The sequence below is a fragment of the Protopterus annectens genome, chromosome 17.part0 (genome assembly GCF_019279795.1).
Source record: "Protopterus annectens isolate FY-2018-M chromosome 17.part0, PAN1.0, whole genome shotgun sequence".
Taxonomy (NCBI): domain Eukaryota; kingdom Metazoa; phylum Chordata; order Ceratodontiformes; family Protopteridae; genus Protopterus; species Protopterus annectens.
In genome coordinates this window covers 753487898-753632076 of record NC_056751.1, presented here as the reverse complement: position 1 = coordinate 753632076, position 144179 = coordinate 753487898, and positions in this window count along the sequence as shown.

Here is a 144179-nt window from a genome sequence, read left to right as displayed (position 1 = left end):
AAAGGGTTATAAGTAGGAGAATATCTTGTCCTCGGCAGGTAATCAAATTTTGTAGCCGATGGAGCTGAAGAAACTGTCTGCACAGTGGCCAGGGATGGTGCCAAGGCATGTACAGTTATTGGAGCCCATGGAGCCGAAGAAGCTGTCAGCACCATGAACGGGGATTGTGCCGAGGCATGTACAGTCACTGGAACCCATGGAGCTGAGGAAACTGTTGGCACCATGGATGGGGATGGTGCCGAGGTATGTACAGTCATCGGAGCCCATGGAGCCGAGGAAACTGTCAGCACCGTGGACAGGGATGGAGCCAAGGCATGAACAGTCATTGGAGCCGATATAGGAGCCAAAGATGGCACCTAAGTCAGTGGTGTGTTTGGAACTGAGATAGGAGTGAATACCATGGTTGACACCGAGGGAGAAGACACAGATCCTGGTGCTGAAGAGGTCTGTACCGAGGACGCCGGTGAAGCATGGAGCCGACTCGGATCTGTAACTGACGGAGATGCAGGAACTGAGTGACTCTGTTTTATCTTATATTTTTTGGTCTTAGGAGGGGGTGAGACCTCCGACCCAGATAGAGCCTCCGAGAAAGGTGTCTTGAGTAAACCATTTAAAATGAGTTTATTCTTACATTCTGCTAGTGTCCGATTAGTAGAACTAGCACAAATGTCACAATCAGCTTTAAAATGATCCACGCCCAAACAGTAGACACAACGGACATGTGTATCTGAGTTAGGCATCTTACGTCCACACTTATCACAGTGTTTAAAACCCAACTTAGCTTTGTCTGACATGGTAAGGAAAAACAATGCTATCCTGTAGAAAAATTAAGGAAGAAATACCAGTGGAGTTATGTTAAGGAGTACCACTAGTAAAAGGGGGCCTGTCAAAGACAGGAGAGAGGGCAGTCAAAAAGGATAGAAAATTAAATTACCAAGAAAAAGGGTAGGATATAGGCCTAGGTTATAGGCGACAGTGATAAAAAACAGTGATAAAAAACGAACTTGACTAAAAATGTTGTAATTCAGAAGAAAAACTGTCATAAAAAACAACAAAATACTACTTAGCTTTGAGAGAGATGGCTAACACGTCTGACTAGGAATGTGACAAACGTGATCTGGAGTATCTAGGAGTGGGGCATTGTGGGTAGGTTCTTAGCTGAGAGTTTTTGACTTGTGTGAGCTGGGAAATGGCCGTATCAGTTCCGAGGACGGAACCGATGTCCTAACAGTAAAGAATGAATAAAGATTCACAACATCAGATTGTTTCTATATAAGAGTCCCATTTTTTGATGAGTTTTTGTTATATTTTGCTGTATATGGGGGTCAAATGAAAGTCTGTCAATGATAACACCTAGAAGTTTGGTTTCCTGCACTATTTATATGGCAGTGTTGTCAGATGCAAGGATGTTGAAGTGATCAGTGACAAGGGAGGTGTTCTGGGGATGAAACAGTACTAGTTTTGTCTTCTTTGGATTAAGAAAGAGTCGGGCATTTCTTAGCCAGGATTCAACTGCAGTAAAGGACTGTTGAGTTTTTGACAGTAGTTCTGGTAGTGACTGAGCAGTGCAGATCACGGTGGAATCAACAGCATATTGAATCAATATTGAAAATAAATAGTCTGAGGTTAATAACTTCGTTACCTCTGTAGCAGTGTTGTTAAACTGGCTTCTGACACAAAATAATTCAATGCACTTCACATGAGCAGTGAATGCAAAACCAGTTTCTTTGATAACTCAGGTGTTATGCTGGTGTGTCACCTTTGACACGTGTGTCATAGGTTCACTATCACTGCTCTAGTGCCTTCAGTAGGAGACCAGTGCAAAAGTTCAGTTTGAGTTGCACAGCAGGGGAAGGAGCAGGAAACAGTGGCAGCTCTGACGCAGTCAGTGTTGTGGGGTGATAGGCCAGTGAGTTCCCATATGAAAAAGCAACAGATGACACAGGATACAGCTGAAGAAAATATGGCACAGGAAGATGTTTTGGAACTTTCTGTAGAATGCCCACAGGAAATGGAAAATAAAGAATGTGCTGTCAGTTTAGAAGAAAATAATCTAAGGGAAGAGCTGCTTAATTTAACAGAGATGGATAAATATATTAAGATCAATTAAAGAAATATATTACAGAAAGTCAGTAAGACCCAAAATGTTAGAAGTTTGATAAAACAAATGAAGACGGTAATCAAGTCCATAGAAATTCATGCCATATAACAGAAGTAAGTGGGATATATTGATGTGCTACTAAATTAATAACAGATAAAGTCTCACCATACAAGGCAATAAGGGAAAGGAAGGGAAGAAATCAAATCCATCACGGAAATATAGAGCAGAGAAAACTATAACGCAATTAAGTCATGAAGTATCACTGCTAGAAGAGTATAGTAGAGGGAACAGATCAACAAAAATGCTCAGAAAGGTAGACGTGATAGAAGCAACATGCAGTATTAGAACAGAACAGGATCTATGATACACTGATGCAAATAATAAACTAACGACATTAGCACAGGCAGAGATTTAGAAGATATGCAGATAAATATAAAGGAAAAGTACAAAATAAGCAATTTATTGATGATCCAAAAAATGTTTTATAGGGAATTAGGAAACAAAACAAAAGCAATAGAAATACTACTAAAACAGAAGACTTTGCACACAGCTTACCTTGACCTGGCCACAGCTTTTGATTTAATACCCCACTCAGACATTAGTGGTGGTGCTGCGGTAGCGTTGTTGCCTCACAGTAAGACACTGTCCGGTTCGATTCTCAGCTAGAGCATCTTCTGTGTAGGAGACATGCGTGAATGGGCGTACCTTCATTGAAGGTTGTCCATCAGGGCCGGCAACTCGGTATGTAAAAATCTGCTGCCAATCATTAGCGGACTGGAGTTCCGCTGTGTTGACCCCTAACCGGGAAAAGGCCAAAAAACACAACAACAACTCAGACATTATAGACAAGTTCGCTAATTTAGGTATAAACCCTTTTATCACCTGCTGGATAGCCAACTGGCTCACTGATAGGACCTAGGAGGTCAAAATAGATGAGGTCACCTCCACCAAACGACCAGTCATTAGAGGAGTCCCCCAGGGCTTGGTACTGGGATCTCTTCTTTTTGTCATCTATTATTCTGAAGTGGAAGCAAATGATGAAGGTTTATGGCTGACTAAGTCTGCAGATGACCGCAAACTGGGGGTTATCATCAATTCCCTTGCAGACACTAGCATTCTTCAAGAAGACATTTCTCTGACTAGCAAATGGTGCCAAAGCCATGGTCTTAAATGCTAAGAAATGCATAATTGTACCCTTTGGGATGTCAACTATCCCGGCTAATTACCATGTAGATAATACACCCTTAAGAGTTGACTCAGTGGTCATGGATCTGGATACCATGTAGACAGTAGCTTTACCTCCGACCACTATATGGCCACAGTGGTGAGAAATTCTTTTATGTTGTGCAACTTATAAGTAACGGCATGGCATCTAGGTCCAAACAGATTATTATCCCCCTGTACTCCAGCCCTATCAGACAAATCAAAGAGTAGAATTCTCTCTCGGTATGTACGTGACCAGACGTATGTAGCAACTATAGTGATCTCAGAGGTTCCTTACAAAAGGAATACAAGGTGTAACTAACCTGCCTTATGCAGAGCACCTTAAAGTCCTTTCCCTCTACTCAGTCTCCTATAGATTGCTGAGGGGTGATCTATGCCTGACTTACTAGGCATTCACAAACCCCACACTTATGAATTCCCTGAATATTTGTAAGTCAAACAGTTCCATAAATACAAGGTCTAGGGACCTGAATTTTGTCTGTGACTTAAACAGAACATGTTGGAGAGACAGATATCTGTCTCTGAGACTGCCCCTCCTATGGAACAGGCTTCTCATCCACATGAAGCTGTGTTTGTCTTTACCTAGTTTAAGCACAACCTAGACCAGTGGATAGATAACAGGAAATTTACACCAGGCCTGGCACCCATATCCCTTTTGGACACAGGCACCTTATAAATGCCTGGCCCTCAGTGTCCCGTTTGGATGCAGGGCATCATTATTCTTTTGGGGAAGCTTGGCGGGGCTTAGAATGCCCCCCTGGGTAATTAGACTAGTAACAGTATATAAATTTATGAATCTAAGAAATAGGCACATTTTAGAGAAATATCTATGAAGACCCTGTGGAACATAAATAGGTGCTGAATGGAGAGAAGAAATAAAAGAAACAGTAAGAAGTGCAAATGTACAGCCTTGAAATGGGATGAAGTAACGGCCAGAGAAACTGAAACAAGATTAAGAAAAGCTAATGACTTGAAAAACCCCAGGGCCAGATTCAGTGCCTAACCTTTGGCTAAAGTATTAACATCTTTACATGAAGATTTAGCCCTGAGTAAGAACTACTTATATGCACATCCTGAACTGACACCAACCTGGTTAACAACAGGAAAAACAATACTCTTCCTTAGGAGTGGACCTGCAAGCTATCCTAAAAACTGAATATACCAATAACTTGCCTTCCAACATTGTATAAACTATATACTGGAACTGATGCAGACAGAGTTTATAGACATTTAGAAGAAAACTCAGTCATGGCAATAGAACAAAAGGGTAACAAAAGAAAGTCATATGGAGTAAAGGATCATCTGTTGTTAAATAAAGTCATAATAGATAATTGTAAAAAGAGGAAGAATCTAAGTATGGCATGGATAGATTATAAAAAAGCATTTGACAACATCCCATATTCATGGATAAAGGAGTGTTTACAGATGTATAAGATACACCCTACAACGATCAATTACATTACAGTGACCATGAAACAGTGGCCAACCACTTTGCAGTTAAGCCACAATAAAGGACAAATTATTATCCCAGGGTTAAAAAGTCAAAGGGAGATATTTCAGGGTGAATCTTTGTCACCGCCGCTCTTTTGTTTTGCCCTTAACCCATTAAGCTGTCTACTTAACAGATTGGGTCATTGCTACAATTTGGCACCCAGGAAACAACAAAGTGTAAAGACTTCTCATCTTCATTGTGGATGATTTAAAACTGTATAGTTCATCAGATGAAGAGCTAAAATGACAACTGAAAGTAGTCAAAACTTTCTCAGATGCTATAAAACTGTCATTTGGTTTTGATAAATGTGGTAAAACAACCTTTAAAGCAGGAAAGCTGCAGTACCAAGAAAATATCAGTCTGGGAGAGGAATGTGACATAAAGGAACGTGATCAGGAGGGAGTATATAACTATTTGGGAACTGATGAAGGATCGACAATAAAACATGAACAAATGTGAATAGAACTTAGTAAGGAATATTTTAGAAGGCTAGAATTAATACTGAAAACAGCTTTGACATCTAAGAACAAAGTCCATCTATAAGCAAATTTACTCTTCCTGTTCTAACTTACAGTTTTGGGATGAATGACTGGCCCCAAAAGGTAATGAATTATTTATTTATTTTACATTTGTTTACCGGGATAGTATGACTGGATACATGTCCATTTTCAGCAGAGGCCCAGGGAAAAAAGCTCCAAAAAGACATTCAATAAACTGTTACATTTTTACAGTTTAAAACACAAAATAAAACACAAATAAAAGGATTTTTTCACAGATGTAAATAAACACAAAAACAGATACACAAACAAATTATTACATTTTTACTCAGATGGAAAATTCTAGACAGTGTTTTTAAGAATGATAGGGTATTGAATGCCTAGTAGGCTATACCTGGTAGTAGATCCAAGGAGATCATAGGATTTATAAGTTAAGAAACAATAAAGTGTAGGCAGAAGTCCTCCATGTGCACATGAGTGATGGTTAGAGTTAGTCTGGATTAGGACAAGGACATAGCCATTGTTTTTTTAAAGTACTGAATCAGACTTCTTGAATTGAGGTAGAGAGAGTTTAGATGTAAGATTAGCAGGAAGAGAATTCCAAGTTTTGCCAACAGAGTTAGCAAATATAGATTTACTGGCTGTGTTGTTGGATTTGAGAGTTTGAACTAGTAGTCTTCCAGATGAACAAAGTAACCTAAGGTTACTGTAGGGGTGATGAGGTTAGCGGCCTTAAGTCAACTGGTGCCCTAGGCAAAAGGGCACCACAACGCCCCCCACCACACCACCCAGTGCCCCCATCCTGGTCTACCTACACCACATAAATACTGGAAAAGTGCCCCTACTAAAGCGGCACCCTAGGCAGCCGCCTAGTTGGCCTATGCCTAAGGCCGGCTATGAGTACAGGTGTATTATCTGATTGGTACAGGATCTTGTGTGCAACTATTAGTTGGTTAACCTGAGGTAGGTTAGGCAGTTCAAGCCATCCTAGCAGATTTAGGTTATGACAGTGATGAGTTCTGTAGGCTGCATTGATAGCAAATCTAGCAATGTGATTGTAGCTGCTAGACAGATTATTAAGATCAGTTTTGCTGAGGTTTGTAAATAAACGGGAAGCATAGGGGAGGGTTTTGAGTAGACGTGTATGAGCAATTACAGTTCTGTTTAATGGCTTTAGGAAGGGCTTGATCCTATATAGTGAGCCAAGTTTTTTATTAACTGTTTTAATAGTTTTATTGATATGCAGGTAAAACTTAAGGTTATTATCTATTTTAACTCCTAACAGTTTGGTTGAGGGATCTGGGGAAATAATGGTGCTGTTGTTGGATTTTAATGTAAAGGTTATAGGGGCAGGCTTGTGATTGGAGGAGAAAAGCAGCAGTTTGGTTTTATTAGTATTTAACATGAGACGACAGTTAAAGGAGCCAATTTTCAACAGCGTTAAAAGTATTTTGGGATAGAATCTGCAACTTTGTAGGTGAAGTGTTGGAGCATACTAAAGTGGAGTCATCCGCATATTGAATGTATGTTGCATTTGGGATGACCTTATACAAATCATTGATGAAAATGGAAAATAATAGTGGACCTAGTATGGAGCCTTGGGGTACTCTGAGGGTGATGGGTAAAAGGCTGGATAGTTTGCTCTGCCATAGGACAGCCTGTTGTCTACCACTGAGAAATGCTTGAAACCATTGGATGGCCTGGTCCTCTAGGGAGATGGATTTCAAAGTGTTAATGAGTATTTAGTGGTTTACCATATCAAAGGCTTTTGAAAGATTGACAAAGATGGCAGAGGAAAGTGTATTATTGTTTTGGTGTTGGTTAATGACGTTAGAGAAGGACAGGAGGGCTGAGGTTGTGCTATGCAATGGTCTAAAGCCATGTTGGGTGTTGGCTAGAAGATTATTATGGATATGATAGTTCAGGAGTTGATTGTGGATGCATTTTTCCATAATTTTAGCCAAGGGTGACAGAATAACTATGGGTCTATAGTCAGAAAGTTCAGTAGAGCTGCCCCCTTTATGGAGTGGGATGACATGGGATATCCTCCAGACGGAGGGAATGGACACTTCAGTTGTAGTTCTATTGATCAGGATAGTAATGGCGTATGCTATGGCATCTGCAGCTTTTTGTAGATACTCTGCAGGAAGGAGATCAGCTGACAGGGTGGTAGGCTTTCGTTTTTTAAGTATTTTTTGGACCAAAGATGTGCAAACTGGCTTGAAGTTAGAGGGGAATTTGGAGCAGGGTATAGTGGCCGGAGAATATGGGCATCCAGGGGATAATTGGTTAGTTAGGTTCTGGATGGTTGTTGTAAAGAAGCTGTTAAAGGTATTGGCAAATTCTGCTGGTGGGGTTTGGTTAGAATCCAAGGCAGTAGGAGTGGAGGACTGTCCTGGACTAAGGAGTTTGTTTATACCTACCCAAAACTTTTGTGGCTTGTTTTGGTGTTTTTCTTGTAGATGACAGTAATAGTTTTTCTTGTCTAATGTGGTGGATTTTTTTGTTTCATTTCTTAGCTGTCTGTATCTAAGTTGATCTATGGGGTTTTTTGTGGTCCTCAAAGTGGCCCAAGCCCTATTTCTAAGTAACATTTTATGTCTGGTTTCTTTTGAGAGCCAAGGAGCAACTTTTGTTTTGGTTCTAATAGTCCGTGCTGGTGCATGGGTGTCAAAGATGGATAGGAATTTGGTATTAAAGTAATTTACTGCTTCTTCAAGTGGTAATTGTTTCAGAACTGACCAATTTCAAGATTGGTTATTGGAATTAGTTGGGCAGCAAACAAGAAAAATGCTTCATGCTTATCAAATAACATAATAACCAGCATATACCAAGATTATTCTGAAGGAGGTATGAGCCTCCTCAAAATTGATTACATGTATAGATCTATAACTGTAGGGCTGCAAAACAGTTTTAAAATGTCAGTAGAATAAGTCTAAGGTGACTTTTCTGCTTAGTTTAACAGAAGCATGTCAGTGTCAACTGGGAATAGAAATCAAGCCAAACGTAGACAAAAATCCGGCAGCAAATGAATGTACCAAAAAGCAAAAGAAAGAATATAAGGAAAGGGATCAGATGAGAAGGCAAGAAACGTGGAAAAGGCATAAATATACCTGCAAGTACAGAAAACTCCTGAAGCAACCTCATGTCAGTCAGGATCTGACATAGGAATTGGTAAGGAGCTTTGAATTTAAACCAAAAATGAAAGATTAATATTAGCGGCCGGGGATAGTGGACTGCATACACGTTGGTTTACAAAGTCCATTGAACATGCAGGAGAACCAAATGCAGGCTCTGTAAACAGAATTGGAAACAGTCTCACATATTGTTGCTGGGTGTGATATAATAACGGCAGAGAGGGCTTGTATACTGAAAGTCACAATAATGTGGCGAGACTGTTGTACTGGGGATTGTACAAACATTACTATATTGAAAGAGCTGAAAAGCATTGAAATCATGCGCCATAAAGCATTATAGAGAATGATGACGTTTATATTACATGGGATCATCCATTACCAGCAGGTCAAAAAATAGATGTGAGAAAACCAGATATAGTAGTTCATGAAAAGAAAAAGTAGCATTGATCATTGAAATTGCTACACCCAGTGGCTACAGTGTCTTATGTACAGAGAGAGACATAAAGTCATAAAATACCAGGATTTGCAGCAGAAATGGGGACAATGTAGAAAAAGGATACCCAGACTGGTCCAATAGCAGAAGGAGCAATGTGTCTCATAAAATGGAATTTACAGACATATTCAGATAAGCTGCTAATACATGAAACTCCATATAAATTGCAGAACGAGTCAATTCTGGGCACATTGTGGGTGCTACGAAGACCACTTTGGCTAACAGCAAAGACTGAAACAATACTAATTTCACAAACTTTAATCATACTTTGACTTAGGAATGAGGTACATTCCTGTCATGGAATTAAAAACCCAAAAGACTTGAAGAAATTAAACTGATAAAGTTTTGTGATGCACTGGGGCACCGTTATGGAACAATTAATACTGTTTCCATTTCTCCTATAACATATGAAACATGGAGTCATATTAGTCAAAACAGGACCCAGTGAACTTTGAACAAAATTGCCCAAATGATGATTTGCCTTAAATACATTTGACTCATTGTGCATATTGTAAATTGTGACACTCCTGTTATTTATGCAGAGGAGGATGCTACCATATCACCCCACTTTGCATGCTAATTCTGCAGTTGCTATTGCCAGTTAAAAAGGGCATAATTGCATTGTGGCATCCTCTTCGTACTATTCTGACCCTCTAAACCATTAATTTGATGGACTGTACTGAAAATATTGCAGTTTAACAAAAGTACCTTTGGTTGCTGAATCCTAAAACTATTGTGGTTTTTATCCTTGAATCCTGGCCATGTTTATCTTTATGTTCTTATTTTTTTTCTTAAACCGAAATAAGTAGTTGTTTATTTGATGATTTATGGTGTTGTATTTGAAAAAAACACCACCTGAGTGGAATACTGTAGCTGGTTTAGTTTATCTGTACTTTAGTTTAATAACTATAGGCTAAACCTGTCTTCTTTTCATGTTGCAAACCTTTACAGAAGAACAGATAATGCACCATCCAGTCAGCAAGGAATGTAAATTTAACAACATACACAATCAGGATGAGACAAGGCCATATTTTGGTAAAAATTACTGATGCTACAGTTTGCTAAAATGTTATTAACAAAAATAATAATAGTCTGACTTGGTAAATGCCTTGCTACCACAGTGGTTCTGAACAATAACGACAACTGTGAAATAAATCTTCTGTAACAATAGACAGCAAATGGAAATATTGTTAGATTTATTTTATTTATTTATTTTATTTTATTTTACATTTGTTAACCAGGGGTGTCTGACTGAGCCGAAAAGGCCCTTTTTCAGCAGAGGCCCGGTGAGAAAAGCTCCACATAGAAAAATTACAGATACATTTAGTTATTTAGACATGATCAGTATACACACAAATTACAAAAGACAGGTTTTTACAGTGGTATGCAGCACATCAACAGTTACAGTGGAGAGAACAAACAAAAAAAAAAATTTTAAAAATAAAGGTAATTAATAGATTTGTGGTGTACAGCTGAAATTTGGAACATAGGTAGAATACATATATAGTACACAGTTACAGTACATAGATTGCAGATTAGCCAGTATTTGTGAGTAAGATTGAAAACCATTATCAAATAATCTAGGTTTAGTATGTGTACCTTATCTGCTTTCACTAACCTGGGGAGCAATCATGGCACTGCCATCTTTGCTTGAGATTTTGCCTGATGAGGTCTTTAAAGGCGGCTTTGGATGATGTGTTTTGTATGCTAGTGGGGAGAGACTTCAATTTTTTAGCCACTGAACTACTATATAGTGCATCTCCAAAACTATTGTAGTTGTTGGTGACTTCTAGTAGTAGTTTGCTTAATGATCTAAGAGACCTTTTGGCTGAGTGATGTTGTACTAGGTTTTTGAGGGCAGGACACTTATTGGGGAGGTAATAGATAGAATGACAGAGGAAGAGCTGATTGTAGGTTAGGAGGGTGGGCAGTTCAAGCCAGGGAAGCTGTCTCAAAGCAGTACAGTGATGAGTTCTATATGAGCAATTTGCAGCAAAGCAGGCAATTCTGTTATAGCTTAGTTCAGTTTTGTTGAGATTAGTCAGAATGGGAGATGCATAGAGTAGGGTGGATAGAAGTTGGGAGCGACCAATGGCTGATCTTGTGTTATTGGTAAGAAATGGTTTGATATGGTAGAGTGATCCCAGTTTGGTATGTACTTTTTTAATAGTTAAGTTGAGATGACTATCAAATTTTAGGTGGGAGTCTATGGTTAGTCCCAATATGCTTAGCCTGTGCCACTGGAGCGATTGGAGTAGCATTTGTGGAGTAGATAGTGAATTGACTGTTATCAGTGTTTTTGTTAGAACTGGTTATAATCATAAGCTGAGTTTTCTTTGGATTGAGGATAAGTTGGGCTTTGGTAAGGTAGTTTTCAATGTCAGAGAATGCTAGTTGAGTTGTTTGCAGGAGGGTGGGAATGTTTTGTGCAGTACTGATTAAGGTAGTGTCATCTGCATACTGAATGATAGATGCATGCTGTGTGGAGGTATGGAGGTAATTTGTGAAGATTGTGAATAGTAGTGATCCTAAGATAGAACTCTGTGAGACTCCTATAGTTATGGGCAGCTAAGGAGAGAGAGAATTTTCCCACTTCACAGCTTGGTACCTGTCAGTTAAGTAGCTTTGGAACCAGGTAAGAGTGGAATTTGATAGCTGATATTGGTTTAGTTTGTTTAGCAGGATTTGGTGTGAGACTGTGTCAAATGATTTGGACATATCCAGAAAAAGAGTTGACACTTGCAGGCCTTCATTTTTGAGATGGTTTACTGTGTCTGTGAATCAGAGGAGGGCTGTAGTGGTACTATGGGCAGGTCTGAAACCATGCTGAGTAGGTGACAGGATGTTGCTGTCTAGGAGATATTTTAGCATCTGGGTATGGATGCATTTTCTAGGATTTTGGCCAGGGGGGGAGAGTAAAGCAATGGGTCTGTAATTATTCAGTTCAGTGGAGGTCCCGCCTTTATGTATGGGTGTAACATAGAATATTTTCCAGAGTTTGGGCACATAGTTTTCAACAATTGACCATTGATCTGTTTATGAGAGTGGAGACTGGGATAGCAATAGCATCTGCTGTGAGTTTCAAGAAATAGCTGGGGAGTAGGTTGGCTGCTGTTGATGGGGTTTTTAGTTTGGAGAGCATGCTTTTGATTGAAGTGGTGGAAACTGTTTTGAGGGTAAAGCTTGTATTAGTGTTATTTGTGTTGGGGGGATAGTGAGGAAGGAACTGTCCTGTGATACTAAGGATAGAATTGAGTTCACAAAGTGGGAGTTGAATTGTGTTTCGATGGGAACATTAGTGTCAGGGGTGGTTGGTTTGGGGGTAGCCTTTTGGGTGGATTTTAGTAGCTGGTTTACATTTTCCAAAATGTTTGGGGGTTGTGTTGGTATTTAGTTTTAATGTCATGTAGTAGGATTTTTGTCCAGCCTAATGCATTTTTTTGCACGGTTGCGCAGTTCTTGGTACTTAGATAGGCTTTGTGTTTCTTTGTTTTTTTTAATAGTAAAGCCAGGCAGTGTCTCTGGACTTGAGGATTTGTTTGGTTTCTTTACTGAGCCAGGGGTTTGTAGAGGTTCTAACCTTGATTTTGTGCAATGGAGCAACAGTGTCTAGGTCTTGTAGAAATGTTTAGTTGAGATATACTACAGCCTGGTCAAGTGGGAGGGTTTTTAGGGGGGGTCCAATCACAGTTACAGAGTAAAGTGTTGAGGACCTCAGGAGTGAATTTTTTTGTGTTTCTAGTGGATATACAGTTAGTGGTTTTGCATATGCTTGTTCTACTGCGTATAAAGTATATTATGTTGTGGTCACTTAAGGTGTCTGGGAGGCTGCCTGCGTGGGGGTACAATGTGGGGTTGTTAGTTCGGATCCAGTCAAGGATAGATTCCCTTTTAGATTTTTTATCACATCTAGTTGGAATTTGGATTAGCTGCTGTTAGCCATCGAGATTTATTAGATTACTTGGTGGTTCTGATATGCAGGTGAACCAATCTATGTTGAAATCCCCCAGAATAAGGGTTTCTTGTGAGTATGTGGAAGAACACCAGGATAAGAAGTCTTCAAGGCTAGCAGGTGTATTACCAGGTGGAATATAGATCACAATTGTGGTGATGACCTTTTTAGGGTGAAGTTGAAGTTGTGAGATAAGTATGTCCCAATTATTGGAGGAGGGGTAGGAGTTTGGTAATTGATGTACAGTTAAGTTGGAATTATACAGTAAGGCAGTTCCTCCCATTTACGAAGTGGTCTGTCTTGTCTAATGATATTGTAGCCGGTAGAGAGAACTTCTGAGTTAGCTATGTTTTTATTTAGCCAGGTTTCTGTTAAAGCAACTATTTCTGGGGAGTAGTGTGGTATTGTGGCCTGGAGTTCGGGTATTTTATTTTTGATACTTCTAATATTAATATTTAGCATTATATTTAGCATTAAAATATGGTTGGTTTTACTGCTGTTGTTGATTTACCCAGGGATGAAGATAGTGGGGGTGTTATGTTCTGACATTTGTGTTGGAGCAGTTTGTGTTGGACAGGATGGATTTGGGCTTGGGTTGGGGTGGATATCCCCACTTATTGTGAGCCTGGTGTTAAAATTGTGATACAGATGTTGGAGTTTGGTGAGGAGTGTCAGAAAGTATTGTGTTTTTTTGGAGTAGGAATGAGAGCATATGTGTTTAGTTCTGAAATGGTCCGTTATGTAGTTCTTGAACAATTGCGGGCATATATTATTATAATGTGCGGTGTCTGTATATGAGAGTGCATAATGTAGTGTCATGCTACTAAGTTTAGGGATATTGCTAGAGTGATAACTTCTGGTGTTATAAAGAATTATGAGAAAACAGACTAGACTTAATTGTGTGATAATCATGGTTATAAAGTTTAAGTTGGTTCTAGGTGGGGGTCTGAATAGGAATTATAGGGTTGCTCTATATGTGGATGGGTAAGTAGTATGGGTGATGTAAAAATGCCTAGTGGAAATGAGAGTGATTGGGAGTATTTTGTGTGGAGCAAGTTGGTGTGGTATAATGTGATCTGACTTGAGGAGCTGTGATTGGTGGAGGTGATGTGAGGGTGAGCTATGGGTGTGGCTATGATTACTATAAATGTAGAAGTAGTGGGGGCGGGAGGTAATAGGGGCAGGGTAGGGGAGCGGAGACAGCCTGAGCGTTAGCGAGGGTGAACAGAGTGGGGCAGAGCCCACCAAGAGTAAAAAGTTAAGTATTACTTTACAAATCTGAACACTTTAAACGAATTCCTGAGGTCTAATGGCTTACCAGCACGCAGAATGCAATTGCTGAAGAGCACTTGTGTCCTGGTGGGAGACTAGAAATTTAAAGATGGCTCCATGCTCAGCAGGATTCTAATATAGACTTAGTATTGGGGGAGGGAGATAGCACAAGCGGTGTAAACCAGGTGGAATGCAAAGAAACCAGAGAGGCAATCAGTGGAAATCAGTGAAGGCCTCAGAGGGGCTAAGTAATAATTCAAACTACCTGTAAAGTGAAGGAGAGAAGAGACAGCAAAGTTTATTAAGGTTGGGAGTGTGTCTTCACATTGACTTGCTGATTAGTAACCTGTTTGTGCACAGATTAGAGTAGGGAGATATATTAGCACTGAAGGGGAATGTATAGAGATGCAAATAAACAGGTGGGCCTCTAAGTGATACAAACTAAGGCAGAAATCTCTGAGAGGGCTGCTTGATGGTTAATTTAGTCACAGGGATCTGAATTAAATGTATACTGTCTATTGGACAGTTAGGATTACTGCACTAGCTGGGGGGAGGGGAGGACACAAGGCTACAACAGTCAGTTTTATTAGCACGCTGAGAAGTACTAAGAAATACTGCTAATGTAATAGCTTCACTCTCATAAAACATACAAGTAGAATGCGTGGGTGGACTGACCCTGCTCTTGAGGCTCAGAATGTGTATCCTTGTTTAGTTTGCAGTACTGATTCCTTCTTATGCTGTATGGGTGGAGTGGTAGCCGCAGACTGCAGATTTGCTTGAGTGTGCTCTGAAGAGAGAGAGAGAAAAAAAGAGAGGATGAATCTAGTAGAATGAGACAAAGACAGGTTAAAGGAAGTAATGAGGAGACAGGAGGGTGTAAAAGATACAAATCTGAGGATAGTGTGGATAAAGCAGGAGAAGACATGCCAATGCTACAGTTTGAGAGTGCTCTAGTATTTGTAACAGAATGTCACTTCTGTGTCACTGTTAGACAGAGGCACAGTATACTAACCTCGAAAAAGGACATAGCAAAATTAATTTAAAATGGGTGGCGAAAGCCAAACACACTCTGGCTAGGCTTATAAATGCCCTAGGGCAGATAGCCTAGTATGCACCTATGAATCTATGAGAAAGAAAATGGCGTACCATGAATACTTTTTTGTGATAACCTTTCGTTTAACAGAGCAGGAGTATTAGGACATTAATTACATAGCAGCTTAGTTTATTGATTTGCTGATTAACCGATATTTAACATCATTGGATCCTTGTGGGCTATGTTTCAGGGCAGTAAGCCATAACAGTACTAAATATAGAAATTAAGAAAATAATTTGTATTACACAGATACAAAAAAGAAAAGCAATTTAAAGCTAAAGCAACATTACCACTTCTCCCTATTTTTACACTGCAGTTGTGGCCTAAAATAAAAAATATCCATATAGTTTGGTGTAACAAATTTATTTCTCGCTTTGCTTTACATGTTGCTAAAAAAGGTATAGTACTGTAACTGAGCACCCTAATATCTCATGAAACCATAAACAATGACAATTCTGTAACTGTGAATCTTAGTTTTTCTAATACACGGAAAACAATTTATATTGATTAAGGGTAGAGACTGCACTACAAAATCTCATGTCTCAATGTATTTGAAGGATAGCAGATTTAGGCTGAGTTTATTGATGTTTTAAGCAGTCAAATTAGATTTATACAGGAGCAAATGGGCTGAAAATTTAGTGGAAAGAAGCAATGTTCAAGCCCTAAACCTTTTATTTGGCTTGCAGTTGATGTTCTACTATGAGAAATAATGTCATTCATAAAATATAACATGGCTTGCATGCAGTTTTGGAAAAGGTATCTGCATATGTGTCAGTTTGGTGGGGGCATCCCAAATTAGATTCTGTTATGCAGTTTTCTTTCTTCTGCCTATTTACTATTTACCTAACAGAGGCAGTACTTTACACAGACTGTTTAAAGTAATATAATGAATAAGGAAACAATAATTTATATTAAGGGATATGAGATACAAATGGAAAAGAAAAAGGGCATAGTTCAAATTATTATAGTTGTTTATCATCAGGAACTAGGTACAAACGCATAGTGTAAGCACAAGAAGTGCAGCAAAATTAACTGATATGACACTATGCTGCTAATTTTAACTTTCTGTCAATACACTGATTAGATCATGAAACCTCCCCAAGGCTTAAATGTCTACAAAACCATAAAAAGGGTCTCAATTTAGATTTCATTAAGTAACTGTACATCACCTGTCACCTTTTAAGTAAAGTTTATGCAAGCAATAATGTCCTCCAGGGTGTGTGTTACTGTGGAAATAATGCCTGCCTAAAGGTGATTGTTGTGTTTTACTAACTTATTATTTTTTTTATTACTATATATTTTTGATGTAAAATATTTCCTCCACCAAATGTTTCAAACTTGCTGTAGTGTATGTTAATAGTGATGGACAAAGCATTTTACATCCAAAGTATAACACAATAAAAAATATACAGGTATTTAATTTTGGTCCCTTACTCCTAAAATATTTGGTTTGTTGGCAGCCATTGGAGATTTAAGTTACTAAATAATGACATACATTTGAGTTTCAGACTTTTATTTTCTTCAGAAAATCCATGCTAACAAAAATCCTTTATGCATGTTTGTAATTTTATAAGAGCAGTAATTAAAATCCCTTTCTATTTTTGAGCGTTTGTTCCCCCTTTATTTTAGGCTTGTCCAGTTATCTTGTGCTAATACCTCTCACGTGTCCAGATTTTTTGCAGACTATCCAGGTTTTAGCTTATATAGTTGGTCCGTTCCTCCCAAAAATTGTATTGTTCTGTGAAATGCGGTGAGCTGCCTGTCGGGTGCTAGGATCCGCCACATAACACAAGCACTCAGGTCACTCCAAGGCAAGTACAAATATGACTCAGTCATTGTCCATGCTGGTGTGAATGATCTGAGACGTACCTCCCTGGACTACATGAAAAGAGACATAGAGGAGCTCTCTGAGCATGTAGCCCAGGCCGGTATGACCCTGACCTTGAGTAGCATCTTACCCTCACCAAGAATGATGCCACAATATGAAGACAAGATGATCACTTTCAACAATTGGCTTAAGTGTTGGTGTCATTCAAAGGGGATCCAATGCCTGTCAGCCTGGGATGACATGCTCGACAAGCCACGATGCTTCGCTAGGGATGGCTTGCACCTGTCACCCTGGGCTTTCGGATATTGGCAAAGGCTCTTGCTACCCCCATAGTGCCTTTTTTAGGCAAGGCTCAAAAGACAAACCCACCTCCATAGGTATCACAAGGGATAAGAAACTAAGAGTAATGCTACTCAACGCCAGAAGTCTAAACCTCAAGATGCACACACTCGAAACTCTCCTTAGCATGGAGAACATCGATATCTGTGCAGTAACAGAAACCTGGATCAAGGCTCCCGAGAGCACCGCAGCACTACCAGGTTATACCTCATGCCATGCTTTTCAGCCCCAAAACTTGGACCGAACCACAAAAGGAGGGGGAGTATCAATATTCGTCAAAGATACCCACACCTCCAGGTTGGTGGCACAGCACAAAGCATCAGAGACTATCCATGTGCAACTAACTGTGGGTAAAACTGCCTTCCAGTTTATAGCCTGCTACAGACCACCCTCCCAAACACAGGAACCCCACGTGGCCTTCCTGAGAATACTGGAAAATATGAAGGTCTCTCCAAACACCATTATATTGGGCGACTTCAACTACCCAAACATAGACTGGGAGCATTACTTTAGCTCCAACACCCTAGCCCAAAGGTTCTTAGAATTTATAAACTCAAATGCTATGGAACAACTTGTTACCACTCCCACAAGAGGGGAAAACATACTGGACCTGATCATCACCAACATGGGGACACTATGCTCCAGACCAGAAGTGTATCCCTCACTGGTAAGATCAGACCATAAACTAATCTCACTGGATATTCACATCCCGACCCCACCCCCTGCCCAGAAAACCACAGTGAAAAACTTCTCTAAAGCAAATTTCACACGCCTCAAACCCGAGACGAAATCCTTCAAAGCCCCCGGGCCTGTGGAAAATACGGCCCAGACCGCAGAATCCTTTATAAACACATTCTATGAACACCTTCAGGAATGCATGGATCATGCAATCCCAAATAAAACCAAGACCCAATCCTCCAAAGGCAGACGTCCTGTCTGGTGGACCCCAGCCATAAACAAACTATACAATAGAAGGAGGAAGCTACTACATGATAGAGCAAAATCCCAAAAAGGGAAGGCATCTCTGATCAGTATTAGCAAAAAACTACAGGCACTCATAAAATCGTCTAAGGCCAGCTTCGAGAGAAAAATTGCACAGGACACTAAGGATAATCACAAGGCTTTCTTTAGTTATGTTAGGAACCTGGGTGGGAATTGCCAGATATGCTCAGAATTAGTCCAAAATGACAAAAAATACACCGAGCCCACAGACATTGCCAACATCCTAGCTGACAGGTTCAGTGCAAACTTCTCCCCACCAAAAGGGCAAATATCTATCCCAACAGAGTGCTGCCCCCCTGACATCTCAGATGCTCAGGTAAGAGCCGCCCTCTCCAAAGCAAAAAACACAGCATCAATGGGACCAGATGGTGTCCCGGGCTGCGTCCTACATGAACTCCAAGAAGAGCTAAACCCAAACATGAAACTACTGTTCAATCTTAGCCTTACTACAGGATATGTACCCAAAGAGTGGCGACAGCAACAGTGGTCCCTCTCCACAAAGGTGGTGCCTCAACGGATCCTGGAAACTATCGCCCCATAAGCCTGACTAGCTTGGTCTGCAAAGCTATGGAAAGGATCATCATGGACCTCATAAATAAAGATATTGGGCACCTACAGACACTGGATCCTACCCAGTTTGGCTTTGTTAAGGGCAGATCCTGCCTCTTAAACCTGGTCGATTTCTTTGAAACAGTCACCAAGGCCATTGACGAGGGGAAGGTGGTCCACACAGCCTACCTGGACCTCGCAAAACCTTCGATACAATACCCCACTCGGGCATTATAGATAAGCTCACCAGCTTAAATATAAACCCCTATGTCACTAGATGGGTTGCAAACTGGCTCAAGGACAGAACCCACATGGTTAGAATTGCTGGAGCCATGTCAGACTCCAAACCAGTTACAAGTGGCGTCCCACAAGGTTCAGTCCTGGGACCTCTCTTGTTCGGTATATATTTCTCGGTACAGGCCAACACGGAAGGACTGTGGCTGACCAAGTTCGCAGATGACTGCAAACTGGGCGCCATAATCAACTCTCCAGCCGACACAAGCATCCTCCAAAAGGGCCTCATAGAAACAGACAACTGGTGCCAGAGCCATGGCCTCAAGCTAAACGCCAAAAAGTGTATAGTCATCCCCTTTGGCAAAAACAAAGTGCCCACAAATTGCCACATAGGTGGTAATCCATTAAGTACAGAGGAAGTCATTAGGGACCTGGGGACCCAAGTTGATAGCAATCTCTCATTTGACAACCACGTGGCCAAAGTAGTTAGAAAAACATTTTATATAGCCGACCTAATCATGAAGGGATTCACATCTAGATCAGGGGAGGTCATCGTACCTCTTTACTCATCCCTCATCAGGCCCATAATTGAGTACAATGCCCCTTTTGGGATGTACCTTACCAGACACCTGCAGCAACTGGAAAGACCCCAAAAGTACCTCACCAAGAGGATCAAAGGGCTCAAACAGATGCCATATGCTGCCCGGTTAAAGAAACTCCAGCTCTACTCAGTGGCATACCGCCTGCTCAGAGGCGATCTGTGCCTGACGTATAAAGCCATGTCCAACCCAGAATTAATGGACATGCTGTACCTCAGAAAATCCAAATCCCATCGAGCTACGCGCTCGAGAGACTTGAACCTCAGCAGTGAAATCAATAGAACATGCTGGAGGGACAGATTCATAACCCAGAGGCTCCCTTCACTCTGGAATAAAATCCCAGTCCAGGTTAGGCAGAGTCCCACATTGACTCTCTTCAAGAGGAATCTTGATGAGTGGATGGGAGATCGTAGGTTTACCCCGGCTATCACTTCTGTGTCACTGTTAGACAGAGGCACAGTATACTAACCTCAAAAAAAGGCATAGCAAAATTAATTTAAAATGGGTGGCGAAAGCCAAACACACTCTGGCTAGGCTTATAAATGCCCTAGGGCAGATAGCCTAGTATGAACCTATAAATCACTGGGGATTGAATTAATTAAATGATTGCAGGCATATGAGTCTTCATCTCCTTCAGAAAATATATGCTAATTGAAACCCTGTTATTCTAGCAAATTTTCTAAGTTTATAAGAACAATATTTAAAAATCCGCCCGTATATTTGGTACTTTATTCCCCCTTTATTTGTGGCTGTCAGATTTGTTGTGCTAAGAGGTCGAGATGAAACCTCTTAGTTGATGCTGCCATGGGCTCGCTCGATTGCTTTCACACACACACACACACACACACACACACACACACACACACAGACATCTAATACCTCTCAACTGTACAGATTTTCGAAGAATGTCCATATTTTTGCCTTATATTTATGTCCGTTTTTCAAAAAATTGTGGCTTTCTGGCAAATCATTAAAGATTGAAGTTATAAAATAATAACAGACATTTGAGTTTTAAACTTCATACTAGTGCAAAACCTGTTATTCTATCAGTTTTCTAAGTTTGTAAGAGCAATATTTGAAATTTGTCCCTATTTGTACCACAGACCTCTTAGGGTAATAAATCTGGACAAAGCCATGAAAAAACTGGTACTTTTTTCACGGCTTTGTCCACCGAAAAAGGGCATAAACCACGAAAAAGGGCATAGCAAAATTAATTTAAAATGTGTGGCGAAAGCCAACCACACTCTGGCTAGGCTTATAAATGCCCTAGGGCAGATAGCCTAGTATGAACCTAAGAGGTTCGACATAAACACACATACATTTTTCCTGTTTTATTGATTTACACTCGCTGAACAGCAAAACCGCTGCCTAGCAAGTGTAAAATAATAACTCGTTCTCTCTCTTACTCATACACTGTCACACACAGACATAAACACACACGTGCGGGCTTTTTTATTTTAATTTTTTTCTTCTTTTTATTTTACACTGGCTAAACAACAAAAGCACTGTTTAGCCAGCATAAATTAACAGCGGACTTTAGTTTTCTTCAGTCCGAGCTCTACGGCGATTTGTTTTTGAGAGGGCATTACCAATAGATAGATTAACATCCTGGGGGAAAATGTTCCTCGTCCAATCAGGGTGCGATATACAGGCCGCCAAAACTCTAAACGTGGGCAACATAATGAAGTTTTTGGCAGGTGTTTCCGCAGAGACCAGAGTCCAATCACAGTTATTCAAAAAATGGCTTCAGTCTTATGAAGACAGACCAGAAGAATAGCTAAACCAAAGGCGCCTTGAATATATTGACTGATGATAATACTTTGTAGCAGGCTGCCCCTATCTGTATATGTGTAGTCATGTCTGTACTGTACACGTGTAATTCTTACTGTTCTACTTATCTGGATGTTTACGTAATCTGTACTATATAACCTTTATTTTGTAAGTACAACATTCCGTAAACGATAAAAGAGTTAGGATTTATTTAGCACTGTAATTGCATGGATGCTAATTACGTTAGACGTTTTTTATGAAACCGCACCAGTTCAATCACTGTGGAACAAGAACCTCAGTACCTATCGATGAGCAAGTATTTTATCTTGGTACCTTTCTGGTACTAGCTCTGAGTAATATGAGTATTCATACTGTGATATCCATCGGAGTTTCTTCAAATTATGGGATTTAAAATTGCTAGTGTTCTGTCAAGGGTTTAACCTGAAATTTTGATTTGTGCTGGGATTACAAGGTTGATTTTACTCATCTGTGGGAGAAATTGATACCAACAAAATAGGTAAGAGGTTTATCTAAGTGTTTCCTAATACTTCTCTGTGTCAAAATTCTGATATTTCTTTTAACATTGAGAGTAATGATACTGAAAATAGCATTGTAATAAAAAGTAATATTAATTTAATCTGTGAGTGGTATGTTTAGCTGTCACTATGTTGCTTGGTTTACTATAAGACCCAGTGTCCACTTTGTATCTGTTTCTTTCTTAAAATGTGGTGAATAGCAGCTGTTCTTATCATTTGTTAACTGGGTACGAGGACTGGTTCATAACCAGTTTAAACAGTGACCCAGGCCACAAGGCAAGTACAACAGTAATGCAAGTAAAAGTTTAGGGATACGCAAAAAACAACAGACAGTGTAACAAGATATGTAAATGTTATTGTACAGAAAGCTATAAAATACACAGATAAACAATTAAGTTACAGCAGTGTACCTTATAGACACATAAGTAAAAATGACACAGCAGCTAAACATAGATAGGTGAAATATAGATAGATATATGTTATAGCAATTTAATGTTGTTTTTCTTTCGGCTTTTCCCGGTTAGGGGTCGCCACAGCGGAACTCCGGTCCGCCAATGATTGGCAGTCGATTTTTATGGTGCCGAGGTGCCAGCCCGATGCCCAACCTTCAACGAAGGCACGCCCATTCACGCATGTCTTTCGAACGCCACTCGACCGAGGGGAGGACATGCAGACTCCACACAATTATGTTAATGAAATTAGAGGCAACATCCTGAATATCTAAAACATTCATAATTACTTTTTTTTACAAATTGAGTTTGTTTCAAATAATGGGGGATTCTGAGTTGAAGTAATTTTTGTTGGGTGGGTACCACAATAGGCTAGGGCTAACTAATTGAAGACTTTTGTTTTTCAAAAGATGCTAAGAATTGTAGCATGTAGTTTACCATTTTCGGTGTATTTTCAAACAGCACGTACTGTACTGCTGGACAAACCTATGTGTAAGCTGTTACCTGTTTGGCAGTGCAATGTCATACTGCACCTGCTGCCATCTAGCATGGTCATCCCCTGCTGCTGGCTCCTCATCTAGCTCAGCCTCCATTGTATGATGTGCTGCGTATTGCCCTTTCTGCAGCTGCCCCCACCCTGCTGTAACTGTCTCCTAAGTATGATATTGTGTAACACTGCATATACTGACACACATGCTAGGATCATATTGAGGGCACCACTTGATGAATCCAGACAGCAAAAGTATGCATTCAGCAAGCAAACCACATGATTCACAATGACACTTGTTTGAGTTGGGTGTAGCTGTACCCCTGATCTGCTTCATTCCATGAGTTTCTGATCAGTGTCATCACCCATGGCAACAGGGCATGTCTGTCCTCACCAATAAGATGTCCCCTGGGAGAAATCAGCTCTCGCAATTAATTGATAGGTGTCACGGGTGTGCCATATGTAGAAGCTTTGACTTCTTGGGTGGCTTGCAGATACATTGTAGATGATGTCCTGTGCATTACAGACCACCTGGCACTTATTGAACTGATACCCTTTGTGGCGTATGTACTTCCTTTCTGATCCCCCAGAAGAGGTCTTTATTTCAATGTGGGTGCCGTCTATGGCACCCACTACCTCTGGGTAATGGGCTATATTGTAGAATTCATTCAAGGTGTTTGCTCTCTCCTCCATGATGTATGAAAACCACATATACTCACCTTATGTTTGAGACAAATGCCTGAGATACTGCCTCAAAATCCCTAGAAGGTTGCTAAAATGTTTCTGTAACTAGTACACATAAAGCCACACATTCCTTGGCATCCACTGCGAAAGCTACTCCATGAATCCCATGGGGCTGCAGATGAAGCTAAGCCATGTCCACAGTATTTTGCATTATGTCCCTGTCCTCAGTGTCAATGTCATGGAGTGTGTGAAATTATTGGTGTGATGACATGGTACCATTGAGGTTGCTGTGGCACTCGTTGTGGCTAATAGTACCAATAATAACTTCATGCAGGAACACATTAACTAATGTGATGGTAACCCCTAGCATTTGTTTCAGTTATTTTACATGAACATGAAAATTTGTCTGTGTTCAGTAACATGATTGTTGCAGGTCCATTTCTTGGCATTTATGATTTGCCTCATTAGCATACACAGCACTGCTCATTTTAATATTGTTGCTCATTACCATCTTAAACTTGGGAACCATTCCAGGCTCCATCCAGGCCACTGAACGGGACTGAATCCTCCCTGTCTCAACAACCCACCAAAGATCGGGAACGAGTTAATGCTCCCCCTACTCACCAGTCTGAATAAACTGACCATTATTTTTTAATCACCACCTCTGAAACTTGGGAACTATTCCATGCTCCAACCAGGGTGTGAAGCCCGCCATACCAGCTAACTGGAATTTTGTAAATAATTGTATGTTACTGGTGAATAGTAATATGGTTTGTATTCTTGTCTTACAAATATAAGAAAACTGTATGTTATGTACTGAGCTTCAAGAATGTAACCACAGTGTACCCTACTGGAAAGAACAGAAATGTATATGAACTATATGCCTGTGCAAATGCATATTTTGATAGTAAGAAGCTGGAACATACAGAATTAACTTGCAAAACTCTAAGAAAATAAATTGAATTTGTTAACAACTGTGGTATCTCTCAGTTTCAGCTTGGAGACAGAATGTCTGCAGCTAGAAATTCTTTCTATTGTCTAGAAACAGAAATAATTACAGGTTTCCAAGGTAAAAGTGTTTAACAGTTTTATGACTTCCAGTTTTAGGCAAAACGTCTGATCAGATAAGTATTTTTAACACAGAGGTGTTATATTTAAGTTCCTTTTAGCTTGGGAACTAAAGGCAGAGGTGACAAGAATGATGTAATCTGCGATAACCCAGCAGAAATGTTTGATAGTAATTTAAGAACTCTCTGTCGAGAGAAAGTCTGTGCATTTTTGTATTTGTCTTTGGCCCTAGAAACAGTCATTCAGCACTTGCATTTGCCTGCCTCTGTAAGTAAGATTTAGGTATAGTATTTCTCTTAGAGATAGATAGGAATATAGCAAGATTAGTTTAGATGTTTTCTGTATTTATGTGAGACTGTCCTGCAATGTTGTTTTAAAGTATTTCCTGTGATTTTGAACATTGTTGTCACTGTGTTAAGTTATTGAGTATTGTCTTGCCCTTTTATTATTTATTATTAAATATATTTAAACCTTTTAATTGTGGTTGGTTTGTTTAGAGATATTTAAGCTGTTAGCTTATTTGCATATGTATTTGGTAACACTGTACAGGCCACTCTTAAATAGCCTTGCTGTTGGTCACACTTACCATTTGGATAACAGTAACATTACACAGCAGAATTTATTACCCTTTGGGAAGGGCATTAGTAAGGGTGGTTGGTGGTAGCTGGTACTACCTTTCAGTCTGACAGAAGGGGGCATAGCTATTGAACCTGTGCCAGCCTTCCCCAGGAGTGTCTGTGTGTTTGTATATAAATTAAATCTCAAAGTGAGTGCGTGTCAGCTACTTGGGCAGGGACATGAAGCACTGGTTGGACAGAGAGGGTGCTGGAGGTTTTGGCTTGACCATTCGGCTGAGATCTTAACCCTATAGCTGTGCCAGTGGGTAGTCTTAGTGGGGATCTGGAGAGAGAGCATGAAAAACCAGCCACAGGCTGACTATGATCTCTGTGTGCTCTTAAAGGAAATTGTACTTTAATGTGTGTGTATTTGTCATCCTCCCAATGTGCACGTCCCCTCACTGGTGTTAGTGGTGAGGATTGAGGCTCCTTGATTATTGGGCCAGTGCAGGGGCATCACACAGGTGATTAAATTGGACTGAATCCTCCCTATCTCAGCAACCCACCAAAGATCTTGAACGAGTTGACACTCCCCCTACCCACCGGTCTGAATAAACTGACCATTCTTTTTTAATCACCATCTCTGAAATTTGGGAACCATTCCAGACTCCATCCAGGCCATTAAACAGGACTGAATCCTTCCTATCTCACCAACCCACCAAAGATCAGGAACGAGTTGACGCTCCCTCCTACTCACCAGCCTGAATAAACTGACCATTCTTTTTTAATCACCACCTCTGAAACTTGGGAACCATTCCAGGCTCTATCCAGGCCATTAAATGGGACTGAAATCTCCCTATCTCAGCAATGTATGTGCTATTGAGGTTACTGTAGCCTTTATTCCAGTTAGACTTTGCTGTGTGCATTTCAATTTTTATTTTTGCACAGAAATAAGGTCACTGCTGCATTTAGATAAACAGTCCGTACATTGGACTCATCTGGGCCTGCACACACCCAGTAGGGCTCCTGAGGGCATTCATATCCCCCTTTTCTCTCCCTCCCCATATCTAGACTCCTCCTTTACTTGCATTCCCTCACTTCGCCCAATAGATGGCAGTGTAAATGCACAAGATACCTCTCACTTGTAGCCCACTTCCACACCTTTCTCGTGACTCCTTTACCCTGCCTGCTCTGACCACTGCTCTTTAGGGCCTAGGTGGCTCAACTCCCCTTGCTCTAATCTCCTTATTCTCACTCTCCCTCAAATCTCCACCCCCATACCAGCTTATTGTCTTGCAAAACCAAAAGAAAATAAAACTGTTTCATTTACTGATTGTTTTTTTTACTGCCTCCCACTTACCTTGTTCTGCTGGGCCAGTCCCTACAGTTACACAGCTCCCCTCCCACACCTTTCCTGATCCTGTCTCTTACCCCTCCCCTTCCATCCCCCCTTAGAAGGTTACTAATAGACCCTAGTCAACCTAAGGTACCATTTTTAAATTTGAGTAGCTTTCTCCCTTATCGGATGGTCTCCTGCCCTTGGTATGCGTGCTCCCTGGTAAGAATTTACCTTTACCCAGCTTACCAATCTACTGCAATGAGTAAACTCTATCTACTATCTAGAGTTGTAAATATTTCAAACTAGACAAACTACTGCTGTTATTCGCAGATATCTAGAACTGTGTAAAGAGCTGTGCACTAGAATGTCAATCTTACTTCTGCTATTTACATATTCTGTGTATATATTCCAAGTGCTGCTAACTACGACATGTAGGAGTTTACGAGTGGGTTTTGCATGTTTCTGAACTGTGGTTGAAAACTGTGTTAAATTGCATTTGTGATCTTCTGTTTATCAGTAACTTGTAATGGCTTTTTGATCAGTGCTGTTAGGGCTCACATCCTAGAACTGGCTGTTATGTAAAGTATTTCTCTTCCTACTCCTACTGCTGCAAACTGCTCTTTTTCCACTATTCCCTTCTCTTCCACCCTCTTAACCCTCCCGCTGTACCTTTCTCATATATATCACTCTCCCATCCCGACATTGCTGAACCAACGAATGCAACTTTATATTGCATCCGCTGTACTGTCAGCTGCTGCACTGTTCAGGCCTTTATAATCCTGCGTTTCTCATGTTCTACTACCCTCTTTATCCTTTAATCTAAATCCACTTTATCTCATTTACCATTCTCTCCTGATTCTCCTCTGGCAACCATAGTTTGTGCTCTTATAATCAAGTACACTAACAACCTTCCCCTGTCATATCTTAACTTCTCTCCCTGTTCTCCTCTGTTACCAACTGCTGAACTACATACTTACTGTACTTAATTTCTGTGTAGCATAACAGCCACTTATTACTGCATCTCAACATCTCAAACTAAAAAGTACTGCTTACTCACAGAGCCCTCAGGCTTACCTGCAATTGTCTTTTTTCTTTTTTTCAGCCACCAAAGATCAGGAACAAGTTGATGCTCCTCTACCCACTGGCCTGAATAAACTGACCATTCTTTTTTACTTTTTTTCAGCCACCAAAGATCAGGAACAAGTTGATACTCCTCTACCCACTGGCCTGAATAAACTGACCATTCTTTTTTAATCACCACCTCTGAAACTATCTCCAGGCCATTAAACGGGACTGAATTGTCCCTATTTCAGCAACGTATATACTATTGAAGTTACTGTAGCCTTTAATCCAGTTAGACTTTGCTGTGTGTGTTTTAATTTTTATTTTTGCACAGAAATAAGGTCATTGCTGCATTTAGATAAATAGTCCATATATCAGACTCAGCTGGGCCTGCACATGTGCAGTAGGGCTCCCGAGGGCGTACATCTCCCCCCTTTTCTCTCCCTCCCTGTATCTGGACTACTTATTTACTGGTTATACTTGCATTCCCTTACTTTGCCCACTAGATGGCAGTGTAAATGCACAAGATACCTGTTCTCACTTGTAGCCCTCTTCCACACCTTTCCCGTGACTCCTTTACCCTGCCTTCTCTGACCACTGTCCTTTAAAGCCTAGGCGCCTCAACTCCACTCACTCCAGTCTCCCTATTCTCACTCTCCCTCAAATCCCTGCCCTCCAGACCAGCATACTATCCTGCAAAACAAAAATAAAATAAAATGGTTTCACTTACTGATTGTTTTTTTCTTGCCTCCCACTTAACTTGTTCTGCTGTGCCAACCCGCTCCGTTCGCCCTTGCTATGCTCGGGTTCACTCCCCTACCCCCATTCCCACCCACCCCTGACATAATTTCCTTTATTCTCTAGCCTTTTACACCATACCCCGTAAAGTCCCATCCCTCATTTCCACTTCTTCCTATCTCCTTTCTCCCTCTTCTCCACCATCCTCCACCTTTACTACCACCTGTAACTGTACTCATTAAGCCACATTCTCACTTGCACACATTCTAACACTGTCTACTTCTACTTTTAATCTATAACCATTCAGCTTCCTTCCTACTTTCATCTCCTTCACACACACAATCAGAACCTCACTCACATACAGTTCACCATGTCACACCACTCCCTCCTACTAGCACTGCTAGCTACTTCCACCCTATCCTTTACAACCTCTCCTCTTATAACTTTCCCCTAAAACCCAACTTCCACTCACCCACCTTGACCTATCCACCAGTCTTCCCTCAAGTCCCTCATTCTTCTTAACCCCACCACTCAACACTGTATCCAAAACCTTATCTCCTAACACAAAACTTAGCACATTTAAACTGACCCAGCCTAAAGGAAAACCCAAATATCTTCTACTGTATACCTATACCCCTAAGCCTCAACCAATCCCTATGGTCCTCTCCCTTTTACTCGCAGGTGACATACACCCCAACCCTGGCCCAAGTCTACCCTCACCCTCTGGTGGTATCTCCATACAAACCATCACTCCCCTCTCCCATATCCCACCAAAACACATCTCCCTTTACTCCATTAGCCTGAGAAACTTAGTAAACAAAACTGCTGAATTCCAAACTTGGAGCTCTCAACACTCCCCTTAACAAAACTTGGCTAAAACCCCACATTCTAGATAAAGACATCCTTCCCCTGGCTATAACAGCTTAAGGCTAGATTGAATAAAAAAAAGATGAGATGTAACTATCATGTACACTGAAAAACTCACACTAACCCCTCTAATGTCTCCCTCCCCTCCACACTCTCCTGCAGAACTTCTTCTGGCTAACTGTAAAATTAATCCCCACATCTCACTCAACATTGCTGCAGTCTACATTCTACTTGGTGACAACATCACAGTACTGGAAATTATTCTTTCCTCTCTATCCTCTGACCTCCACAATGAGACCATAATTATGGGAGATGTCAACATCAACCATGGTATCCCCCTCTACCTCCATTAACTTACATGGTTTCACCAAACTAGTATCTATACCTACTTATACCACTAAATCCACTATACTTGACTGGATCCTAGTATCACATCCCCAAAAATATCACTTCCCCGAAACCCTACCTGACACCCCAGTGATCACTGTCCAACCAAAGTCCTCCATTTTAGCCCACACATACTAAAATCCCATAAAGTCAAAGCATGCCATAAACTAAAAAACTTTGACCCCAGTAAACCAGTCAACTCTCAGCTATCAACTGGTCCTTTCTCAGACAGCTATGCCTCGACGAAGCTGTCACGGAATTTAATAATATATTCCTTAACATACTCAACTCCCTTGCCCCCATACGCATTGTCAGAATAAAATCTGCCATATCCCCTTGGCTAACTCCCTCCACTCACTCCGTAATGGCTCAAAGGGACAAAAATTAGAAGCTCTGGACCAAAACTAAACTGCCTATTCACCTCCAACAATATAGACAACTTTGTAACCTTACTAAGAAAGCAATTATCAACAAGGGAAACTACTACTCAAACCCCCGAAATGCACCTACATAACCCAAAGAAATTCTGGCTTACAGTTAATCAAATCCTTCATCCAGGAAACCCATCCACTCCCCAGCCAAGCCCCTCTATCACTCCCCTCCAAACTGTTAACTTTAACTCCTACTTCATAGACTCCATCAGTAAACTTATCAACCATCCAAACTCTAACTCCACCCCACCCTCCTTCCCTCCTGTTCCCTTTAACACCTCCTCTGCTTTCTGCTTAAAAACTGTATCCACCAGATACATAAAATCACTGCTCATTAAGCTTAAACCTGGTTCTCCCTCAATAGATGGTCTCCCTCCACTCTTTCTCCAACTAGCTACCAACTCCCTAGCCCTACCCGTCTCTATTCTCATCAACCAATCTATTACTGAAGCTAAAGTCCCAGCCATATCAAAAAAGTTCTACACTCTTCCCACCCATAAAGTAGGCAACTCCACCGAACTATCCAGTAATTCTATCATCCCTTTCTAAGATCTTGGAGAAATGTGTACACAAACAAATCCTACAATACCTTACATAAGAGAACCTAATCACCCCCACCCAACATGGCTTTCGCCCTGGCCATAGTACCTCTACTGCTCTCATCTCCTTCACAAATACCACCTCACAAGCCAGAGACCAGAATAAACTAGTCTCCTGTCTCTTTCTTGACCTCTCAAAGGCATTTCTTGACCTCTCAGAGGCATTTGACACCATCTGCTCTCATCTCCTTCACAAATATCACCTCACAAGCCAGAGACCAGAATAAACTAGTCCCCTGTCTCTTTCTTGACCTCTCAAAGGCATTTCTTGACCTCTCAAAGGCATTTCTTGACCTCTCAAAGGCATTTGACACTGTCTCCCACCCCCTACTGTTAGAAAAACTCTTTCAATTAAACCTATCTGCCACCACTATCTCCTGGTTCTCTAGTTACCTCAGCAACCATTTTCAATCTGTTAAATGGAGCTCTGCTATCTCCCCCGAACTCTCTATACAGATGGGAGTATCCCAAGGGTCAAGTCTCGGATCACTGCTTTTTAAAATTTTTGCTAATTAGTTATCTACCTGTACCCCACACTCATCACTAGTCCAATATTCAGATGACTCCACAGTCATCACCATTGCTGATACCCTTCTCGAACCCCATACTACAAGATAGGACTCCTTCTTGTCTAGTGAAAACTGGTTCAACCAAAACTATCTAATATTAAATCCAAAGAAGACCAAATTCTTACTCTTCATACCAAAAACAATGTCCCACCTGAAACCATCCTTCACCATCACTTCCCACAATAACACACCCATCACAGTAGAAAGCCACATCAAACTACTAGGAGTCATTATTAATAACCAGCTAAAATTTGGCCTGCATTTTCTAAGTAACATTAAGCAAACCCATCAAAAACTTCGTCTCCTTTATAGAAACAAAAACTTTCTCTCAAGTAAAGCTAAAACAGCTCTATCGCTTGCCTGCCTGTTACCAACCCTTCTGTACCGCTGTCAAATTCTCACCAGTTTATAGGCCACACATTTCTAAACTAGAATTCACTTACAACAAGGTAGCTAAATTTTCTGTCGAACTACCATACTCCTCTCATCACTGCTTAGCACTCAGAAAACTGAACTGGTTAGAATTTCCCCAGCTTCAGATAATTCATTCTGTTCTATACCAGCCCACTGTCTGCCCCAGCATCACATCTATCATCTCCTCCTACACCGCAGCAAGAACACTCCGGAGCTCTGATAAACATCTCATGTCCATTCACAAACCCAAGATCAACATACGAGAAAACCTTTATAGCTGTTAGCCTGCTGATTACTGCAATAAACTACCACTAAACATCTGACACATTAGACCCAAACCCAAATTCAGAAAGGCAATAAAAAATCACTTAAGCAAAAATAAACTATGTCTATGGTATCTCCCCCCTGACTGATGCTATCTTCTCCCTGACTGACCCATCTCTTAGTCTAAGCTATTCTATCTCTTACCTTTCTACCACATCAGTGAAACCCTACCTTTCTCCTAATCACTATTCATTTCAACACTGTAAGCCAACTTTCCTACCTCTCTGCCTCTAACCTACACTGTTATAAGCTTCTTTTTGTTCTTGACCACCTCTTCTCCCATTCACAGCCAGTTTAATCTGTTCTGGTATACAACTTTGCAACAGTTAAATGACTAAGCTTAAAAACTCTTACTCACATACCTTTAACTACAGTGTAACCACTATTCTTTGTCTTGTAAATTTTATCTATATTATTTCTTGTACTCTGTACTATACCTACTTGTGCTGAAATGTAGATTCTAATTGCCATGTATGTTAAACCTTCTATTGTATATGACTATGTGAGATTTTGTATTATTGCCTTTGTACTAAGTCAACTTAATTGTATGTATTTACTGTGGAGCTTTTCTTCCCGGTTCTCCACTGAAAAAGGTCTCTGTCCCAGCTGGACCAACCCAAATGTCAACTAACTAACTAAATAAATAAATCATATGTCCATTAACATATAGCATGCCCAGCACAGCTGGATGGCATTCTGTGCTAGTACTATGTCTGTCTTGGAATTGCACACATCCTGTGTGTGGCCAGTCCTTACTGCAGTGAAACTAGGATACTAGCTTGTGTGTTGGTTGTCAATCATTCTTGGTTGCAGAATAGTGTCACATGACTTAGCTATGTCAAGATAAGGAGCATGTAAGCAGTGGGTTGGTGTAGAGGGTGAAGCCCAAACTATGGCCCATGTGACCCAAATTCAGTTAGCACCTTGAGTGTGTGAGGTGCTGCCAGGAAAGTATGTGCATGCCCATCCAGAGGGGAGGGTGTTCATTGAAGATGAGGGTAACAAGGGCAGGTCACAATATAACCCCCCCCCCAACAGCACAAGCAGTTGCTGGCACCATCTCAGAAGATGCCCATAAGATCCATGTTGGCCCCAGGTCACTTGGAGAATTCCAGGGAAGGAAGGAGGATAAGGTAGACCCATAGATGGATGAGGACACTAGGAGAGCTGGAACGGATGAGGTGGGGGGGGGGTATATGGAGCATCTATTGTTGGTCCTTAACCAAATTATCCTTTTACCTCTTGAAAGAATGCAGCAAGATTCAAAAGGGAAGACTTGTTTTAGCAAACCCGTACTGTTCCATATCTAACAGGTGTAGGGGTCCCTTTTGTCATTTTGGGTAAGTTCCATTACTCTCTAGCTTGGACAACGATTTTACATTCAATACTGGTCTGGCTGATGGGTCTAAAATTGCTTGGTTCTGATATGATCCTGTCTCTTTGTGAACAGGTAGCACTACAGCCTGTTACCATAGAGCAAGGATATGACTCATTCTGGCATTTGGTTTAACTTGATTGATATTGATTAAGGCTTTTAAGATCAGTTAGGAATGATAGTGTTGAATGCTTTATCAAGGTAAAGATCAGGAGTATGCATTTCCAGTCCTTCATAAAGTGCTGCTGTGAAAGGACATTGCAAGCTTCCAGAGGCAAACTTTCTTTTTACAAGCCCATATTGTTCTACATCTAACAGAAATTGGGTCACTAGATCATTTTGGAAGAGTTCAATTTTATCTGTACCCACTTTGTTTTTTTTTACACAGAACACTGATCAAGCTCATGGATCTAAATGAATGGGCCTGATGTGATCACACTTTATGAACATATGCACTTGTGTACCTTATGTACCATTGCAGCTTATTACCACAGAGCAGAGATAAGTCCATATGCTAACATTCTGTTAAACATGACTTTAGCTAGGTTTTTCTTGATTCTGTATATGAAACCACCAGGTGCATTGTATGGTCCCATGGAATTGAGTATTCGGTTGTACTTGTGACATCAGGTATAATTGCCGTAGCTATAATAATGTTGGCATATGCCTCAGTTTATTGTAAAGTCTGCATATTTTTCCCTACAAGTACATTTACTATGCCTAGCAGATAAGCAATCACGTCACTGTTTATTAATATCTTAAATTCAGAATCTCCTCTTTCAGGTTTCAGTATTATTAAAGAATACCATGTTATGCGTTTCGTTTTGAGATTAAGCTGTGTTCACAGCTGCATATGGGAATTGTGATGATAAAGTAGTTTTCTTTTCTTAATTTAATCTTGACCTTTTTCTGATGAGAGCACTTTTTGAAAACTAAATAGTAGTGGATGATGGACCTATGAGTGAATAATAGATAACTGAATGCAGTCTCCCTGGTCAGAACTCCTTAAACATACAGATGAAATTTGTTTATATTAATTAGCTCTATTGGGAGATCACAGTTATAAGAGTGATTTTTCCAGCCTTGGATGGTGTTCTGTTTTCCTAAGAGACGTGTAGCCATGAAGAAAATATTTATGAATAAGAAGGTGTGACAGACAAACTCCTCAGCATGGGGGGAGGCAGGGGGGCTTGCCCCCTTACAAAAATGCTTTGTCAATGATGTTTCCTGTAGGTTTTTCGAGTATGTTCCTCATTGTGTTTGCTCACCCAGTTTGGTGTTGGCGAGTTAGTTATCAAATTCTTGTAGTAGATGGTGGTGCTGGGGGTCTCTGACAAAGAATGACACTCAGTCACAGTTGCCTGGTAGTTAGAATGCATGATAGATGCTAGATCCAGGAATATTTATTTATTTTATTTAACATTTGTTAATTGGGAAAGTCCGACTTGGAACAAAGCCAATTTTCAGCAGAGGCCCGGGGAGGAACACTCCAGACGCATGTCTTTCTAATGTGGGAGGAAACCAGAGCAGCCAGAGGAAACTCAAACGAACGTAGGGAGAACATGCAGACTCTGCACAGAAGGCACTACAGCCGAGAATTGAACCGGTGAACCTCTTGCTGTGAGGCAACAATGCTACTGTTGCACCACTGCGTCGTCTGTGGAATAGATGGGGTGTTTTCAGTGTACGTTATAGTGTAAGTCTGTCTTACTATATGCATATGTGTTTGAATTGTTAGATGACCTCAGGCTCAGGCAGCTTTTTGTTAAGACATCTGGCACTGAGTGGAGCCACCCGAATATGTCCTGGGTTAGAATATACCAGGTGGGAATGTCAAGTAGGAAGACCATGCCTAATAAAAGGCACTATGGGGCAGCAAATGCTTTAGCAAGTATACATGTGCCCTGGTAGAAGAGGTGGAGAACACCCTTTGCAAAGTAGGAGGGTCTGTCAGCCATCTCTTCCTAAGCAGGAGCATACTAAATCCCCTAGTATGACACTAGTTACTAAGCCAAATACTGATGTCAGTTATCAAGTCTTTTAATTTTGCCATCATTCTAAGTGATGGTAAGATACCATTCAAAACCAGTGTCTTTCTTGCCTCAGATATGTACTTAGTAAGGTCAATTAAATCCTTTTGAATCTCCCCTTGGGTGTAGTGCCTAAGGTCATTCACCACTATGTAGGCCACCGCCAGGGAAAAGAGAACACCATTCAAGGCTGAAAAAATTACTCTTATAACTGTGATCTCCCAATAGACCTGATTGATATAAAGAAATTTCACCTATATGTTTAAGGAGTTTTGACCAGGGAGACTGCATTCAGTTATCTGATGTTCACTGATAGGTCAATCATCCAGTACTACTTAGTTGTGTTTGTCAGAACAGAAGGATCTAAGAACCTTTGGATCCTGGTTGAGGAAAGACAGCTGTCTCCTTTTTCTTGTTTAGTTACATGAGAGTAATGTCAGTGTACCTCATAATAGTCACCAGTTACAAAAACATTACCCAGAATAGATGAATCCATTGCAGGCCTTGTGGCATGTGCCCTTGTCACCCACTGAAGTATGTGTAAAGGCAGGTGATGTGTGTGTGTGTGTGTGTGTGTGTGTGTGTGTGTGTGTGTGTGTGTGTGTGTGTGTGTGTGTGATGATGATCAAGAATCTACTACTTAGGAGGAGGACAGGCTAGAAATGGTGTGGGAACTGTGATGAGGGAGAGGCTTCAGGCAACAGTGAGGGATGTCATCGGAGTTGGTGACAAACTCATGACAATGAGACGCCAGTGTAAGCATAGGGCAGCAATCATGATCTCAGCCTATGTCCCTCAGCAGGATTGTGATAGTGAGGAAAAGAGTGCATTCAGTCAGCAGTTGCAGGACTGACCAGATAAAGCAGGACAACATGAATTGGTGTTGATAATGGGCAATCTGAATGCACATATCAAGACAGACAGTGCAGGATCTGAGGACTGTCTGGGTCCACATAGGTGGGGTAACAGGAATAAAGAAGGACAGACCATTATAGACTTATGTCTAGCAAATGGCTTGATTGTGGTCAACACATGGTAAAGCAATACAGACAGTCACAAAATCACATGCAAGAGTGCCCAACATGCAACTCAGTTAGACTTTCTTCTAGTGAGGAAAACGCACTGGAGTAAAATCATTGATTGCAAAATTATCCCCAATGAAACAGTTGGACAGCAGCACAAACCACCGCTTGCCACAATCATCTGCAAGCAGTGGTCAGAGTAGGCTCTTAAGGTCAACAGAGACTAGGCTGAAGACCTGGAAGTTGACTAAAGAGAAAACATAAGAGTTCAAGAAATTACCCAAGGGTCTAGCACTTCAGGAAAAAAGGAAATAGGCAGAGTTGAAAACGAACGTCGGCACCTCCTAATAACATTTGTGAGGACTATACAACAGAACGTCGGCACCTCCTAATAACATTTGTGAGGACTATACAACAGATATACATTCAAACCAGGTATGGTGATTTTAAGCTACCCAACCCTAATGTAAATTGAATTTAATAAACTCCTCCCCTTTCTACACTGCTGTTGACATGATCAATCATTTGTCTTTCCTTGTGCATATATTGAAAAAAGCTCATTTTGCCTCTCATTGTCTGTTCTACCGATTTACTTGCTCTGACTTCATCATCTAGCTAGCTGTTGGATAAAGTGATATATTTCTATAGTCTAGCAAGCACTTATTTTACATCAATCCAGGGGTGTCCAACCTTTTGGCTTGCTGGGGCCGCATTGAGTGAACAGAAATGGTCTTGGGGCCGCATATAAAATATATCATATAGTTAACTCTTTCGCTGCCACGCGAGAACAAAGTCGACCTCCTGGCTGTACTGTAGGTGCATTTGAACAATGAATAAATATAATAAATGCCTAATATTTGCCTTAAAATTATAATTCTCATTCTAATTCTTTAATCTTACAGTTAACTCTAGCATCTTAGTTAATCTATATTTTTTATAAATAAATAGATATTCACTACAGCACTAGCAGTTCTCACTTGGAAAACCACTCCACCAGTCCAACTACGTAAAATGTCAACATTAGCAGTCCTACAATACTATAATCCACAAAAATAAGCCAACAAATTTGCAATAAAGTAAAGAATGCACATTACTGACTTAATAAAACAATTCTGAATAAGCTACAAGACGGTCTCACCCAAACAAGTAACTGGTGCCAGAAACATGGCCTTAAGCTAAATGCCAAAAAATGCATCATCATCCACTTTGAGGAGTGTGATGTCCCCACAAATTATCACATTAATAACAATGTTGTAAGCACACAATCAGTTGTGAGGTGCTTGGGCACCCAGGTTGATAGAAACCTGACTTTTGACTACCATGTTGTCTCCGTTGTACAGAAAGCTTTTTACATGACCCACTTCATTAGTAAGGATACCTCATCCAGGGACAAGGTGGTCATAACATCCTTGTATTCTTCCTTTACAAGAGCCATTATTGAGTGCAATGCCTCTTTTTGCATATGCCTCAGCAAAACACCCTTCCAAAAGAAAGACTACAACCATGTTTGACAAAAAAGATCAAAGGACTAAGTTCACTTAGTTATCCAAACAGACTAAAAAACGTATTGCTTTCCTCTGTCTCTCACTGGCCCCTATAAATGTTATCACTGGCTTGTTTTCCAGGCAAAGAAAGATCCTGCCTTAAGAGACTTCCTATTTACCCAGAAGTAATGGTTATAATTAAAATGCTCACTACAAAGACCACAGCCTTCACTACAACATAAACAAGCCACTTTGTATGGACAGGTTCTTGACACAAAAAACTTCAACTTCTTTAAAAAGCTCCTCTCATTATCAGACAATGTAGTTCAACAACACGACAACTGGATGGCTGGATGGATAGCCATAAAGGTACTCCTTGAGTAAGTAGCATAGCCTTCATCAAACCAGATGGAAAATCTACATACTAACCTTTCCTAGCTGGATGGGTAAGATCTAATATTGGTTACTCAAGTCTGCTTGCCCAAGAAGAAGGGCCTATTTAACTAAGAATTTCATTTGCAAAAAATATATTCAGTATACATATTAAATCTCTCTCTCTCTCACACACACACACACACACACACACACACACACACACACACACACACACACACACACACACAAAAAGCCCCTACTTGTAAAATAGGCAACCTCAGTAATCACATGACACACATTCACTGAATCTAATTGTCTGGAAGTCAAAATATCTGAAAAAAAATTATAATAGAGATGGATTCATCCATGCAATTTCCCACCATCAATAAATCAACAAACAACTGCTCAGCAAAAAGTAAATCGATAAGAAAACCGTAAACTCTCTAAGATCATACTACATACTGGAGTAAACACGTAACTTCCCTCCAATCTAAAGCCATTTGACATTCAGACATTTTAATTTGTGCAAAAGTTATTCACAGACTGACAGTTTACTAAGCTGTAATGCTGACCTTCGCTTTTGAAAAAACAAATTCCCAGACTTTGTCAATAGCTCAAAGTGCAGAGAGGATTATTTTTTTATTTATTATGTATTTATTTATTTTTGGAAAACATCTTTAAAACTGTTAAATTGATTATACACCCAGAAACACAGAAACGTTATTGTGATAAGTAAACCACAGGTCTCTGTGTTCTGGGGGGAGGCAAACAGATCTATATCTGGGTTCCCCCATTCGCTTGTCAACATGCTGAAAATCCTTGGTTCCAGTTTCCACTCATGTGGGTCCATGAGGTTTCTGCTTAGTTCAAATCAAAGTCACACTAGGACTCTATGCTTACGTCTGAACTAGTGAAGCATAACTGTCAATTCCAAAAGAATTAAAGTAGCTTAATAAGAAAGTTATTTGCAAGGTTACATTGCAGTTTATATTGGAAATAAGCAGAGATATTAAAAAGGCTCTGTTTCTCATAATTATGCTGAAAAGTCTTCCAAGGTAAATACAACCTTCTGATTTAGTATGGAACCAGACCTCTCAACCTTAGAGCAAGAAATCTGGACAAAGCGAAAAATAAAAGTGGGACACAGGCCCAAAAATAGTTATGCATCACAGACACCATTGAAACAACTGTAGCTGCAAACATTATACATTACTTATAATCTTTCTATCCCATCATTGTCAGTTAAGCATTATATGGCTCATTCAGTCCTGCCTTCTTTTGCAGCAAAGAAAACCATGCTTTGAAATGACAAATGTATTAAAAATAATAAATAAAATACATTGCATCAACATCCTGCAACTTCCTACCTGCAAACAACCACAGAGCTTTCACTGAAACTAGGGCCTGCTCATTTCCCCAGAGTGACAGCCATCTCTAATTAAGTCTAATGATATACAATCTACCAGGATCTGGACTACCTGAAATAAATTAAATTATGGCCTGTAAATTGCAAGTGCACTTTGTTTAATTAAACTATATTTCTAAGCCCACTTACTGTATTTCTTCAGTAACATCCCAATATCCATTTCCAGGTCACTTTACAAGACATTGGCAGTGGTAGACTTGGCATCCTTCAGAACCCCACAGGCCCACACTAATACTGCTAGCATTGTCCATTAAATGTAAATATCCATCCACTTAAATGGCAAGAAGCTAAGTCTTACAAAATCTACTTTTGGCATGCCTAGTACCCAAGTATCAGGTTTTGAAACAAAGAAACATTCTCCACAGTCCGTAAGTCTCTTGTCTTTAATAATCATCTACTGTTGCAGCACTCCCAACACATAAGCACACACATACACACTAAAACCCCCAACATTTAAAAAATGACATTGTGCCCACCTGATTTGCCAGTATTGATGATCCACCAAAGCTGTGCTTACTGTTGTCCAATCTGCCACTGCTTAGAACCTACCAATGACAAAACAGTACTGGGTGCTGTTTTGTTTGTCAGAAAAAAACAATGCAACTTTATATGCTACAGTCTCACACAGTCAATCCACTGCTGACCCACTAACCCTAGGCTGCTTTCTCATTCTTACTCCCTGGAACTGCATTACCTTGGATGACTACTTTTATTTCCTAAGCAAAAGACACAACTTGGAAGATGAGGCAAAAATCCAGACATTCTTCGAAAATCCATACAGTTGAGAGGTATGATTTCATATTCAATACAACACTCTCCCTGTCAGGAAAGCCGCAGTTTAGTGAAAGTGTACTTTTAATGTATGATATATTTGTGAGCTAACTTGTTTCTGTTCAGTAGGTAGACTGATCATCGTTAGCCTCTTTGTGCATGTGTCTCTCTCTCTCTCTCTGTCATGCATACATACACACACACACTCTTCTTCTACTTTCACGCACACAAACATTCTGCTTTCATGCATGCACTCACTCACTCACTCACTCACTCACTCCGTACTTTCCTACTAACTCAGGTAAGTGCTGTCCCTTTCAAAGGCAATGGCAGCAAATCCATACGCGAGTCCCTCTTCAGCGAGAACACACACTGAATCTTTGGTGCAAAATAATGGCGTAAACACACTGACCCTTTTTTGGCGCAAAAACAAAACTGGAAGGGTGCTTTGGCACATCCGCACACCGACGTTAGAGTTACAGGTCACGGGAGTGAAAAACACAAAACAAAAAATGTGTTTTAGGGCATGCATACATCGATGTTGCAGTTAGAGGTCGAGGGCCTCATGGAAGAGCTCTGAGGGCCGCAGGTTGGACATGTCTAATCTAGTGCACTGGGAGGTAGCCTGGTCTGTTTAGGTTGGGGAAACACTTGAGATTTCTGCATGTAATTTTATTGGCTGGGGGACTTATTAATCAGTTTATCTTGTTTTTAGTGCCTTTATAAATTCTGTACAATTGAGTGACTCCTGGCTCATTTATACAAAGGAAAGACTTTTATTGAATAATCACACTTTTATAAGCTGTTTAAAGTACATGGCTATATCCATATTTTTTAAGTTTGTTTGTGGTAGCATTTCACTTCAGACACTCCTTTATTGTGTTTTTACATTAGGAGGACTGGGATTATTCATCTAGTAGCAGTAGGTGTTTACCTTATCTCTCTCAGCTGGGAAGCACACAAAAGGCTATAAGTATCTTTTCGCACTTCACAAATATATTGTCACTGTTCTTTTGCAGTTTCAAAAAAATATATTGTCTGTTGCTGCTTTAACTAGTCACTTGCACTATATTAAATTGTTTCTGTTAGTTATAGGTAGTTTCTGTGGTCTTGTTACACTTGGGCTCCAAACCAGCTATCCTACATAAAGAAGGTGATGTTATGTGATCCTATCTCGCCTACATTCTGACTGATGGGTTCGGAGCCGATCCCTCGGCTCCGACTCGGCACGCTTATGCTATAGAGCAAGGCCTCTAATTGGCTGAGCTTTCTTTATCCCAGGATGCACCACCACTAATCCCCCAGATCTCGTTTGCCGCTTACAGAGCTTGGACGTGGTCTCAACATTGGCTGGGCTAAGTACTATATATTAGGCTTTTTTCCTGTCAGTATTTACTTCTTTTAAACCCAAAAGCTGTTTTAACGGCTATTCTTTGTGTACGAGTGTTTTTCATTAGGTTTGGTAAAAATTTCGTGTTTTTTTCCTGTCAGAGAAGGTTCCGTTTAAGTTAGAGGGGCCTTCCCCTGTGGTTACTATTTCTTTAGTGGTTGTGTGTGGGTCAAGTACCCGTTTAAGTTAGAGGGTCTTGACCCTCCTTTTTTCCCTTTCTCTTTCTGGCAATCTTGTGTAAGAAAAAAAAAAAAAAAAAAAAGTTCTTTAGTTTTAAATATTTACACTAAGTCAGTGGTGTACATAATTGTGATGTTCTTCATCTCACATTGCTGCAGTCCTTACACTTGGGTAGTCCGCTGTCCTCGGTCGGCCCGAATATCAAAGTATTAGGCTGACGTCGGTCAAGGCGCTTAAGACTGACATCAGGACGTCAGGGTACAAATGCGCATGACCGACGTCATATCCTCAGTCTTTTTTGCCGCATGGTCCGATGCAGAAGCAGCGTTGCAAGTGCCGTTCGGCGTTCTGAAATTTTTCTAATTCTTGTTTCAGACCGACTCAAAGTTGGCTAAGTACCCGTTGGGGAATATTTTAGTTTTTCTTGCCTCAGTGGTTTACCGGATGTCAGAAAAAGTGAATAACTGTATTTCTTGTGGGAAGCAGATACCGCATAGAGATTATCATACTTTGTGTATTCCTTGTTTGGGGCCTGAGCACGACGTTGTTGGGTGTCGCTTTTGTGCTAGGTTTAACAAGCGCACTATTAAGCGAAGGTTAGATTGTGCCAGGTTGGTCTTTGGGAAGCGGTGCAATTACAATATGCCGTCGGATGCTCCGACGCCCGCTTCGAAGAAGCGCAAAGACAAAGCAGCTAAACCCAGGCAAGAAGAGTCGTCCGTACGGACGCCGGTTCTTTAGAGGTCAGTGGAACCGGTGGTTCCACCGAGGCTTCTCTGGAGTCCCAGGGGGAGACTTTGATATTGCAGGATGTGGCCTCTCAGGAGGCAGGTCAGGCTGAAGGGGCTTCTCAGGTTACTGTACTTCCTTCCCTTCCTAGGGTGGTTAGGCCCTCTCCTTCTGTTTCCAAGGCTTCTCCCAGAGGCAGGCCAGGTTTAGCTTCTGTTGGTGTCACTCCTAGTTCTTCAGGATCTATGCCCAAGAAGCACATGCTCAAAATGGCAGAAGATTTAATTACTTTGATTAGAGGTTCTTTGCCCCCTCCTGATAAGAGGCCTAGGGTGGAACCAGAGTTGGGGGGTTTTGAGCAGGTTTCGGATGTTTCAGAGTCTTCGGCTGAAGACTTGCAGGAGTATTCTCCTTATTCTGATTCTGATGTGGATGATTCTACTCCTTCTGCTTCTCCTCCAGAGGATTTTTCTTTCAGAGATTCTTCATTCTATGAGGGAACATTTTAAGTGGGAAGGTCAGGACTTCTCAGATTCCAGGAAAAGGCTTAGGGAATTTTTGCTTTTACCCCAGCATAGGCCTTTGGCTATTCCACCTGTTCTGGATGTTGTGGAAGATGTGTTTGCAGAGGCTTCACTTAATCCTGATTCTTTGCCTCCTGCTCCTGTTAAACCGGACAGGTATTACAGGGTGCCTGAAGCTCATAAATATCTGTATAAGAGTCCTAGGGCGGACCCAGAAACAGTTAGTCAGGGACCTAAGGGTGTCAAGGCCTCTGTGGTAAAGAATCCGGTTCCTCCAGATAAAGAGGCCAGAGCTTTGGATAGATGGGGAAAGAAAGTCTATACTTCTTCCACCTTAGCTATGAGGGCTTTGAATTGCCAGTTTCACATGTTGAAATATCAAAACTATCTTCTTTCTCAATTGAAGTCTAAGGTAGATGCTCTGGCGGAAGGCATTGAGTGTAAAGAATTACAAGATTTGGTACATGTTTCTGAACATGTGGGTAAGCATTCTTTACAATGTGGATTTGATGCTGTACAGGCCTCGTCTAGGGTGGCTGCCACTGGGTCAGTTCTTTGCAGGCACGCCTGGCTGAGGGATCAGAACTTATCTGACCATGTTAAGACAAGGATTTTAGATGCTCCTTTACAGTCTGATGTATTGTTTGGTTCACCTGTGGAGGCAGTTTTAAAGAAAATGGAAGACAAGGCTAAGTCTGTGCAGACTGTTAAAGATTTTTTGCAAGTTCAACCTCCGAAGTTTAGTAGGAATTGGCCTGCTAAGGGGTGGACGTACCCTTCTTATGATTCACAGTCTAGGGGAAGATCTAGACGTGGTAGGGGTAGAGCTCAGGGCTCATTCAGACCTAGAACAGGGAGTTCACCTGCACAGTCTTGGTGAGGGCAGGGGCCAGTCCTTTCGTAAACAGGCCCAATGACCTACCTTTTCAGCTGCCAGAGCCTTCTTGTCTGGCAGCACCTTTGGGAGGAAGGTTGGCACTCTTCAAAGAAAATTGGAGTTTAATTACCCAGGACAGATGGGTATTGGATATTATACACCAAGGTTACAGGTTTTATTTCCATACCTTGCCTCCTTTCAAAGGCATGCCAGACGTTCCTCCTCAGCAAAGAATAGAGGCTCACAAACAAATTTCTCTGCTGCTGCAAATAGGGGCCATACAGCCGGTCCCTCTGCCAGAAGTAGGCCTAGGATTTTATTCTCGCCTGTTCCTAGTACCAAAGAAGGGGAACACGTGGAGACCAATTTTGGATTTATCTATCCTCAACACTTATCTGGACATTCCCAAGTTCAAAATGTTGACGTTACAACAGCTTTTACCTCTGCTGGGCAAAGATCACTGGATGGTGACTCTGGATCTCAAGGAAGCTTACCTTCATGTTCCTATCAGGCTAAGTTGCAGGAAGTATCTGCGTTTTCGAGCTGGGACTTCTCATTATCAGTTCTCTGCATTGCCCTTTGGCTTATCTACTGCCCAGAGTGTTCACAAAGGTTCTGGCTCCAGTGATAGCTTTCTTCAGGCTAAAAGGAATACAGATCTATCCTTATTTGGACGATTGCCTGATTCTGGCCAAAGGAAGGGACGTGCTTCTTCATCATTTGCAATATGTGATAGCAGTGCTAAGATGCCTGGGGTATTCTATGAACGAAATAAAGTCCAGTCTAGTACCCTCTCAAGACATGTGCTTTCTGGGTGTGAGACTGAATACAGCATCCCAGATGGCCTTTTTGACCCCGGACAAACAAAAGAATCTTTCCCTTTACTTCCATCAATTGTCTCATCAGTCCAGGCTGACTGCAAGGACAGTCCTTCAAGCCTTGGGGTTCATGGCATCTTGTATTCTGGTGCTTCCCAATGCCAAACTGCATATGAGGAAGCTACAATGGTATCTCAAAAATGTATGGACACAGCACTGCCAGGATATGGACACTGTCATTCAGATAGTACCTTGCATTCAAAAGGAATTTTTGTGGTGGGCTCAGGAATGTCACCTAAACAAGGGACTCTCTGTGACCCGGCCAGAGGCGAGTCAGATTCTAACGACAGATGCCTCAGACAAAGCTTGGGGAGCGCATCTAAATGGAAAGTGGATACAAGACACGTGGCCTGCCAGACTACAACATCTACATATCAACTTGAAGGAGATGTTAGCAGTCCAATTTGCATTAATAGCTTTCAAGGATTTACTTCTTCCAGGGCAGGTGTTGATTCTAACAGACAACACAACTGTCATGTGGTACATCAACAAGCAAGGGGAACACATTCTTATCCTCTATGCAGACAAGCAATGATTTTGTGGGAGACTGCTCTCAGTTTACAGCTCAATCTTCAGGCAAGGTTTCTGCGGGAGCACAGAACTCCTTAGCAGATGTGTTGAGCAGGCAATTATGGATCCCCACGAGTGGAAATTGGATCCTCATGTATTTCAGAAATTGACAGTGTCATGGGGAACTCCAGACATAGATCTGTTCGCTTCTCCACTAAACTACCAGCTGCCAAAGTTTTGCACAAAAGGTTTCATCCCACAGCTTGGAAAGTGGATGCTCTTTCTTTCAATTGGAGCAATCTTCATGTGTATGCCTTTCCACCTCTGCCTCTCCTCCCAAAGGTACTCCTAAAGGTCAGACAGGACAAGCCAAAGATGATTCTAATAGCTCCAGATTGGCCTCGACAGCACTGGTACCCATTACTGAGAAGTCTGGTTGGAGCCTCCATGGCCTTTGCCTTGATTCCACACCTGCTGTCTCAAGAGAACAGCCATTTACTCAATGTCAAACTTCACTCTCTTCACCTAACAGCCTGGCATATTCTGTTTTAAACCCTGGAGGGTCTCAGCTTCCAGCAAGTTTTGAATGTTATTTTGGAGGCCAGAAGGCCTAGTACAAGGAAAGTATGCAGATAAATGGAAGAGATTTTTATTTTGGAGTGCAGCAAAGGAATTTGATGTTGCTAAGCCTAATTTAAGTGTGGTTCTTCAATATCTTGCTGAGTTACTGGACAAAGGTTTGTCCTTCTCTTCTATTAAGATTCATGCTGCAGCAATTTCTGCTCACTATGACTGTGATCCACCATTGTTTTCTCATCCTTTGTTTAAGCAATTCCTTAGAGGGGCAAAGAATATAAGACCCCCCGCGTAGAGCTCCTACTCCTGCTTGGGATCTCAATTTTGTGTTGGAGAAACTCACTCTACAACCTTTTGAGCCTGCAGCTACTGCCGAGTTGAAATATTTATCATGGAAAACTGCTTTTTTGTTGGCCATTACCTCTGCGAGAAGGGTTTCTGAATTACAGGCCCTTATGGCAGTTGAGCCTTTCTTAATTTTCCATAAGGATAGGGTATCTTTACGTACTAATCCTTCCTTTATGCCTAAGGTGGTTTCTAGTGTGGCTTTAAACCAAACTATTCATTTGCCTACTTTTATGCAAACCCCCAAAATAAAGGGGAAAAGATTTTGCACACCTTGGATATACACAGGCAGTTGCGATATTATTTGAGCAGAACTAAAGGGTTCAGGCAGTCTCAGCAGTTGTTTGTTTCTTTTGCTTTGGGTTCTCAGGGCAAGCCTGTGTCAAAACAAACTATTTCTAAGTGGATTGGGTTTTGTATTGCTTTCTGTTATTCCCATCATGGTAAGGAGATTCCAGCTGGGATTAGGCCTCATTCCACTAGAGCTACTGCCACTTCTACAGCTTTTTAAGGGGGGTGGCAACTAAAGATATTTTGGAGGCAGCTACTTGGAGTTCAGTGCATACTTTCTCTAAGCATTACCACCTTCCACTTTACTCTAAATCTAGGGCTGGGTTTGCCACTGCAATTTTACAGGGCATTTTGGCAGCTCCTACTGCTTTATAGTTTTGCCATCCTCCCTTACCTCTGCTTTGGGATTCTACCCAAGTGTAAGGACTGCAGCAATGTGAGATGAAGAACATAGTACAGTTTTGTACCTACCATAAATGTAGATGTTCGAAGATCCACATTGCTGCAGTCCAACCCTCCCTCCTTCCCCTCTGTTGTTAGAGGCGGTTGTGTGGTTTGGGTTGTAAATATTGTGGATATTGTATATATTGTACATATGATTAGTGCAAGGGTGGTTGGTTGTTTTTTGCTGTCTTTTGGTTTTGACCTTTCTGTTTAGGGTCTTCTGGCATCTGGGGCAAGAAAAGACTGAGGATATGACGTCGGTCATGCGCATTTGTACCCTGACGTCCTGATGTCAGTCTTAAGCGCCTTGACCGACGTCAGCCTAATACTTTGATATTCGGGCCGACCGAGGACAGCGGACTACCCAAGTGTAAGGACTGCAGCAATGTGGATCTTCGAACATCTACATTTATGGTAGGTACAAAACTGTACTTTCCTGTGTGTCAAACCCTTTAGTGTTTACTGTGCTTATCTGTTTTTTGTAGCCTTAGTATGTCTAAAGAGCATAAACCCTCCGGGTTTAAAAAGTGCATGAGGTGTGGCTTCAAAATGTCCATAACGGACGACCACTCCTCGTGCGTCTATTGTCTTGGTGCTAAACATCTGCAAGAATCGTGCAGTGTATGCCATGCGTTTTCCTCCAGAGTCCTCCAGGAGAGGAAAAACAAATTAATCCTCAAAGGATTAATCAAGTCTTCCTTCGAGGAGGCTTTATCTTCCTCTCTGTCTCCTTCTAAAGAGAGGAAAGCGTCGGCTCCGACCAGTCAGTCGGAACCGACTGCTAAGAAAACTAAGCAGACTTCTCCATCGGCTCCACGGACTTGGGCCGAGGTCGGAACGGTCTGCCTCGATGCCTCCAGCCTCGACCCTCTGGTTTGAGCCGAGGTCTGGAGCATCGAGGCGGGTCACCCTCATCGGCTCCACTGATATTGGAGCCGATAAGGTCATCGGCTCAGACTCTTCCCCTCGGGCCGAAGTCCTTATCGGCACCGAGGGAAATTTACTTGAAGGTTTCCTCGGAGCCGATAATTGTTGAGTCATTTCGAGCGGTCCCGAGCCCTTCAGAGCCGATGGAGAAATCGGTTCGGCCCGATCGGTATCCTCGAGATCATCCAAGATGTCTGATTCGGACATCGACAGGGTGCTCCCGACCCTTCCAGTCTCCGGTGTTCCAAAGATGGTTTCGGCTCCAGCCCATTTGGCTGGAGCCGATGGTCCACTCCCCTACTGTACTTCCTCCTCCAACAGCTTCGGCACCGTTGGAGCAGGTGCTGGTGGAACCAGTGGAGGTGTTAGGGCAGGCCCGACCCTTGCTCCGACTCCGGCTCTTGGGTCAGAGTTCAGTGCACGGACTTCTTCCTTCGGCCCTGGGGGGGAGGCTTCGGGATTGATGCTTTTGGTCCCAAGTCTCCCTCTTGGTGCGTCGGCGGCGGGAGTACCGTCCACTGTCGTGGCCACGGAGGGGGGACCCTCCCAGGATTCTGGTGGTCCCGCCTTCAGGGCTATGAGGAGTGCTTTAGCCAAATCTTCCTTGGCTACCTCCACAGTCTCCCCAGCTCCTTCCCTACATTTGGAGACTGGGTCGTTGGCAGTCCCCCTGTCCGTAGACAGCTGAGCCCCTGGGCCTCAGGTTACCCCCGCTGGGGTTTCTCCCCCTCCTGGAGGTCCTTCTGAAGCCTCTTTGGAAGAACCTCCCAGGAAGAGAACGTGCAAGAGGAAGCACGTTGACTCCCCTGACGAGTCTTTGACATCTGACACTGATCTCGATGATGCAGAGGGGTCCCCCAAGTCGTCCTCGGATGATGTCTCCTTTGCAGACATCCTGGAAGCCCTTAAACAACGAGGCGGCTGGCAGTCCAAACCTCCCTCTGCTGATGAGTCGGTGTTCCTGAAGGCCTTCGGGGCTCAGCCCTCCGCCTCCTGGGTGTCTCCGCCTTGACGAGCTCTTGGATTTGATCTGTCGAAGGCGTGGGAACACCCAGACTCTGTGGAACCGGTGCCCGCTCGTCCGAACAAATTTCTCTCGGCGCCCCCAGATAGAGAGTTCCTTACGAAAGGTATGGCTGTGGATGCTATGGTGGTGGCATCTGCTACCCAGCAAGATGTAGCAGAGGCTTCTACGTCCGTCCATCCTCCTAATAAGGAGTCTAGGAGCATGGATCGTGCAGGCGCACCCTTAGTTCAGCGGCCTTTACTCTGAGGTCTTTGAACTACCTGACGCACTTTACGAGATTTCAGAGGGATCTGATCAAGGAGCTATCCGATACCCTCTTAGGTAACCTGCCTGAGGAGCTGGCCCAGACGGTTGGATCTCAGCTGGCTACAATGTCATCCATTTCGAACTCGTCCATGAGGCTCATTTCATATGCGGTCGAAGGAGCGAGTAGAGCGGCGGGTACAGGCATTGCTCTACGGAGACAAGCCTGGCTCCGCCTGTGTCATTTCGGAGGCCTTTAAATCTTCATTTGCCGACGCCCTTTGATGGGTCCTCCTGTTTGGACCCAAGGTAAAGACACACTTACCGCTGTGAACAGGAGGGTAAGACTCTGACTGCCGTAGGGGCACGATTTTCCACTCCCTTTCGGCCTTATCCCAAGGCTAAAAGAGGAGGGAAAATGTGGTTCCGAAGATCTCAGAAGTCTTACCCCTCTCAGCAGGAAGGTTCCCCCTCCAGAGGCAGAGGAGGCGGAAATTCATCCGGAAGACGCCGTCCCAGAGGCGGCAGAGGCCCTCGCAACACTGGAGACCGCGAGTCCTTTCGTGGCTCTTCAGCTTTTCATAGTCCCTGAGGGATTGCCCGACTGTGCTGCTCCGGAGCCAGTCGGGGGTCGTTTTTCGAAGCACCTAAAGGCCTGGGAAGGGATCACTCAGGACCGATGGGTGCTTCGAATTATCGCCGGAGGTTACTCCATCCCATTCTCTCGTCCCCCCCCCCAGTCCAAAAAAATCTCGGACCCGCCACCCAGTCAACGGGATATCGCAGCCTCAGAAATTTCAAAGCTGCTGCAAAAAGGAGTCATCCAACCGGTCCCTGCAGACCAGATCGGATTAGGGACTTACTCAAGATTCTTTTTGGTGCCAAAAAAGACCGGGGACTTGAGGCCCATTTTGGACCTAAGCAACCTAAACCGTTCAGTCAAGAAGTCCAAGTTCCGAATGGTCACTCTACAAACCATTCTCCCATTGTTGGAGAAGGGTGTTTGGATGTGCTCCATAGATCTCAAGGACGCGTATTATCATATCAGAATACATCAAACGTCCAGGAGACATTTGCGCTTCAGCCTAGGAGGCAGTCATTTTCAGTTCCATGCGCTGCCCTTTGGTCTCACCACAGCCCCCAGGGTGTTCACCAAATGCTTGGCAGTAGTGACTGCTCACCTGAGAAGTCTAGGATTCCAGGTGTTTCCATTACCTAGACGACTGGTTCCTAACTGCCACCTCCAAGCATCTACTTCTCACGGAGCCTGCAAGCCACAATATCACTGGGCAATTCCCTTGGAATCACCTTCAATTGGCCAAAGTCTGTGTTGCGGCCATCTCAAAGAATAAGATTCATAGGGTAGAGATAGATTCAAACCAGATGCGGGTCTATCTACCTGCAGACAGAATTCAAACCATTCAAAATCAAGTTCGAGCCTTACTCCCCAGGTCCAAAGCCCCAGCCAGAATGGTCCTACAACTATTGGGATCCATGTCTGCCACAGTTCTGCTAGTTCCCTTGGCAAGGTTACACATGAGAATCCTCCAGTGGCTTCTTTCAACTCAGTGGTCCTTTCAGGAACTCCCTCTCAATCATCTCTTTTGGATCACAGAATCTTGCAAACGGGACCTTCGCTGGTGGCTAGTGTCCTCCAATTTGGATCAGGGACGACCCTTTGTTCTTCCTCCGGCGGCCACTTTGACCACGGACGCCTCCCAGGTGGGGTGGGGGGGGCATTCCCTGGGCAGGTCAGTCCAAGGCAAATGGCACCTGGAAGAGACCCCTCTTCACATCAACATCCTAGAAATGAGGGCAGTACTCCTGTCCCTTCAAGCCCTTCACGATTATCTCCCTCAGGGCGTAATTGCTGTTCACTCAGACAACATGTCAGTTGTCTGGTACCTGAACAAACAGGGAGGGACCAGATCCTATCCTCTTTGCAGAGAAGCGATGAGAGTTTGGGAATGGGCAGTCTCGACCAAATGCTTCCTAGTGGCTACTCACATACCGGGCAAGTCCAATGTCATAGCCGACAGGTTGAGCAGAACCATCCTCTCTCCTCACGAATGGTCTCTGAATATGACAGTTACAAGGCAGATTTTCAGCGAATGGGGAGTTCCGTGTTGCGACCTCTTCGCGACTCCTCTGAATGCGAAGTGCAAAGAATTTTTCTCCCTAACCCCGGCTCCGAGGAAGAGCCCCATGGACGCATTAGTCCATCCTTGGCCCACCGGCCTGCTTTATGCCTTCCCTCCAGTTCCTCTCCTACCCAGGGTGATTCAAAAGGCATCTCTCTTAGGGTGCAAGATGATCTTAATTGCTCCTTACTGGCCTCGTCAAGTGTGGTTTCCCTATCTTCGGAAACATGCTCTGGAAGGTCCATGGTTCCTGGACCAGGTCCCAGACCTACTGATTCATCAGTCGGGACTACTACACCAGTCCCTACACACCTTAAAATTGACGGCCTGGCTCCTCCTCTTCCGACAATAGTCAGGAGACATGCACTGGATCCAGATGTTGTGCATATATTATCTTCAGCCCACAAGTCTGCTACAAAGAAACTGTATTCTAGCAAATGGAAAAGGTTTGCTATTTGGGCTCAACTCCGGGGCCTGGACCCCATTTCTACTCCCGTGGCACAAGTACTCAAATTCCTGACCTCTCTTTTCAATCAAGGCTCTTCAGTTTCTACCATCAAAGTACAATTGGCAGCAATTTCTAATTTTCATGAATCCATAGACCCACCTTTAATGAGCAACAGATTGTGTAAGACCTTCTTGAAAGGTGCTGCTCTATTAAGACCTCCGATTTCTCATCCCGCACCTCCATGGGATCTCGATATAGTGATGCGTGCCCTGACTTCTTTCCCCTTTGAACCGGCAGCTACCTGTGATCTAAAGTTTCTATCATGGAAGACAGCCTTTCTGGTGGCGATTACTTCAGCCAGAAGGGTTTCAGAACTTCAAGCTTTGTCAGTGAAACCCCCGTACTTGGTTTTTCATACAGACAGGGTGTCCCTCAGACCAAATCCTTCTTTTGTTCCAAAAGTTTGTTCTACTTTATGCTTGCAACAATCGTTAGAGCTTCCAGTTTTTTTCCCAAAATACTCCAATAAAGCGGAGTTTATTTTCCACACACTAGATGTCCACAGACAGTTACGTTTTATTTAGATAGGACCAAACAATCAAGGAAAACAGATCAGTTGTTTGTATCCTTTGCAGAAAACAAATTGGGCAACGCTGTCACAAAGGTCACTATTGCCAAATGGATCAGGGATTGTATTACTCAAGCTTATATTTATTCTAACAAAGAGCTTACCACCTCTGTCAAGGCTCATTCTACAAGGGCTATGGCTACTTCGGTAGCATTTCATTCTAAGCTTGCTATTGGTGACATTTGTGCTGCGGCTACATGGTCTTCCCCGCACACCTTCATTTCTCACTACAAATTAGATGTGGCATCTAGAGGACGAGCTTCATTTGGTTCCACAGTGCTCAGGAGTGTTTTCCAATGAGCCACCCGGGATTTAGGTGCTGGGGACGCTGTCCCATCAGTCAGAATGTAGGCGAGATAGGATCACATAACATCTTTTAGTTATGTACTCACCATAACTTCATATGTTTGGGATCCATCTCGCCTACATTCCTAATAACCCACCCTCCTTCCCCCTTCCTTGGAGATCAGAGGATATCAGAAGGTCCGAATCCTGTTGTTTCATCTTGAAACATCTAACAATGTTATATAAACAAGCTGTGCATGTGTGCATGAATGCGGACAAACAAGATCTGGAGGATTAGTGGTGGTGCATCCTGGGATAAAGAAAGCTCAGCCAATTAGAGGCCTTGCTCTATAGCATAAGCGTGCCGAGTCGGAGCCGAGGGATCGGCTCCGAACCCATCAGTCAGAATGTAGGCGAGATGGATCCCAAACATCTGAAGTTATGGTGAGTACATAACTAAAAGTTTTTCTACACCCTTGTGGTAGAAGTGTGCTGATCTAACCTGTCTGAGTTGATGATTGCTGGTGGAAGGCTTATTGTGTGTTTTCCTGATTGGTAGCATAGCTGGCCTTAGGCACAGGCCAACCAGACGGCCTCCTAGGGTGCCGGTCTAGCAGGGGTGCTTTGGCAGTAATCTGGATGGTATAGGTAGACCAGGATGGGGGCACAGGGTGGTGTTGGGGCCTACCATGGAGTTCTTTTGTCTAGGGCACCAGTTGACCAAAGGCCGGTCCTGAATGGTAGTTATCTTAAAACTTGTTTCTCTTTGCTTGTATTTAAGCCTAGCATTTGTGTTTTGCTGCACTTTGCAAAGCAGCAGTCAGCAGTAGCTTTGTATAGACACAAAAGCCTGGAAGCTCAGTTTTTCCGTAAACAACTGACAATGAAACCCTTCCAAGCTTTTCTACTGCTCTAGGAGCAACCCAGTTGCCCACTGAGCAGCATTGCCTTATTGAATAACCTTAGCCTACACAAAGTATAGGTCCCTCTTGTAGACTTGGTGCTACCAGCATAGTCCTGTCAAATTAACCCATTCTCTTCCCTAATAAAATATATAGTAGGAGCCTGCTATTATGGATGAGCAGTTTTCCATCATCTCTCTGGCCAGCCTGATAGACATGGCATCCTGAGGCAATGTAGCAAATGCCTCATGTATACTGGCAGCCACTTACTCCAAAAACAAACAAATACTTCATGTAGAGGTGTAGTTACACTATAAAATTGTAGGCAAGACTCTCCCATAATGACAAATTGAATGCTAAACAGGTTGTCAGTACACACACACTTCCCACACTAAATAAGGAAATGACACATAAACCCACATATTTGGAGGTACTCACTAATAACTTACCAAAGATCAGAGGCCTCACAAACATAACAATGTAAAAAACAACCACAACACATAATAACACACACGCCAGTGTCTCAACAAACAAGTCCATAAGGCGTAACACCACAAAACCTAATGTATTGGTCATAGATGACTTCATTGTGAGAGATATTCCCCTTACCAGTCTGGATAAAGAGTGGGTTACGGTTAGCTGCCTGTCAGGTGCCAGGATCCCTCAAGTCACTCAAACGCAAGTACTGGTATAACTCCGTCATAGCTCATGTGAGGGGGTGAATAACCTGAGATGTACCTCACTGCACTATATGAAGAGAGACATGACTGAGTCACTTCAACGAAAAAATGGCCAGCACCAAATGGAGAGATAACATCTTTAATATCCGACAGACCCGTTTTGGCCCCAAAGAGCTTTTTTCAATGTGTTTGACATTGAAAAAGGCTCTTTGGGGCCGAAACCGGTCTGTCGGATATTAAAGATGTTATCTCTCAATTTGGTGCTGGACGTTTTCTCTTTGAAGTGAGTTTGCTTTTTTGGGCCTTTGCACCTGCCGTCCAAGTGAAGGTTTTGTGTTGCAGACATGACTGAACTCTCAGATTATGTGTCACAGGCAGGCATAAGCCTAGCCTTAAGAAGCATTCTATCTTCTCCAAGGATGATGCCACAATACAAACAAAAAATGATTTACTTTAACAATTGTCTAATCTAAGAATGTTATAATTCCGTTATACTTAGCCCTCATCAGACCAGTAATTAAGTACAATGCTCCCTTTTGTATGTACCTCACCAGACACCTGCAACAATTGGAGAGACCACAGAGGTTTCTCACCAAGAAATTACAGGGTACTCAAAACGAGTCTTAAGTGGAAAGACTGAAAGCCCTGTCACTGTATTCTCTCTTCTACAGGTTGCTAAGGAGTGACCTGTGCCTGGCTTGCATGGCAGTCTCTGACCTGGCCCTGATGAAAATGCTACACAATCATAAATCAAACTGCAAGAGGGTCACTCACTCCAGGGATTTTAACCTAGCCTCTGACATGAATAGGTCATGCTGGAGAGATAAATACATCTCCAAGAGACTGACACTTGTCTGGAACAAACTTCCAATTCACGTGAAAAAGCTCCCCTCCATGACGTCTTCAAACGCAACCTAAATCAATGGTTGGGTGACCGCATATTCACTCCTAGGGTGGTGCCCATATCCCTCCTGGATAGAGGAAGTTGCTATTAACTACTGTCACTTCTTCATCTCTAATACATATAATAAGAAGACTGGGGTTTTTGTTTAGATGCTTTAATACATAGAAACACATTGGGATGGATAGCAGCATCATAAAATATGAACAAACTAGTTAACAGAAAGACCTTACATACATACATGTTTATATCTCAATTGCTTACTACAAAATGGCAGTCAGGGTCGCACATGCTCAGTATTTATATACCTGTGCAAGCCCTTGAATAGCTTCTTAAAGGTATATACACATATTGATCTACATCCTCCTTCTTAAAAAGATTGCCATTTATACAAAGTGATATCAGAGGTAGACATGCATTAGTATATACTTTGGAAACAAAACACAGTTTTCATGTCCAAGTTGCTTTGTATCTGCTACAGGGTTTAGAGATTCGACCATATCTTGTAACATAGTCTTGACCAGACTTAGCAACAGAGTCAGCCTGCGGTGCACAACTCATGTCAGGAGCTTCTAGGTTTGTCATAGGAACGGGAATGTCCTCTGGAACTTCCTGTGGAGCTGGACAACTCACTCTGAGATAGAGTCCTTTCTCACAGGCTATATGCTGTGGTGTAGGCTCGGACACTGGTCTCAAATACTTCCGAATCTACCGAAAGGTTGCTCCTTATGATTCCACAATATACAATCTCAGCTCTGGACCAATGTTCTTCATGACACCAATGCAATCATAACCTCTGGACAACTGCATCCTTATCACTTCTTCTCGTAATGGATTGAGTGGTTTGCTGGTCTTATCATAGTAGGACTTCTGGGGTAAACGCTTCTTCAACAGATTGGCTTTCACTGACATGTTGTTGTTAACACATGGGACCAACAGTTGACTACTGATTGGTAATGTGGTTCTGGTTTGTCTCGACAGAATTCTCTAAGCAGGTGAACCAAGATGTCTATCACCAGGAATATTTCTGAGATTCAAGAGATTCAGAAAAACATCTTACACTTTGCACTGCATGTTCTGCCAAACCATTTGACTGCGGGTACTCTGGACTCTTGTGACATGAGTAAAGTTCCATTCTTCAGCAAATCTTTTGAACTGTTGGCTTGTAAACTGCATGCCATTGTCAGAAATAACTTTGTGTGGATTACCATGGACTGCAAAATATCATTTCATCTTAGTAATGACAGTACTGGATAGGTTGGGATTAGGTCAATCTTGAACCAATTGGAGTTAGAGTCTACTAATACCAAATAATGTTGACCATAACACTCAAAGATGTCAGTGGCTACTGTCGACCAAGGTAGTTCTGGAATTTGGTTAAGCTGAAGTGGTTCCTTCTATTGATGTGACTTTGTACTGTTATACACTGAACAAGATAAAAGTGTTCTGTCAATATCTTGTGACATAGAAGGCCAAAATACTAGTTCTATTGCCCTTCTTTTAGTAGATTCAGTTCCTGGGTGACCAAGGTGCAAAATAGTGATGTACTCTAGTTGCAAGGACTTTGAAACAATTACTTTTGGGCCTTTCATTATGATACCTTTGTCAGACAAAATCTCATCTCTGTATGAAAAATATGGCTGCACATCTTGAGGTAAACTAGATTGCTTTGACGGCCATCCATGATTGATAAAGTGGTTGAGCCTTTGTTAAACTGGATCTGTGGCTGTGTGATCTCTCAACTCATCAAGACGTGTGGAAGAAAAAATTCTCACTTCCATGATTTCAAAATAAAGGTTCTCATTCTCATGCTGTTCTGTAGTGTTTCTGGGCAATCTGTTTAATGTATCAGCAAGATAAAGAAGTTTACCTTTCTTGTAGACAAGATTGAAATTGTACTTTTGCAATCTCAGCATCATGCGTTGCAGTTTGGTTGGAGCTGAATGCATAGGCTTTCTCAAAATAGTGGCTAATGGTTGGTGGTCTATTTTGATTTGGATAGGTCTACCATAAACATAATCATGGAACTTCGAACATGCAAACACAATTGCCAAAAGCCCTTTCTTGATCTGGGCATACTGCATCTCAGTTTGGGTAAGAGTTCTCAATGCATAGGCAATAGGTTGTTTCTCTTGTAGAATGACTGCACCTAAACCAAATTTCAAAGCATCACAGAAAGTGTAACTGGTTTGTGAAAATCATAGTATCTGAGTGTTGGTGGACTACCATTTCTCTGTTTCAGGACTTCAAATAGTCTTTGGTGTTGTTCTCACCAATACCAGGATACATCTTTACATGTCAGCTCTCTGAGTGGTGCTGATAGTTGGCTGAAGTCTGGAATAAACTTGCATAGGTAGTTGACCATGCCAAGAAAACTTTGCAGGGCTTGAACATTGTCTTGTGCTGGCATCTCAAGAATGGCTGCTTGTTTTGAAGGGTCTGGTTGTAGGCCTGTACTTGTAAATAAATGGCCAACATAAGTAACTTATATTAGCCTGAATTTGCATTTCTGTGCATTGAGCTTAAGATTCACTTGACTTGCCCTTTCAAGAACTTTTCTGAGGTTTCTGTCATGTTTGGTTTCATTATGTAGTCTAGTATAATAGCACAAGGATGCCCAGAAAAAATTTGCTCCATTGCAAGTTGAAAGACTTCACTTGTAGAATTGATCTCAAATGGCATTCTCAGAAATCTGTACCTGCCAAAGGGAGAACTGAATGTAGTAAGCAACGATGATTTCTTGTTAAGCTGAATTTGCCAAAATGAACTCTTTGCATCTAAGACAGAAAAAAGTAGTGGTAATTGGCATCAAGGCTGCAACTTCTTCAACTGTGCACATTGGATGATATGAGGTCTTTTCAATGCTTTGTTCAAATCTCATGGGACAATACATATTCTGATATCATCTGAGCTTTTCTTATGAACTACCTCAATGGAAGATACCCACTCAGTTGGAGTTTCAACTGAACAAATTACACCCTGTCACACCATTTTGTCTAACTTGGCTTTGACTCTGTCATGCATGGCTATTGAAACTTTTCGTGCTGGCATGATAACTGGACTGACCTCTGGGTCTAACTTCATGGAGTACACAACTGGAAGTTTGCTTAGTTTGTCTTAAAAAGATAACATAGGTAGAAAAAATGTACTGGGCAAAATAAGAGTAAGTGGTCTTTTAAGCTAACATGATGGACTTCCTTTTTAAATTAAAGCAGTCCCATTTTCAAACTGTCTCTGAGCCCTAATAATGACTGGACTTACCTTTTGACCACAAAATATAACAAGTCGTAGTTTCTTCCAGCAGATTAACATGAAAACACTACTGAGCCTTCGGTTTGAATTTCTTCACCTCCATAAGCAACAAGCTTTGCACACCTTGCCAAATCAAGCCTTTCATATTTACGTACTCTGGTAAATGTTTCTTCTGTCATAACATTGCACTTAGAACCTGTATCAACTTTGAGCTCTATGGGTTTTCCATTTATCCGGACAGTACAAAATACTTCATTCTTTGTCCTTAAATTTACTGCATTGACCATTTCATGAAGCACTGACACCATCAACATAAAGAGTAGGCTTGCCACAGTCTAACTGATTAACTCATTTCATAAAATGTTCCCTTTTAATAAATGAATGTGGGCCTTTTCATTTACAAAATCTTTTGAAATTATTGCATTTATGGCATTGTTGACCAAAAGCTAAACATTTCTCTCTTTTAGATTCATGATTTTCACCGCAATTATGACAGCTGGCAATGAAACTAGGTCGGGGCCCATGCTTTGAGTTTGCTGACTCACTCTTATGCTTCACTGAGATGGTGCAAAGTCTGCAATTTGCTGGAAAGGTCTGGGGTTTACCAATAAGTGCTGCGGGAGTTACTGTTGCCATGTGCTTGGGACTGTTTCTTTTACTAATGTGCTGCATACTATTAACATGAGCTTTATCACTGTGCCTTCTAGAGCTGCTCTCATTTGTAAGCATACTTGCATTCTTTTCTGTGAGCTTGTATATCTGACAAATCTCAATGGTCGTATTCAAAGTTAAATAACTGTGATGAAGCAAAGTCTTCCTCACAGCATCATCTTAAATCACCAAATCTGTACATTTAACTTTGTTTCTCAGGTCAGTTATATATGCCGCAAAAGTTTCACCAGGCTTTTGATCACTTGTATAAAATAAGTGCCTGTCCATTGTAACATTTGTCTGGGGGTTACACATTTCTCTAAATGTATGTTTTAATCACTCAAGGTCCTCCCTAGATTCAGCCTGTACAACAATATGATGGTTTTCCCCCTCTCCGGTATAGATAGCACGTGCATACACAAATGAACATTCCCTTTCTATGGCCTCTGACCCAGCTAAATTAAGTAGAATAAATGCCTTTGTACGGTCATTTTTATCAGAAAATGCAGCTTGTATGAAAATGTTGTAGTCTTACTCAAACACTGTCCAGTTCTCAGCAATATTACTGTCAAACACAAGTGCACTGGACTTTCAAAATCCACCTGCAGTACCCACAGAATGTACACAAACACATGCTGAAAATATGGCCCTTGTAATAATGTATGAACAAACAGTTTTGTGAGCATGTAACAGCATTCAAATGCACAATAAACTTTGAAATACTGTAGTTAGCAAAATATTCTCTGTAATGATTGTACTCTGTGAAATATGCCCTGTAATGGCTGTGCTTTTGCAAAATATGCCTTGCAATGGCTATACTTTGCAAAATATGCCTTGTAATGGCTATACTTTGTGAAATAGCTTCACTGTAACACTGCACAAACATGCAAACACTTTATACACTTCTGATAACTCAGTTATCTTTGCTTAATACGAAATACATGTGCTTTGTGAAAATGCGGTCGTTTCCCCTTATTTTATTCAATTCTGACTTTATTTCAAACATTTTCTATAGTAATTCAAATATTTTTATCAGTATTGTACATATCTGTTTATCCAAATATCATTTAGAATGTTCTGTATGCCTCATTTCATATTATATGAAAAAGAAATAGTGCTGAGCAAGTTTTAATACCTGAAATTCATTTCTGACCTGTTTTGTGAAGTTTACACTGTGGTAGCGTTGTCGCCTCACAGTAAGATGTTGTCCTGTTTGATTCTCAGCTAGAGCGTCTTCTATGTGGAGACATGCGTGAATGGGCGTACCTTCATTGAAGGTTGTGTGTCAGGGCTGGCAACTCGGCACATAAAAATCTACTGCCAATCATTAGCGGACTGGAGTTCCGCTGTGGTGACCCCTAACCGGGAAAAGGTGAAAGACACAACAACAACACTTTTAGGAATGATCTACTCCTGTATATTCCACCAGCTCCTATCAAGTACCTTAAGTTGTTTTACCCAAGCCACCTTTGACTTCATGCCCCTTGGATATGTCAGTCCTGATTCTCTGTTCTTTAGACATGACATTTCTTATACCATGTTGTTTAGACATGCCACTTCTGACACCATGTCATTCATTCATCTCTAACACTTATAACATGAAGGCTGGGGTTTTCGTTTAGATGCTTTAATGCATAGAAACACATCGGGATGGATAGCAGCATCATAAAATATGAACACACTAGTTAACAGACAGACCTTACATACATGCTTACATCCCAGTTGGTTACTACAGAATGGCATTCAGGCTCTCACATGCTCAGTATTCATGCACTTGTGCAAGCCCTTGAATAGCTTCTTAAAGGTATATACACACATATTGATCTACAACTACCATAGACCCTTACCTCTGTGAACTTCACTCATCTAACCACTGACAGTTGGGGCAACTTGGGATAAATATGGTTAGGCTTGTAAGGGCTCTAGGGCTATTAGCCTAGTAACCTCCTATGAACGTATGAACTTATAAGGAAACTTGTGGCGGAATGCAGAAGTCCAGCAAATCATCAAAAGAAAAAAAGAGTGCAGGAAAACATGGGGGAGAGAAAAGATGGATCAGGCTAGGAAGAAATACTAGCTGGCTAGCAAAGCGGCTAAGATAGGAGTTGCAAGAAGCAAAGAACAAGGCATCAGGTGGACTCTACTAGTTTCTGGAGGGTGATTCAGAAGATGACACAAAGAAACTCTATCAAGTTACAAGGAACAGAAAGATAAACAAAATAGTCAGACACCCTTCATAAGGAATCCCAGCAACAACCTGCTCACCGGCCCATAGGACATCAAAGACAGATGGAAGAAATATTTCCAGCAGTTTCTGAATGAAGAAAACCCCACAGATGCTATACTGCTCCAGACACAGCAAACAAAAGAAGAGGAACCCACCCTAGAAAAAGTAAGAACATCACTAAGGAAAATGAAGTCAGGGAAAGCAGCAGGCTAAGGTGAGGTCACAGCAGGTATGATATGATAAAGATGTTGGGTGAGATAGAGGAGGAATCACTTCTGAGCATCCGGAAAGTACTATGTATTGAAAGGTTAAGGTGTTGCTCTCACAGTCTCAATTTACAGGGCTTGATCCTCACCTTTGAAAGGAAAATTGCATTGGGTTAAAATATCCCATAATGGCTTCTAGCCTACTGCTTACCTACGAACCTGGAAAATAAGCATACTAGTGCCAGTAAACAAGGGCAAAGGGAACATTCTTGACAGTGGGCAGTACAGAGGTATCAAATTCCTGTCACACTGCATAAAAGTTCTGGAGAGGGTAATTGATAAACCAATATGCAGAGTAGTAGAATGTAAGATGGGGGGTGAGTAGCTCAGATTCAGATCAGGATGAAGCACAACTGACCTGCTGTTTGCAGTGAGACAGATAGTTGAGAGGATGTTAGAGATGAAGTAAAAGTACAACTGGGCATTCCTGGTCTTGAAGAAAGCATATAGCAAGGTCCCAAGAAAGCTGATTTGGGCAGTCCTACATTGGTTCAAGGTCCCCAGAACAATGGTAAAATTAGTGCAGACTATATACAAGGATACAATGATTTAAGTATGAACAGTGTTCGGCCTCACAGATGGGTTTCCATTGGGAGTGGGTGTACATCAGGGTTCAGCTCTGAGCCCACTGCTGCTCATACTGGTGATGCATTAGCAAAGAGGTCGGAGAGGACAGAACAACAAAGCTGCTGTATGCAGACGATGTGGCATTAAGGTAGACTCTGAGCAACAATGTCAGCAAAGGATAATGGAATGCAAAACTGGAGGTACATGGCTTGAAACTGAGTACGGATATGGTGGTTGTAATGACAGCAAATGGGGGAAATCAGAAGAGACTGAAAATTGAGACAAAAGGAAAAATAGTGGAACAGGTTAAGAGTGTCAAGTATGTGGGAGGGGTGGTTGAGGAGAAGGGAAGTCTGAACAAGAAGGTCAAAGCTAGCATCAGAGGGACTGCTGCCAACTAGCATAGAGTGTCAGGGGAAGTGTATGACAGAAGAGTGCCAAAGAAACAGAAAAGTAAGGTGTATAAAAGAGAGGTGTGACCAGTACTACTGTATGGTACAGAAACCAGGGCAGTAAAGGCAGAGCAGTTGAGAAAGCTAGAGGTGTTGGAAATGAAGTGTCTGAGAAGGGTGATAGGATGCACTCTGTGGGACAGATGAAGAAATGAGGGCATCAGAGCAGAAGTAGAAAAAGTTCTCAAAGAGAACAGATTAAGGTGGTTTGGGCACATGTGCAGAAAGGCAGAAGACAATCTGGTGAAGAAGATTTGGGACAGAAAGGAAGAAGGTAAGAAGAAATGAGGGCATGCAGCAGAGAGATGGATGGATTGTATGAGAGAAGACCTGTGACCTGTTCAAGAAGGTAGGACAGTGGAGGTCAATCAAGAGAGATTGACACAGATGACATGACACCCCAATCCATGTAGAAAATGGGAAAAAGGGAGTGATGATGATGATGACGGCGTACATGTTAATGATGTGGAGGTGTGGTCTGATGGTGACGGCGTACGTGTTAATGATGTGGAGGTGTGGTCTGGTGGCTAAGGTTTCTTAGTTCTGATTACAGAAGGCTTGGGAATCAGCTTTTTAATCACTTCTGTGTAAGTAAATCTAGTAATGCTGTTTTTGTTGCATTGTTGGAATGCCATGAAAGGTAGGCACCAGATTCATTAAGTGCTTACAATTCTCACAAATGGAGTCTTGTGAGAACAATAATATATTTTTGGTAAGCATGAGGCAACTTGGACATTGTCTCAAAACACCAAGTGCTATCAGACAAGTTACAGGAAAGGACTGTAAGGGATGGTGTCTCCATATTAGCCAAATTGGAGTATGCTTAGTGAGAGACTTGTGAATGTAATATGGTTTTAACCCGCTGAAAAAGGACTGAAGTTGCCTGGTGCTAGTAATCTTCATTTGTCTTCGAGGAGCACAGCAGTGTCCACCTTAGACAACATTTGCACTGAGTTGTACAATAGCACTCTCTAATGAGCAGTGAAGCTAAACCTGTTTGGTAATGATTTAACTTGCTGTGGTGTAGCTCTCAGCATGGATGGTCAGAAGAATTACAGAATGATATCTACAGTAAATATTACTGTAAATAGTGCATTACTGCAGTAGATAATATGAGTGTAGTATGATGTATATGTATATACAGTATACAAACATTATATCTGATGTTGTTAATCATTCATTCATGACAGATGGGTCACGGTTCCATCCTGTGAACCAACTCGGCTGATATAACAAGCTCGCACCAGCCATAAACTCTCGAGCTAAGGTTACCTATAGTTTCCCTGTCCTCAGATCTCATTTACCGTGTAGAGTTTCAAGACATGTCAGGCCAGCTGTCAAGCTAAGTATTTAATTTTTCTCTTAAATTTTGCAAATTTACTCCTGTAAACTTTTATAATCCTCCTGTATCTTAATCATTTATAGTTAATGATAGTTCCCTTCCTGTGTGAATAAATTTTTCCTTCCTTTTTACCTTGTTGGCATTTCTTCGTACCATCGTTGGTACAGGCTCCTCCCTCCCCTTTGGTAATTTAAATGCCATCGTTGGTATTCTCTTTCCCTTCCCTTTACCCTTTCAATATATATTTCTACTTACCTTTTTGGTAAATTAAAAAAAAAATCCTTCCCTTTCTATGTGCATGTGTGTGTATACATAGTCGTGAAAGGATATTGCTTCTTGTTTATTGTTTGATTACTGTATTTTTCGTAATGGCTGATAAGAAGGGCACTAGGGCACTGCTGGTTTTAAAGAGTGTGATAAATGTGGCAGGAAGATGCTAAACTCTGATGGGCATCTCTCCTGTGTCTATTGCCTAGGAGTACCACATTTGAAGGTTTAACCTCCGTGCAAGCTCTGTAAGGAATTTATTGCCCGCACCTTAGCTGAGCACAAGAACAAATTAATCTTAAAGGGTCTTTTGAAAACCCCTTTCTCGGAGGCCTTATCTGAGGTGGAGGTGTCAGCCCCTCCTAAAAAAAGAGATGAAGAAGAGGAGCCATTCAGTGCCACCGTCTCCTCAGTTCCAGGAGTCAAAAACTACTAAGGCCCATGTTTATACTGAACCAAAAACAAAACATGCCAAAATGACTTTGACACCTACCTCGGCACTGGAGTCTAAAGCTCCATCCATGGTGCTGTCCTTGATTATGGAACCGACAACCACTGCTGTTACCATTGTACCAACCTCTTCCACGGTACCACAGTCCCTCTCAGCACCAGCAATAGTCTCTCCCTTAAAACTGGTCACTTCCCCCCATCATCACAACCTTCTGGTCTTCTGACCATGGTTCTGAAGGTCAAGACACTGGCCAGGACCTAATATTCTCCATCATTTGACCCCTTTGTTGGACAACAACTAAGTCCATTCCTTGACCGGCCTGAATCTCCATCGGGGATGTCAACCCATTCCACCAGGAGCTTTTCAGATCTCGATGTAGTGAGACTTGTGGATTAGCTCCTAGTGGCAAGAGGCATTCCAACTCCAAATAGGATCTCCCTCCCACCCAGAGCTGAGGGTTTTTCTCCACAGACTCCAACCTATATTCCTCCTTCAACCTCCCCGCAAGTCTTGGAGCCCTCAATGCCAGTGCCTATCCCAGTGCCAGCTACTTCAGTCCCACTGGTAGATTTTACCATGGTTCAGGAGCCTACCCTGTGGACCATGGCTCAGTCAGAGCCGAGCCACCCTTGAAACTGTGACTGGTCTGTCAGCACCGTGACCCCTAGTATGGCACAGATTTTTTTCTACGGTGCCATCTACAGTTCCAGTTGCTTTGGCAGCTCAAGTCCTCTTGCAGCTCCTTTCCTGAGAACAGGCTCATTGGAGTGGGGTGTGACCCCAGTTCCCAGGTTGTCTTTCTCAGTTCCAGGCTCCCATTCCTCTTCGGGTGGGCCTGCCTTCCAGGTTATGGAGAGGGTACTCACCTCAGCAGGCTCACAGTTGGCCCCTTTGGCACCGGAATGTCACATATGCATGTCCTCTGGTCCACAGCTGACACAGTCCACTACACTGGGACATCGGGCAAAGGAGCAGCAAGATACCCTACAGCAGGGCACCCTCTCTTCGGAGTCCATTTCAAACATTCCCCCTGAAGAGACAACCCATAAGAGAAGAACCACATTGATTCCCCTGAGGAATCTCTCACCGAAGATACAGATTACGATGAGGAGGAAGGGTCCCCACAGTCGCCCTGTGAGGACATCTCCTTTGGTGACATACTGGAGATCCTGAAAGAGAGGGGTAACTGGAAGCCCACCAACACTTACTCTGAGGAATCTGTATTCTTGCAGGATTTCCGTGCTCGACCCTCTACTTCCTGGGTTATTCCACCTGGGGATGAGTTGGTCAAGCTCATCGTGCAGTGTGCCTAGAAGGCCCTTGACACTGTTGTGCCAATCCCCTGGAGATCGGACAAAATGCTCTCCCCTCCAGAGGATCAGCTCCCCATTGGTCCAGAGGCTTGTCAATTGATGCTATAGTGGTGGCGGCAGCCACAAGGAAAGAACTCGCAGAGGAGAGTCCTGCTGTCCATCCTCCAAACAGGGAGTCTTGGATGATGGACAGACCAGGGACATGGGTTTATGCTTCAACAACCTTTGCCATATGGTCATTGAAGTATTTGGCACATTTTACCTGCCTCCAGAGAGACCTGATCACAGAACTCTCAGGGACCTTAGCAGGAGCAGTGTCTGATGAGGTTGCTTCACAGCTTGCCACCCTGGAATCCATATCTAACTCATCCATGTGGTTGATTGCAAATACAACCAAAGGGGCGGCCATAGCAGCATGTGTTGTCATGAGACGTCATGCCTGGATGCTTTTGTGCAACTTTGCGGACCCTTTCAAGTCTTCCTTCATCAGCGCTGCCATTGATGCTTCCTCTCTCTTTGGTCTAAAAGTTAAAGACATACTAGCCAGGTGTGAGAAGGATGGCAAGACCCTATCTGCTATGGGTGTACATTTTTCCACTCCCCAATGATCCTGCTGTAGGAATCAGAGGAGTGGAAAGGTGTGGTTCAAGAAATCCCAAGGGCCTTTCCGGGACACACGTGGCAAATTTTCCCACCGAGGCAGAGGGAGGAACTCATCAGGAAGACACCCTCCCAAGGCAGAGGCGGTCCGCGTAACCAGGGGTCCAGGGGTCCAGAGATTCCCTTTATGGGCAGCCCTACCAGCACTGCTGAAGAGCAGCTTGATTACTTCCCTCTGGAAGCAGTCGGGGGACGATTCTTTCTGCACCACTTAGCCTTCATTCCATAAGAACAGATTCTTGGGTTTGGATGATAATTACTCGAGGTTATCACATTCCCTTTGATCTTTACCCAAGGCTACAAAGGTGAATCCCCAACATTCCACCCAGTTAGAGGGACACAACAGCACAAGAAATTTGAAAGCTGCTCCAAAAAAAGAGTCATCCAGACAGTCCCATCAGACCAGATAGAATCTGGATTTTTCTCAAGTGCCAGAAAAGACAGGGGACTAGAGGGCCAATTTTGGACCTTAGCATCCTAAACAAGTTCAGCAGACAGACCAAATTCTGGATGGTCACAGTTCAGTCTATCCTCACATTTCTGGAAAACGATAAGTGGATGTGCTCGATAGATCTTCAGGATGCATATTACCATATAAAAATGAACAAATGCTCCAGAAGATATCTCCGCTTCCATGTGGGAGCCAATCACTACCAATTTCGAGTGCTGCCATTTGGTCTCTCCACAGTCCCCAGAGTGTTCACCAAATGTATGGCAGTAGTAACAGCTCACTTGAGACTGCAAAGATTCCGGGTGTTTCCATATCTAGATGATTGGCTCCTTACCACCCCCACCAAGCATCTACTGCTTCTTGCCTTGCACTACACTCTACAGCTAGCAAAACTCTTAGGGATCTCAATAAACAAAGAAAAGTCAAAACTACTACCTACTCAAAGCCTAGAATTTATAGGAGCAACATTCGACACAAGGTCTTGCCTGGTCGCCCTTCTTCGTCACAGGCTTCAGAGACTAAGATCTCAACTCCGAGTGATAGTCTGTTAGGACAAAGTCTCAGCTCATTCAGTCCTTCAGCTGCTGTGTTCTATGGCAGCAACGATTACTATAGTTCCCGTAGCAAGGCTCCATATGAGATTACTACGACGATTACTATAGTTCCCCTAGCAAGGCTCCATATGAGATTACTACAAAGGCTCTTAGCATCACAGTGGTCCCTATTGGCACATCCCATGCCCTACCCAATCTGCATAATGAACCGCTGAAAGCAGGATCTAAACTGGCAGATGAAGCCAGAAATGGAATTATGGAGTCACCTCTTCTCACCCTCTTAGCCCAAGGCTGTAGTGAACACAGATGCATCTCTGATGGGGTGGGGGACATTTTCAGGGAATGACAGTCCAAGCACTTGGTCCACCTTAGAGGCCAATTTGCATATTAATGTCCTAGAACTGAGGGTAGTGCTTCTCGCATTGCAAGCATTGTAATCTTCCCTGCCCGTTGAGGAAAATTGCTATCCAGTCAGACAACATGTTGGTTGTCTGGTACATCAACAAACAGGAGGTAACAGATCCTACCTGTTGTGTCGGGAAACCACGAGAGTTTGGCAATGGGCAATCGCCTCCAACTGCTTTCTGGTTGCAATGCACATTCCTGGGAATTCCAGTATGATTGTGGACAAGCTGAGCAGATGCATTCTCCTGCCTCATGAGTGGTCCCTCAATCCTGAAGTAGCGATAGAGATTTTCCGTCACTTGTGTCAGCCTTGCTGCGATCTATTCGCATCTCCCAATAACCACAAATGGAGCAGCTACTTTGTCCTAATCCCCCCTCAGGGGGAGTCCCTGAGGGATCCTTTAGTACACGACTGGCCCCTGAGACTGCTGTATGCCTTCCCTCCCTTTCCTCTGATTCCACAATTTCTAAAGAAAGCACTTCAGTTAAGAAGCAAAGTGATCCTCATTGCATCCTGCTGGCCCCGACAAGTCTGGTTCCCTTTCTTTTGGCCTCACCTGGTTCACTGACTGTGAACTCTGGATCCAACTCCAGGATTACTGTTGCACCCCCAGGGGTTGATCCACCCAAACCTATCGAGCCTCAAGCTGACAGCATGGTACCTCCACTTCTGGTAATTGCCAGGCAGAATAACCTATCTTCCCCTGTACGAAAAATACTTCTGGCTTCCCACAAACCGTCCACCACAAACTTTTATTTTAGTAAATGGAACAGATTTGTTGACTGCACCCCTTTTCAGCTCTGATTAATTCGGTGTTGGAGTTTTTATCAACCTTACTCCATTCAGGAGCATCAGCGTCTATGATCCAGGTCCATTTAGCAGCTATCTCAAACTTCCATAATGGTTTCTAAGATTCCTCTTTAATATCTCATCGTCTCTGTAAAACTTTCTTGAAAGGAGTCATACATATAAAACCGCCCTTCAAAGAGTCCCTTGAACCTTGGAATTTGATGCTGGTCCTGCAAACCTTGACTCGTCATTCCTTTGAGCTTGCTGCCACCTGCGATATAAAATTCTTGTCTTGGAAAACTTTATTCTTGGTAGCCATTACCTCAGCGAGAAGAATTTCAGAATTACAGGTTTTGTGCATAAAACGTCCTTACATAGTTTTCCACAAAGAGAGAGTTTCTCTTCAGACTAACCCCTCCTTTCTACTAAGCTCATCTGAGTTAAATATTAATCAGTCAACTGACTTGCCAGTTTTCTTCCCAAATTTTTCTAATAAAGGAGACAATTGTTTGCATTTATTGGGTGTACATAGACAATTACGTTTCTACTTAGGACTTAATCTTTCCGAAAATCTGACTAATTATTCCTGTCTTTTTCAGGATCCAAGTTTGGAAAATTTGTTTCCAAAGTCACATTGGCTAAATGGCAGAGAGACTGCATCTCTTTTGTCTAACAACTAAAATCAAGGCACATTCAACCAGATCAGTTGCTACTTCGGTGGCCTTTCATTTCAGAGCTTGTATGGGTGACAGTTGCACAGCAGCCACTTGGGCTATCCGTCATACCTTTATCACTCATTACATATTGGACATGGTCTCCAAGGGGAGAACATCCTTTGGCTCAATGGTGCTCATTAATATCCTTCCATAGGGCCTCCCTGGACATAAAGTAGCTAGAGACTCTGTCCCATCCGTCATGAATGAATGAAGATTAACAACATCAGATAAAGAAGTTACATTCTTTCCATAACATTCCATCTGTGCTGTTGATCTTCATTCATGACATTCCACCCTCCTACCCCCTCCGAAAGACTCCTGGAAGTTTGGATTTGGTTCTGGCAACATGATAAGGCATTTGCCCTTACGGGCAAACTCGATTTGAGGAGATGGGCACTATGGTAACCTTAGCTCGAGAGGTTTTGGATGGAGCAAGCTTGTTATATCGGCCGAGTCGATTCCGAGGATGGAACCGGGACCCATCCATCATGAATGAATGAAGATCAACAACACAGATGGAACGTTATGGTAAGATCATAACTTTTTTGTACTACATATTTTTGTGTGTATTTCCGTGTGTGTATGTTGATCTACTATTACTAGTCGATCCACACAAGTGTTGACACACAACAGCACATGCTCTGAGACTAATCTTCAGAACATACAAAAACAGAAGATAGTATTTTTTGCAGGGCCAAGCCCCCCTCCACACATCCTACTAATTATATATACTAACTCTGAGATCACACAATCCCATGGTCTGGGTCATGTTTCCCTAACCCAGAGACTGTCGATCTTACACATTTGTTGATACTATATTGTCAACCAGAGTATATTGACAAAGGTCAATTTAATGAAAAACTGATGTATGCTAAGGACCTATATATATCTATATATATATATATATATATATATATATATATATATATATATATATATATATGTATACACATATGGGTTCCATTTAAATTGCCGAAAGTACACTCCACCAAATTACAAATGAACGACACCACTTGTCCAAAAGATCACTATCCCAAAGTTTGTTTCACTGAAAGAGTTAAAAGAGTTAACAGAGTGAAAGAGTTTCCAGTGTTTAGTGTTTGTGCACCTTGTGATACACCGTACTGTTTTTACATTTGTACAGCGTCCATAGTTTTAAATGGAGATTGCAGTATAGTGATGATCAGGAAATATACCCTTTGTATCATTATAGTGTGATCTCAGAGTTAGTATATATAAGTAGCAAGGGGGGGGGCACAGCCCCTCAGACGGGGGTGCAGGCAGGCTTGCCCCCCTGCAAAAATGTCTGAGACTATATTGTTTTGTTGATGTTTGCCTTTATCTGTAGTTTTGGCGTTGTGTGTTTCGGGGTAGTGATCTTTCGGATAACTGGTCTTTCGGACATGTGGTCTCGTTCATTTGTAATTCGGTGGAGTGTACTTTTGGCGGTCTAAATGGGACCCATACACACACACACACACACACATATATATATATATATATATATATATATATATATATATATATGTGTGTGTGTGTGTATATGGATATAGAGACACGCAGAGAGAGTTGCACAGTATTATATTATATTAAGGCTGAGCAGTGGAAGCTGTATTGAATGGTGTGAGCAATAGGGGCACATATGCCACAAATCCTTAAACTCTGCAGTAAGAGAAAAATCAGTGATTGTTTCAAAACGCACCCTAAATACTACAGGTGATCAGAAAAGAAACACACATTGTGTACTTTTGCGATTGCATACAAATCAAGGCAATCAACCTATCAAACGCACTAGCATATATTTTTTTTTTGGCGGAGTGGTGCTTTGCCCCATAATACCTCACTTAAATATACTAACTCCTCAGTTGCATAACTGTGACTAAGGGGAAACACACACTATTATGTTATAGTCAGCTCTCTGTGACTCGACGATAGCACAACATGATGAAAACAGCATTTAATTAATTTGTACAGAATCTGCGGTAAACCAAAGCAGCTATTGACTACATGAAATGTAACTACTTACATGTATATAGCCCATTTAGAATGTTCGTGTTAGTGCTTTTTGTTATTTGGGCCCTTCAGTCTGGAACTACTGATTTGTGTTTTATATTATAGGTACGGAGCATGTCATGTTGCCTCAGCTTGTTTTGACAAGTGCAAAAGGATTAAAGTACATTTGACAAAATAACTTTCATTGGCAGTAGAGTTTAACTCTTTCCCCGCTGTTGAGTGAGCTGGTAGTTGTTGTATATATAAGTTCAGGGGATGTGGAAAGTGCTCCCCATATGGGGTAAACAACTTAGAATTTTTTTTACGTTTACCGAAACTACATTTGATGAGTTGACATAAATCCTCACTATCTCTCTCTTTCTATATGTATATATATATATATATATATATATATATATATATATATATATATATATATATATATATGTATATGTATATATATATATATATATATGTGTATAATATATCTATATCTATATAAAATATGGTTTCACTTCATATTGCCGAAATGCTGAAGCTGAAACCATCACAACGAAGATACTTCACAATCACGAAACCACAACATCGAACACACAGCATACAGCACATAACACACAAACCATAACACCCACACCATAAAACAATTACATACAACAAAACACCACACAGGCACACACCTACACTACACAAATGCAGGGGGGCAAGGCCCCTGCACCCCCACACTCCCCTACTTATATATACTAATTCCAAGATCACACAAACAGTAAAAAACACTCACACACAGCCAACACACACACTCATACCTCCACCTCCCTTCCCTAACCTACTCGTACAAGTTACAGAAACACTCACACACAGCCAATACACATACTCATACCTCCACCTCCCTTCCCTAACCCACTCGTACAAGTTACAAAAACACTCACACACAGCCAACACACACACACACACACTTATACCTCCACCTCCCTTCCCTAACCCACTCGTACAAGTTACAAAAACACTCACTCACTCACAGCCAACACACACACTCATACCTACACCTCCCTTCCCTAACCCACTCGTACAAGTTACAAACACACTCACGCACAGCCAACACACACACTCATACCTCCACCTCCCTTCCCTAACCCACTCGTACAAGTTACAAAAACACTCACGCACAGCCAACACACACACACTCATACCTCCACCTCCCTTCCCTAACCCACTTGTACAAGTTACAAAAACACTCACACACACTCACTCACCCTAAACTGTAGACACCATCCTAGCCAAACAGTTCCGTAAGATAACGTAAATGCATAAGCGCAAATTCGACATAGTCCTATTCGCACTTATGCACTTTCGTTATTTTGAAGTTTCGGCTTCATGGACACGAATTGCTGAAATTCGATATTTCAACAATTTGTGATTATGAAGTGGAACCATATATATATATATATATATATATATATATATATATGTATAGTTTTATATATATATATATATATATATATATATATATATATATATATATATACATATATATACATATATTATATATATATATATATGTGTGTGTGTGTTTGTGTGTGTGTCTATACATATCATAACAAAAGCTGCAGCACTGATTACCCTTTATTAAGTAAGCTTATGTGGGCAATATTAAATATAATCAACACTGCCACCTCTTTTGTCCAGGTGTATATCATAAGATCGAAAGAGCAAAATATCGAACGTCAGAACATTGAACTGCTAACCTCGAAACCCGATAGCATCGAAAGCTGAGAACATTGAAAACGGAACAACCGAATAGCAACGGTCGGCCACATCGCAAACAGGACCTCCGAATAGCAGCGGTCGGCCATTAGGGTTAGGGTTCTGATCTCTTCTGAGACATTTCACAGTCATATCTTGTCCATAGTACTCCGCGAGTAGTAGGATAAGCAATAACAGCTCTATTGCTATTCGGTCACAGGTAAGCGCACAGGGAGCAGGCGTGGAAGGCTTAATTTAAAAGTGTTTAATTACAGCACATAGTAATACTGTTGTGGTGTTGAATCAGAAAACATCCTAATATGTGTATGAGTTCTTTGTATAATAGTACAATTTTACTGGTTATGCTGCTATTAAATCGTAGTTTGTACCATACGTTATGCATATGGAGCATTTCACAATGACGTCAGGGTGTGTGTGTGTTTAGGAAGGCCAACTATGAGCGTCCGGGGTTTCTGTTTTTGATGTTTTAGCTTTTGAAGTTATCAGGTTTCGAGGTTTGGATTTCGATGTTCTGCTGTTCAATATTTTGCTCTTTCGATCTTATGATATAAACCCTTTTGTCCATAAAGAGGACTTCTATACACAGAACTATGAAATCATGTTAATTACAACACAATACATGTATTTTTAACAAAAACTAAAATATTGCAGTGCTGTGACATGGGGGGGGGGTCATAAGATATGACAGTGAAGCTTAATAAGCTAATAGGGTGCCTGGTCAAGACTTGCAACTCCAGTAGGATATAGAATGGAGGTGTAAGACCAAGAAAAAGGGGATTCCTAAGTGACCAATAAAACAAAAGCAACGCAAGATATCAGTCTAGAGGGGTCCAGAAAATTAGCTTAGACTAAAAAAAAAAAAAAAAAAAAAAAAACAACAGACCTATTAAGTTATTGGAAGTCTATCTGATGAGATCATCTTAGTGTGTCTGAGCTGGAAGGCTTGTTTCGGGAAGTTGACACCTATGAAACTAAATAGCTAAAAATATTTGTTTCAGTATACTAAAAATACCTAAATATAGCCTAGTATATGATAGCTAAGAGATGTGTATGTGTGTGTTGGGGGGGGGGGGTGAAAATAAGGAAAGGAAAACTGTAACACATAAGGAAAACTCCAAAAAAAACATTATATGTGAGAGTGTTCAATCTCGCCGTTTGTTCTTACACATGGGGTTCGGAGCCGATCCTCGGCTCCGAGTCGGCCGCTTGGCAAAGCTCTGCATCGAGAAGAAGCTCGAGACCAACCTGTCTCCCACAATTCCCTCTGCCTTTACCTTAGATCTAGTTTGCCGCTGCAACGTTCGCATCATTTTTGATGAGCTCAGACCACCTGGCAGATAAGATTGCATTTTTTTCTAAAGATTTCTTAGATAGTGTTTCTATTTTCACCTGTGAACCTCTAGTGTGTGTGTGTCTGTAGTATTCGAGGGTTTCTCTTCTTTTACGTATATATTTCTTAATATATATATAGTTAGTTAGTTCCCTCGGGGCCTACCCCACCCACTAACTTGAATATACTACTGGATTTGACAAATTTACCGGATTTGACTGAACTTATTTAGGCTATTACCATTATTTTGCCTGTGACTGTCTGTAAAGGATTGTGTAGACTTAATATAACTTTTCTGGATTTGACTGTTGATATATTGTCATTATGTCTGAGAAAGTGAAGTCAGGCTTCAAACGGTGCCAATGTGGACAGAAAATGTCTGTCACAGATAACCATAGCTCCTGCATCTACTGTCTTGGCCCTCTCCATCTGCAAGAAGACTGCTCCATTTGTCATTCTTTCAGTGGAAGGGTCATGACTGATAGGCGCAGGAAGCTCATGGACAGAGGCCTTTTGAAGCCTGCATTTCAAGAGGCTCTGGATAAATCTGACCAGGCATCTAAATCCTCTAAGGAATCGAAGACGTTGGAGCCCATGTCATCGGCTCCGAGCTCTTCATTTAAGGTTCGTTCACTGGTTCCACAGACCTCGGGGCCGAGTGTCGAACTTATGTCTGTCACTGAGCCTCGAGTCTTGGAACCGGTGACGGAGCTTCCACCTCCTGTGCTTTTGAGGTCGGCTCCGTCTTCGATTCCTTCGACGCGTTCTTCTAGGCCCCTTTCTGACTCCGATGTAGACCGTGTGGTGCAGAAGTTAATGGAGAATACGGCCTTGTCCAAACTCATCTCAGTCTCTTCCCAGTTGGTGTCGAGACTCGAAGGCCTTCCCTTATCTCCATCTGTTCCTCCTCCGAGGCCTGTTCAGTCTTCGGAGCCGGGAGAGGCTGATCTGATGATCGTGGAGCCCTCGGTGCCGGAACTGTCCTTCTCTCGGTCGGCACCGTTCACCTCGACTCCGACGGACCCATTACTGGAATCGCGGAGCTGACGATCCATCCTTGGTTTGGGGACCGAGAGTCGGACCGATGTTTCGGTTCCGACTCTCCCTCTCGGTGCCTCGGCTCGGATCGACTCGGCTCCGTCCTCGGGGTCGATGCCCTCGGTCCCCATCTCGGGGATCCCTCCACTTTCTTCGAAACCGATGGATTCCTCGACTCGGGACCCAGGGGCCTTTGACCTCATGAGGAAGGTGTTGTCGACTCAGACAACCACTTCAGCAGTGACAGCTTCTCCTTCCCATAAAGGTCCGTTATCCTCCTCTGCACTCACGGCTACGTCAAAGCGTCGAGCACCGGTGTCTCAGCCGCCCCCAGAGGGAGCCCCCTCTTCCTCGGAGGCTTCATCGGATGCCCCCCCCCGAGGAAGTTCTGAGGAAAAGATTGTGTAAGAGGAGACACTTGGATTCTCCACAAGAATCCTTAACATCGGACACTGACTTAGATGAGTCAGAAGGATCCCCGAAATCACCCTCAGAGGATGTCTCCTTTTCTGACATCCTGGAGATCCGGAAACAGAGAGGTGATTGGCAAGCCCTACCCCCTTCTGAGGATGAGTCAGTCTTGCTGAAGGCATTCGGTGCTCGCCCTTCTTCCTCCTGGGTCACTCCGCCCTTCGATGAGTTGATGGAATTGATTGCTCGAAGGGCGTGGGAGACACCTGACACAGTGGAGCCAGTCCCTAGAAAGCCTAATAAATATATTACTACCCCTCAAGACAAGGCTTATCTCATAAAAGGAGTTCCAGTGGACGCTATGGTGGTGGCAGCGGCCACTAAAAAGGAGATGTCTGAATCTTCCTCATCTGTCCATCCGCCTAACAGAGATTCTAGGACTATGGACAGGTATGGGAAGCGCATTTTTAGTTCAGTGTTTTTTTTCCATGCGATCGCTGAACTATTTGATGCATTTCACACGGTTACAGAGGGATCTAATCAAAGAGTTGGGAGATATCCTCCAGGGTACTACAGATGCTGCTGTCTCGGAAAAAGTTACAGCACAACTCAATACCCTTACATCTATTGTGAACTCGTCCATGAGGCTCATTTCATATGCAGCCGAAGGATCGAGTAGGGCTGCGTCTTCAGCGATTGCTCTTCGTAGACAATCCTGGATGCGCTTATGTTCCTTTGCGGAAGCCTTCAAGTCTTCCTTTACTAACGCCCCATTTGACGGTGCCACTCTCTTTGGCCCAAAAGTAAAGGAGACCCTTACCCGGTGTGAGCAAGAGGGAAAGACTCTGTCTGCTGTCGGAGTCTGTTTTTCCACCCCATCCAGACCGTACCCCAAAGGGCAACGTGGTGGAAAAATGTGGTTTCGAAAACCCCAAGGCTCTTTCCCAGGCACACAGGGTGATGCCCCCTCCAGAGGCAGAGGGGGGGCAGAGGTGGAAGACGTCACCCTGGCGGCAGAGGGGGTCTGCAAAACCAAGGTGACAGGGATACACTCCCCGGGAAACCTTTCCAGCACTCCTGAGAGGAGGCCCAGCTGTCCTGCTCTGGAGGCAGTCGGGGGTCGCTTAGCTTTATACCCTCAGGCCTGGCAAAGTCTTACCTTAGACAAATGGGTAAAAAGCATTATTACAAGAGGTTACAGAATTCCATTTCTATTCCCTCCATTACCGCAGATAAGACTCCCAGATGTACGGCCCCATCTGTGAGACCCTGCAGCTATAGAAATTTCAAAGCTGCTAGAAAAAAAGAGTCATCCAAAAAGTCCCGGCGGACCAAAGAGGATTCGGAACTTACTCAAGGTTCTTTATAGTTCCAAAAAAGACAGGGGACTGGAGGCCAATTCTGGACCTAAGCAAGCTCAATACCTTCGTCAAGAAAGAAAAGTTCCGGATGGTCACGCTTCAATCGATCCTTCCATTCTTACAGAAGGACGACTGGATGTGCTCAATAGATCTCAAGGACGCGTACTACCACATCAAAATGGCCAGAGCATCCAGGGATCACTTGCGCTTCCGGCTGGGAGCCAGTCACTTTCAATTTTGGGCCCTGCCCTTTGGTCTGACCTCAGCCCCCAGGGTCTTCACCAAATGTATGGCAGTGGTAGCGTCTCACTTGAGGCGTCTGGGATTCCAGGTGTTTCCGTATCTGGACGACTGGCTCCTTACTGCCACCACCGAGCGTCGACTGATTCAGGCCAGGGATTACACACTAGAACTCTGTGTTCATCTCGGAATTTCCGTGAATTTCGAAAAATCTGCATTACAGCCATCACAGCATATCTCATTCATAGGAGCAGATTTAGATACTCGTTGTTTGATTCTAAGGCTTCCCTCAGAAAGAATAGCCTCTCTACAAAATCACATATCTCTTCTCCTGTTGTCCAAGAAATCCCCGGCAAAACTGGTTCTGAAAGTGTTGGGTCTCATGGCGGCTTCCCTCATTGCGATACCCTTGGGAAGACTGCACATGAGAGTCCTTCAATGGCTGCTATTCGCACAATGGTCGTTCCAACAGTTACCGCTGACACACGAAATTCACATCACAAACATTTGCAAATCACACCTGTCTTGGTGGCTTCAGAGTTGCAACCTCTCCGGCGGCCGACCGTTTGTGCTACCCACTCCGATGGCTACGGTGACCACGGACGCTTCCCTGATAGGGTGGGGGGGCATCTTTCAGGGACAGACAGTCCAAGGAGAATGGACCAATCTAGAGTACAAGCTGCACATCAATGTTCTGGAGATGAGGGCAGTGTTTCTAGCGTTGCAACACTTTTCTCCCCTTCTACCTCTAGGGACCATTGCAGTTCAATCAGACAACATGTCTGTAGTCTGGTACATAAACAAGCAAGGCGGAACCAAATCTTACCAATTATGCAGGGAGGCCATGAGAATTTGGCAATGGGCGGAATCCACGGGTCGCTTTCTGATAGCAACGCATATCCCGGGGTTATCCAACGTCATAGCGGACAGGTTGAGCAGAGCCATCCTGTTACCTCACGAGTGGTCCCTCAAACAAACAATTGCGGACATGATATTTCGCAAGTGGGGCCAGCCTTGCTGCGATCTGTTTGCGTCTCCAATGAACGCCAAATGCAGAAGCTACTTTGCCCTATTACCCCCTCCAGGGGAAGTCCCCAGGGACGCTCTGATTCACGATTGGCCCTCGGGTCTTCTGTACGCCTTCCCTCCTATACCTCTGATTCCAAAATTTCTACAGAAAGCCAACAACCTGGAAAGGACTATAATCCTCATTGCCCCGTTCTGGCCTCGTCAAATTTGGTTCCCCTTTCTTCAAGCACACCAAATACGGGAACCCTGGATCCTGGACCCAGAGCCAGATCTACTGACCCACTTGTCAGGGGCTCCTCACCCGTCGCTCCTGTCCCTCAGACTAGCAGCTTGGCTGCTCCGCTTCCCTCCTTAGCCAGGTCTGATCTTCTTTCTTCTGTGGTTCAAAATATTCTGGTGGCGTCTCATAAAGCTTCCACTACGAAGGTTTATACTAGTAAGTGGAAGCGTTTTGTGTACTGGGCAACTACTCAGCATTTGGATCCCTTGATAGCCCCACTGAACAAAGTCTTGGAGTTTCTATCCGTACTGTTTCACCAAGGAGCTTCTCCTGCCACCTTGAGGGTTCAATTGGCTGCTATTTCAAACTTTCATGTGGGAGAAAATGGAGCGCCTATTATGGCTCATAGGCTTTGTAAGGCCTTTCTAAAAGGGTCTTTCCACATCAGGCCACCAGTCAGGTTTCCTACACCACCATGGAATCTGAATCTCCTGTTATCACAACTAATGCTACCACCCTTTGAACCAGCTTCTTCCTGTTCTTTGAAGTTTTTATCATGGAAGACCCTCTTTCTGGTAGCTATCACTTCAGCCAGACGAGTATCAGAACTTCAAGCTCTTTCCATTAAATTCCCATATTTGATCTTTCACCCCGATAGGGTATCTCTTCGTACCAACCCATTTTTTCTTCCCAAGGTTTGTTCAATCAATAACATTAATCAGTCCATTGAGCTCCCCACATTCTTCAAGAACCATTCCAATAAACTAGAATATATGTTACACAAATTGGATGTTCATAGACAACTCAGATTTTACTTGGATAGAACGAAGGATCACAGAAAGGCAGATCAACTCTTTATAGCCTTTGCGGACAGCAGAAAGGGCATGGCAGTGACGAAGCGGACCCTTTCCAAATGGCTATCTGATTGTATTACCTTTGTTTATACCGCTACGGGACAGAGTTTACCCATCAAACCGAAAGGACATTCTACTAGATCAATATCTACATCCCTGGCTCATGCGGCCCGCCTACCTTTGGACACTATTTGTGCGGCCGCCACTTGGTCTAAACCACATACTTCTATTACTCATTACAAAGTGGATAGGGTTTCCAGGGACAGGGCAACCTTCAGTTCCACTGTGCTCAGGAACGTTCTTCCGTGAGTTTCCCAGGGTCACGGAGCTAGGGACGCTACCCATGTGTAAGAACAAACAGCGAGATTGAACACTCTCACATATAGAAGTTATGTCCTTACCATAACGTTCCATGTGGAGTGTTCATCTTGCCTTTGTTCTTACATTCCCACCCTCCCACCCAAAGGTCAGGAAGAACGTCCAGTTTAGGTGTCTGGTTTGGTTCTCCCGCTTCTGTTTCTCTCAGCTGTTACTGCTGTTTTCAGCTATGCCTTAGCATGGATGTTGTGTGTTTCTTCCCATTGGGATCTGGTGTTGTTTGCAAACTAGATCTGAGGTAAAGGCAGAGGGAATTGTGGGAGACAGGTTGGTCTCGAGCTTCTTCTCGATGCAGAGTTTTGCCAAGCGGCCGACTCGGAGCTGAGGATCGGCTCCGAACCCCATGTGTTAGAACAAAGGCAAGATGAACACTCCACATGGAACGTTATGGTAAGGACATAACTTCTATTTATACTTTATTCAGCTGCTCTTGCTTAACTGTCTTCTACCTTATTACCTTAGTTTGCTGTTCTGTGTGCTCTTAAAGTGTACAAGTACTCTTATTCTGCACGTATTACTGCTTGTTAGTAGCACTTATTACTGCTTGTTAGTAGCCTGATTAATATTCTGAGCATCTTGGTTGTAGCACTTGTGCTTCAGGCCATTTATTTTAAATTTAGGGTTTTTGCAGACAAACCTTTATCAAACCCTGTTCTCCATAAGTCCGCCAAGTACTCAGAGGACTATGTCTGGACAATTCCCATCAGTTTCTCCTGCCAGCCTGGTTGACATGGGCATACTGAGACAGTGTAGCAACTGCCTCATGTTCACGGACAGTCCCCTTCTCCTAGCACATAATTCTTCGACTTGTGAGAGATGCATCCACATCAGTAAGCTGAACCCCTGCTCTCTCACACCACAGTCAGTACTCCTGACTTGAGAGACGCATCCACATCAGTAAGCTGGAACCCCTGCTCTCTCACACCACAGTCAGTACTCCTGACTTGTGAGAGATGCATCCACATCAGTAAGCTGAACCCATGCTCTCTCACACCACAGTCAGTACTCCTGACTTGTGAGAGATGCATCCACATCAGTAAGCTGAACCCCTGCTCTCTCACACCACAGTCAGTACTCCTGACTAAGAGGAGATTGCCAGTACAAGCAGCACACCACCCATATCACAGCGCCACACACCCATCTATGCAGGGGTCCTCAACAAAAACTTACCTAAACAACAGAGACCCCAAAACACACTCACGGACAATCCACACACAACACCAATCACATCACACACAGTAGTCTGCGCACCAATGTCTCACAAACACAGCCCATTACACACGCTATGGAGAATGTCAATTTGGAACTGGATTACAACCCTGAAATGAAATTGAATATGCTGAACATTGATGCTTTTCTACCACAAAAGAACAATCCCTTACTAACACTTAATCTTTTGGAACCGGTAAGCACAAGAACTGTATCAAATGGACATGATGAGAATATGAATGACTTTTATAGTTTAACAAGTCCACAACAGGTACAAGTATGGCTCTGTCATTGTCTGTGTTTGTGTGAACGACTTGAGATGTGCCTCCCTGGACTATATGAAGAGAGACACGATTGAGCTCTCACAGTATGTGCTCCAGGCAGGTATGACCCTAGCCCTAAGCAGCATCCTACCTTCACCAAGAATGATACCACAATACCAACAAACAAAATGTTTGTCTTCAGCAATTAGCTTAGTTTCTGGTGTCTTTCTAAAGGGATCCAGTATCTATATGCCTGGGATGACATGGTTGACAGGCCACAAAGCTTTGCCAGAGATGACCTCCACCTGTCACCCCTGGAGTTCTGGATCTTGGCCAGAGCTCTTGCCTCCCCCATTGTGCCTTTTTAGGCCATGTCCCAAAAATAAATCTTCTAACATAAAAGATCTGTCAAAAAGCAAATTGAAGCTCATGCTACTCAATGCTAGAAGCCTTAATCTGAAAATGCACTCAGTAGAGGCTCTCCTCACACTGGAAGATGCCGATGTCTGTGCAGTCACTGAAACTTGGTTCAGGGATGCAGAGAGCACCCCTGCCTTATCAGGCTATACCTCATTCCACACTATTTGACCCAAAAATTAGGTCGGAAAGACTAAGGGTGGTGGAGTCTCAATCTTCCTTAAGGGCAGGCACACCTCCAGACTGCTCCAGACTGCTTTGCCAGCATGATGCACTGGAATTATTCCAGGTGCAACTGACAGTTAGAAAATCACCCATCCAAGTTATAGCCAGCTATAGAACCCCTCCATGTCTCAGGACACCCACACCTCCTACCTGGACCTACTTGACTCCATCAAGGTACCCCATAACACCCTGATCCTTGGTGACTTCAACTACCCCACCATAAACTAGGTGAACTATTCCTGCACTAATGTACTCACCCAATGATTCCTTGACTTCATCAATTCTAACGCACTAGACCAGCTGGTCTTATCCCCCACAAGGGGAGATAACATACTGGATTTGGTTCTCACCAACATGGGCTACCGCTGCACCACTCCCAGAGTATGTTCTTCCCTGGTGAGATCAGATCATTGGTCATTCTCATTTGAAGTTTCTATCCCTCCCAACCCCTCCTCAGCCATAACCAAGCTAAAAAACTTCTCAAAAGCTGAATACAACCTCCTAAGGGAGGGTATCAGCAGCTTCACATCACCGCCCCCCTCAGATGATGCAGATAACTATGCTGAACAGTATGCCAGTGCAGTATACAAGCACCTGTACAACTGCATGGACTCAGCCAATCCCAAAAGAACTCAATTCTGCTCCTCATGGAAACACAAACCTGTCTGGTGGACATCCTCTATCAAAAGGCTTTACAACAAAAGGAAGAAATTGTTGTCTAAGGGTAAAAAGGAACAAATTCGAAATCAGAAAAACTCCCTCCTCTGCAACAAGCAAATTAGATCACTAGTGAAAACCTCCAAAGCCAATTATGAGTTAAAACTTACCTCTAAAACAAAGGGAAATCACAAGTCCTTCTTCAGCCATGTTAGGAACCCCCATAGCAAAGCCCAAGTTTGTTCCGAACTAGTACTTAACGGTACCACCTATACTGATCCTGCAGACTTAGCCAACCTGCTGGCTGATAGGTTCACAGCAAACTTCATTCCCTTATCACCCCTCAAAGGCCCAGTCAACATCCCCAATACTTGCCCCACTCCTCACATCTCTGTAGATCATGTTAATGGCCCTATCCAAGTAAAATAACACAGCTTCCATGGTACCTGATAGTATCCCAGGCTGTATTCTGCACTACCTCAGCAAGAACTTGCTTCACCTTTGAGTACCCTGTTCAACCACAGCCTAACTACAGGTTTCATTCCTGCAGGGTGGAGAACTGCCATTGTCATCCCTTTGTACAAAGGTGGTGCCACTACTGACCGGGGTAACCATCGTCCCATCAGCTTGACAAGTCTGATCTATAAAGTCATGGAGCGTATTATTATGGATCTCATAAACAAGGACATAGGCAATCTCCAAGTACTCGACCCCACCCAGTTTGGATTTGTCACGGGCATATCTTGCCTATTGAACCTAGTTGACTTCTTTGAGGCTGTCACCAAGGCCCTTGATGAGGTAAAGTCAGTACATACAGCCTACTTTGACCTGGCCAAGGCCTTTGACACAATCCCTCACTCGGGAATCATCGAAAAGCTAACACAACTTGATGTTAATCCCTATCTAGTCAGACTGGTGGCCAACTGGCTCACAGATGGAACCCACAAGGCCAAAATAGGTGCTACCACCTCCGACGGCAGACCTGTTACTAGTGGTGTTCCCCAGAGTTCTGGCCTGGGACCCCTACTGTTTGTCATATACTTCTCAGACGTCCAGGCAAAGACAAAGGGCCTGTGGGTGACCAAGTTTGTGGATGACTATAAGTTGGGTGTTGTCATTGACTCCTCAATTGATGTTGACATACTGCAAGAGGGTCTCACAGCTACAAATACCTGGTGCCAAAGTCATGGCCTTAAGTTAAACGCAAAAGAATGTATTATCATACCATTCGGCAAAAACACGGCCCCTATTGATTACCACATCAGTGGCAACCCCCTAAGCACACAACCTGTGGTGAGAGACCTGGGTACTCAGGTGGTTGACAACAATGTCACATTTGACCATTATGTGGCGACGGTGGTTAGAAAAGCCTTTTACCTGGTTCATCTCATAAGTAAAGGGATTGCATCCAGAAAAAAAAAGAGGTTATTACCTCTCTGTACTCCTCCCTTATTAGACCTATAATTGAGTATAATGCCCTGTTGGGTATGTACCACTCCAAACACCTGCACCAACTGGAACGGCCACAGAAATACCTCACAAAAAGAATCCATGGCCTCCAACACCTATCCTGTACGTACAGGCTTAAATCACTGTCACTGTACTCGGTGTCATACAGATTGCTCAGTGGTGGTCCTACTGGAGATGCTCCATATCCGTAAGTCTAACTCCTCGCACATTACCCACCCAATAGGCCTAAATGTAATATGTAACATCAACAAAACCTACTAAAGAGACAGGTTTGTCTCCCGGAGGCTGTCCCATCTTTGGAATAGACTTCACATACATGTCAAATAGAGTACCTCACTGACCCTCTTCAAACACAACCTTGATGAGTGGATGGGAAACCATAAATTTGCCCCAGGGGTTCCACCTTTGTTCCTCATTGACAGGGGGATAGGTGCTGACTGAGGTTTCTTTTTTGAGATAAACTCTTGACTAGGCATGTAAGGGCCCTAAGGCCATTAGCCTAGTAATCTCCTATGATCCTGTGATCCTATGAATTATACTTCTTCAGGAAGCAGCCATATTACTAAGAATATATCCATAGCATAGTGTATTTTTTTTTAACTTTGAAGGATGTTGAGGGAAGAGAAAAGGAGTACACTAGAGGTGACACTGATAGTAAGCTAGAAGGAGAAAGTGGAAATTTGGGGTTGGGTAAAATGGAACCCAGAGTAAAACACAGAAGTTAACAGATGTGTTAGTATGTGTGTCTACCTGACTTGTAGTCAAAACTAGGTTGATCTGGGTCACTTTAGTTGGAAGTCACAAGAATACCAAATTAAAAAAAAAAAAAAACAGTGTGGAGGATGATCTATTATAGTCACCATTAACCGGCCTAAAAATTCAAACTGTTCCAGTTGGAATCATGGTTCAGTAACCAATGAGAGCAGACCATCTTATGGATAGGACCAATCAGAATAACTAGCTTAGATCCTTAGCCATGTGGATGCAGCTATACTACAGAATAAACAGACAAGGCAGTGTTTTGCCCAAAGAAATATGAAATTAAATGTTTCATCCAAAAGACTGCATATAGGAAAACAGTCTATTTATCTGGATATTTTTGATTACCCTTGCACTAAAGAAGCGCTGTATCCCTCTATTAGTGACATTCCAGTGTCCAATAACATGACCAAAATAAACATGTATAACAATAGGAGCATTAGTGTAGCCTACGCATGTGGTAATGCCATACTAATGGACACTGTACTGTCCACCCAAGATGTCAGTACATTGTCCAGTGACATCAGCATGTCTCAGTAAATCAGCAGTGTGCTACAAAATGCCCATAGTGCAGCCCCTGTACAGTTTAGTGTGATGCGAGAGGTGTGTACTCAGTAAGATCACCTAACTGACACATGCATGGACAGGCATGGGTAGGTGTGAGTTCCATATTACAGGGCATATATTATAATGCATTGCATTACGCACATGATTTAGTGTACTGAGGTACGTCTCAAGTTACTCACACCAATCTACCTAAGCAACAGAGACCTCCAAAGCAGACATCCAAGCAAACGCTACCTCAAAACAAAACACACACAACACATAACCCACAAAGTCAGTGTGCCAAGCAGCCACAGCCCTTAAGGCTGAATAACACACCTGATACTCTTGTTATAGGTGACTCTATTGTCAGACACACTGACGTCCCACTCACCAGGCTGAATAAAGAGAAGGTCACGGTGAGCTGCCTGTCGGGTGCTAGGATCCGACACATAACGCAAGCACTCAGGTCACTCCAAAGCAAATACAAATATGACTCAGTCATTGTACATGCTGGTGTGAATGACCTGAGACGTACCTCCCTGGACTACATGAAAAGAGACATAGAGGAGCTCTCTGATCATGTAGCCCAGGCTGGTATGACCCTGACCTTGAGTAGCATCTTACCCACACCTAGAATGATGCCACAGTACAAAGACAAAATGATCGATTTTAACAATTGGCTAAAATTTTGGTGTCATTCAAAGGGATCCAGTGTCTGTCAGCCTGGGATGACATGCTCGACAAGCCACGTTGCTTCACTAGGGACGGCTTACACCTGTCACCACTGGGCTTTCGGATACTGGCAAAGGCACTTGCCACCCCCATAGTGCCTTTTTTAGGCAAGGCTCAAAAGTCAAACCCACCCCCATAGACAGCACAAGGAACAAGAAACTAAGGGTAATGCTGCTAAACGCCAGAAGTCTTAACCTCAAGATGCACGCACTCGAAGCTCTCCTCAGTATGGAGAACATCGATATCTGTGCAGTGACAGAAACCTGGCTCAAGGCTCCAGAGAGCACCCCAGCACTACCAGGCTATACCTCATATCATGCTTTTCAGCCCCAAAACCCGGACCGAACCACAAAAGGAAGGGGAGTTTCCATATTTATCAAGGATATCCACACCTCCAGGTTAGTGGCATTGCACGTATCGGAGACCATCCATGTGCAACTAACAGTGGGCAAGACTGCTTTTCAGTTTATAGCATCCTACAGACCACCCTCTCAAAGTCAGGAATCCCACTCGGCTTTCTTGAAAACATTGGAGAACATGAAGATCTCTCCGAACACCATTATATTGGGTGACTTCAACTACCCAAACATTGACTGGGAGCACTACTCAAGCCCCAGCACCTTAGCCCAAAGATTCATAGAAATTATAAACTCAAATGCTATGGAACAACTAGTCACCACTCCCACAAGAGGGGACAACATACTAGACCTGATCATTACCAACATGGGGGCTCTATGCTTCACACCAGAAGTATATCCCTCATTGGTAAGATCAGACCATAAATTAATTTCACTGGATGTCCACATCCCGACCCCACCCCCAGCCCAGAAAACCACAGTGAAAAACTTCTCAAAAGCGAACTTCTCACTTCTCAAAACCGAAGTGGAATCCTTCAAGGCCCCAGGGCCAGTGGAAACTATGGCCCAAACTGCAGAATCCTTTATAAATGCATTCTAAGGACATCTCCAAGAATGCATGGATCATGCTATCCCAAACAAAACCAAGACCCAATCATCCAAAGGCAGGCGTCCAGTCTGGTGGACCCCTGCCATAAATAAACTGTACAACAGAAGGAGGAAGCTACTACATGATAGAGCAAAATCCCTAATAGGGAAGGCATCTCTGATCAGTACTAGCAAAAAATTACGATCCCTCATAAAATCCTCCAAGGCCAGCTTCGAGAGAAAAATTGCACAGGACACCAAAGACAATCATAAGGCTTTTTTCAGTTATGTTAGAAACCTGGGATGCAACTTCCAGACTTGTTCTGAGTTGATTATAAACGACAAAAAATACACTGAACCCACAGACATCGCCAATATCCTGGCAGACAGGTTCAGTGCAAACTCCCTCCCCAAAGAGCAAGTATCTATCCCGGCAGAGGGCTGCCTCCCAAACATCTCAGATGCTCAGGTGAAGGCTGCCCTCTCCAAAGCAAAAAACACTGCTTCCATGGGACCAGATGGCATCCCAGGTTGCGTCCTACATGAACTCCAAGAGGAACTAATCCCTCAATTAAAACAGCTATACAATCTCATCCTCACTACGGGATATGTGCCCACAGAATGGCGTACAGCAACAGTGGTCCCACTCCACAAAGGTGGAGCCTTTACGGACCCTGGAAACTACCACCCCATAAGCCTGACTAGCTTAGTCTGCAAGGCTATGGAGAGGATCATCATGGAGCTCATAAACAAAGACATTGGGGACCTACAGAAACTAGATCCTACCCAGTTCGGCTTTGTCAAGGGCAGATCCTGCCTTTTGAACCTGGTTGACTTCTTTGAAATAGTCACCAAAGCCATAGATGAAGGGAAGGTAGTCCACACAGCCTATCTGGACCTTGCAAAGGCATTTGACACAATACCCCACTCGGGCATCATAGACAAGCTATCCAGCTTAAATATAAACCCCTATGTCACAAGATGGGTCGCAAACTGGCTCAAAGACAGAACCCACAGAGTGAGAGTTGCTGGAGCCATGTCAGACTCGAAACCGGTCACAAGTGGCGTCCCACAGGGTTCTGTCCTGGGACCACTCTTGTTCGGTATATACTTTTCTGAGGTACAGGCAAACGTGGGAGGACTATGGCTCACCAAGTTCGCATACGACTGCAAACTGGGCGCCATAATCAACTCTCCAGCTGACACAAACATCCTTCAAAAGGTCTCACAGAGACAGATAACTGGTGCCAGTGCCATGGTTTAAAGCTAAATGTCAAAAAATGTATAGTCATACCCTTTGGCAAAAACAATGTGCCCACAAATTACCACATAGGCGGAAACCCATTAAGTACAGAGAAAGTTATTAGGGACCTGGGGACCCAAGTTGATAGCAATCTCTCCTTTGAAAACCACATTGCCAAAGTGGTTAGAAAGACCTTCTACATAGCCCAGCTCATCACGAAGGGTTTCACATCTAGATCAAGAGAGGTAATCGTGCCCCTTTATTCATCCCTCATCAGGCCCATCATAGAATACAATGCCCCTTTTGGGATGTACCTTACCCGACACCTGCAGCAATTAGAAAGACCCCAAAAGTATCTCACCAAGAGGATCAAGGGTCTCAAACAGATGCCATATGCTGCTCGGTTAAAAAAACTCCAGCTCTACTCAGTTACATACCGCCTACTTTGAGGCGATCTATGCCTGACATACAAAGCTATGTCAAATCCAGAATTAATGGACATGCTCCACCTCAGTAAATCTAAATCCCTTAGAGCCACATGCTCGTGGGACTTGAACCTCAGCACAGAAATAAATAGAACTTGCTGGAGGGACAGGTTCATAACCCAGAGGCTCCCTTCGCTCTGGAATAGAATTCCAGTTCATGTGAGGCAGAGCACCTCACTGAATCTCTTCAAGAAGAATCTCGATAAGTGGATGGGGGATCGTAGGTTTGTCCCAGGGATTACTCCCGTGTCACTATTAGACAGAGGCACAGTAAACTAAACCTTAAAAAGGGCACAGTATGCTCAAATCAAGGGGTGGCGTAAGCCATACAGAATTGGGCTAGGCTTATAATTGCCCCAGGGCAGATGGCCTAGTATGAACCTATGAACCTATGACAGAGTCATAATAGTGCCCGTTGTTGAGAGAGACTTGAGTGCATGTGTGATGTGTGTGTGTGTGTGTGTGTGTGTGTGTGTGTGTGTGTGTGTGTGTGTGTGTGTGTGCGTGTGTGAGTGCGTGTGTGTGTGTGTGTGTGTGTGTGTGTGTGTGTGTGTGTGTGTGTGTGTGTGTGTGTGTGTGAGTCATACCTCTAAACTTCTTTGTGACACCTGTGCCCTGGCCCAGCAATCAAGGAGCCTCAATCCTCACCACTAACACCAGTGAGGGGCATCTCATATAGGAGGAAAGGATCACAAATGCACGCAGTAAAGTGCAATTTCCCTTAAGGGCTCACAGAAATCACAGTCAGTCTGGGGCTGGTTGCTCCTTTGCTCTCCAGGTCCCCAATAAGACTCCCCACTGGCACAGCTATAGTATCCAGATCTCAGCCTAGTGGGCAAGCTAAAACCTCCAGCACCCTCTCTGTCCAACCAGTGCTTCGTGTCCCTGCCCAAGTAGCTGACACACACACACACACACACACACACACACACACACACACACACACACACACACACACACACACTTTGAGAAGAGTTTATACAACTACACAGACACTCCTGGGGAAGGCTGGCACAGGTTTTCCAGCTGCGCCCCTTTTTTTCCAGACTATACAGTAGTACCAGCTGCCACCACCCACTAATATTTAACAGCTACTCAAAGGCCCTTAAAAGGGTGTTCAATTATTACTGTGCAATATTATTACCCAATTGATAGTATAGCCCAGGGCTAAAGCTATTGGCGTGACTTTATACAATTTTACCAAAAGCATGCAAGTACTCTAAAGATCTTAAATTATCTCTACAAAAACAGCCACACCTGAAAGGGTTTAAAAATATTTAATAACAAACAGCAAAAACACAAGACAATACTTTTTACTACACAGTGCTAGTCAAGAGTTCAGAGATCACAGAGAAATGCTTAAAATAATTCAGTAGTACAGTTCTGACATCACAGAAAAACACAGTCTAATATTTCTAGTTTTTAGCTATTTCTAAGAGAAAACACAAGTCTAAGATAAACTTACATATAGAGCAAGACAGTGCTGGTGAGTTGGATGGTCAAGACAAAAATGCTTAATGCTCTCTGATTCTCTCCGTTTTTTTAAATTACATTCCTGGTTCACATTACATCATTCTTCACACTTCCCTGGGTTCCCAGTCTAACAGAAACTACATTTACATTCTTCACCTCTGGGCAGAAACCAGAGCAATAAAGGACATGTATGCATGCAAATTCTGGCCATTAACTCTGCGGTAGCATTGTCGCCTCACAGTTAGACGTTGCCCGTTCGATTCTCTGTTAGAGCGTCTTCTGTGTAGCAACATACGTGAATGGGCGTTCCTTCATTGAAGGTTGTGTGTTAGGCCTGGCAAGCCAGTATGTAAAACTCTACTGCCAATCATTAGCGGACCGGAGTTCCGTTGTGGCGACCCCTAACCGGGAAAAGCCAAAAGACACGAACAAACAAACTCTGGCCTTAAAACAATAGGCAGGATGCCTCACTTTAGACTTACTGGCTTTGAGTTTTAAAATCAAAGGGTCACAACATGCTTTACTTGGTCAGTAGAGTGCACTGTTGTTACATTATTTACCAGTTCCATATGTAACACTATTTTTACCATTTAAGACAACAAGCCTGTGGTTTACATTAATATTTACAGATGACAAATAATTCTATCTGGCTTGGCTGGCAGCCTTCACCCATCTTCACCCAATCTTCACACTTTTAATGCAAGAAATCTGGACAGAGCCATAAATAATGGCAGGACAAAGGCCCAGAAATAGGGACATGTTTTAAATACTGCTCTTACATACTTAGAAACTTGATAGAATAACTGGTTTTACATTAGCATGGATTTTCTGAAGGATATGAAGTCTGAAAATCAAATGTCTGCCACTATTTTTTTTATTTCAATCTGCAATTATTTGCCAGAAAACTAAATGTTTATGAGGGACAGACAAAAACATATGAGGCAAAAATCTATATATTCTGCAAAAATGTGTACAATTGAGAGGTATGGCATGCGTGTGTGAGTGTGTGTGTGTGTGTGTGTGTGTGTGTGTGTGTGTGTGTGTGTGTGTGTGTGTGTGTGTGAGAGAGAGAGAGAAAGAGAGAGTATGCATGTGTGTGGCTACTTTCTCTCACCAAATTAAAAAAAGTTTTTATATTTCACAGTTAACATCTGATTAGCTGTCTGTAGCTTCTTAGTAAAACAATACCATGTTCTGTACAGACTTGTCACATAATTTTCCACATTTATGTTTTGCTTATGTACTGCATTTCTAAATAAAAGTGCATTTATAGGTTTTATATAGTTTTATTTTTTTACATTTCACAGTTTTCTTGCATTTTTACAAAAATAAGTTATAGCACAGCAAAGACTGTTGCTTAGATCAGTCTTTTTTTTTTTGCAGTTTTTACTGAATGCTTTATCTGTATGAACTTTTAACCCTTTGGTTTGGATGCTAGTTGGGGTATCTTGCAAGCAACCTAACATTTATGGACATCACACTTGATTTTATCCTCTGTGTTTATAAAGTATAGCCAGCAATCCCCTATGCTGTAGTGACATTGTCAAAAAACAAAATGTTGAAATTTGCCATGCCTAAAGTTAGTGGGATGTGGCTTTATTGGCCTGAAAGGTAACCATAAATACCTAAAAAGTTAAAGTTATGGATATTTGGAGATCATGTAGTTCAAACACTGATGTGTTTTTAAGGAATTAAAAAAAAAAAGAAAAACAAGATGGCTCCACAAGTGACATCCTTAGCTCAGTGCTGTTTTGAATTCTGTTTGTTTTTGTTTATTTGGCCTGTTGTTTGGTGTTCAACTGTAATTAAGTATACTTGTCAAGAATTGTTGAATATCAGCCATTCGCTTTGTGCAATTTGACACTGGATTTTTCACAATTAAGAAATTTTCTGGAGATCCTAGCTGGAGGAGCAGCAACTGTTAGCAGCAGGCATTGCAAAAGGGGGAAATTTGCTGGTGAACTTGTTAGACTGAGAGAGAACAGTTTTTGACCTGCACTCCCTCGTTTACATCTGGCGAACCTCTGCTCCATATGCAATAAGATGGATGAACTGTTAGTTCTCAATGAAACTCACAAGGATTTTTCACTTTCTTCTGTACTGTGTTTCACAGATACCTGGCTAAACAAATCCATTCTGGACTCTGCATTATATATGCCTAGCTTTCAACTTTACAGAGCAAACTGAGTATTGGAGACAGTGAAGAGCAAGGGAGGTGGAATCTGCTTTTATATCTATGAAGGTAGGTATACTGATGTCACAGTGTTAAGAAAATGGGCTGCCCTGTCTTGGAAAAAATTATTGTTAATTGTAGATCTTTTTATTCACCTCATGAGTTCTTTTAATTTATTCTGGTTAGTGTTTACATTCCACCTCAAGCCTGTGTGAGTGCAGCACTTCAAAAACCATCGGATCAGATAATGTGCATGGAGCAAAATTATCCAAACTCCCTTCTGATTATTCTAGAAGATTTTAATAAGGCAAATCTCAGCCATGAGCTTCCCAAAGACACAACAACAACAACATAAAGTATTCTACCAGAGACAGGAGCGCACTGGATCGTGCTGTCCCCTGTGCAGCTTTGGGCTTTTTTCGCCACTGTCTTATTTATTTGCTTCCTGTCTATAAGAGAGAGTTAAAATCTGCTAAACCTGTTTTGATGACCATGCCATAGCCTTGCAATCAAGGAGCCTCAATCCTCACCACTAACACCAGGAAGTTGTCTCCTAGAAGAGAAAAGGATAACTAATACACACAGTAAAGTACAATTTCCCTTAAGTGCACACAGAGATCACAGTCAGTCTGGGGCTGGTTGCTCCCTTGCTCACCAGGTCCCCAATAAGACTCCCCACTGGCACAGCTATAAGGTCTAGATCTCATCCTAGATGAGCAAGCTAAAATGTCCAGTACCCTCTCTGTCCAGCCAGTGCTTCGTGTCCCTGCCAAGTAGCTGACACACCACACCCACACTTTGAGATAAGTATTTATACAACTTCACAGACACTCCTGGGAAAGGCTGACACAGATTCTCCAGCTGTGCCCCTTTATCCAGACCGTACGGTAGTAATCCCTGCCACCACCCAGCTAATAATATCCGCTACTAAAAGGCCCTTAAAAGGTTGTCCAATTGTTATTGTGCGATATTATTATCTAATGGTAATGTGACTAACAGTCAAGGCTTACTTTAGAGTGGCCTATTACAATAACCTCTATAAATATGCAATGTACTCTAGAGCTTATCTCTACACAAACCAGTCACAGGTAGAAGGTTTTAAAAAATATTTAATAATAAATAATTAAAACACAAGACAAAACTACTACACAACAAAGATATCTAAGAGTTCAGAGATCACACAGAAACTTAAAATAATGCAGTAGGACAGGTCTGATTTCAAAGAAAAATATCTAATTAATCTTTACTAGCTTTAACTATTCCTACAAGAAATCACAGTACTAGAAACTTACACGTGAGCTTAGGCAGAGTGCTGAGTTAGATATCCAAGATCAAAATGCTTTTGGTCTCTTGTGAGGAATAGTATTTAAACATTACTAACAAGCATGTCTCTAAGGTCCTCCCAAATTACATCATTTTTGACACTTAGGTTTTTCCAGTATTCATATTGCATCATCTTAACTCCTGGTGTGAGTTCTCAGGCCACAAACTGCATTATTTAGCAATCTAACATATACTCAGAAACTTACAACAATACAAGGTATTTCACATGTACATTCTAGCAGAAACCAGAGCAATAAAGCAACTTCCACATGTAAATTCTGGTCATAAACTTTAGCCTTAAAACAATGGGCATGAAAGCTTCATTCAGACGCACTGGAGCCGAATTCTAACATGAAAGGGTCACAACATGCCTCACTGGGCCAGTAGAGTGCAATGTTGTCACATAATTTGCAGTTCCACATTTCACAGTATTCTTTTACACTCAAGAAGACATGCCTGTATTTTACATTTATTTACATATGCAAGAATTATATATCAAATTCTATTTGACTAGGCTGGCAGCCTTTGCCCATCTCTCCCCAATCATCACTCCTGTCATCAGTACTGCGAGAAGGTGAACTATTGAGGCATAGCTGAAGCTGCAAGCTTGCTTTGAATGTATGGACTGGAGTGTCTTTTAAGATTCTGCTGCTAACTTACATGAACTAGCAGATACAGTAACATCTTATGTTAGCTTCTGTGAAGATATCTGCATTTCCACTAAGACCTGGTTAAAATTTAACAAAAGCAAACCCTGGTTTACTGCTAAACTTAAGCAGCTTTATCAAGTCAAAGAGGATGCCTGTAGAAGTGGGGCTAGAACACATTCTAGACAGACAAAGGATACACTGACAAAAGAAATCAAAGTGGCTAAAAATAACTATTCTGATAAGCTGAAAAGTTTTTTTTTTTTGCCAACAATCCTGCATCAGTGTGAAAGGGTCTACAAAATATTACAAACTACAGGAAACCATCCTCCTACACTGGAGCTATTTACCAGCTGGCTGATTACTTGAATTCTTTTTACTGCAGGCTTGTTAAGCCCCGGGCTACAAATGACACTGTCACCAGCTCTCTCAGTGATCAGACTTATATGACTCTCTCTTGTACACTTTCTCAAATTCAACCTGCATTAATTATCTCTGAAGAGGATGTGTGTGTCATTGTTTTTAAAAGAAAACACATTAAGAAAGCAGCAAGTCCAGATGGGGTTTCATCCTCTCGTTTAAAAACATGTGCTGATCAACTGGCTCCTGTTTTTACTCCGATTTTTAATAAATCATTAGAGCTGTGTGTCATTCCCTTATGTTTCAAACAAACCACAATCATTCCAGTACCTAAAAAAAAGACAGTATAACAGGACTGAATGACTACAGGCCTGTTGCTTTGACATTGGTGGTCATGAAGACTTTTGAGAGGCTGGTGTTAGCTCACTTGAAGGATATTGCAGCTTCCTTGTTGGACCCCCTTACATTTACTTATTAGGAGAACTGGTCAGTGGATTAGGCAATTAATATGGGTCTGCACTATCTTGCAACATCTTGACAACACAGGGACATATGCAAGGATTCTGTTTGTGGACTTCAGCTCTGCATTTAGTACAATAATTCCAGAAGTTCTTCACTTGAAACTCTTCCAGCTTTCCGTTCCTGCTGCCACCTGTCAATGGATCACCAGTTTTCTGACCAATTGGAAACAGCTGGTGAAACTGGGGAAATTTACATCTAGATGTCACATGATCACTATGGGTGTCCCTCTGGGATGTGTGCCGCATGATCAGCATGAGTGCCCCCCAAGGATGTGTGCTCTCCCCACTACTCTTCTCCCTCTACACAAATGACTGCACCTCTAATGACCCTCTGTCAAACTTATTAAATACACAGACAATACAACCATTATTGGGCTCATCAGGAATGGTGGCGATGAGTCTGCATACAGATGGGAGGTTGAGCAGCTGGCTCTTTGATGTAGTCAGAATTATCTGGAGCTGAACACTCTTAAAACTGTGGAGATGGCAGTGGACTTTAAAAGTGATACTACAAGGTACTACAATAGTATCCACCCTCTTTATATTTAATACTGCCGTGTGAGTTGTGGAATCCTTCAAGTTTTTGGGATCTGTAATATCCTGGGACTTGAAGTGGGAGACTAATGTAGAGCCCATCATAAAAAGGCATAACAGCGAACGTACTTTCTGTGACAGCTGAGGAGGTTCAAACTCCCACATGAGCTGTTGATTCAGTTCTGCACAGCAGTACTTGAGTCTGCTCTTAGCTCATCCACAACAGTGTGGTTTGGATATATGTCTAAACATGACACAGATAGGTTACACTGAATAGTCAGGTCTGCCAAAAATATCATTGGTGCTAGTTTAACAAACTAGTCCTGAAAAAAAAAACAACACCAACTGAAGCACAAACGCCACTTGGTTGCCAAAGAAAAAGTAATGTTGCATAAACCAATATTCAGTTTTATTAAATAGCCATAAAACGAACTTTGATAAGTGCTTTTGTCCACATTGGTGAACTTCATCAGATAAAATTACAATGCAAAGAATAAGTTTAAATACCTGCAGACCACACTATGATTGGTTAAAACCACCAACACCCACTTACCCTATTTGTTCTTAAAGATATCTACTTAAACTATGTATTTATTTATTGAATTATTTGTTAACCGGGATAGTCCATCTGAGCAAAAGCCCTTTTTCAGTGGAGACCCAGGGAGAAAAGCTCCACAGTACAAGTAAGAAAATTTACAAAACTGAAGATAAATTCAATGAAAAATTTTACAATAAAACAGTTAAACAAATGCTGATAAAGTTCCACAGTACAATATAGTAAGAAGCATTATAACATTGAAGAAAAACATAGCAAATAAATATACAATAAAACATTTGAATGAATTTACATAACACATTAGGTTATCTTCAGAGGATAATTGTACAGTATAGAGCATTTAAGTGAGTTATGGTAATAGGGAAGGGAGGAATAGAGAGGATAGTGATAGAGGAAGGAGTGGGTTCATGTGGGGTGATTACAGAGGCAAATCCATGTGCTATTAAGGTACCTTTTGAGAGTTTTCTTGAACTCGTGGATGTAGGAAAATTTTCTAAGGTTCATGGGGAGCTTGTTCCATGCAAGAGCAGGGAAGTAGCTGTAGATATTCTGTCCAATAGATTTTTTAGGTTTGTGAATTTGTAAGAGACATTGGTCAGAATTTCTGAGCGATGGGGGGGGGGGCGCTTATAGAAGGAGACAAGTGAGGAAATGCTAAGGCAAGAGGATGGCTTATTCAAAATAGTATGGATAATGAGAAGTTGGGTAAATAAGAGATGGTTAGGAAATTCTAGCCAGCTGAGTGTCTGGAGAGCGTGACAGTGGTGTGATCTTGAGGGCAGATTGGTTGCAGATCTAGCAACTTTGTTATAGGTGGCTTCAAGTTTGGAAAGTAGTGAAGACTGTAAGTTGGTTAAAATTTGAGAGTTGTAAAAGAGGTTGGGGAGAAGGTAAGTTTGGGCTATTGAGATCCTGGAGTTGGGTGTGAGGAACCTTTTCTTTCTATAGAGTAAACCAAGCTTTTGGTTGGTTTTCTTGATGCATTTAAGTACAAGAAGGTCAACTTTTAGTTGATCGTCCACTATTACTCCAAGCAGTTTAGTGTGTGATTCAGCTATGATCATAGTGTTGTTGAGGGAAGAGATGGTGAATGAGGATTTAAGATGGTAAAGGGGTTCTGGGAGGAAGAGAAGTTTTGTCTTTTTAGGGTGTAGCATGAGTTGGTTGTTAGTAAGCCATGTTTCAGTGAGGTTGAAAGATGTTTGTTTCAGGGTTAGTAGGTCATGGGACTGTCATCGATAGAAATGATGGTGGAGTCATCCGCATATTGTATGAGGGAAGACTGAGGACAGGATGTGTGAAGTTGCTTAGTAAAAATGTTAAAAAGGAGGGGGCCCAAAAATAGAGCCTTGAGGGATGCTCATTTTGATGGGGAAAAAGAAAAAGCGGAGAGCCATTTTACAGACTGCAGTCTGTCTGTGAGGTAGCTACTGAACCAGGAGATAGTTGCTGAGGAGAGGTTGAGTTGAGAGACTTTGGAGAGGAGGATGGGGTGAGAGACAGTGTCAAAAGCTTTGGAGAGATCTAAAAAGATGTTGGACACTAGTTTATCATTGTCTCTAGATAGGGAGATGAAGTTAGTAAAGTAAATAAGTGCAGTAGTGGTGCTGTGGTGGGGGTGGAAGCCATGTTGAGTTGGGTAATTAAGTTTTCACGAGTAAGATAAACTAAGATTTGTTTATAAACACAGTGCTCAAGAATTTTGGAGAGGGGAGAGCGTATGTCAATAGGTCAATAATTAGAGAGCGCAACAGAATTTCCACTTTTGTGGATTGGTATAGTGTGGAACTTTTTCCAGAGGGCAGGAACAGTGGATTCACTAACTGTGTGGTTTATGTGGATGGAGACAGGATATGCTATGGAGTCAGCAGCCGCTTTTAGGAAGAGAGGCGACAGGTTGTCAGCTGAAGGGGAACCTGGTTTAAGTTTGATAAGACGTTTTTTGATGTAGCTGGTTGGAATGGGTTTTAGTGAAAAAGGACTGTTTTGCAGTTGGGGTTGGTAGGGGGAGTGTGGCTGGTTGGGTGGACAGTTTGCATAAGTTTGCTGAAGGTATCTATGAAGCATGAATTGAAAATTGAAGCAGTTACAAGGGATGTGTTATTGGGTCAGGGCTTTAGAGTTGAATGATTTTCTGGGTGGAGAATTTTGTTGACAGCATTCCAAAATGTTTAGGGTTCCTGGGTTCAGTATCTTGGGGTGAGAGATAATAGTTCTCTTTGACAGAGTTTGTGTTTTTTTGGTAAAATTTTGGAGTTCTCTATATTGTTGGTAGTCTTGTGAGATTTGGTCTTAGTCCAGAGTTTCCAGGCACAATTTTAGTTATAGATAAGAGACCGGGTAGAGTTGGAGAGCCAAGGGGAAAAACAAGTGATTTGACTCTGGCAGTTCTGGGAGAGGCAAGGGAGTTCAGAATGTTTAGGAAGATGGAGTTGAACTGAAGGACAGCTTCATCTAAAGGTAAGGAAGAGAAGAAAGACCAGTTAATAGCAGAGAGAGAATTATTGAATGTATCCAGGTTGAAGTTGTTTAGCATTCAGCACACTCTAAATTTATGAGGTCTAGAGACGTGGGGGGAGAATCTTTGGACAAGTATAGGGGAGTGGGTCACTGATTCAGTCTGGTAGGGATTCAGGGTAGTGATAGAGGTCAGGCTTAGAGACAAGTATCCAATCCAAGATAAAGCAGGTATTTGTCGGTTTATGAAGAAAAGTGGGTGAAGAGATAAGTTGGGTGTATCCATATAGGTTTATGCTGGTGGTGGGAGAGTTAGAGATGAGGGTGAGCCAACTGATGTTAACATCACCTAGTATTATTGTTTCATTATGTACATCGTCTGACATCCACTGTAGTTAGTATTTGTTCTAATAGTGGTATGTTCTCTCCAAGGGGGGGGGGGTAGATGACAATTATGGTTAGAGTTGTATGATTGCTGAGTTTGCAGTTGGCAATAATGAGCTCAGCTGGGTGAAAGGAGGGAAAAGGGTTAACTGGGGAAGATATGCATAGGAGGTGAGAGTACATAATGACAATGCCTCCACCTTTTCTGTGCTTTCTGTACAGGCATAGGGGAGAAATTCTTTGTCTACATTATGTGGTTTGAACCATGTTTCAAAGAGACTAACTATGTTGGGGAATACTGGGATATCCAGTTGTGTAATTCAATTATCTTGTTAAGAATGTTGTAGATGTTGATTGGATAGAAAGAGAGATGTTTGAGACTAGGTTTAGGTACCTGCTGAAGTGTTTGTGAGGTATAGGTAGGACTTGATGAATTAGAGTGTGGGCCAGGGTTTGGTGAATGTCACCTGAGAGTTGAAGCATGTTTAGTGGGAGGAAGAAAAGTGATGTATAGGGGTAGTGTGAGTGAAACTTCTGTTTAAATCTGTGGAATGAGGGGAATTTTAGAGAGATTGAATTTGGTACATGAGATGAGTGAGGGAGAAAAGGGAGAGGTGTAGTGGCTGCTGGTGTCAGTTGTGTTATGGGAGGAGGTGGGAGAAGAGGGGAGCAGGTTTAGCTGAATATGGTAGGAAGTGATGTTGCTTAGGAGAAGAAGAAGGAAGGGTAAGAAGAGAGGGAGGAACATATTGGAGGATGACGAGAACATGAAAGGGGGTAGATGTTTCATAGAGAGAAGGTGTATGGCAATAGTAAGTTAGAGGAGGGGGGATGAGAACAACGAGCAAGGGTGGGAGAAGTTAGGTGTAGTGAGTCAAGAGGTAGGAGGGATTATTGTAAGAGGGGCAGGTTGTGATTGGTTGTGGAGTACAGGAAGGTGGGGATCAGGGAGGGTGGGGTTAAGATTGTTAGTTACAAAGGTAAGTGATGTGGGGGTGGGTGGAAATGGGGGTAGGGTAGGGGAACAGAATGAGCCTGAGTAAGGAGAGGATGAACATAATGAATACAATAAAATCCAATTCAATGAAACCATTCTGATGTCTGTACTAGTTCATAAATAATTAAATGTATTACAAGAAATTCCACCTTTTAACATTTTTACATCACCCAACAAAATTATCTTATATATATTGACAGCACCGCCACCAAATATCCTAGAAAGAGATTTGCCAACAATACTATTATCATCGTTTAGATATCTGAGACTTCTAATTAGCCTATTAAAAATAAAGGTATGCATGTGTGTGTGTGTGTGTGTGTGTGTGTATATATATATATATATATATATATATATATAATTATTAAAAAAAACTTTCAAAATTTAAAAACTTATATAAAAACTTATTAAATAGTTTTACTATATTATTTTAAAAAATAATTCATTTCCATGCTTAAATATATATTTAAATTAACATACACAAAATAGCTTAAATATAATATATTTATTCCAAACATATACTTGGCTATTCATCTAGTTACAGCTTTTAATTTTAATATACAAGAAATAGAAATGGACTCACTACAACTTGGCCATTTACAAACATTTAATAAAATCTGCCAGGTAAGTTCTTTCTTTTACAAACGTAGAGCCCATGGGCCACCCCTAGGGTACATATCAACTAGAATTTATGCCCTAGATAATCTTGAACATGTTTCACTAAAGTATTATTTAAATTACACTTTTTAATACTGTATTCATTCTCATAAATGCGTTCTTTCAAACTGTGCTCCATTTTACCTTTATAGAAACAAAGGCATAATTCACATAATGCTATATATACTACTCCTCTGGACTCGCAATTAAATGACCCTTGCAACTTATACTCCACTCTATGTATATTAAAGGAGTTAGCCTTAATAATATATTTCCAAAGTGGCAAAATCCACTTTTCTTCATTCCTCTACTAACATTGCCCTTTCTCACGGGTCCCCTTTCTAACATATTCTTCAAATTCCATGCCCTGTGATAAACTATCACTGGTTGCCTCCCAATTTTAGTCCTAACTCGATTATCATTCATCTGTAGAGACCAGCTCTTATATAAAATCCATTCTAAAGTTTATACTCACTAAAATATGTTATAATAAAAGTTGTCTTAACCTGTCCTCATTGCCACTCCCAGATTGTTGGGAGCCAAATTCTCTTTCTGGCAAGTCTATGTCAGATTGGTTTTCGGGTAGAGCATTCCTTCCCCTAGAATTTCTTTCACAAAGAATTGGGCTAAAATGTCCAGTATGCCTTTTTAACTTGACCTCAGTTACCAATTCATCCAAAAGTTCCCTTGGGTAACCCCTATTTTTGAAGATGCTCACTAATGTGGCACATTCCTCTAAAAAAATGTTTGTCCAACAAAACCATCCTGGCTGCTCTAACCAGCTGTCCTTTAACAACAGATATCTTCTGATGGTATGGATGTGACCTAGTAAAATAAAGCAGGCTATTAGAAAATGACTTTTCCGATAAATTCTAGATGTGTATCTATTATTTAACTGATCCTTCTCCAACAAAACATCTAAGTAGGGTATTTTTTTTCAAAATCCAGTTCATATGTAAAAGATTAAAAACTGGTTATACTCCTGATATATTGGATAAATTTATCACTTTCGTCTGTGGCCCCCTTTCAGATGATACATATATCATCCAAAAAGCATACATACAAATGAAACAAGTTATAAAAATCACTTCACTCCAAAAGTGTATGCTCCCAGTAGGCCATAACCATATTAGCAAACACGGGCCCACAAGGGGAGTTCCCTGGCAACCCCACTTTTTTTTGCAAATAATACCTCCAAAGTTTATATAATTATTGCTTAACACTAAATTGAATAGCTCCTCAAATAAATTAATTTGCTCTTGGGAGATCCCTTTCATATGCAAAAATTCAGTTACCCATTGAATGCTTAATTCCTGGTGAATTACATTGTAAAGACCCTTTACTTCCGATGTAATCAAAATATCTCCTGAGTCAAATACCAATCCATTCACTTTTTCTAAAAAACTCCAGGAGTCCTTACAAATCTGCTTCTCACTTTCTAACAACTTTTAAAATTCCTAATGAAAGAATTTTGCACAGGGCGAGGTGATGGAATTCCTTCCATCCAATATAGGTCGCATTGGTAGGTTTTCCAAGCTTTTATGAAAATTAGAAACCCCAAAAATGACTGAGTAACAGGTGCAGACAAATAATCAAAAAGGTCGATATAAATTGGGACCCCCTTCAAAAAGGAAATTAAAATTAAGCTTTCTAAGGTACATCTTTAAGTCCATTAATATGGTCACTGTGTTTGGTTTAGAAGTAGGCACAAATGTCATCTCCCTAGCTAATACACCAGCTATTGAAACATCAGTAGGGGTACTGGAATAATTGTAAACTTTAAAATACTTCTTTTTACTATGTACTATAACACTTTTACTTAAATTAAACTTAAAGTTCATGTTTACTGGAGAATTGTCCTCAAATAAAATTACTTTCTGCATTGCTGGTATCCCCTTCTCCATTGATTCAAAAATGGGTCACCAGATGCGGAAGCCATTGGTTCCCTCCTGCAGGTGTATAAAAATCCTGCAGTTCTCATTTGTTGTTATATGCTGCTCTGTTCCTTTTCACCTTAATTCTTTCTGCTCTTCTAAGGGGGGGGGGGGGTATTCACTAAAATCAGCTAATGGGAAGTTCCCATTAGCAGTAGCCAATGTATCATAATTACTTTGGGCTAGAGGCAGGTTCACTGGTACTTGTGAATTATTATTATAATTCACTGACTGCTCGTTAAATAGTTGGTTCCTTCTGCCCCAAGTTTGGGACAGTGGTGGTTTAGGATAAACAGTCTCAATGGCATAGTCTGTTAGATCCTTCTGCAATTTTCTCATTTTACCTGCCTTCAGTTGGTTCATGTGATGTTCATTACTGTCAAAAATATGCCAATGCTTAATTGGTCATACTGAATATCTTGTTTTATAGCATTCTCCAAGTTTGATAACTCCACCCCTAATTTCTCAATGTTGGCTACAATATATTTTAGCAAAACCTCAAGGAATTCACATCCATGTCAGTCAAACAAATTTAATACATCCAAATGCAATGGTGAATTCTCAATCATTCCTGTTGGGTACTGCCACATTCTTAAACCTTTTGGTACTAAATTATTCTTTATACATTCAAGAAGGTGGGCATTCTCCAGCTGTAACTTCTTGTATTTAAGAAGTTGGAGTCAAATTCATTCAATTTTCCATCAATAGAAGAAGGTGGAGGGGCAGAATGCTCTGAATTAAAGTCAAATCCCTTTTGCAGCCAGTCGCCCAAGGCCAGAACATCACCTGATATCAGATGATACCTCACTGACCCACTCATTGCATTAGTGTTTCCACTCATGGATAACTGCTCGTGTTGAAGAGCCTGAACACCACTCTGATTATAGTGATACCTCGCTGATCCCTGTTCATTACCACAATGGTTAATGTATTCCAAGCCATTATTGTGGGATAAAAGTCCAAAGTGAGGAAGTGGGTTAATACCAGAACATCCAGTATTATTGGTCTATAAATTACCGGCTATACTCTTTTGCATTTAATTGTGAGTTCAGAGGAGTAGCATATATAGCATTAGGTGAATTATGCTCTTGTTTCTATATAGGTAAAACAGAGAGCAGATTGAGAGAACACATTTATGAGCATGAATGCAGTATTAAAAAGTATAATTTAAATAATGCATTAGGGAAATATGCTCATGATTTTCCAGGGCATAAATTCAAGTATATGGTAGTTGATCCTGTTAATAAGGACCCTAGGGGTGGCCCATGGGCTCCACTTTTGGAAAAGAAAGAACTTACTTGGTAATTTTTTATTAAATACTTGCAAATGGCCAGGTATTAATGAATCCATTTCTATTTCTTGTATATTGAAATTAAAAGCCATAACTAGATGAATAGCCAAGTATATGTTCGGAATTAAATATATTATATTTAAGCTGTTTTGTGTATATTAATTTAAATATACATTTAATTGTGGAAATGAATTCTTTTTAAAATAATAAAGTAAAACTATCGATTAAGCTTTTATAAGTTTTTATATTTTGAAAGATTCTTTAATAACATTTTATATATATTTATGTACCTTTATTTTTAATAGGCTAATTAGAAGGTTTGGATATCTGAATTTTAGAAGGTGATATAGTATTGTTGGTAAAGCTCTTTGTAGGATATGTGGTGGATGTGCTGTAAGTATATGTTGGATAATTTGAGTTAGGTGATGCAAAAATGTTAAAAAGGTGGAATTTATTGTAATACAATGGATTATTTATGAACTAGTACAGATATTAGAACGTTTTAATTGAACAGGTACCTCATGTCTGATACATGTATCTATAATCTTATCCTTTTGATCACTACCCAAAGCTCATTTTTATATTTTTTACATGATCCTATTCATCCAGACTGTGCCTGCAAGTGGTATTCATTACGTACTATAGTTTGAGTCGGTATCTTTAAGAATGAATAGGGTAAGTGGGTATTAGCTGTTTTAACCAATCATAGTGCGGTTTGCAGGTATTTATTCTTTGTACTGTGATTTTATCTGATGAAGTTCACCAATGTGGATGAAAGCTCTTATCAAAGTTCGTTTTATGGATATTTAATCAGAGTCCGTTTTATGGATATTTAATAAAAGTGAATATTGGTTTATACAGCATTCCTTTTTCTTCGGCAACCAAGTGGTATTTGTGCTACAGTTGTTGCTAGTTTGCCCTCCTTACAGGACCTGTACTATTCCAGAGTCATGAAACAGGCAGGAAAAATCATCACCAACCCTTCACATTTTTTTGAACTATTACCATAGGCCAGGCATTATAGAATAATACTCACCAAGACAATCAGATATAAGAACATTTTTTTCCACAGGCCATCAAGTTCATAAACGGTTAATTCAGTTTATTAGGCTGGGGGTTGTTTTTCCGAAGCCTCCAAGGTTACTTATTGTTAATACGTGGTTATTTCAGAGTTTATTTCAGTACTTTTTCACTGAGTTGCACTTTGCACCTTGTATGTATATGTATAGTTACATCTTTTGTCTTATTTTTAATAGTTGTATGTGTGTCATTTATGTAATTCATGCTTGGAGAGTCATTGAAGTTAGAGTCAAATTCCTTGTATGCATACATACTTGGTCAATAAATGTGATTCTGATTCTGATTAGCATAAATCCCATGGGCATGCGCTGCACAGTAAAGACTCTTGCTTGGCTGTGTCTTTCTTGCAGTTTTTACTGAGTGTTTTGTGCATGTGGCCTTTTTCCCCTGTAGTTTAAATGTACTAAAGGTGTTTGCATGTTCTCCCTGCATTCGTGTGGGTTTCCTCCATGTACTCTGGTTTCCTCCAACATTTCAAAAACATGCATCTGGAGCATTTCTCCCTGGGCTCCGCTGAAAATGGGATCTGTCCCAGTCAGACTTTCCTGGTAAGCAAATGTTAAATAAGCACATAATTCTGGTTACTGTTCATAACTGATGTGAATGAAAGAGGAAGATGGAATAAAAGTCAATAGATTAGCTAATGGTATGTTATTTCTCCATTTTCATGCAGTTATTAAAATGAGTTAAATGTTTATTTTGGTAACTTGTGAATCCTACTGTAGTGCAACTTTATATCCTTTTAATGTAATTGTTACTCAGAGTCGGTTTTATTTACTGTTGGTTTCCTAATCTTATGCTTTCTTAACTTTTGTCACTTAATTATATACCTAAATAAACTCCATCCTGTTCTGTTGTTGATCTTTGTCTCCTGCCTGTCTGATTTTTCATATTAATTCCTTGTTTTAGATAATGCACCTTTGTAAATTCTCCCTGGTAGCATAACATTTAACTGTCTCCTCTAAATTATTGTACTGTTTATCATATTGTTATCTAAGTCTGACCTCCTCTGTGGTCACAGTTTGCGTTATTCGTTTGTTTATTATTTCCTCATGGCTTGTTTCCATTATGCTGAAATAATTTTAGATAAGTATATCAGGTGAAATTATTATTCTGTTACTTTCAGCTGTGTTCCTGATTCTTTATTCATTCTCATACAGTATTTATAGTCTCTAACCTACATATACTGTAACGGACTTACTTCATATGCTTATGTTATAATGATGACATGCATATAGCACTCCATCAAAAATAGGCTCTGTCCAACTGGACTTCCCAGTCACCAAATTAATTAATTAAATATTATCACAGTATTCACGGTTCCTTTCCAGAAGCACAAGAAAAAGAAAGATTTTGTCCAAAGCCATATATTATATAACATGGGGAGTGACTGGCTATATTAATTTAATTTTGTTTTATTTGGAGGTAGGTAAACTGGATCACAAGTACCCTTTTCATTTATGAATTTGTTACATAATAATAAGAGAAACAGGTAATATATAAAAACATTAATGTGAAATTGGGTACATACAAAGAGTAGCACATGCATACAAAGTTTAATAATAACGTTCCTTTACCAGTACAGACTGCATTGATAAGTGACCAGTCCCTTCTTCCTTATACATTTAGACCCGTCTGTACCTCTATCATCATCGTTTTCATACCTGCTTGTCTATATGAGAGTCGTGTTTTTGTTAAACTGAACAGAGTTCCCCAGACTTTCCTACATCCATAAACAGTTTTCATCTCATCCTGAGGGAGTCCTAGGCATTCACAGACAAGCTGAGAGATATATAATCCTTGTAGCATGTCTTGTGAGTACCCTAGAGTCTTCTTCCAGTGGACCATTATTGATGCATTTGTTGTAGGAGATGTCCAGGGAGTATCTGCACAAGGTACCTCATTTCTGATACATGTATCTATAATCTTAGCCTTTTGATCACTACCCAAAGCTCATTTTTATATTTTTACATGATCCTATTCATCCAGACTGTGCCTGCAAGTGGTCCACTGAAATCAGTTTGCTACTCCGGAAAACAAAATATAAATAAATTAAAAAAAAAAAAAAAAGCTCTTGACCATAGGTGACATTGGAGATATAGACTAACTAGTATGTACATTAAGAGCTTTGTCTATGACTCAACTGTCACTTCCCAAACACAGTTCAGAACAATATCTGTAGTGCCCTAAACCACTGCATCTAACCAGCGGTGATTTCCCCAACCCCTAATAAGACCTCAAGATACTTAAACTCCTGCTCTTTAAATAGCTGATCTGATGTTGTCAATCTTCATTCATTTTTGACTGATAAGTTAGTTCTGACCTCTAGGGACCATCCTGGCTGTTATACATAGCTCTCTCCAGCCAAAAACTCTCAAGCTAAGGCTCTACCCACAGTGCCTCTCTCCCCACTACCTCAGATCTCATTTCCTGTATAGAAAATTGGACATGTCAGCCGATGCTCTCAGATAAGTACTTTAAAATTTCTATTTTCATTGTCGTTTCTAACAATATCTGATTAAAACTCTTTTTTCAGGACTGTGGCAGAAAGATGCCCAATTCTGATAGACATCTTTCTTGCGTGTACTGTTTGGGTGCCCCTCACTTGGATATAACTTGTAATATTTGTCAGGGCTTTAGCAAACAAACTTTAACAAGGTGGCGCAATAAGCTTATCTTAAAAGGCTTGTTGAAATGTCTTTTTACTGAAGTCCTATTTCAGGCAGAGACTTCAAAATCTCCAAAGCCAGATGTGAAGAAAAGAAGCCACTCTGTGCTGATCTCCCCTACGGCACATGAAGCAAAGTCCCAAAAATCGCAGGTTCTGACGGTTTCTTTGGAATTGAAAGCCAAAGTACTGAAAGTGACAGTATCAGCACCCCCGGCACTGAAAACAACTAAATCCACATTGGTGCCGTCAGTCATTGAACTGATGCAAACCTCTTCAGCACCAACCATTGCTTCAGCGCCACCGACCTCTTCGGCACCGACAATAGTTTCTGCACAACCACCACTATCCTGTCATTCTGTACCACATTCCCCTTCCATACAACAGCCTATGGTGCTGAAAGTTGACCCGACATTTATTGCCAGGACTAGATATTCCCCTTCAGTAGATCCATTTTTGGCTCGTCAATCAAGCCCATTTCTGGATAGGCCTGAGTCCCCTCCATTCTTCTAGGAGTCTGTCAGAATTGGATGTACTCAGATTGGTGGACCAGCTTTTGGCAGCAAGAGGGCCTCCTTGCACCTTCACAAACCTCTTTCCCACCCAGATCTGAGGCTTATTCTCCAAGAACTCCACCAGTTTATCCTCCTTTAACCTCCTTTCAGGATTTGGAGTCCCCCAGTTTGATGCTCCCAGTACCAGCTATGGCATTATGCCAAAATCGCTTGTCCTGTTTCTGAGTCATCAGTTGGATTGTTTATTAAAGATTTTATTTTATTACATTATCTGTCTGTGTTGATATGCTCCTTGTTGTTTTTCTGGGAGTGTTCTTCAGTGGTGTTTACCAGATTTTTTTCCCAGTATCAGCTACCTTGGTGCCGAAGGTGGACCTCACCTCAGTGCAGGAGTCGACTCTGTGGTTTTCGGCTCCTTTGGATCCATCGCGCACCCAGGACTGTGGTTTGGCTGTCGGTTCTGAGATCTTGGAATGGTTCTAGTTGTTTCCATGAAGCCATCTACAGCTGTTGGGATCATGGCAGTTTCGAGCCCTCTCTCGGCTCATACTCTGGTTGGTGGCTCTTCGGAGTGGGGTGTGACCCCAGTTTAGAGGTTGTCTTTCTCGTTTCTGGGCTCTGATCCCTCTTCGGGCAGACCTGCTTTCCAGATTATGGAGAGAGCTTTGGCCTCAGCAGGCTCCCAGTTGATTCCATCCTCGTCAGAGTGCCATATTTTTGTTTTCTCTGGTTCCCAGCTGTCACAATCTGATACATCTGGACAGCAGGCACAAGAGCTGCAAGGCACCCTGGTTCAAGGTCCCCCTCTTCGGAATCCTCCTCAGAACCTCCCCCTGAGGAGCCACCCCATAAGAGGACATGCAAAAGGAAGCACCTAGATTCTCCAGAAGAATCTGTCACTGAAGACACAGATTACGACGAAGGGTAAGGGTCACCACGGTCACCCCTGGAAGATGCCTCTTTTGGAGACATCTTGGAAATATTTAAACAGAGGGGTGACTGGAAGCCCTCAAACCCATCCTCTAAGGAATCTGTGTTCTTGCAAGCTTTCCGTGCCCGCCCTTCTACTTCTCGGGTGACCCAGCCCACTGATAACCTAGTTAAGTTGATCGTTCAGTGAGTGTGGAAGGCTCCTGACTCCATAGAGCATATTCCCTGGAGACTGGATAAGATTTTTTCAGTCCCAGAAGATCGGCCCCATTGGTCTAAGAGTCTAGCAGTGGATGTCATGGTGGTGGCGGCGGCCACCAAAATGTAACTCACCGAGGAGTGTTCAACTGTCCATCCTCCTAACCGAGAGTCTCAGACAATGGACAGATTTGGGAAGCAGGTCTTTGCTTCAACAACCTTCACTATTCGGTCCTTGAACTTCTTGGCAGACTTTACTAGACTCCAAAGGGATCTGATAAGTGAGCTTTCAGACACCCTTGCAGTAGCAGTGTCTGACGGGGTTTGAGATAAGGTTGCTTCTCGGCTTGCCACCCTGGAGTTGTTCTCAAATTCGTCCATGTGGCTTTTTGCTCATACAGCAGAAGGGACATCTAGAGCAGTGGGTACAGGCATTGCCATTAGGCATCACACCTGGATGAGTTTGTGTGATTTTGGGGAACCCTTTAAGTCTTCCTTTATCAATGCTGCTGTTGATGGTACTTCCTTGCTTGTTCCAAAAGTCAGAGACACACTGGCCAGATGTGAAAAAGTCAGAAAGACCCTTTCTGCTGTGAGCGTTCGTTTTTCCACTTCACAAATGACCTTACTGCAAGAATCAGAGGATTGGAAAAATGTGGTTCAAGAAGACCCAAGGGCCTTTTCTGGACATGTGGAGAGTATTCCCCCCGGGACAGAGGGGGGGGACTCTTCTGGAAAGCATCCCCCCCGTGGCAGAGTGGGTGCATGTAACCAGGCCTCCAGAGATTCCTTTTCTGGACAACCCTATTAACACTCCAGAATGGGAGGACCAATTGCTAACCTCTGGAGGGAGTCGGGGGAAGATTTTCTCTCCACCATTCAACCTGGCTTACACTAACTTTGAATACCTGGGTGCAGAAAATAATTATCAGAGGTTACCACATTCCCTTCAGTCTTTTGCCAAAACCCCAAAAGCGAATCCCCGATGTTCCACCCAGTCAGAGGGAACTAGCAGCAGTAGAGATTCAAAACCTTCTTCAAAAAAAGAGTCATCCAAGTAGTCCCACCAGACCAAATAGGATCCGGATTCTCCTCAAAGATTCTTTTTAGTGCCAAAAAAGGCAGGGGACTGGAGACCAATCTTGGATCTCAGCCTATTAAACAAATTTGTACAACAGACAAAATTCCGAATAGTCATGGTTCACTCTATCCTTCCCTTTCTAGAGAAGGATGATTGGATGTGCTCTATAGAGCTTCAAGATGCGTATTACCACATAAAGATGGGCAAGCACTCCAGAAGATATCTCCACTTCTGGCTAGCATCCAGTCATTAGCAATTCTGAGCACTGCACTTTGGTCTCAAAACAGTCCCCAGGGTGTTCACCAAATGCATGGCGGTTGTAGCAGCTCATTTGAGACTACAGGGATTCAGGGTGTTTCCATATCTAGACGACTGGCTCCTCACTGCCACCTCCAGGCATCTACTGCTTTACACCATAGACTTCATTCTACATAGATTCATAGGTTCATGGTGCAGGAGCCGCGCATTGGGGTGATTTTTGGTATCCCCAAAATGCATAAAAACATCAGAGACCCTCCACTTAGACCCATTGTGTCATCACCACATTCCGTTACTGAGGGGATATCTCTTGTCATTGATGGTATTTTGGGGCCAGTTTTGGCTGGTGAAAATTCCTTTATCAAAGATTCTTGGCATTTTCTGAGTAAATTTGGGGAATTTGTGCAAAATTATGGATTTGATCCTATGAGACACATCATTTTCACTATTGATGTTGTCTCTTTATACACGTGTATTCCTCACCTAGCGGGTATTGATGTTGTATGTGATTTCTTAAGTAGAAAAAATCTTAATCTGACCAGTAATGCCATTTCAACCATTAGATTATGGGCTAGGCTTGTAAATGCCCTCGGGCAGATAGCCTAGTATGAACCTATGAACCTATTACTTCTTGAGATTATTTTAGAGAATAATTTCTTTTTGTTTGGAGACACTTATTATAGACAAAGAAAGGGAGTGGCCATGGGGTCCCCTGCAGCACCAGCTTTTGCTAATTTAGTTATGGCTGGGTGGGAGTTGGAAGTAATACCTATTTTAAAACAGAAATATGATATAAAATTATATTGTCGGTTTATTGATGATCTGTTTTTCATGATTGAAGGTGATTCTACCACTGTTGATTCTTTGATATCAGATATTAATTCATCTTCTGATTATTTAAAGTTTACCAAAGGATGTTTTGGATTACAGATTAATTTTTTGGATGTCTTTTTGTATTGGGACACATCTGATTTAAGGTTCCATAGTAAGATTTTTCGTAAGGAGACCTTTACTAATGGATACCTACATCATTTTAGTAACCATCCCAAGCATATTGTGAAAAACATTCCCCGAGGTCAGTTCATTAGAGCTAGTCGGATGACTTCAAAATTTTGTGATTTGATTAATGAATTTGAGATCATTGTTTCCTTGTTTAGCAAAAGGGGTTATTGTATCGATGAGCTGAACATCATTAAGGAAGAGGTTTTAAGTAAACATCCAATTGCATTTAGAGCATTGCTTGATTACCCCTCTATGATTATCTTGACCGATAATAAGTTAGAGCAAAGTCATGATAATAACAAGAACATTTTGTGCTCATTAGACATGAGTTCTGATGGGGGACAGATCAGACAGATTGTTGCCAACAATTGGAGAATTATAAGTGGCAATAGAGATGTTCAAAAAATTTTAGGCGACCATCCATCTTTTGTTTTTAGGAAGCACAATAATTTAAAGAAAATTTTGGAACTTCGAAACCACACCCCCACTAATTTATGCACTAAGAAAACTGGGATGCATTGCTGCCATTTTTGCAATATGTGCAGATTCATTTCCGAGGGTCCCTATATTAAAGTTGAGACTATTGACAGGACGATTAAGGTTGATGGTTATGCTGACTGTAATTCTACGGGAGTAGTTTACATTGCCTTATGTTCAGGATGTTCGGCTTTTTACGTCGGCATGACAACCAGATGCCTTAAAACTAGAATTAGGGAACATCTTTACAGCATTAAAACTAAGGATGAGAATAATGCCCTTTTTAAACATTCAGAGGTTTGTTCCTCTTTTTTTAAAAAATTTTTATTTTCGGTTTTAGAGACTGTACGTCCTGACTTAAGAGGAGGTGATTATAAGAATTACCTGGAACAACGTGAAACAATTTGGCAGATAAGATTAAATTCTGACAAGTTTCCAGGTCTAAATGATGCCATAAACATCAAATGTTTTTTAAAATACAGGAAGTTGCACATTAATAAAGATAACAATATTGGGGTTTTATTAAGTTAGTATTTAATGTGAATCTTATTGATTGTTTTTTAAGAAAATTAGATTAATTTGAATGTAATCAGCATTAGTATTTAAGAGTGTTATTTGTGAGTTTTTTTGCATTCTGAGGAAGTCTTGTGACGAAAGCGGAAATTAAAGGACTTGTACGCTATTGCTGATTGATTTTCTTTTTTCACTGTGCTTTCGACTGTGGATTTTATTTTATTGTTTCCATATCTAGACGACTGGCTCCTCACTGCCACCTCCAGGCATCTACTGCTTTACACCATAGACTTCATTCTACATAGGTTCATAGGTTCATAGGTTCATACTAGGCTATCTGCCCGAGGGCATTTACAAACCTAGCCCATAGTTTTGTGGCTTACGCCACCCCTTTAGTATGGGGAACTATACCCATTATTTTGCTGTGCCTCTGTTGAGCAGTGACACTGAGGTAATCCCTGGGGTATATCTGCGATCTCCCATCCATTGGTCAAGATTTCTCTTGAACAAGGCCAGCGAGGTGCTCTGCCTCACATATACCGGGATTTTGTTCCACAGCATAGGGAGTCTTTGGGTGATGAATCTATCCCTCCAGCACGTCCTATTAATAGCCGTGTCGAGGTTTAAGTCTCGCCCTTGTGGCTCTGATGGATCTAGATTTTTTGAGGTAAAGCATATTCATCAAATCTGGGTTTGACATGGCCTTGTATGTTAGGCAAAGGTCACCTCTGAGCAAGCGGTGGCGACTGAATAGAGCTGGAGTTCTTTCAGTCGGGCAGCATAGGACAGATGTTTGAGACCCTTTATGCTTTTGGTGAGGAACTTTTGTGGCCTCTCCAGCTGCTGCAAGTGTCGGGTCAGATACATTCCGAATGGGGCATTGTACTCAATCATTGGTCTGATGAGTGATGAGTATAGGGAGACTATGACCTCCCTTGATCTAGATGAGAATCCGTTCATGATAAGGTGGGCAATGTAGAAGGTCTTCCTAACTACTTTAGCTACATGGGTGTCGAATGACAGACTACTATCAACCTGGGTCCCCAGGTCCCTGATAACTTCTTCTGTGCTCAGTGGATTGCCACCTATTTGGTAGCTAGGGGTAACCTTGTTTTTCCCGAAGGGTATGACTATGCATTTTTGGCATTTAACTTTAGGCCATGGCTCTGGCACCAGTTATCCGTTTCTGTGAGACCCTTCTGAAGGATATCTGTGTCAGATGTGTTTTCTACTATGGCGCCCAGTTTGCAGTCATCTGCAAACTTTGTCAGCCATAACCCTCCTGTGTTTGCTTGTACTGGAAAAGTAGATGCCAAACAAGAGTGGGCCCAGGACTGAGCCCTGTGGTACAACACTTGTGACAGGCTTTGAGTCTGACATGGCGCCAGCAACTCTGACCCTGTGGGTTCTGTCACTCAGCCAGTTTGCAACCCATCTTGTGATGTATGGGTTAACATTTAAGCTGATGAGTTTTTCAATGATACCCGAGTGGGGTATTGTATCGAAGGCCTTCGCCAGATCAAGGTAGGCTGTATGGACTGCCTTTCCCTCATCAATGGCTTTGGTGACTGTTTGAAAAAGTCAACCAAGTTTAGAAGGCATGATCTGCCTTTGACAAAGCCAAACTGGGATGGATCCAAAGTCTGCAAATTCCCTATGTCTTTATTTATGAGGTCCATTATGATCCTCTCCATGGCTTTGCAGATAAGGCTTGTCAAGCTAATGGGCGGTAATTTCCAGGGTCGGTGGAGGCACCGCCTTTGTGAAGTGGGACCACAGTTGCAGTGCGCCACTCCTGGAGTGCGTATCCAGAGGTAAGACTATGATTAAACAGCTGTCCTAGCTGTGGGTTTAATTCCTCGTTGAGTTCGTGGAGCACACAGCCGGGGACACCATCAGGTCCCATGGATGCTGTGTTTTTTGCTTTGGAGAGTGCAGTTCTCACTTGGGCGTTGGAGATGTTTGGGGGCTCCAATCGCTTGGTATAGATATCTCTCCTTTTGGGGGCGAGCGAGGGCCGACGTTTGCACTGAACCTGTCAGCCAGTATGTTGGCAATGTCTGTAGGATCAGTAATCTTCACATCATTTTGAACTAGTTCTGAGCATATCTGGGAGTTTCCTCCCAGGTTTCTAACATAGCTAAAGAAGGCCTTATGATTGTCTTTTGAGTCTTTAGCTATTTTTCTCTCAAAATTTGCTTTGGATGATTTTATGAGAGCTCTTAGTTTTTACTTATAGTGATCAAGGGTGTCTTACCTTTTAAGGATTTTGCTCTATCTTGTAGTAGCTTCCTCCTTTTGTTGTAGAGTTTGTTTATGGCTGGGGTCCACCAGACTGGACGCTTGCCTTTGGTACAAAGAGTCTTTGTTTTGCTTGGGAATTGCCTTATCCATGCAGTCCTGCAGGTGCTGGTAGAAGGCATTTGTAAGTGATTCAGCGGCTTGAGTACTGTTTTCCGCCGGCTCGGGGGCTTAAAGGAGACCACACTAGTCTTTAGAAGTGTGAAGTTGGCATTCGAGAAGTTCTTTACTGTGGTCTTTTTTATTTCAGGTGGGGGTGGGATGAGGACCTCCAGCGAGATTAGTTTGTGATCTGATCTCACCAGTGAGGGGTATACTTCCGGTGTTGAACATTGTGCTCCCATGTTCGTGATGATGAGATCAAGTATGTTTTCTCCTCTTGTGGGGATGGTGACTAGTTGTTCCATGGCATTTGAGTTTATGAATTCCAGGAACTTTTGGGCTAGGGTGTTTGGGCTTGAGTAGTGTTCCCAGTCTATATTAGGGTAATTGAAGTCACCTAGTATGATAGGCATTCAGTCAACAAAGAAAAGTCACAATTGTCTTCTACGCAGGAAGTTCATCGAAGCAAGATTAAATACAGTATCCTGTGCAGCCTCCCTTCCTTTCACAGGCTGTTGAAGCTAAGATCACAAGTTCAAGTAATCATTTCCCAAAACAAAGTTCCTGCTCGTCTGGTATTGCAAGCTCTGGGAACCATGGCAGCAAGGATAATGTTAGTTCCCCTAGCAAGGTATCACATGAGGCTGCTTCAGTGACTCTTGGCATCACAATGGTCACTTCTAACACACCTCATGTCCTATCCAGATTTGATAACAAATTGCTGCAAAAAGGATTTATCTTGGTGGATGAATCCAGAAGAGAGTCTGTGGGGTCATTCCTTTTCCCCCTCAGCTCAAGGTTGTAGTGACCATGGATGCTTCCCAGATAGGGTGAGGGTGGGGGGCATTTTCTGGGAAAAGACTGTTCAAGGCACTTGGTCCCCTCAAGAAGCCAATTTGCACATCAACATCCTAGAATTGAGAGCAGTGCTCCTAATTGCATGCATTCCAGGCTTTCCTTCCTTCGGGGACAATTTCAATTCAATCAGACAACATGTCTGTAGTCTGGTATATCAACAAACAGGGGGGAACCAGGTCCTACCCTCTATGTCGGGAAGCTCTAAGGATTTAACAATGGGCAGTCGCTTCCAACCACTTTATGATAGCAATGCATACCTATCCCGAGAAACACCAACGTGATTATGGACAATTGAGCAGATGTATTCTCTTGGCTCAGGAGTGGTCTTTCAATCCCATTGTAGCGACGAAGATCTTTCTTCAATGGGGGCCAGCCTTGCTGTGACCTATTCGCTTCTACCATAAACCACAAATGCAGCAAGTACTTTGCCCTGATCCCACCCTCACAGGGAGTCCCCGAGAGACGCACTTCTTCTCAATCGGCCCCCGGGACTCCTATATGCCTTTCCCCCAATTCCACTTATTCCCCCCAGTTTCTGAGGGAAAGCCCAATGGTTGAGAAGCAAAGTGATTCTCATTGCACCATACTGACTCCGTCAAGTCTGGTTCCCCTTTCTTTGGCCTCATCTGGTTCATCGCCCGTTGACTCTGGACACAGCTCCAGACCTACTGTCTTACCCTCAGGGCCTGGTGCATCCCAGTCTTCAAAATCTCAAGTTGATGACTTGGTCTCTCCAATTCCAGTAATTGCCAGGCAGAATAACTTGTCCTCTCCAGTGCAAAGGATACTTCTGGCCTTCCATAAACCATCCACCAGGAAACTTTATCTAAGCAAATGGAAAAGATTTTCAATTTGGGTGTGTACACACTGCATAGACCCTTTCTTGGCATTAGTTGATAAGGTTCTTGAATATTTAGCTACCTTATTTGAAATAGGGGCCTCTACATCTACAATTAAGATTCATTTGGCTGCCATTTCAGATGTTCATAACTGGTTTGATGACCATTCATCGATGTCTCATTGTCTATCCAAAGTTTTTCTTAAAGGCAATCTGCATTTAAACCCCCCCTTTCAAAGAACCTGTAGTGCCATGGGATTTGACCTTAGTCTTCCAATGTCTAGTTCAACAGCCCTTTGAGCCAGCAGCTAATTGTGCCCTCAAGGTTTATCTTGGAAGACCCTCTTCCTAGTAGGTATCACTTCTGCCAGGAGAATTTCAGAGTTACAGGCTTTGTGTGAATCATCCCTATATCATTTTTCATAAAGAAAGAGTATCACTCAGAACCAATCCTACCTTCCTTCCCAAAGTGTTATCAGAGTCTAATATCAACCAGTCCACAGACTTACCAGTCTTCTTCACAAATTTTACAAAGGAGAATACTGTTTATACTTGTTGGATGTCCCCAGACAATTATGTTTTTACTTGGACAGAACAAAATCTTCTAAAAAATCAGACCAACTATCATTTTCAGGACCCAGATAGGGTACACCTGTATCAAAGGTCAGCTTTTCAAAATGGCTAGGAGACTGCATTACCTTTATATACAACCAAAATAAACTCAAGCTGTCAACTACAGTTACAGCTCATTCTACTAGATCTGTTTCCATTTCAGTGGTCTTCCATTCCAGGGCTTCTATGGAAGACATATGTGCAACTGCAACTTGGGCTACTCCATATACCTTTAGTACTCATTACAAATTAGACATGATCTCCAGGGTAAAAGCATCCTTTGGCTCTATGGTGCTTAGGAAAATCCTTCCTTATAGCCACAAAGGATCTAAAGTAGTTGGGGACTCTGTCCCATGAGTCAAGAATGAATGAAGCTTGACAACATCAGATAAAGAAGTTATGTTCTTACCATGACATTCCATCTGTGTTTTCGATCTTCATTCATTCTTGACATCCCACCCTTCTGCCCCCTTCAAAAGACTCTTGGAGGTTTGGACCTACTCCTGAGATATTATAGGGCTATACTTTAGACAGGGCTTCTGTATCTTCTTAACTACTAGGCAAACCGATCTGAGGTAATGGGAAGAGAGGCATTGAGGGTAAAGCCTTAGCTCGAGAGTTTTTGGCTGGCACGAGCTATGTATAATGGGCGAGTCAGTTCCGAGAGGTTGGATCCAAATCCATCAGTCAAGAATGAATAAAGATCGACAACACAGATGGAATGTTATGGTAAGAACATAACTTCTTTTTTCCTCCTCCTCACGTAGCAACAGCAATCCACTTTATTCCATGAGAGAACCCTGACCTGTGATTTGGAGGTGATTTTCATCCTAAGTACTTCAGACAGAGTAGCAAATTGTTTTGGTGCAAGCTGGAGGATAATATGACAATATCATCTGCAAACAACAAAGATGTAACCGTCATATCCCCAAACTGGATACTCCCTAGACATTAGGTTTGGCTTCATATACCATCTGTGAAAATCTGAGTTACCAGCAACAACAAAAAATATTATACCGTCTTACTTTGTGATTAAATTATTGTACCCATGCATTTCCAAGCTGCTTTATCTTTGAGGTATGCTTTCATTACTTTAGTGAAGCTTATCTGCCAGTGCAGAGATATGGACCCAAATTCAGGAACAATTTTAAATATTACTATAATTCACTTATTAGAACAACACATTTCACATTATCATGCATTTTCTGAACAATAAGAATGAAACTGTAATGTCTGGCATTATTTAATGTAACCTTAGTGATTTACTACAGAATCAAAAATTTATGAGGGACAGGGCAAAAATATGAGGCAAAATCTGAGACATTCTGCAAAATGTAAAAAAGCTTAGAGGTATGAGTGCAGTGCCTTGCATTTAAACCTTACTAGCACTTCAGTAAATCTCAGCCTCTGGAGTCATAATAGAGCACAAGTCATCTGTCTTCCTTGAAGTAAGAACTTGGTGCACTCAGTAGGACGTGCCCATTTAATGTCACTTCTGTAAAGCAGCATAACAGTGTTGTGCTGGTGTAAATCCTTAGCAGACAGATATATATCTATACATTCAAGAGTCAAACTTCTTGTCAACATATTATTATACAAAGGGCTAAACATGGCCTAGCTTAGATCACTGTTCAGAACCATTAGACAGAGCATTGGGATCAAACAGTTATATAGAAAGAGAGAGACCTTCACATTCCTCCACAGGTACTCTAGGGTACTGCCAAAGTCTTTTCAATATTAGATTTGGAATGCCCCTCTTGAAACCATACCTGGGATTCATAAAAATCTACACTAAGTTTACACTGTTCTGACTGAACAGATAACACAAGCATAACTCACACCGTCTTCCAACTAAATTTAGTTTTCCTACTGATTTTCTTTCAACTTTAAATGCTGAGAGGGATTCATAAAGGTTACCACAAAGTGTAGACTACATGTACACTTAGTATAATTTTTTGCGTGACTAGAAAGCTCAAAAAATGTGGTAGGGATGTTCTTGAATACAGATCGTACACACTTAGTGTAGGTGTTATTGAATCTGTCCCGGGGTCTTAATATTCTTACAAAATGTAACCTTAGAGTTAATTCCAGGTGATGCTGGCACCCCATTCAAGTTTGTTACTTGGCTGTGATCTCACTAATACTTAAACTAGTTTGGCCTGGACATTGGCACACTCTTTCATTTGGTGATTACCAACTGTGAGAATAGAATACACGCATTTTCCTTGCTTAATGACTCCTTTTTTGGTTTGCCAAAAAAGAATAAGGCGTAGGATGTCTTCTTCCAGGTAAGGATGACAGTGACAGGTAACTTAACAGAATGCCCACTAATTTTATTGAATCCATTTGTTAAATCACACTAGATGGCCAGGATGTAGACACTTACGCTTTGCAGGCTTATCTTGGTCTTGCTGCCTTTTTAGTATGCTTACTTTTCCCAAGTCTTCGGGAGAGGTTGGGGTGAGGCACTACAAGTAATGGCTGATCCCTGAGTTTATATAGCTTATAAAACTAAAGGATGATTGAGAAAATGGAAACAGAGAGATAATTCAGCTCGCTCGTCCTCCGGATCTAATCTTACTGCAGTCACAGCCTCATCATGAAATTCATACACACACATAAAGCTGTGCACCTCAAAGAGTGACAGTGTCTGCTGTTCTTCTCCCATAGTTTTTGATCTATGTTCAGTGGACTGGGTGGCAAAAGGAAAAAAAAATTGTGATAGTAAACTGTTTTCTAATATTATAATTGAAAATGAAAAGACTGCCGTGTAGACAAACCGTGCACAGGAAACCAGCGTAAACAAGACAAAAGATATATTCCTGGCACTGATCCACAGCCAAAGACAAATTCTGCAGGTGAAAATAAGATAAATCTGGTACAATGTATTAAAAACGGTAAGCGCTTTCGCAGTCCCTCCAGATTGCTTCCTCAGACCATAGTAAAAACCATTTAATGCAAGCTATTTAAGTAGTACAGGATTACACAAGCAGCCTGTCATCACATAGTCAATTAAACATTGCCATGACAACTGAGTTTAACAAATGTAGTAACAAAAATACAAAAGTTTAAAAAACGAAATTAAAAATATATATCTGTACGAAGTAAAAACAATGGTACAATACCTATAAGTTTATTTCCTTAATTTTCTATCTTTCAAAAAGGGTTTCAAAGAAATCTGATCATTCATCCCTGGTTCTTTGTGTGATGCTAGTAACATAATCCATCTGAACTCTTTCCCTTCTATTTTATTCACAAGATCACCCTTCCTAATTTCCTCTGCCAAAATATCTATCACTAAAACACATAAATAGTGATTCCCTCCATTTTCTAACTTGTTTAGCTATTGCACTGCATTCTAAGTCTTTCCAATAATAATAATAACGGTCTCTAATGTGTTCTTTTAGACGTCTGTTCGTCTTTCCAATATGGAATGCAGAACAATTCATACAGTGGGCTAAGTATACTAAATCTTTAGTTTCACAATTAGCCGATATATTAAACCTGTATAACTTCTGAGTAATAGGATGTGTAAAAACATTACTGGTGTCTACGTACTTACAAAATGCATGTTATGTGAGTTTTTATCTTTTTATCTTTTTGTATGACTCATTCCACAGACAGTAGAGCTATTAGAGAAATAATTAATAATAATTGGCACATTTTAGGTACTGATGAGTGCATTATTACACTAGTTGGGAAAGAACCAAGATTTATTTATAAAAAGAAGAAATCATTAAAACAGGTTCTGTGTTATCGTAACAATACTTTTAATATCATGAGTCAACAGGCACATCACGGCACTAGACCATGCAATAAATGTGCATTTTGTAAGTACATAGACACCATCATCACTCCATATGTTACAAGATGGAACCCATCTAGTCAAAATAGGGGAAGGTACCTCAAGCAGTCGAACCATAACAAGCAGTGTATCTCAGGGATTGGTCTTGGGACCTCTGTTGTTTGGGATATACTTTTCTGAGGTGCAGGCCAAAACCAGTGGACTATGGCTGACCAAGTTTGCAGATGACTGCAAGCTGGATGCTGTCATCAATTCCCTTAGTGATGTGGACATCCTCCAAGAGGGTCTCACCCAACAAATGACTGGTGCCAGAAACATGGCCTCAAACTGAATGCCAAAAAAGGCATCATCATTCCCCTTTGGGGAGAGTGACATCCCCACAAATTGTCACATTAATAACAAGGTCCTAAGCATGCAATCAGTCGTGAGGGACTTGGACACCCAGGTTGATAGCAAACTGATTTTTGACCACCATATTGCCTCCGTTGTATGGAAAGCTTTCTACATGGCCAACCTCATTCGTAAGGGTATCTCATCCAGGGACAAGGTGGTCATAACATCCCTGTATTCCTCCCTTATAAGACCCATTATTGAGTACAATGCCCCATTTGGCATGTACCTCACAAAGCATATGCAGCAGCTGAAGAGACCACGGAGGTTCCTCACTAGGAGAATCCAGGGCCTCAAACATCTACCCTACACAGATAGGCTAAAAGGCCCTGTCTCTCTACTCAGTCTCATACAGACTCCTCAGAGGTGACATCTTCCTGGCATACAAAGCAATCTCAGGCCCTGCCTTGATGGGACTGTTGCATATCTGCAAGTCAAGCTCCACTCGAGTAACCCGCATGCGCAACCTCAACCTGGTCTCTGACATCAATAGGACTTGTTGGCGGGACAGATTTGTGTCCCAGAGACTCCCCCTTTTGTGGAATAGACTAACTTTCCACGTCAAGAAGAGTACTTCATTAAGCATTTTTAAGTGCAACATGGATAACTGGATGAGGAACAGAAAATACACCCCTGGGATTCCACCTGTGTCTCTGCTGGACAGTGGGTTTGGGTGCTGACTTGTTGGAAAATGGGCTAAATTCGTGGCTAGGCCTGTAAGGGCCTGAGGGCCAGTAGCCTAGTAAGTTCCTATGATCCTATGGTCCTATGAAGGGTTATTTCAGAGCCTCACAGTTAAGACTGCTATACATAGTACAAACAGAAAACTATGATTAAAAATGAAAAGGGATGATGAAACGGGGAAAGGTCAAGAAACAAGGAGAGACTGGGATTTTGGATGCAGGCCTTTAAGGAGAATAACAACAGTCATACAGAATATTATATCCATAAAGTAGCAGAAAGTATTCTAAGAATTAAACCAACATGGGAATGGAGAAAGGAGATTCTGCCAGTAGGGATGACTGCAATTAGGGATGCAGACAATAGGCAAGAGGGGGCTGGAATGTATTGGAGAAAACTGGGAAAGGAACCAAGATATTCGAACAAATAACTAGAGAGGGAAGGATGATGGAATGGGAAGATGTCAAGAACTTATTTGGTCTGCAGGTTAAAGACTGCCTTCCCTATCAGGGATTGATATCAGAGTATATGCAAAGAGAAAGAAATGGGGGGGGGGGTCCCAAATGAAAGACCAACACTGGTAGAATTTTTAATAGAATCTAGAACAGAAGGTGCCATTAAAAAAGGAATAATTAGTAGAGCATATGAAATATTGCATGATAACTATAAGAATCAGTCATAAGAGATTAGAAAGGGTTGGGGAGAGAGATTGTGTAAGCAATTCGCAAAGAAACAATGGGAGGATGTATGTATGTCTCCCAAATACGCAAAAAAATTAGAAGATGTAGGATAGATATTTTTATACCCCAAGTAGACTCGAGAATATTTCCACAGGCAGACAGCAAATGTTGGAGGTGTGAAGGGGAAGAAAGAGGTAATTGGGAACATATTTTCTGGGAGTGCAATGAGTTGACAGACTTTAAGGATTCCCTGTGGGATGCACTGTCAGAGATGCTGTGTGGGCAGATTGGTCTGACGAGGGAGATGATTTTTCTGAGCTACGATACAGAATCAGAATTGCCTAGACATGGTAAGGCCTTGTTGTGTCTAATAATGGTGGCTGCCAAAAAAGCAATTACTAGAAAATGGAAATCAAAATCTAAACCAACTATACTGGAAGTAGTTAATATAGTAACAGAGATAAAACAACTAGAATTGAGATCTTTAGAAAGGGGTAGGAACAAACTACAAAGGAAAAATGTGAATTGTGGAAACAGTACATACAAGGGAGGAATGAAGTTTAAAAGGTGGCAGGAGTTAAATGAGCTATGTAATGTCTGAGTGAGAAAGATTGGGTAGATTATAAGTGATGTAAAATGCTTACAACTGGGAGTGTGTCAGTGTGGTTTGTTTTCATTTATATAAATGTATGATTGTCTATGTAGTAAGTGATGGTTTAATAAAGATGATTCTTGTTTTAAAAAAGGCAGGAATTGAATAATGTATGTAATGTTGCTTAGGTTATATGATATATAGCAATATATGTGAAGTGTAGTGTTGTTATCTTAATATAGTCTGTTTACTTTTACATGAATGTAAATTTGCCTATGTCACAAGTGATAATTCAATAAAGGTGTTTGAAATGAAAAAGGAAAATTCCAGATATATAGAAACAGGCTGTTGTTATCCCTCTGTTTAAGTCCCTGATGCCCAAAATGCCTCATACTTCAGACCCTGTTCTGCATACAAGACACTTCAGTATCTGGGGGCTGCCCAGCTAGAAAAATACCTTTGCATACCTGGTCTACTTGTTTGTAGCTGCTGTGGTTTTCATACAGGTCACATGAAATTGCCTGCCCTTTTGCTCATTTGAATCTTTTGCCTGCCCTGTTGCTCATTTGTCAGTCATGTTTATTACTTTTCACTTTAAACACTCAGCTGCACTGAGCTTGCTGAAGTATCATATAAAGGATCTATTTCTATACATCAAAGCTCATATAACTGAACATCATTTCTGCGAGATGAAAATAGCGAATGTTGAAATACCTGAAAGGCAGATTTTTCCCAGAGTAAATAAACACTTGCCCAAACTTACAGAAAACACACACCAAAGTAAATAGACCCACCTAAATGGGGGCTATGCTCCTACACCCCCCAACTATATATACCAACTCTGGGATTGCACTACAGTGGAGAACAGGGCATGTTGGTGAAGTGTTTACTTGCCCTGGGAAAGGTCTCCGTTTGGGTATTGTAACTTTTGCTATTTTCGTCTCGTGGAAATGAAGTTCAGTTATATGAGCCTCCATGTTTAGAAGCAGATCCCATATAAACAGTATTGTATGCAACTTTCTCTGACAGGAGAATGGAGATAAAAATTAGGAACTATTTCTCATGCCTAGCTGTTGTAGATACTGGGTTCATGAGAGCTCTGTGTTGGGTCCCTTCTGTTTAACCTACTCAGTTTCTTACAGTGAGCTTTCCTATCCGTCCGTCCATCCATTTATCCATCCCTCCCTCCAGCCATCCATTCATCCATCTATCTATCCATCCATTTATCCACTCATCCATCCCTCCATCTATCATCCATATATCCTTCCATCCATCCATCCACTCATCCATCTATCCATCCATCCACTCATCCATCCACTCATCCATCCATCCATCCATCCATCCATCCATCCATCCATCCATCCATCCATCCATCCATCCATCCATCTATCTATGCATCCAGTTATCTATTTTCTAAACTGTTAGTTCAGGAGGAGATCATGGTAACAGCAGGCAGATCAGACTTCTCTATGTGTAACAACAATCGTCAGCTCATCCTATGGGTTATGTTATGTCCTAGGTCTACACCTCTTGCAGTGGGCCATGCCTGATGCACATCCTAGGGCAGGGGTCGGCAAGCCGTGGCTCTGGAGCTGAATGCAGCTCTTCCCCCTGTCTGCAGTGGCTCCCTGTAGCTTTGAAAAATAACGGCACTCTGCCACCTGCCACATGACACAAACACACACACACACACACACACACACACACACACACACACACACACACACACACACACACACTGAGAGCTATCGAGTGACGGATTTTAAATATTGCTCTTATAAACTTGCTAGAATAACATTGTTTCTGTTACCACACATTCCACACACAGTTATAGAAATCGAGCGATCCCCTGGAAGCAGTAGCATCTCCTGAAAGGTTTCCCTATCTCTCATACCTCTTAAACTCTGACCACAAGAAATCTGGAAAGAGCCACAAATAAAGGGGAAGAAAGAAACAAAAATAAGGATGGATTTTTAATATTGGTCTTATAAACTTAGTTCTTTTATTTTTAGTATAATAACTATATATAAAACTTTATACGCTGTGTTATTTTCATTTTAGGGGTTAAATAGGTTTTGTGGCTCCAGATGAATTTTATTTGGTGGGAGAGGGGCAAAAAATGGCTCTTTTGATAGTGAAGGTTGCAGACCTCTGTCCTAGGGGAGATATACTAGATGCATTCTTATCAGGTACCCAAGCAACCGTAACTGATTCATACTGACCCTGGATTGCCAAGCTGCTCACTGTGTTATGGACCGTGAGGGTGCTACCCCACAAAGAAACGTAATTACTGCCTTTTGTATGCAGATTCTCATCGTTTTGGTGACTGCCCCAGGCTCACGGGTGAAGCCAGTGATATGGATTAATATGTAAATGAACTGTGGGGTAGCTAGGATGAGGTGAAGGGTGTAAAGAGTGATTGGGGATGAGGTGAAAGGTGTAAAGAGTGATTGGGGATGAGGTGAAGGGTGTAAAGAGTGACTGGTAGAAGCTGAGCATTCTTCAGTGCAATACCAACATTCATTTAGCAATGAAGCAGTTGCTACACTTTAAAAGGAAAGAAGAGTATTTTTCTTTTTACTCCTCAACATGAATTGAGGGTGTGCCAGTTTGGGATACCGCAACGGGTGCTAGAATAGTTAGCTGCACCTCTGAAACTGACAGCTTTATTAGTTACTCCTTATTTCATTACTAAACACCACAGTTTGAAAGAATGCAATATTTAGGTGATTGATCACCTCGTAGTCTATACACCTTCTAGTGGTTTGAATCCAGATTTTTGGCTCATATTTTTGGTCTGTTCCTCATAAAATTTGTGGTTTTCTGGCAAATCACTGGGTCACTAAATAATGACATACGTTTTAGTTTCTGACTTCAGAAAATGTATGTTGAAACAAACAATGTTACCCTAGCAACTTTCTAAGTTGATAAGAGTAATATTTAAAATATGTCCCTATTTCTGGGCCTTTGTCCCCCTATTTTCCTCGGGCTTTGTCCAGATTTCTTGCAATAAGAGTTTGAGTGGTATTTTGCACACACCTGTTATGGCAGGCTAAAAAGAAAAGCACTGCTTTGTAAGCTTATGCCCACAAGCCCTGGCATTTTACACAGCTCATATGCTTGTGCCCTAGCATGCAGGTGTTACGTCTGCAGTAGGGAACTCGCCAGTCCCTCCCCTCAGATGGGACAACATTGCTGGACATGTATTATCACTACTTCCTGGCCAGTTTTTGTGTTTATCAACGCCACTAATAAAATTTGGGATGACTTGACTACAGTAAAGTACAGTTTTGTACCTACCATAAATGTAGATGTTCGAAGATCCACATTGCTGCAGTCCTTACATATGGGTAGTCCGCTGTCCTCGGTCGGCCCGAATACCAAAGTATTAGGCTGATGTCGGTCAAGGCGCTTAAAACTGACATCAGAACGTCAGGGTACAAAAGCGCATGACCGACGTCACATCCTCAGTCTTTTCTTGCCCCAGATGTCAGAAGGCCCTTAAGAGAAAGGCCAAAGCCAAGAAACAGCAAAGAACAACCAACCACCCCTGCACTAATCATATTTACAATATTTACAACCCAAACCACACAACCACCTCAAACTACAGAGGGGAAGGAGGGAGGATAAATTGGACTGCAGCAATGTGGATCTTCGAACATCTACATTTATGGTAGGTACAAAACTGTACTATGTTCTTCATCTCACATTGCTGCAGTCCTTACATATGGGTAGAATCCCAAAGCAGAGGTAAGGGAGGATGGCTAAACTATAAAGCATTAGGAGCTGCCAAAATGCCCTGTAAAATTGCAGTGGCAAATCCAGCCCTAGATTTAGAGTAAAGTGGAAGGTGGTAATGCTTAGAGAAAGTATGCACTGAACTCCAAGTAGCTGCCTCCAAAATATCTTTAGTAGCCACCCCCCTTAAAAAAGCTATAGAAGTGGCAGTAGCCCTAGTGGAATGAGGCCTAATCCCAGCTGGAATCTCCTTACCATGATGGGAATAACAGAAAGCAATACAAAAACCAATCCACTTAGAAATAGTTTGTTTTGAAACAGGTTTGCCTTGAGAACCCAAAGCAAATGAAACAAATAACTGCTGAGACTGCCTGAACCCTTTAGTTCTGCTCAAATAATATCGCAACTGTCTGTGTATATCCAAAGTGTGCAAAATCTTTTCCCCTTTATTTTGGGGGTTAGCATAAAAAGTAGGCAAATGAATAGTTTGGTTTAAAGCCACACTAGAAACCACTTTAGGCATAAAGGAAGGATTAGTACGCAAAGATACCCTATCCTTATGGAAAATTAAGAAAGGCTCAACCGCCATAAGGGCCTGTAATTCAGAAACCCTTCTCGCAGAGGTAATGGCCAACAAAAAAGCAGTCTTCCATGATAAATATTTCAACTCAGCAGTAGCTGCAGGCTCAAAAGGTTGTAGAGTGAGTTTCTCCAACACAAAATTGAGATCCCAAGCAGGAGTAGGAGCTCTACGTGGGGTCTTATATTCTTTGCCCCTCTAAGGAATTGCTTAAACAAAGGATGAGAAAATAATGGTGGGTCACAGTCATAGTGAGCAGAAATTGCTGCAGCATGAATCTTTATAGAGGAGAAGGACAAACCTTTGTCCAATAACTCAGTAAGGTATTGAAGAGCAACACTTAAATTAGGTTTAGAAACATCAAAGTCCTTTGCTGTACTCCAAATTAAAAATCTCCTCCATTTATTTGCGTAAACTTTCCTTGTACTAGGCCTTCTGGCCTCCAAAATAACATTCAAAACTTGTTGTGGAAGCTGAGACCCTTCAGGGTTTAAAACAGAATATGCCAGGCTGTTAGATGCAGAGACTGAAGTTTGACATTGAGTAGGTGACTGTTCTCCTGAGACAGCAGGTGTGGAATCGAAGGCAAAGGCCATGGAGGCTCCCGTACCAGACTTCTCAGTAATGGGTACCAGTGCTGTCGAGGCCAATCCGGAGCTATTAAAATCATGGTTGGCCTGTCCTGTCTGACCTTCAGGAGTACCTTTGGGAGGAGAGGCAGTGGTGGAAATGCATACACGTGAAGATTGCTCCAATTGAATGAGAGAGCATCCACTTTCCAAGCTGTGGGATGAAACCTTTTCGTGCAAAACTTTGGCAACTGGTAATTTAGTGGAGAAGCGAACAGATCTATGTCTGGAGTTCCCCATAACACTGTCAATTTTTGAAATACATGAGGATCCAATTTCCACTCGTGGGGATCCATGATTTGTCTGCTCAACACATCTGCTAAGGAGTTCTGTGCTCCTGGCAGAAACCTTGCCTGAAGATTTAGCTGCAAACTGAGAGCAGTCTCCCACAAAATCATTGCTTGTCTGCATAGAGGGTAAGAATGTGTCCCCCTTGCTTGTTGATGTACCACATGACAGTTGTGTTGTCTGTTTGAATCAACACCTGCCCTGGAAGAAGTAAATCCTTGAAAGCTATCAATGCAAATTGGACTGCTAACATCTCCTTCAAGTTGATATGTAAATGTTGAAGTCTGGCAGGCCACGTGTCTTGTACCCATTTTCCATTTAGATGAGCTCCCCAAGCTTTGTCTGAGGCATCTGTCGTTAGAATCTGACTCGCCTCTGGTCGGGTCACAGAGAGTCCCTTGTTTAGGTGACATTCCTGAGCCCACCACAAAATATCCTTTTGAATGCAAGGTATTATCTGAATGACAGTGTCCATATCTTGGCAGTGTTGCGTCCATACATTTTGAGATACCATTGTAGCTTCCTCATATGCAGTTTGCCATTGGGAAGTACCAGAATACAAGATGCCATGAACCCCAAGGCTTGAAGGACTGTCCTTGCAGTCAGCCTGGACTGACGAGACAATTGATGGAAATAAAGAGAAAGATTCTTTTGTTTGTCCGGGGTCAAAAGGCCATCTGGGATGCTGTATTCAGTCTCACACCCAGAAAGCACATGTCCTGAGAGGGTACTAGACTGGACTTTATTTCGTTCACAGAATACCCTAGGCATCTTAACACTGCCATCACATACTGTAAATGATGAAGAAGTTCGTCCTTTCCTTGAGCCAGAATCAGGCAATCGTCCAAATAAGGATAGATTTGTATTCCTCTTAGCCTGAAGAAAGCTATCACTGGAGCCAGAACCTTTGTGAACACTCTGGGCAGTAGATAAGCCAAAGGGCAATGCAGAGAACTGATAATGAAAAGTCCCAGCCCGAAAACGCAGATACTTCCTGCAACTGGGCCTGATAGGAACATGAAGGTAAGCCTCCTTGAGATCCAGAGTCACCATCCAGTGATCTTTGCCCAGCAGAGGTAAAAGCTGTTGTAACATCAACATTTTGAACTTGGGAATGTCCAGATATGTGTTGAGGATAGATAAATCCAAAATTGGTCTCCACGTGTTCCCTTTCTTCGGTACTAGAAACAGGCGAGAATAAAATCCTAGGCCCACTTCTGGCAGAGGGACCGGTTGTATAGCTCCTATTTGAAGTAGTAGAGAAATCTGTTTGTGAGCCTCTAGTCTTTGCTGAGGAGGAACGTCTGGCATGCCTTTGAAAGGAGGCAAGGTATGGAAATAAAACTTGTAACCTTGGTGTATGATATCCAACACCCATTTGTCCTGGGTAATTAAAATCCAATTTTCCTTGAAGAGTGCCAACCGTCCTCCCAAAGGTGCTGCCAGGCAAGAAGGATCTGGCAGCTGAAACAGTAGGTCATTGGGCCTGTTTACGAAAGGACTGGCCCCTGCCCTCACTCGAAGATTGTGCAGGTGAACTCCATGTTCTAGGTCTAAAGGAACTTTGAGCTCTGCCCCTACCACGTCTAGATCTACCCCTAGACTGAGAGTCAGAAGAAGGATACGTCCACCCCTTAGCAGGCCAATTTCTACTAAACTTCGGAGGCTGAACTTGCAAAAAATCTTTAACAGTCTGCATAGACTTAGCCTTGTCTTCCATTTTCTTCAAGACTGACTCCACAGGTGGACCAAACAACACTTCAGACTGCAAAGGAGCATCCAAAATCCTTGTCTTAACATGGTCAGATAAATTCTGATCCTTAAGCCAGGCGTGCCTGCGAAGAACTGAACCAGTGGCAGCCACCCTAGAAGAGGCCTGCAAAGCATCAAAACCACACTGTAAAGAATGCTTACCCACCTGTTCAGAGACATGCACCAAATCTTGTAATTCTTTACACTCAATGCCTTCGCCAGAGCATCCACCTTAGATTTCAATTGAGAAAGAAGAAAATTCTGATATTTCAACATATGAAACTGGCAATTCAAAGCCCTCATTGCTAAGGTAGAAGATGTATAGACCTTCTTTCCCCATCTATCCAAAGCTCTGGCCTCTTTATCTAGAGGAACCGGATTCTTTACAACAGAGGCCCTGACACCCTTAGGTCCCTGGCTAATAGTTTCTGGGTCCGCCCTAGGACTCTTATAGAGATATTTATGAGCCTCAGGCACCCTGTAATACCTATCCGGTTTAACAGGCGCAGGAGGCAGAGAATCAGGATTAAGTGAAGCCTCTGAAAATACATCTTGCACAACATCCAGAACAGGAGGTATAGCTAAGGGTCTATATTGAGGTAAAACAAAATTCCCTAAGCCTTTTCCGTGAATCAGAGAAGTCCTGACCTTCCCACTTAAAATGTTCCCTCATAGAATGAAGTGTCTCTGAAAAAGAAAAATCCTCTGGAGGAGAAGCAGAAGGAGTGGAATCTTCTGCATCAGAATCAGAATAAGGAGTGTACTCCTGTAAGTCTTCAGCCGAAGACTCTGAATTATCCGAAGCCTGTTCAAAACTTTCCAACTCTGGCTCCACCCTAGGCCTCTTATCAGGAGGGGGCATAGAACCTCTAATCAGAGTAATCAAATCTTCTGCCATTTTAAGCATGTGCTTCTTAGGCACAGACCCTGCTGAACTAGGAGAGACACCAACAGAAGCTAAACCTGGCCTGCCTCTGGAAGAAGCCTTGGAAACAGAAGGAGAGGGCCTAACCACCCTGGGAAGGGAGGGGAGTACAGAAACCTGAGAAGCCCCTTCAGCCTGGCCTGCCTCTGGAGAGGCCACATCCTGCAAAATCAAGGTCTCCCCCTGAGACTCCAGAGAAGCCTCCATAGGAACCACCGGTTCCACTGAAGCCTCTAAAGAAGCGGCGTCCGGAACGGACGACTCATCTTGCCTGGGTTTAACCGCTTTGTCTTTGCACTTCTTCGAAGGGCGTCGGAGTATCCGACGGCATGTTATAATTGCACCGCTTCCCGAAGACCAGCCTAGCACAATCTAACCTTCGCTTAATAGTGCGCTTATTAAACCTAGCACAAAAGCGACACCCGACTACGTCGTGCTCAGGCCCCAAACAAGGAATGCACAGAGAATGATAATCCCTATGCGGTATCTGTTTCCCACAAGAAATACAATTATTCACTTTTTCTGACATCCGGTAATACACTGAGGCAAGAAAAAACAAAATATTCCCCAACGGGGTACTTAGCCAACTTGGATTCGGTCTGAAACTCCGAACTCGAAAAATTTCAGAACGCCGAACGGCACTTGCAACGCTGCTTCTGCATCGGACCATGCGGCAAAAAAGACTGAGGATGTGACGTCGGTCATGCGCTTTTGTACCCTGACGTTCTGATGTCAGTTTTAAGCGCCTTGACCGACGTCAGCCTAATACTTTGGTATTCGGGCCGACCGAGGACAGCGGACTACCCATATGTAAGGACTGCAGCAATGTGAGATGAAGAACATCAGCTGTTTCTATCTGAGCCAGAGAGCCAACCAAATTAGTGCTTCATTTTAATGAAAAGGCCACATATAACTGCTTACTGATGATTGCGGACCTTACTTTTACATTCACCTTCCCTTTACTGTCCCAGGCAATAGCCGTGGATTTTAATCATGCCCATTTAGAGTTGAAATTACCAGGCCTTTAAAGCATTAAGATTGTTACAAAGATGAAGAATTGTGGTGATGGGGTGTGCAGACTGGGTATAGGGAAGATGTGTGGGGTGAATGGTGTTCTGCTGGCGGGGTTAGTGATGATGGCATGTGTGGTGCAGGGTGTTCTCCTGGTGGGGGTAGTGGGGATGACATGTGGGGTGCAGGGTGTTCTCCTGGTGGGGGGTAGTGTGGTCAACATGTGGGGTGCAGGGTGTTCTCCTGGTGGGGGTAGTGGGGTTGACATGTGGGGTGCAGGTTCTTCTCATGTTGGGGGTAGTGGGGTTAACATGTGGAGTGCAGGGTGGTCTGGTGGGGATAGTGGAGAAGATGTGTGGGGTGCAGGGTGCATTCCTGTAGCTGTATTTCTTTGTTTTTTTTTTTTTAAGAGTGCATGATAGCTGTCAGTTACTTCTGAAAATTAGTAAGTACACTTGTAAGATTAATACATAAAAGAACCCATGCCTTCTATTGGGCCATATTATGCAAACTAGGACTGCTGCCCAAAACATTTGATGTGCTGAATGATAATTAGTCTTCTAGCGATGCTGCTACCTGTACAGTATCTTTTGCAGATTCAAAAGCTTCAGAACAAAACATGATGGTTATACTGCATGTTCAATTTTAAAACGTAAGAACATCAGCTTTAGAAAATGGTTCTTTAGCCCACCCCCATAAGAGTTTATTAACAAAAAAAAATGCACACACCAGCTTGTTAGGGGAAAAAAGTTTATTCAAGCTAGAGAATGTATCCACAAATTTGCTAAGCATTGCCTGCTCACTTGTCTTGTCTGTGTCCTTTTTATTGGAGGATAAAGTGCAGATTCTAACATTTTATCTCTTGCGGTGGTTTAATTTGCATGAGTCTTATGTTTTTTTTTTACAGTACCAATCTTACTTTTGCTTCCCTTATAATTATTGTAAAACAAAGTATTTATTACAGTTGGCATTCTATTTCTACTGAATAGCTGTTAACTTTTTGTCTCCAGTAGAGATTAGAGCAGTTCTAGTTTTATTAACAGTAGGTTCATAGGTTCTTAGATGTATACTAGGCTATTGGCCACTAGAGCCTTTCTAAGTGTAACTGTGCAACCCAAATGTGTCCCACAAGTTGTATGTTTTAGACATTTATATACAGAGTGATTGTTGAATATGACCTGATTTACTGACTGCCTCTGTCCATCAGAGACAAGGGTGCCAGACCAGGGGAGAGTTTTTGATTTCCCACTCAGTGATCCAGTTATGCTTAAATAAGGTTAGGAGGGATTTTGTTTCGGATGGATGGATAGTAGCTGCTAATTTAGGGAGGCCATGGGGGCATTTAAGTAGGACCATTAATCTGTTGTCACATGGAATAACAATAATAAGAACTAGTACAGGAAGTGATACCGGCCATAATGGACAACACTGGACCCTAATAACACATCACTTGGTATTTTGGACTTGCACTTGTGGAAGGTCCCCTGTTCTCCCTTATCGCAAAATGTTCTCCAGTGTTAACTTTCTTCCATAACTTAGGAATTAGGACATTCCTTGCTCAACAAGGACAGCAAGTTAAATATTCCAGTCTTTATATTCTCCTTTCGTTTCAGTCTTTTGTTACCAGCTGTAGGGCATTCTGGGTTTGTAGTTAAAAAACAATGACTGAAATCAACAGCTTAGACACACTTTCCATTGGGTCATATTAAGCAAACAATGACTGCTGCCCCAAACACCTGGTTCATTTGGCAAGGGAACTCTGTCAGCACACATTCCTTAAGCTTCTATAAGTGATTTTATAACTATCTGGCTTACCAGATAGAGAATCGTGTTCCTAACCTTTGTAACCTGGTTGACCCTATGCTCAGCTATACATGAAATGCACTACATAGCCTTTTCCAAAAACTCTTATTTTGTACTAAACATTGTTAGTAGGTGCAGGCAAGAGGGATGAATGAAGGTCTGAAGATGAAGTCTACAGCTGTAATTAAAACATTATGGTTAACCAAATAGTTGGCCAGTGTGCAGCCACTCAAAAACTGGACAAAGCTCCAGTGGGCTTCAAAAGGTTCATTTGGAAACTAGATTGGGGGGCTGGATTTCACAGTCAGGCCTGGCGTATTAGAGGGTTTTCCTGCAGCAGCCTCAGGAAAGTTAGAGAAAGGTTACTGCCTTGTACACGGGAAGTATAGTGTTTAAGCAGCCTGTGGACTGATTTGGTTCTCTTCCTATACTTTCCACCCGCTATGGGCTTTACATTTTTTTTAAAGAAAGAGGTATGTCTGTCGGAGCATGTTTGCATTTTCTTATGTTTCTGCTGGCTGAACTTTGCATGTTGTATTTGTGTCTTCTGTAACATGGCCTGTGGACCATCATGACCTACAGAACAATGATACAAAGGGAAGAGAAGGGTGCCATTAGAAAGGACAAGCCATAGCTATTACATCAGACATAACATACACGAGGAAATAATTTGCCCACTAATCTCAATGTACTGTTAGTCACTGCTGCATTCAGCAGCAGCTGGGACTTTTTTTTCCTGTCTCTCTGCTATTGTTGAAAAACAAAAGGGATAGGCAGGCCATCTCATATCACATGCAGGTGTGAATGAGATGCAGGCAGTGCAGAGCTACAGCTCCACATGCATGTGCAACCAAGCAGAAACCCAAGATGGTGGTCACAGCCTAGACAGATAGTCTGCCACAATTCTGTATGTTCAGTGAAGGAGCAGCAGCGTATGGTGCTTGAGCTAAGACAAGTTGCTAAACTACCACATGTAGGTGAAGTGTAGCAGAATCAATGATGCTGAAGTGTAAAATGGGTGTCACAACCCCCTCAGGGGCACTGATTATGGCCACCCTATGAAACAACACACTGCCACAACAATACTGCTGCCATCAACAGCATTCACATCATAATGGCAGTCACCCACAACAGCCATTGTAGTATACCCAATGGGTCTATATTAGATAAACGAAAGTTTACCTTAGAGAATGCTCTAGTAATCGAAAATCCCAGATCTCGATATGCTTTTTGTGAGATCACGGTACAGTGAAGATCAGAATACTTGCCCTTTCCTCACTGTAGTGCAATCTCTGAGTTGGTATATATATTTAGTAGGGGTGTGGGGGGGCACAGCCCCCCACAATAGTGAGTTTGAGGTCCAGGATTTTTGATTATTAGAGCGTTCTCTAAGGTAAACTTTTGTTTATCTAATATAGACCTTACCCAACAATCTGTAGGGGAAAACAAAAGTTATTAGAAAAAGACCTGCAGACAAGAAAATGGATGTTATTAACTTCAATATATATAGACATCAAATGGCAAATACTATAGCATTTGGGGTGTTCTTATCTCACCTCTGCTTGCCACACCCAGAGATCTTCAGGGAAGCCGTGATGCAGGTCATCATACCAGTGGCTGCACTGCTCACCACTACCTGTAATGTCACTTTCCCTGATCAGCAGGTCTGCTTGGTCATATCAGGCATCCCCCATATGAAATGGATCTGTGTGTGGTCCTAACACTTCCCTGAACTGGCTGTGTGGGAGAAATGGCATGATTTTGCTGCCCTTAGTGGGGCACTAGCATCACCTGCCATCACCACAAATCTACAGGACCCTACACAGGACTTTGAATCACTTAATTTACAGCTTAGACTTGTGATGTAGCATGATGCACACACACATGCATAGTCTGCCTGCCTGCTTGCCTGCAAGAGCAGGTGAGCATGGCCTTAGACTTGTGATGTAGCATGATGCACACACATATGCATAGTCTGCCTGCCTGCCTGCAAGAGCAGGTGAGCATGGCATATCTTTCACAAGCTGCAGACACTCTGGGTATGGTATGTCGCTGAAGGACTTCTGTGAAACATAGTGATTCATAGAAGCCAGGGTAATCTAGACTCATTAGCATATACATGATGCAAAGTTTTATGCATTAGGAAGTTTTACTGCTGACCCACAATGTTTACTGCCAAAATGTGCAGCAATGTGGCAGCAGCAGACTTATCTGAGCAGTCTGAAGAGAAGCAGCAGTTACACTGGAGAGAGGCCAGAGGAGGTACACAGAGGTAGTGTGGTACAGATTCTGCAGCAGTATATTAGCAAGAGCATGTTAGCCTGTGAATGGCCTCTTCTAATCTAAGTACAATCACAACAGTATTCAGTGCTATGCTAGCTGCAACTACAGAGTATGTAAGTTATGCACTTGAAGTCAGTGCTATGCTAGCTGCAACATACAGCTGCAACTGCAGAGTATGTAAGTTATGCACTTGGAGTCAGTGCTATGCTAGCTGCAACATACAGCTGCAACTACGGAGTATGTAAGTTATGCACTTGTAGTCAGTGCTATGCTAGCTGCAACATACAGCTGCAACTGCAAAGTATGTAGGTTATGCACTTGGAGTCAGTGCTATGTTAGCTACAACATACAGCTGCAACTACGGAGTATGTAAATTATGCACTTGTAGTCAGTGCTATACTAGCTGCAACATACAGCTGCAACTGCAGAATATGTAAGTTATGCACTTATAGTCAGTGCTATTCTAGCTACAACATAAAGCTGCAGCTACGGAGTATGTAAGTTATGCACTTGTAGTCAGCGCTATGCTAGCTGCAACATACAGCTGCAACTGCAGAGTATGTAAGTTATGCACTTGTATTCAGTGCTATGCTAGCTGCAACATACAGCTGCAACTACGGAGTATGTAAGTTATGCACTTGGGGTCAGCGCTATGCTAGCTGCAACATACAGCTGCAACTACAGAGTATGTAAGTTATGCACTTGTAGTCAGTGCTATGCTAGCTGCAACATAAAGCTGCAACTACAGAGTATGTAAGTTATGCACTTGTAGTCAGTACTATGCTAGCTGCAACATAAAGCTGCAACTACAGAGTATGTCACATCATAATGGCAGTCACCCACAACAGCCATTATAGTATATAATAACATCCATTTTCTTGTCTGCAGGTCTATTGCCCACCTTATCATGAAGGGATTCACATCTAGATCAAGGGAAGTCATAGTCTCCCTATACTCATCACTCATCAGACCAATGATCGAGTACAATGCCCCATTCGGAATGTATCTGACCCGACACTTGCAGCAGCTGGAGAGGCCACAAAAGTTCCTCACCAAAAGGATAAAGGGTCTCAAAAATCTGTCTTATGCTGCCCGACTGAAAGAACTCCAGTTATATTCAGTTGCTTACCGCTTGCTCAGAGGTGACCTATGCCTGACATACAAGGCCATGTCAAACCCAGATTTGATGAACATGCTTCATCTCAAAATTATCTAGATCCCTCAGAGCCACAAGGGCGGGAGACTTAAACCTCGACACGGTTATTAACAGGACGTGCTGGAGGGATAGATTCATCACCCAAAGACTCCCTATGCTGTGGAACAAAATCCCGGTTTATGTGAGGCAGAGCACCTCGCTGGCCTTGTTCAAGAGGAATCTTGACCAATGGATGGGAGATCGCAGATACACCCCAGGGGTTACCTCAGTGTCACTGCTCGACAGAGGCACAGCAAAATAATGGGCATAGTTTCTCCAAACTAAAGGGGTGGCGTAAGCCACAAAACTATGGGCTAGGCTTATAAATGCCCTCGGGCAGATAGCCTAGTATGAACCTATGAACCTATGAACCTATGTAAGTTATGCACTTGGAGTCAGTGCTATGCTAGCTGCAACTACAGAGTATGTAAGTTATGCACTTGTAGTCAGTGCTATGCTAGCTGTAACATACAATTGCAACTGCAAAGTATATAAGTTATGCACTTGTAGCCAGTGCTATGCTAGCTGCAACATACAGCTGCAACTTCGTAGTATGTAAGTTATGCACTTGGAGTCAGCGCTATGCTAGCTGAAACATACAGCTGCAACTACAGAGTATGTAAGTTATGCACTTGGAGTCAGCGCTATGCTAGCTGCAACATACAGCTGCAACTACAGAGTATGTAAGTTATGTACTTGTCGTCAGTGCTATGCTAGCTGAAACATACAGCTGCAACTACAGAGTATGTAAATTATGCACTTGTCATCAGTGCTATGCTAGCTGCAACATACAGCTGCAACTACAGAGTATGTAAGTTATACACTTGTAGTCAGTACTATGCTAGTTGCAACATACAGCTGCAACTACGGAGTATGTAAGTTATACAGTTGGAGTCAGTGATATGCTAGATGCAACATACAGCTGCAACTACAGAGTATGTAAGTTATGTACTTGTCGTCAGTGCTATGCTAGCTGAAACATACAGCTGCAACTACATAGGTTCATAGGTTCATAGATTAGTACTAGGCTAACTGTCCTTATGGACCATTTTAAGCCTATCTAATTACCCCCTGTGAGAATCAAACCCTGCACCTTGAGTCTGTAAGGTAAACACCTTAACCATCATGCCAAAGAGTATGTAAGTTATGCACTTGTAGTCAGTGCTATGCTAGCTGCAACATACAGCTACCAACTACAGAGTATGTACGTTAAGCACTTGTAGTCAGTGCTATGCTAGCTGCAACATACAGCTGCAACTGCAGAGTATGTAAGTTATGCAGTTGGAGTCAGTACTATGCTAGCTGCAACATACAGCTGCAACTACAGAGTATGTAAGTTATGCACATGTACTCGGTGCTATGTTAGCTGCAACATACAGCTGCAGCTACAGAGTATGTGAGTTATCCACTTGGAGTCAGTGCTATGCCAGCTGCAACTACAGAGTATGTAAGTTATGCACTTGGAGATTTTCAACTGTATCTGAGTGATGACAGCCCAGTCCAACAGATGGCCACCCCTCCCCTCCCCTCCACTATGTCCTAGGCTGTCTGACCTATGGCTTGTGCAGATCTGCCAGCCTCACCCTGAGCAGTCCACCATAGGCTATCTAGGCTGTTTGTCTGTAGACTGACAACTGTATTAAAGTAATGTCAGCCCACTGCAGCCTCATGCACTGCACTGTGCCCTAGGCTTTCTAGGTTGTGTGCCTGTAAAGTTACTACTGTATCAAAGATAGGCCAGTCCACTGCAGTGGGACTGACAGCCCCACCCCCCTGCCACACATACCTAAACATTGTTGTGCATACGTACATGACACTACAGGTAATATAGAAACAACTAGTCAGCCTACATGGGTCCTGACATGCACACAGTCAAAGTGCAGTATCACACAGAACATAATGATGCACACAGTATAATCTAACTGCTGTGCTGGGCAGTGCATGTGTGAGTCACAGTGTGCATTTGTCATCTCCAATACACCGCAAAGGGAGGAGGAGGAGGTGACATACCACTCAACTGTCCAGATTTTTGCAGAATGTCCAGATGTTTGCCTCATATTTTTGGTCTGTTCCTCTTAAAATTTGTGATTTTCTGGATTTTTGTGGTGAATCAGTGAGTACTGAATTCACTAAATAATGCTAGGCATTTGAGTTTCAGACTTTGTTTCCTTCAAAAAAATGCATGGTAACACAAGACCTTTTAGTCTAGCAATTTTCTAAGTTTGTAAGAGCAATATTTAAAAAATGTCCTTATTTTTGTTGCTTAGTCCTCCTATTATTTTTGGCTTTTACAGATTTTCTGTGGTAAGAGGTTGAGAGCTATGGAGGTGAAAATCAAAGCTATAATCATTTGCACGAGTGCCTAGTTACACACAGCCACATGACTTCCTAAACAACTAGGGTGTGTGGAACTACTTGTCAAAGGAAGCTGAGATGTAGGTCTCAAGAAGGGGGAAGGTATCATTGTCATAGATAATTTCCACTGTTACCAGGGGGTGCCACTACAAGCTTCTGCAGTATAACCACTGTGATAGCAGGACATGAGGGTGGCAGTACAGCCCTGCGCAGTGGGTTCCCTGCAACAGGCAAACAGAAGTGTCATATAAGACCCTCGGGGAAGGGATATGGCAGAAGTGGTCAAACAGTACTTCTAGTGGCATCCCACATGAGATGCTACACCTCAGGCAACACAGCTGCATGGCCACTCATAGTGTGGGTTTGGGTATGGTGACCCAAGCATGGGAGTGTGCAGACTGTGGCCAGTTTGATGGTTGCTGTTTGTGGACACCACAAGAATTCACAACCTCACAACCACAGGCAACATGAGGGTATTGGGTGCCGATGGTAGCACTGGCTAACATCTGCATGGAGGTGGCCACTGATGCAACTTGTGCCATCATGGATGACAGAAGTCCTGTAATGGCAATGTTCCTGGACTCCATTGTCTCTGCGAAGCTTTGGCACTGCTAAGCAACATCCTCCTGGAAGCCATACACCACAACAGTTGATTACAGGTCTGCATGGGTATCAGGTAGACTGTGTCAGGATTATAACTCTGCACATCTGCTAACTGATTCCCACAGTTTTATTTTAAATTCAAAACTGCCTATATTAGTATATACTTTTTAGTCAAGTTATATTGCTAGTAACTAGAAACACATTGGGAAACAAAACCTTTAGTTTTCTTTTGATACAGCAAGTTAACACAGTTTAATATTGTCAACACAATGATGACAACCATTACTATTAGAACTGAATGAATCTGAATATGACTCAATGCAGTGATGTTCTATACAGTAATTTATTGACAATGTTTGAGGATTTTATTGACATTGCAGTCTTGTTTTTTGAAAAAAAAAAGCGTTACAAATGTCAAGCTTTGACCTGTTACTTTATTTACATAGATAAACCATTTACTATATACTGTACAGAATACACTTGCTTGTACAGATTGTTTTTGCATTTGTATATACATGGCTGTAATGTACACTCAGTCCAGTTTCCAAATGTAGCATGCAATTCTGCAAATCGCCCTCTACACTCATCCAACAAAACCCTGCTCTGCATAACCAAAGCCAATAACACTGCAGGGAAAAGTCTGTTCTCCCACACCATTGCTAGGGAATGGAATAACCTCCCCGAAAGTATCTCCTCTGGACCATCCATCTCACTTTTCAAGACATCACTAAAGTCACACCTCTTGCAATCATGACTCTGTCCCTGTATCACTTAAAATCTTTTCTGCTCTCCTAACTTGCCACACCTCATCTCCTCACTGCTTACCTCAGCTATTCTGTACTACTCAAATACTCCCCATCAGGAACTACTATCCTACAAACTACTTCTCATGCTATGACATATCTCCCGAATAGTATTATTTTCCAGATTCCATTCCTTCATTTTGATGCTTTATACTACCAATACGGAATTCAAAGTTTTGCTGTCTATATACCAAGCCTGCTCAAATCAAACTAAGGTACGAAAAATCTCCTTGAATGTATATATGCCACTGTATAGAAATTTTCTGTCATTCATAGATTATGTGTTGTCATATAAAGACATGGAGCTCTGGTTGTATATATGCCTCTGTACAGAATTTTATTTTGTAATTTGTTGTATTTGTACTGTTATGTTATGGAGCTTTTCTCCCCGGGCCTCCTTTGTAAATGGACCTTGTTCCAGTCGGACTTTCCCGGTAAACAAATATAAAATAAAATAAATAAATTAAATAAATAAATTAAACTGAAGCCTGCTAATTGCATTACTTTTTGGTATTGCTGCTTTGCACTTTTATTTGAGCCCTTTTGCAGTACTGTTTACACAGTTAGTGTAAAATTGAAAGCATGCCCTTCCCCCTGTAGTATACTTTATTTTATTGCAGTAATTTTTATTTGCTTTATGCTGTGAGAATTAAATGTATGCTTGCCCTTTGGCTGTTACCTGGACTGTGACACTTTCGTCTTACACTGTTTTGGTCATTTTTAAAAACAGAAAATATTTTTATAAAGCTTTTGCTGTTGCCTATACTGTCAAAGTTATAGTAGGAATTGCTTTTACCCATTTTGGAAAGAAATTTACTGTTACTACTAGCTATTTGTACCCTCCCTTTTTGTAAAGGGACTTGCATAATTTAACTGCATACTATAGCCCATGCACTGACTGTACTTGAAGTATTTACTCGCAAACAGATTATTAATGACATGTATACACAACTGTGACATTTTATTACAATTACTAAACAGGATTAGACTTTCGTGCTTTTTCCATAATGCTGTATGTGAATACTTAACAATAATGTTTTACAAAAACATAAGCCATTTCGCCTAGTGACCAGTCTTGTTTCCTTGACCTTATAAATTTCAGAATCAGTAACATTTTACATTATGCAACATTCTTTGTAACTGCCCATTCTAGCCTGGAAAGATTTGAGTTCACATACTTTTTTTTTTTTTGCGCATTCCAGACACTTAACCCATAACTCCTTTAGCACTTACTCGTACCTTAAGTCATTTGTTAATATACTTGCAATGTGATATTAGAATGCAGTTGTAAACATTAGTAATTTGCCTAACTATGCATAATACTGCTTTTGAATACTGTTTTTTTGGAGTCTTTGCTATTTTTGATGCTATTATACAATTACAAAATATTGTAAGAAGCAAAAGAGATATTGACTTAACTAACACATGCTTAAAACAGATATATTTACATGACTTACATTTGCTGCTGTTTGCCTTTTGCTGTACTTTAGGCGAAAAGAAAATACATGCATGTCAGTATTGTGACGTCATGTATTTTTTGCGTTTAACTACTGTCATTTGATTTCTATGCCCTAGAACAGTTTTGTTAGTTGAAATGGTTTTAAAATCACCGTTTAAGTGCCTTGCTTTAACTGAATGAAAGTTTGTGCTGTGTACGCTTAACCATTTTGTAAATGTAGAATAGTACGTCGTAAATTATTTTGTATCAGCGTAGTGAACTGCTGCTGCTTTAACTCTTTACTAACCAGATTATACCTGTCAGTATTCTGTTCTGCTGACTTTAAAGCTGTTATGCACTTCTGAAAAAGTGTTTGCATATGTTGTCTGAACTTTTTGAACTCACTCTGACTGTGTCTTAGTAGTTTATTAAATCTTTCTGTCAGTTAACCATGAGCC